Source organism: Pipistrellus kuhlii, unplaced genomic scaffold (genome assembly GCF_014108245.1).
Source record: "Pipistrellus kuhlii isolate mPipKuh1 unplaced genomic scaffold, mPipKuh1.p scaffold_m20_p_26, whole genome shotgun sequence".
Lineage (NCBI taxonomy): Eukaryota > Metazoa > Chordata > Mammalia > Chiroptera > Vespertilionidae > Pipistrellus > Pipistrellus kuhlii.
This window is the reverse complement of record NW_023425525.1, coordinates 1,081,046-1,225,224: the sequence shown is the minus strand read 5'-3', so window position 1 is coordinate 1,225,224 and position 144,179 is coordinate 1,081,046.

Below are 144,179 nucleotides of genomic sequence, written 5' to 3'. Positions count from 1 at the left end.
TGTGCTACTCAGGAAAACGATGATGCGAGACCCCCCCCCCCCTTTTTTTAATGGTGGTAAAATACACAAACACAGAATTTACCCTTTAATCTGTAGAGTTCAATGCTATCAGATACTTTAACAATGTGTGATCCTCACCACCATGCATCTCCACAACTTGTTTCATCTTAAAAAACTGTCGCTCACTCACCATGAAGCAGCTCCCTAGGTCCGTTCCTGCAGCCTCTGGCAAAACCTGGTTCTCCCGTCGGGCTCTGGTGCCGGCTACCCAAGCCCCTGGTGCGCTTGGAATCAAACCCTGTGTGGTTTTCTTGTGATTGGCTTATTCCAATTAGCATTATGTCATTGAAATTCACCTGTGTTGTAGCATATGTCAACATTTCTTTCCTTTTTCGGTCTTAATCACCCATTGGGTGTGTCAAAAACAAAACTCTGTAAACTGGATACAACAACACAGAAAAGGTGAGTTCAATGCCAGGCCTCCACTCTGCATGCTGGGAGTCTCAGGGCTGCTGGAGGGATGGGCTCACAGGTGCTCGCAGGCTAACGCATCCTTGGAGAATGTGCGGGAAGTTGTGTGGCCTCTCCAGCTAGTTGGTAGCCTCGCAGTACTTCTCTTTGGGATCACGGTAGCTGAGTCTGGGAAACTAGGGAGTCCAGGGATGCTGTGAGCAGACTCCCTTTGGGGCTTGGTTGGTTTCTCTGTTGATTTCAGAGGAGAGCTGGACGTTCCTGTGAGGTTGGTTTAAGGTGGTCTTTTGTTTGTTTATTTTTATGTGTCTGTGCAGAATTTCCGTTTTCTTCTTGACATAAGGGACCCCATTTCAGTTTGGTTCTACCCCTGATGTACCACCTCTTGCTTACCCACTCATCTGCAATGAGCGCTTGGGTTTCTTGCACGCGTTCTCTGTGATGCTGCTATGAACATGGTGCATAAAGGTCTCTTTTGAACCCTGCTTGCATTTATGTGGGTATACAGCCAGAAGAGAAATTGCTGGAACACACGGTAGCATCATTTTTAATTTTTAATTTTTGAAAAACTGCCATAATGTGTTTCCCAGTAGCTGTCCCAATTTACATTCTCGTCAACAGGGCTCCAATTTTTCTGCTTCCTCACCGACAGTTGTTGCTTTCTGTTTATCTTTGTTTTATTGGTTCTGGTGGGTTGTGTTTTTTATTTTGTTTGTTTTTACTTATCTGTTTTGTAACAATAGCCATCTTAATGGGTGTGAGGTGATATTTCATTATAGTTTTGATTGGTAGACCCTCATGATTAGTGCCTTTGAGCTTCTTTTCATGTTTTTATTGAACTTTTGAATTCATTCTTTAGACATATGTTTATTCAAGTCCTTTGCTGGTTTTTTAAAAGGGTTGTGAAAGGATAGTCAAATATGTTCAATGCAAATAATCAACAGAGAACAGGAGTGGCTATATTAATATTAGACAAAGAGACTTTAAATTAAAATATTTACAAAAGACAAAGAAGAATATTAAATATTAATAAAAGCTCCAATAGAACAAGAAAATATAATAACTATAAACATTTACACACCTAGTAATAGACTCAAGATTCATGAACCAAAAATAGCCATAAGTAAAAAGAGAATAAAAAGTTCTACAATAATTGTTTGAAATTTTAATGTCTCATTTTTAATAGTGGATAGACAACCAGACAGAAGATAAGTAAAAAAAAATCAAGATATTGAAAACCACAATCAAGCAACTAGGTCTAAAAATTCTATAGAGAATACTCTACCCAGCCACAATAGCATATGCATTCTTTTCAACCACGGATGGAATATTTTCCAGGGTAGACCATATCTTAGCTGCCATTTTTTCAAGTCACATAAATCTATGCGCTATGTTATAAGGCAGCATGATCTGAATGCTCATTTACCCCAAATGGTGATTGTTCAGCCATTATTGTGTTTAGGCCATTTCTGAAGCACGCCTTGTGAACTTGAGTACTCTCATATCCTGAATCCCTCATATTTGGGTGTTAGCCACCCCATTTCCCTACATCCTAATAATCCTCTACCCAGAGAAAAATCTGGTAATGACAAAATAATCAATCATCATGTCTCTTTTTACCCAGGTAATATATGTGCATGGTAGGAGTGCCAAGGGCATACAATATCGCGAGGGTAAGTGAGCCAGGAGTTGCATTTATCACAGTAGCAAGTCTTCTAGACGTGCAGACATTTCATCCAGTTTTTAATCCTCATTTAGGACCTCTGTCTGACTAGACTTAACATTTTATGATGGTGACATTAAACTTTCCACTTGACTTCAAAAATTTATTAACAGGCGCATTGGTGTTTATTCCAGGGTGAGATCTGGACTGTGTCTCCTACAGTGCAATGTGCTCTCCTGTACCTCCATATGCAGCTGCAGCTCCTGAAATCAGATAATAAAATGACCTGCAGGTCAGGGCAGCAAAGGCATTATGATGCAGACGGGCACTTTGGCCGCTTGGGAAGGCCTCCTGGGAAAGGGGTCACTCAGAAATCCTCTTTCTTCTCGCCCTCTCCATGCCCCTTGTTAGCTCAACATTCTGAATCCATGGTGGCTTCACCACTGTTTAGTGTGAGCCTTTCTTTCCAGTTAAATGGTGTTTGAAGATGTTTTGCCTTAACAAATAATGTAGAAAACATCAATAAAATGTGCAGAAAGCTTGGAAAAATATGTTTCTAACTTTGGGTTTATTTTTTTAAAACCCTGCAGTTGTAAACTATACTGAACCTCATAATAATCCTCTCACCATCATGGAGAAAGCTTACTCTTCTTTTAAAATATATTTTCTACTAGAGGCTCAGTGCATGAAATTCATGCACAGGGTGTGTGTGTGCGTCCCTCAGCCCAAAATGCACCCTCTCCAATCTAGGACCACTCTCAAAATCCAGGACTGCTGGCTCCCAACTGCTTGCCTGCCTGCCTGCCTCATTGCCCCTAACTACTTTTGCCTACCACCTGATCACCCCCTAACCACTCCCCTGACAGCCTGATCAATGCCTAACTGCCCTCTCCTGCCAGCCTGGTCGCCCCTAACTGCCCTCCTCTGCAGGTCTGGTCATGCCTAACTGCCATTCCCTGCAGGCTGATTGCCCCCAACTCCCCTCTGTTGCAGGCTTGGTTCCTCCCTAGTGCCCTCTCTTGCTGGCCTGATTGTCCACAACTTTCCTCCCCTGCCAGCCATCTTGTGGTGGCCATCTTGTGTCCTCATGGGGCAGCCATCTTGTATGTTGGAGTGACAGTCAATTTATATATTACTCTTTTATTAGATAGGATACTGAAATGTGTGAAACTTCCTTTAAGGTCTCCAGGCTTTCTGGAAGGGCTGCCTTGCTCTTTATGCTTTGGTACCACTTTCTCGGGCTCCAGTCTCTTAAAATTATGTACGAACTGGATGTCACTCTTCTATGGACGCCCTTTCCAGAACCATCTCTACCACTCAGTGAGTGTTCCATCAACTCCAAGTCCCTATCTCTCACTGCCATGTACAGATTTCATTTTCACTTGGAGGAAGTCTTGCAAGGTATGGACTTACTTGCCATCTAAATTTAAAATTAATAAAATCACTTATATTCTGAACTCAGTATTTATGAAGTTACATTTCAAATAACTTATTAATGACAAAAACATACCAGCAAAAGCTGCATGCATGATATATGTTCCTACTTCAGTTTGCTTTCCACCAAAATATGAAAAGATTTATATTTGTTTCAGTAAATTTCTCAATATGACCAGGATTGCATTAGTATACTGAGGTTACCTTTGAGGCTGAATTTCCAGGTAATTGAAGGATGGTAGATAGAAGATGCAACCCCAAAATATGCCACTATAGCATAAAGATTATTTTGTATGAAGGCATCTGAGTAGCAGACACAAAGAGAACAGTCCCCGCCCTCACTCCCTCTCACTCCCAAGGTGCCTTAAAGTGAGACAAAAATCTTGAAAGGGCAGGACAGAAGTTAATCACTGGAGTGAATTTCAGACGCAGGGGAATTTGCATAACGATCTTTACTAACTAGCCTTATCTGTCATTCATTTCCTATAGATTTACTTTCTCACAAATTATCACCTTTGGAGGCTTTAAAATTGCTTTCTTTTGTCCTGTCATTTCTCTACAGATTTATTGTGCTTTGTTGTTGCAACATAAGCCTGCAATTCTAAGCTATCTCTTTCAGTTACCCATTTTCCCTGGGTACACGGGTGAATAAACTTCTGTTTGATTTTCTCTTTTTATCCTGTCTTTTGTTACAGGATTCTCAGACAAACACTTAAAGAGGGAAGAGGAATTATTTTTCCCCCTACATATTTTAATTTTCCAAGATATTGCTCCTGTTAACTGAGCTTTTCAAAAAGGGTCAACTGACCCAAACAATCAGTATCATCTTAAAAATATTGTAAACTGTTTATTTCTATTACATAAATCATATTATTTACCTTATTTATTTGGGACACTTTATTTCACTGACTCTAACATTGTCTCTTTTAATACTTTCAAACCCTAACTTTGATTTCCAGAATATCTTGTTTCGCTGAATATGTTTTTTTTTTCTTAATCTTCCTTATTGGTCACCATACTAGGCTTTCTCCTTCTCTAAACTCATCAGCCTCTCTTTCTCTACAATCAATTCTTTAAAGAAATCATAACAATGTACTTTCAACTACCATAATTCTCTCAAGGCTATCTGTCTTAACTGCTAGCACTTTTATCTGTACCATTATCCATTTATGCATACATACATGTTTTTATGTTTCAGGCCAGGAATAACTTTCAGAACATCTCAATTCTGGTCATTTAGAAAAATTTACTTTTTCTCTCTTTGCTTAACTATTGTGTAATGGAAATATTTGATTTAATATTCCAACTATTGACATTAAGATTTTTCAGAATAATAAAGGAACTGGTAACTTGCTAGGAACTTACATGGAAGAATCATCTATTTTCCTCCATTGGAAATAGAGGAATTTTTTCTTAAGATTCGTAGCTTTGGCCTGGCTGGCATAGCTCAGTGATTGAATGTCAGCCTATGAACCTGCAGGTCACGTTCCAATTCCTGGTTACACACGTCCTGGATTCCCAGTGGGGGACATGCAGGAGGAAGCGGATCAATGATTCTCTCTCAAGGTTGATGTTTTTTATTTCTCTCTCCCTCTCTGAAATCAATTAAACTATATATTTTTTTTAAAAAGAGTCTTAACTTTGAAAGAATAATTACTTACTCAGCCCATCTAGTTATAGATAAAGGCTAGTAATTTGTTATTTAGATTCCTCTGGTGCCCTCTGTAGGTGAGAAGGGTCTCAAATTGTCTTGGGTAATTAACTTTTGTCCTTCCAGGTAGAAAGAGGAGGAGGAGGGACACTTATGAACATTTGTGCTCAGCTGAAAGGCAAATAGAGAGAGGACAGGGATTTTATTTTTTATTTTTTATTTTTTGTATTTGCTGCTCCTTAATTTCTTCCAGTTCAAAATAATTATCATGTCAAAGAGACATTTGAGGAGACATATTCTGATTTTCTTCCTATTGATATATGGATGATAGGGGGCTTTTTAGGTTAGAGAGTTGGGCAGTGTGTGTGTGTGTGTGTGTGTGTGTGTGTGTGTGTGTTTCTGTATTTCTGTGTGAATGTGTAACTGTGTGTGTGTTTGTATGCAGATATGAGTGCTCCTTCATAGGCCTTCTCAAAAACTTTGCCTTCAGTAAATCATCATAATTACTTATTCAGCCTATCTTCATGGTGTGCCATTCTATCCACCTAGTAAGTCAGCTGTTCCCAAATCATAAGAAGTGCTAGGAAGCAGAATGCTGTTTGTAATTATCATTAAAAATAAGAAAGCAACAAGTCTTTATTGTAATGTCAGGATGTCCTTGTCTCTACCTTTTCAAGGTACTTCCTGGTGAAGCCTGAAAGACACAGGCTAGGACATTATATATTCAGAGTTTATATAAATAACCATGCAGTTCAAAAATATCTCCAAATGTACCCTTCCAATTAAGTTACATCTTCAACAAGCTCATCTTCTAAAATGAACACTTTCCTGAGAGTAATTTAATCAAGCGAAGAGATTGCCTAAAATCTAATTGAATCTGACAAGATTTGGTAGGAGCCTGAGGCAGGTCCTGAGCGTGAGGAGCTTTCTAGAACAGACTCAGGCAGTGGGATTTCTCCAAGGGGCTGAGGCTGGTCTGCAGGTAAGCCACCTGCTCTTTCACTACATGGAGTCGCCACCCATTTGCAGGGGATGGGACTAAAGAAGGCACTCCTTGAAGCAGGTCCCCACCCCTGGAAAAGTCTCTGGAAGTTTCACAACTGTTATGAATTGGTGATTTAATCATTTATTCATACTTTCAACCAGCCAACAAGCATGAGTGAAGTCCTGACCATAGGCCAGGCCCCAGCCATTGGTTGGAGTACGGGAGTGAGACAAGTAGAAATTTTGTGAGCAGCTGTCTCAGATTTTTCCTCTTACTCCGTTTTTCAATTTTGCGTTTATTTAGATACTTGTCTTGGCGAAGAATGCTTTGGGTTTTCATTTGTAACATGAAATGGGGTATTGTGGGTTGTCTTCATTAATATAACTCTGTATAGTATTAACAATTTCTTTGTGGGTCTTTAATTAACCATCCAAATTCGTAACCGTAAATCTCCTCATAATTGGAAGGGTATTAATGATCCAACGGACAAATTATTAAGTTCAAAGTGTTGGTGGTAAGAGAAGAAAAGGGGGTCCCATTGACTTCTGGTTGGTTTCTGATGCAGGTAGGAGAGAAAGGTGATCATAGGACTTTGTTCATTTTTTAAAAGGAGAAATGAAGGGGGAATGATTTTTTTAAATATGTTTTTATTGATTTTAGAGGGAAAGAAAGAGAAAAAGAGAGGGAGGAAAAGGGAGAGAGAGAGAAACAATGATATGAGAGAGAAATATCGATTGGTTGCCCTCTGTACGCACCCTGACCTGGGACTGAGCCCAAAACCTAGACTTATGCCCTGATGGGGAATTGAACTGGCAATCCTTTAGTGAACAGGGTGATGCTCAACCAATTGAGCTACACTGGCCAGGGCCACAGTGAAACTGTTGGAAACATGCTGAGTTTGAGTAGCTCTCTGTAAGGAGCTGTCGAGCAGTTTTGTGATAAACTGGCAAGAATCCTGGACCATCCATGTGGCCTTCCAGAACTTTCTATAGTTTCCCTCCTTTCCTCAAAGTCCCCTTTTGAGCTGCCTCTAACTATGGTTGTTTGATAGAGTTTAGGAGCAAAATATAGGCCTGGTTAGAATACATCTTAAAAGTTACACAGTAAGAAAAAGAATATGTAAGTAAAATTAATTTAAAAAATAATGATCGTTTTGGTTTATAGCACAGAGAATAAAATAAATACCATAAAATTCTATGGATATCAATAAATGAGTAAACGACTAAATAAAATAGATAAAAAGGTACAAATCTTTCTTAGAGAAGAATTCCAAATATTAATGTCGAGGGAAGAAGGAGATAGAACAGGAAGGTAAGTAACATGGGCATCAGGAAACAGCGTGCTTGGCAGGACCGGACTGCCCTCCCAGGCTATTTCCTCCTAGCCCCGAGGCACTGAGGGGGGCTTTGGGAGTGGTCTAGAGCAAATGGGCCGCTGGGCACATACCTGATACTTTCACCAATGTGTCAACTCAAGTTCACGTTCTCTTATTTTTCATCTATTTCACTTGTGCGTAAGATTCTGTCTCATAGCAAAGCAAAAAAAAAAAAAAAAAGCCTTTGAACACATCTTTTTGTGTCTAAGTAAATGAAGCAAAGAGAAAAAAACACTATGAAATTCGATATTTGGCTACTGCAGATAGAAAGAGCAAAAGGCCTTTAACATAAAAGAAATGGAATCACAGATCGGCACTCGCAGTGCTCTGAGCGGTATGGATGGCAGGCCACAGAGTAATGGGATCCTTGTGTTAGCCCAGAAGGCAATCCATCAGCTTTGCATTAAGAATAAAAAGGGTTTTTTTTTCTCCTAATTAATCAATTGGGTGCAATTTTTATGTCATGAGGCATTCACTTAGCCCATTACTAATGATTGCACTTCATCACCTTAAAAAACTCTTTGATTAGAATCCAATAACCCTTCCACACGTGAGGCTCTCCGCTCCTACATAACCCAACGCCTATCTGTGAGGGTCCACAAAGGCTTACCTGCTGTTCTCTCTCTCTTCAGCAGAAGCTCATTTAAATCTTATTACATGCAATTGATTTATGGAGACTTATAACAACAGAAACAGTCACATTAACTGTAAAGCGTCGCAGTGTCTGACACATTCTATAGACCAATGTATGGCAGCTCTCTGTGCTCTCATTGGTTAATCTGTGTTATTTGGTTCACTGGTCCCACACAAGGCAAGAAGCAATCTGGGGACCACGTTCTGAGCACTGATTGGTCGGTAGACTCGAGGAGGAAAAGGCATGCCTTTCCCCTCCGAGGCGGCTTACCTAGTGCTTCTCTTCATGAGCCCCACCTTTACTGGCCTGCCTTCTGCGAGGCCGCCTTGGGTTCCGCAAACTCCAATCCCCTTGCTCTCCTGGCTATAGCTTCCTATTAGGCTCTGGCAACTGGAGACCCCACAGGGACATGGGGAGGAAAGAGGGAGGAGGCACATTGTTTTTGTCATCCTCTTTCCTGGCCGTGAGAGTCCATCAGGCGCAGGGTCCCACCTGTTTTCCCTTTCTTTGTTCTGTTCTGTTCCATTGTGTTTGTTTTGCTTAAATCCTTTGAGTCACATATGCAAAATGGGCCTACCTTATAGGTCTAAGCTGCCCAGCCCATAGTCTCTCAGCAGCTGTGTCTCTATTCCCTGCATTAACAATTCGCCATAGCTAGGATTTGGAAACAGCCTAGGTGCCCGTCAGCAGATGATTGGATCAAAAAACCATGGTACATCTACACAATGGAATACTATGCTGCCATAAAAAAGAAGGAATTTTTATCATTTGCAGAAACCTGGATGGAATTGGAGAACATTATGCTAAGTGAAATAAGCCAGTCAATGAAAGAAAAACACCAGATGATTGCACTCATTTATGGATAATAAGGAACATTATAAACTGATGAACAAAAAGACAGATACAGAGACAGTAAAGCAACAAACAGACTGTCAAATTACAGCAGGGAGGGTATGGAGATAAGAGATCAACCGAAGGACTTGAATGCATGCATATCAGCGTAACCAATGGATGCAAAACTATGGGGAGGGAGGGCATGTATGGGAGTGGGGGCGGGGGGGGAATTGGTAAGATATGTACACATATAATACCTTAATGAAAAAATGAAAGAAAAAAAAAGATCAGCAGTGTCTAATGCCACCGAGAGCACCCTGACCGCAGAATTCCAAGCCTGGATGGACCTCCCGCCTGGCGTGCTTGTTCGATATATACGTTTGTGCTGCTGTAAAGCATAGTCAAGTCATACAAAGCCCTTCAGTCCCTGACAGGCAGTACCAAATCAGAAAGTCGGTGTTCTGCACATGCTTTTAGTTTTAAATTTAATTTTTATGTTCGAATTTTTAAGTTGCCACAGAGTCACACTGAAGTGAGGATGATCCAGAAGGAGCTTCATAAAGTGATCTTCACTGAGAAATTAGTTTCTTCAAATTCCCCTTTTGTACATAGTCATTCTCTCTCCAGATGATTCTCCTTTGAACATGGCCAGGACAAGACTATTCTATTTCACTTATCTTTAAAAAATATATTTTTATTGATTTCAAAGAGGAAGGGAGAGGGAGAGATAGAAACATCAATGATGAGAGAGAATCATTGATCGGCTGCTTCCTGCACGCCCCACGCTGGGGATCAAGCTCGAAACCCGGGCTTGTGCCCTTGTCTGGAATCAAACTTGAGACCCTACAGTCTGAAGGCCAGCCCTCACTCCACTGTGCCAAACCGGCTAGGGCAGGACAAGCCTATTTTTAGAAGTAAGATACCACAGACCCATTTGCCAGAATTCCGCAGATGGAAAGCAGCAAGTAAGGGGTCACACTGAGTTGAAAATAAATCCATCTCTCATGGTGAACTTCTGACCAAATGTTTCCATTTCTCATCAAGTAGATCTCCTGACCTGTGTGTACTTTTCATTCGCAACAAAGCTCCCATAATTCATTGCTCATTCAGCACACCCCACCCCCACCCCGATGTCTTCACTAGACAACTCACAAGAGCAGATTGTGTGTAAGTGTTTGATGAGTAAGCCTCACAGCACATATGCCTAATATTTCAATATTTCAAAGCAATTAATGATAAGTAACTTTTCATTGTAAATTTTATATTTTTGACAGATATATTGAATCTTCCTTCTCTGCCATTCTGCTATTTTTTGACCTTGAATACTAATAGCAAAATTATCTTAAAATGCTGTATTTAATTTCCAAAAAGTATTGAAAAAATAGATTCATTTAATAAAGTTATCTGAGAGTTTTTATTACCTAATTGAAATAAAAAATAAATTTTTTTATCTTTCTAAGAAGAGATGCTCTTAAAATTTCCTGTGGATATTGCAGGAGTTTTAGCACACTTTTATTTAGTTACTTATTTATTTATTCATAAAGACTCAGTGCACAATTCGTGCACCAGAAAGGTCCCTTGGCCTGGCCTGTGGGATCAGGCTGAAACCAGCTCACCAGCATCCCCCAAGGGGTCCTGAATTGTGAAAGGATGCAGATCAGGCCAAGGGGCCCCACTGGTGCACGAGTGAGCTGGGAAGGCATGCAGGAGTTAGCGAGCCAAGGAGGGACTGTAGGAGGGCTCCAGGGTGTGGCCAGCCCATCTTGCTCAGACTCCATAAGCAAGCTAACCTACTGGTCGAAGCATCTGCCCCCTGGTGGTCAGTGCACGTCATAGTGAGCCATTGAGCAGCCTTAGCATATCATTAGCATATTATGCTTTGATTGGTTGAATGGCTTACAAGACTACCAGACACTTAGCATATTAGGCTTTTATTATATAGGATGTGCAGAAAGGTCCAAAATTACTTTATTCAATCCTGTTCTTCACATAAAAGGGACAGAATTATTGCATCCCAAATCCATGCTGACAACTTCAGAAAATTGATATTTTTTGTTTAGTTTTGGATTTTTGTTTTTTTAGATATGAAATATTCATTCAGCTCCAGAAACATAACTTAGATATTTTAAATTTCAAATAAACTTCACTCATTGAAAAGATTTTCAGGAGAGAGAAACAGTCTATCTTATCAATAAAGTCCTCATAGTTCAAAAGGAAGAAATCATCAAAGCGACTTGGATCTGAATGTCTGGAAGTGGACATCCATCAAAGCTTTGCCAGACCCTGAATGCAAAGCAAAATAGCTCATTAGGTATCTGTTGCTTTACCTTCTCCCCTAAAGGATTCAGCACATCATTACCAGCATCACTTATGTAAGTCACCTCACTCCCATTCTGCCTCTTACATTTTTCTCTCTAAGTACATATCTTCCTTCCCTACTGGACTATATTGGTCTGGCTGCTTGTTTTTCCTTAAAATGAATACTCAAGAAGTTGCCACAAAATCACACTGCAGTGGACTTCAAAACTAGCTTGTCAAAAATACCTAAACATGTATTAGACGTAATTCAGTTGAAAACATTGGTACATTTCCATGCACAAACTGTCAAGTATGCCCCATACATTAACTGGCCATTAGTGCAATGGACAAAATTATTTTTAAAGAGATGCTGAGTAATGCTTCTTTTGTTTTTTAAGAGGAAGGGGGTGCTGGTGGGTGAGATAATTCCCTACATTCTGAAACTTACCCTCAACCGATGGCGTTTCCATTCACTTACAGAGATGTGAGGGCCAGGAGAGTATAAAAGCTTCCCGTCTCAAAGCTTTGGCATTTCTTTTTTGTTGCTCAGAAGTGAGGCCCAGAACCTATAATCCTTTGTTTTAGCAAAAACTTTAAAGATTCTTTTGCTAGACAAAGGCAGGCACAATGTAAGTACAAAGTCAAGAGCTCAATTGCTGTGCATTCTAAAGAGAATGGCAGCCAATTGAAATAAAACAAGAGCGGGATGAAGAGGCCAGCTAAAACAAGATCGGAGGAATTGGAAATGACTGTGAAATAGTTAAGTCCCAGAAGAATTGGGTACTAGAGCCAAATTAACTTAAATTGCAAAGAACTGGGTGACCTTAGCTAACACTTGGATTATACAAATATAGAGCTATTAAGAAAGAACCAGTCAATTATATATACAGTGAAAAGGCAATATTCTAAGAATCTAAATGTAAAAAATGCATATAGAGCACTTATCTCCATACTTAATTGCTAATTTGATTTTACTTATTAAGAAAATCATTTTCCCTCAGAAATTTGAAGGTCTTGCTGCATTGATTTCCTACTGACAGGAAATCTTATCTCATATACAAATCATTTATTAGTGATCATTATTAGTGATCTCCCAATGCTGTTTATGTAACCAGCTTATGTCCCTGGGAAGGTTAAGGACTTTCAGTAGAGTCTGGAATTGTGTAATTACAAGGCTACGTCAGGCTCGGGTCTTTCATAGTCACCCTCCTCATGGTGGGTGGTTCCAATGTGTGTCTTGTGTATAAAAGAGCAGTTGGCTGCTAAGTAGGCTACTCCTGAATCTTTATTTATCCCTCTGCATTCCATAGAGTTTCTCTTCCTGAAGCTCCATACTCCTTAAGATTTCTCACATATCTTCATCTCTTACATCATCTATGTTGGTGGGTCAGTTGTGTAACTTGATCTTTCAAATCATCTATCTTTTTAGTTCTACCATTCTATTATTATGCCATCCATTTGTTTTCTTTTCTACTTATTTTTATCATTAGTGCACATTTCTTTTCCCAGAAATTATTTTGTAATACTTGATTGGTCCCTTTTCAGAACAACGTACCAACCATTGACAGATGCAACAACTTTCCAAACCATTCTAACTTCTGGCCAGCTCCTCGGCTGGTGATAAGTTGATTTCTTACTAAGCTTGTTCCTGAGTTGGAACTCTGAAGGCTAGATGGGAAATGGAGGGGTGTGAACTGGACACCTCCCACAGCAGCCTGTGGGCATGAAGAGCCATTTCCTATGACATCCCAATCCCACCCCAGGCCAAACTGCTCCTGTTTGTCCTTCTGTTTGCTGTGAAGATGCAGGAGAATGTTGTGGGGAAGAACAGATATGGTTCCTAATACACTGGTTTCTGGAATTGGCTCAGAGCCTAAGGTGTGCACAAGGTACTTCCTGGCTTGAGTCCTTTGGACAAATTTTGCTTTGGGTCAGTTATCAATAAATCATACGGTCATTTTTGTACTGGATTGTCTGTGAGCACCTCGTTCTCAGTGAGATCTCTTCTCTAAGCTTTTGTGTGCTGAGAATCACAGGTTGTTGAGACTGTGATTGGTGAAAGCCTACAGGCGGGGTCCGAAACACAAGATGTTGAAATAAGGTTTTCCTTACACTGTTGCCACACTATTATTGGGACCAGGAATCTTTTGAAGAACAGAATAGGAGTAAAATTTCATTAATTAGCCTGCATTTTTTATTAGTGTAATAAAGACGTTTCCAAAGGAAATTCAGATACACAAATTACTTCATTATAAAATAGTTTAGCAAAGGGAAATAAAAACGTAGAATATTTGAAGTTATTTCTTTTTTAGGTTATCCCAAAAGACAACTGAAACTTGGTGACCCTTAGGCTAATATTCCTCCACTTCTATCTCAGGCAAGATTTTTCTATCTCTGTTCCTCTTTCTTATCTACATGCTCCTATGGCTCAGCTAGGAACCGGCAGAGTTTAAGAGGTTCCTATATTTAAATCCATTTCTAGCAGACTGGGGCCCCATGGGTGTTTTCAGCCCCAGTCTCCCTCTGAGCTGACAGCTTATGCCAGAGACTTTTAAAGCCTAAGAAAAACAAGTATTTACAGAGAAATTTGGAATAGCCTTGGGAACATGTAATCTAAGACTATCAGTGATCTATAAATGGTTTCAGATGTTAGTAGGAACATCTGATAGGTGAAAATACAGAGTGCGGAGTTAGTGAGAAATTCAGAGATTTGGAAATGCTATAGCCATTGGACAACATATTTTGGAGGCTATTTCCAAAGCTTCTCCATGTGAATGTATTGAATACTAATCCATTGCCAAACATTCTTTAGAGACTTTAAGGGATAAGATAATTAATCTTTACACACCGTTTAAGAAAAGATTATGAAGAAATGTGAACTCAGCTCTTCACTTACTTTTTGTGACTGACCTTAGACCAGACATAAAGGATTAAATATCCAAACAAATGCTTGAATGTTTTTAAAAAACTATGTTGTCAATCTCCTCACAGTACATCTTCATAGAATTTAATAACAAAAGAAAAAGACTTACTGATATGCTGATCACCTATAGTACTAGATCCTTTCCCCTGAGTCACTGAGCACTAGTGGAGGAAAATAATTCATAAAAATACCTGTACATAATACAAATAAAAAGGACATTGAAAAAAAAATGCCAAACAGTAGCTAAAAAATCTGGAAAAAAAAATGAATGGGCAGATGAATAAAGATCTATATATTTAAGCACTCTTTCATGAGGCTTATCTTCCTCTGAGAAGGAATCACAGTCCACTTTGCTATTCTCCCCTGGAACTCACAAGAGGAAATCTCTCTAAGTGTTAAAAGACTACCGTGCACAAATGCTGTTGATACTATAATACAATGTCAACCCTGCCACTGCCACCAGCTCTCCCTCAGCCTCAGTGGCTCCTCAGCCTCATTTAGGACTGTCCTGCCAGACCCTCCAACAGGAAGTACTTTCTCCATGACATCCCTTCCGCTAGCTTAGCGGTTTGCATTCCACGAGGCAAACAGATTCTTCAAAACAGATGCTCCTCCAATGGCGTTTTTGGAGACCCTTAAGAACTCTTCCATTCATAGTCAACTGACAGCTAATCTAGACAATGAATTTCTGATATGAGTGTGCCCAAATCAGAACTTGTTTTTTAGATATGAAATGACCTGAAATGTATGCCCAATTACCATTACAGGTAGCCCACATGATGCTGATGTAAAGAGCTCCACAAAATGTGTCTCATGCTGTGGAAAAACGATATACTCCTTTATAGACAGTACTAAGGTGACACGTTTTATTGTTATAGGCCTTTGCTTTGCTTTCTTCAGTGTTGCTTTAGGTCAAGACAATGGATAACGATTTGACTCTTTTTATGAACCTCAGCAATTCACCTCCACAGCGGGCCTCTGTAGGCCCCTCTCTTTCACAGGTTGTTCACCAGGATGGTAGGGGATCTTAAATTTCCCTGAGATTCCACCCTTAAATACTATGTGAACAAAAGTCTGCTATATTCTCAGGATAAAAATGACCCCTAAAATATACCGGTTATTTCAATGTAGGTTTCAAAGAAAATGTGCAATTTTGTCTGAATGAATATATTTCAAGATCATAATTAATTCTACGGTATGAACATTTGTGTCTCCACAGAATTCCTATGTTTAAAACCTAATCCCAGAAGAGAAGGTACAAATAGAGGGGGCTCTGGGGAAGTGATCAGCTCACAGAATGGAACCTACGTGAGTGGGATCAGTACACTTATCAGAGATCACACAGAACTCCCGGGCCCTCCCCCTGGAGGACATGATGAGAAATCTGTAACCAGAAGAAGGCTCTCTCTCAGCCATGCCAGCACCTGCTCTTGGACCTCTGTTGTCTGTAAACCACCCAGTCTATAGTCTTTTGTTATATTGAAGCCTGAACAAAGACAATCCCAAAGAGTTAAATATCTCCATCCTGCTAAACTAAGTATAAGCCACTTAAAAATAATTTAGGCTACTTATTAATAAGCTATTAAGAGCTTTTCTAGTTCTCAATGGCTATCATAGGCAAAAGCTTTCCCATGTTTTTATAATCACCGAATACAACCGACATTACAATTCTTGGTGAGTGATTCTCCCCCTCAATGTGAATGCGAATGGTGTTTTGTGACTTTAAAAATCGGGTCTTTAACATCTCCTCACACTCTCCTTCCTCGTTTATAAATTTTACAACTATTTTCCACAGGATCCATCTGGACAAAACCTTGATTCTGACTTAACTCCAAAAAATTTTGATATACCAGTTTATTACTTCAGTCCTTTTTTTTTTTTTTTTTTTTTATCTAGGAGCAAAATCCTATTTTCCTTGTCAAGGGCTATCGTAGCAGCAGACAAATAAGTGAAGGTTTGTGCTAATCTAATTTTAGGGTGCCTCTTCAGCACTGTGACCCTTTTGCTATATAATCCTTGCTGCTTACTGAAATTTGCCTCATTTTTCAGTATGCAGCTTTAGCTCTTATGGCACTTTAATACTGTATGCCGCATACATTACTATCCACTGTGATAACACCTTAAATTTCGCTAGTCTTTTCTCTTTATCTGGAGAGACCCAATGACTCTCTCCTCTGATTGAGAATTGCCTACGCCTTGACCAGATTTATTAGGCATCTCCTCCAAACTCCAGATTTAATCTTGGCTGTTGACAGGTCATATCTTAAGGCTGAGAAAGGAAACACTCAGGCAAGATAGGCCTTCACAGATTTCAATTCATCCCAAGAGGATGAGCCCGAGCCAGAGTGAAGATTTGTTTACATGGCAGAACCTATCCCTTTTACTGCGGACTGCTAATTGAGAAGCGACCTGCTATCAACAGAGAACAAGTAAGCCTATGGACTAGTCCGTGACTTTGAAATGCTGTGGAAATGCTTTCCTCCAACAAGTTCAAATATAGAACACCAGTGTTGTCAATGCTGCTCCGTGAATAGGGATGGGGGCAAAACTCACTGGAAATATCAAGGGGAAACTGGCTGAGCAAAGCATAGATCATCACAAGAACGACTGTCACAGGTAGTGAACCGTGGCCTGGGCATCAGAAGGAGTAAGAAACCAAGGTGGAGAAATGAAGGAACATAGGGGGTTTTCATTGCCAGTGTTTTAGACTGCTGCACATTGGAGCAGGTTAAGGAACTTGGTGATAGTCTTTTAAAAAAGGGTGTTGACATGAAGAGGGTAGAGAACTGAGGACTCACTACTTTGACTTTGAAACTGGTCTTCTGATTCCATTGATCCTCCCCGCACAAAGTCCTAGCTGTGCCATTGAACGGGTATGTGTTGTATATTTAGACCGAATGGAAACTTGGAGAAAAGGTTATCTGATAGTGATGTTTAATAAACAAAATGTTTGTTTCATTTGTGAGTTAAATATTTAAAAACTAGTTAATAAAAAGCTCTGCCCTATGAACTTTAAAAGTGATTGTAATTAGGTGAAATACGAATGAATATTTATTCTCTCAACAATAAGAAAATAAACAAATACAAAAGAATAATCCATATAGAAACTTGGGGGCGGGGAGGGGGAGAGAAACTAAAAAGCATGAGGAGATGTTGCACCAAAGAGATACAGATGGCGAGCTAGCAAATGGAGTGTGCTTCCCAATCATCAGCGAAGAGGGAATTCCAAATTAAATCCACAACAAGCTGCCACAACGGACCCAGTCAGATGGCTTTCGTATAAAACATTTTGGTGAAAATACACAAAGGGTGGCAAGAATGCTGAGAAGCTCAGAAGTTAGTGTTGGGTGTGTGAAATGGCAGCTTCTTCCGAAGGACACATACAACCTGGAAATTGCCCCCATGGGCATATCTTAGAGAATAAAAACCTATGTACACACAGAACTCCATGCACAATGTTGCTAACACCTTGATTTCCATAGTCCTGAATCAAAAGCAACTCACACACCTCTCAACAGACGAATGCTGAAACAGTCAGTGGTACCTCCTCTCCATGGAAAGGTTCCTGTCAATAGAAGGAAAGAACAATTGACTAGTGCAAGCGTGTAACTATTGCTCCAAGAAATTGTATTGAGTGGAAAAAAGACATGTTACCATATGATTTCTCAGAAACGTTATCGTCTGATGTCATCTATGGAACAATCTGAAAACGATAGCTGTGTAGACATGGAGAACAGGTACCTGGGGCCAGGAGGTCGGGAAGCAGAGGGTATGAGGTGGCTTGTCTGGGAGAGCACAGCCTGGGACATCTTTTCGGAGAGAAAAATGTCCTGGCTCTTGACTGCAGTGCTGGTCAAAGGAACCTACATAGTTTGTAAAATCGCACACATGTGAGTGCCTGTTAAATCTAAATAAGGGAGATGGATGTATCAATAATCAATTTCCTAGCTGTGACAGTGGTTTTATAATACACAAGATGTCTCCATTAGAAAAACACAGAGAGGGCTGTGTGAAATCTTCCTGTATTATTTCTTACGCCTGCATGTGAATTTACAATGATTTCAAATATGCTTTAAGAAGGAAAAGGACAAGTTGGACATGTTGTCAGGAACACTCCTTTTGACGGACTTCCTTGTGAACTCACATGACTTGGGCTGGGGAGGGTTTTTCTAGAAGCACACACACAGCTGCAGCCCCAGAGGTGAACTCTCTGCTCTCTGCTTAAAAATTTTCAAGCTACTGTTGTTATTAATTTGTTTAGCTCATTACTTCGATTCACTTATATAGTTAATGCACCAGTGACAACCAAAACTATGATGTTCAAAATTTAGTGAACATCAACACCATGAGAGGACTGAGGGGCATCAAATTGCATCAAGTTAGCCATTTTATGATCTTTAAAATGAACACAAGACAGTAATTTGATAAATATTACAACTATTATTTTGTTAAAATTTGAAGTTTTTTTTTTTTAATGTTTTTATCGATTTCAGAGAGAAGAGGAGAGAGATAGAAGCATTAATGATGAGAGAATCATCAATCGGCTGCCTCCTGCACACCCCACAACTGAGGCATACGCCCTGACCGGGAATCGAACTGTGATCTCCTGGTTCATGGGCCAATGCTCACCCACTGAGCCACACCATCCAGGTGAGGTTTTCTTTTTGTATTTGAGATTCTGCAGACATTGCAACGGACTCTGCACACGTGGACTTTATGGCTTGTGTCCCCAGGTTTGATGTGTCCCTGCATCTGCACACATAGGAGGCAGTCTCCTTGGGCCACAGGGGAGGATTCTGGACAACTTCAAGAGTCACTTATTGATTAAAGAATTCTAGGTATTATATCTTCTAACTCAAAATAATTTAGAAACCACCAACTGGAAATCCTAATTAAGGGGAAAAATGAGTCTGTCTCCTTGGATTGAAATCAAATTCCATGAAAAGTTTCAAATACTAAATGTCATTCTGTTTGGGAATGACTGAGCGATTTTATTCTAGGGCTGCTAAGTTCTTTTTTCAATGCCAAGCTATAATAACTGGACATGGACAATGAATAATCACTTATTTATTTGAAGATCCTGCTACATTTATAAGCAGATAATGAAGTGTACCGGTTCTCGGACTTGACTGCCTGCTAGAATCACTCAGCTTTCAAAATTCCTCAGGCCTTTTCACATCCAAGACCAATTACCCTTGATTTTCTTGGGGGGAGATCAGGCACCAGAGTTTTGCATGACCGTCAGGTGACTGTGATGTGGAGTGCTGTTGTAGAACCCCTGACACAGACAACACTGCTTCCAGAAGTGACTGTCACTCCAGAGTAGCCTTCAATGGGCTTCTTATTTAAATTAAGGAAAAAAGAAACACAAGCCACTTTCTTTTTATTTAAATGCAAAGGAATGACATCATCCTGGAAATTCAAGACAAGAGTTTGGCCAGGAGTGGTCAGCAAGGGAAAGTTCAGTGAACCATCACATCTCATCACTCTAACAGTTGAGACTCCAGGTTGGAAGTGTTGTGTTCATTGTTTAGCTGCTACACATTGCCACAAAAAGGATCTGAACATTTAGATATTTCTTGCACTATTTATGGAATAAGGGGGGAAAATAGTTATTCTACTGATGCATAAGTCCAATGCATTTTTCAAATGCTCAAAACAAAACAAAACAAAGAAAATGAATCCCCAAGATGTATTTTTCATAACAACTTCAAGTATCATTCCACCATCTGTCCACTTACATCGCTGAGGTTTCCCACTCTGTATTTTTGCTGTAAGAAAAAATCCTGTTTATTATTCCAGGTAGCCCATAAGAATAAAAAGCATAAATTTGTTTGATTAAGAGGAAAACAACCAGCCACCGCTTTGAGAAATCCACTCTGATCAGCCTCTTCATTGACTTCAATATTACACTCCGCTATGGCTGGCCTTCTGCTTTCCCAGCGATCTCACTTTCCTGAAATCCATGAGAATTATTTCCTTGGCTTTTTAAATTACATCTGTACTTCTAAATCTATTGCTCAGTTTGACTGCTTTAAAATTTCATATAAATGAAACTATAACATGGGTATTATTCTGTGACTGGTGTTTTTTGCTTAGTGCTGTACTTACCACATTTATTCATTGATGCTTTTCATGATTCATCAATTTGCACTCTTGTTCATCATTTCAGTGTGCAAAGCAAAAAATATTACCAAATTTTAACATCAATGAACATGCATTTGCATTGTTTTTGCCATTGTGAAAAAGCCTATTTTACCATTCAGACACACACACAAAATTAGAGATGGACCAAAGGCTTGAAGGTAAAAATGTAATTCCTCTAGAAAAAGATGAATATGATGACTTTGTAAACTAGAACTAGAAAAAAAAACTTTCTAAACAGGATATAAAATCCTGTTAAAATTAAAATTACCAATAAGATAAGAATGGGTATTAAAATTAAATTACCCACAGGAATGAGAACCAATTATTAAAATATATAAGAAAAAATTAATAAATCACAGTATATTCATATTGATAACTTCACTTATCAAGGGTTCACAAAACTCCCCCTTTTGGCCAAGAGGAAATAACAAAGACAAGACTGACCCTCTTTCCTGATTAAAGACCATTAGAGCTGGGAAAAGAGTCTCTATCTTGACCCAGGTGAAGGCAGGGAGGGAGGTAATAGAGAGACAGGTAGACACAGGTGTGGAGAGACACTCTGACCCAATAAAGCCAAGTTTTATTCTTAAAAGCTAAGTTTTATGAATGATCTCAACTTTTCGCCATTGGCTACAGCTTTCATAGGAAATCCTGTTTCCTCCACTCACAACGCTTCTGCCACCAGAACCCGAGAGGACTGTCACTGCTGCTGCGCTATTTCTTGGAACGGACAAGGGTGTGCCATCAGAGCCATTAACTCCCTTTCACGTTCTCATTCCTGCTGCCTTCGATATTTTCTGTCCTTCAGCCACACAAAGGCGTGTCCGCTGCCCATAGTGACTGATGGTCAGGGTCAGAATTGGCAGCGAAGGTTGGTTCCCAGTGCCCCTGAGGAAATGGATGCCTCTGGGGGAAACTGGGCATGATTGTATTTATTCCTTGAGTTTCTCTTTTCGAAGGCCATATGCATTTCCAAATAGAAATGGGAAGAATTTGTCTCTTTAGTGGTATCTCGGTGCAGCCATGACCTACCTCCGGGTCTCCCAGAGGCTTTATGCAAACCCCTGGCTCACCCTTTCTCAGCTTTCTCCTCCCAGCAGAAGCCTGAGGAGCTGGGACTGAGAGAGCCACCTCACCTTCCCTCTCCACTCCTCTCCCTGGGAAGTCACTACCTAACTCAAAACCAAATAGTGCAACACAACACTCTGCACTCAGCAACCCCAAGCAAAGCAGAATTGTTACCGGGAAACCCTCTGTGAGCAAACACAGGTCTACATTCCACCACAGGCTCTGGCTTTCTCCCGACTGAGCATCAGAAATCTGTACAGAAAGCACACATTAGTGAGGAGCAAGCTCAATGAAGGTGTGCTGGCATAGATGTCATAAATATTACTAAGAACTTCGGGACAAAAATTCAAAACATGAAAGTTTGTAAAAGACTTTTAAAAAAAAGATTACTGTTGAAATTATTTGGGGAATGAAAAAAATGGACCTTCAAGTAGCTTTGTCCAAAGAGACCGCTGCAAAGGATATTGGGGATTTTTAGCCAGTCCTCCTGGGGAACTGATTAAAAGCACGTTCCTCTGCTTTAACTGCAGTGCTGCTCTCCTGCTCATTTACAGAGAATCACATGTCACCATCGTTGGAAAGCAGCTATTGTGTCACAAATTCAATCAGATCCAAAGAGTGTGGAATGACGCTAAGTCATTAGTGATGGGGTCAGTGTGTCAGAACATAGCTCTCCTGGGCTGGGGTGGTGAGTCTGAACCCCATAATGACTCATTAGCTTCTCATGGTCAGAGCCCTCGCCCTCAAGTGGCAGGCTGGACCATCAGTGTCAGCTGGCTTCTGGCTAGCCGGCCGCCATGGACATAGGCACAGGACATGGGCACAAGGACATGGGCACAGGAGATAGCTGGGGGAGGTCAGTCCCTCCGAACCGCTGTAGGAACAGAAATTTGCTGCACTTGATTTCCTGGTGGCGGTAAGTGCGCCATTTTTTATGTTAAAATGATAGAATTTTCAGGTCCCCATGTTTTATTTGTGGAGGGGAAACATAAGTGGATGAGTTTGTTTCTTTACATACATACATACGTTCATTCATTCATACATACATACATACATACAGAGCAGGTTTTGCTGATTTTGCTGAAGGTTGAAAGTAACATTTTGGAGTTAAATGATCTGCTCTAATGACTAATTCCTAGAAATACTTATCCTGATGGTGAGAATAGCAGACCATGCAGGCTGTTGGAACAGCTTGTTGGCCTAACTCTAAAAGGACAAAATAAGGACCGATTTCTGTGTAAAAGGAAAAGAAAATGCACCCATAAGCCGCTGAGCACATGCAGTGGTCACGGGGTGATTTCCTAGCCTCTCCCTTCTGTTCCCAAGACGTGGATGCTGCTCTGTGTGCTGCTGACCTGTCGGCAAGGCCTCCGGAGCCCCTCCTCACAACCCTGACTTGTGACCAGCGTCTGAGACTTGAGGGGACAGGCCGAGGTTCCAGGAGGGGCGGGGAGCAGGGGTCGGCCAGGAGCTTCCCGGGCAGTGTCCATGGACGCAGACAGCTGGAGGGAGGGCATGCGTCCCTGCGGAGCCAGCGCTCTGCTCAGCTGCACGTGTTACTTCTCTCTCGTTCCATCTGTCAGCATCACCTGGGCTCCGCTCTCAGGATAGTTTCCAGTCTTCTCTGCTCCGCCTTCTCCAGCAGGTGGTTTCCCCCAGAGAAGCCAGAGGGAAACCCTTTGCCTGCGGTGGCACCCGCTTCTGAAGGCTGGTCAGCGGCAAGGCTCAGCATTCCCTGAGTTTGATGTCCCCACACCTGGCCACAGGGAGGAAGCTCCTTGTTCTCATGCTGCTCGGACACCATGGACCTGGGCCACGCTTCCAGCTGTTTGCTTGTCATTGTCCACGCCACCACTGAGAGGCAAGCTTCGTTACTCCTCTGCTCAGTGTCTGGGACTCTGTCTGGCATCCATTAGGCATGCGACAACCTTGTGCGGAAAGAAAACAGGAGGTGGCTAAGGGACCCACGTGCCCGCCTTGACATTACCTTTTGTGTCTCCCTGTACACGTGGGACAGTTTCCCACGCTGAGCCACACAACGTTCTCACCTCACATATCTGGACGACTCTGATGCAGATGCCTGGGACTGTGGGATATCACTAACCTATTACAATCTATAAATGAAAATTAAATCCCTACAATAATTTTATAACCTCCCTTTGCTAAAATTAAATTATACCTTTAAAGGTGATCATCTGGATAAACAAGACAATGATAACAAAAGAATCCATAAATATGGAAGCCAAAGAATAAAAAGCAAGCATGAGGCTCACGGTATGATTTGCAAGGGATCTGTGTATTTTTTGAGTTGTCATATGTATTGGCATGAAGTGTTTGCATAATATGTCCTCATTAATATTTTTACATGATGACTTATTTTGCAATAATTTTAGATTTACAAAGATGTTGGAAAGACAATGTTGAGCATTTCTGTATCTCCCCCAGCTAGTCTTCCCCATCCCCCATCACTTATATTCTCTGGGGTTGCCATTGTGCATTTGTGAAGACCAAGGAGCTAACATCGGTACTTGCCTGGTTAACTCCAGGCAGTATTCAAATTTGTCTTCAAAATCACTAATCCCTCTATCTGGACAGCTCTGTTTAGTTAGGATCTAATTTGTAGTGAATTAAATCTTTTTAATATAAGTATGCTGAGATTTTTCAGAACTTTTAAGCTTGCTATTTTCTTTAAAACCACACATTTTTCACAAGAATTTGTGAAGTAAAACTTCTTTATTTTTGCTCAACTCTAAAACCCATCCTATATGCCACCTTCTCTATGCACCTTCTCTAGACTCATGCTACCTTGGGATTTTTGTTTGTTTATTTGTAGATAAACAAACAGTATTTATGACAAAAAAAGAATAACAACAACAACAACAACAAAACACTTTCCATATTGTTTTATCACATGACCTGTGTGTAAGCCTGCCCAGAATGGTAGCTATAGTAATCATAGCTACCATTTATTTATAATAAGATCCAAGCACTAAATAGTAGTAAGAAATTTTTTTTTTTTTTTTTTTTTGGTCTTTAACTGTAAAAAGCTTTATTGTTTCATTTGGCCCAATGCATGAGAGAGGGCTGTAGGTGCTTAAAAGAATGACTAATAGTTTCGGGGAGAGGCTCAGGCCAAAGCCAGAGCCAGGCGGGTGCAGAGGGGCCCCTGCTTGTGCTGGCGGGGAGCCTTGGGAAGAGACACTCACAGCCCAGCCTGGGGACCACCGCCTGCGGGGCTGAGGCAGGTGTGGCCCCTCTGCCCCATGAGTTTCACCATCTCGCCCCGGAAGTGACTCAGCCGGAAGTCACAGAGCTGATGAGGGTCTGTGTGGGGAGAACCAGGGCCTGCAGAAGGGGTTGGGTCAGGGCGCTCTCCAAGGCCAGGCGCTTCCATGGCATCCTGAGGGTCAGCCCCTCATCCCCGGCTCCTGTCCTGGGGGAAGGCGGCCACACGCTGGGTTGACATCTTTAAGATGCTCCGCGCCCTCATCCTGTGCTCCTTCTCCCCCAGCTCGGGAAGAGTCCCCTCTCCCCAGGGTCACAGGTCTGGTGGGAACAGAAGCCCAGAGAGGGGGGTGTGGAGGCGCAGGGGCGGGCCAGGCGGTTGAGGGGCCTCCACCGCGGTGGGGTGGTTCGGACCCATGTGGGAGCTAATTAAGGTGGGACACATGGTGTGCTGGCTGGTCTGGGAGGTGGTTCTGAAGGGGGAGACACTGAGGGGTGGGAGGCTGGAAGAAGGGCTCCCTGCATCTGTTCCCACAAACACTACTGAAGCAGGAGACAGACCAGGGCCGCCGAGCGCACTGCATAATCAGGAGATTCTTTATGGCCTCTGGCGAGCACAAAACCCATGATGTGCCTAATTGTAACTTGAAAGGATGCATGGAGATGTGACAGCTCTTTCCAAGTTAAGTTATAGATCGAGTGCATTTTTAATTAAAAGCCTAATGAGATACTTTATATAACCTGACAAAAAGATCCTAATGGTCATTAATAAAATAAAGGCATAACTCTTTAATATATTCTGAAATAAAAAGAACAGAAATGAAGGAGTAAAGTTCTTACCAAATATTAGAACCTAGCATATATCAGGGATAATTAGACTTGCATAGAAGGGATATAAAACTCAGAGAAAGAATGTTAAAATAATGTAAACTATAAACCAAAAATGATACATTTAAAAAATACTGAATGAATCTTCAACAGAGAAAACACTTCAAAAAAAAATATCCAGTAATTCTTCTTGAAATAATTGGATAGAAATACAATACAGAAATACCATGCAATACAAAATGTAAAAGATATACATTCACCTCCTCTTTCAGAAAATATAAAGTTTGATTTGATTTATTTATTTACAAGGACTTGTTATGGATGCGGTGCTTGTAAAATATTTAGCCTGGGAACAGTGATCAGGACCGAGAGCATCTATCTATCTATCTACTTATATTATCTAACTACTTTATCTATTGATATCTATCATTGTATATAATCCTAAATAATAAAAGGCTAGTATGGAAATCAACCAACAACAGAATGACCGGTCACTATGACATGCACTGACCGCCAGGGGCAGATGCTCAACGCAGAGCCGCCCCCTGGTGGTCAGTGTGCTCCTACAGGGAGAGTGGCACTCAGCCTAAATCCAGGGTTATGGCTGGCTAGCTCAGCAGCAGTGATGAGAGTGGCCTAAGCCAGTGGGTAGACATCCCCAAGGGCTTCTGGGTTGCGAGAGGGTACAGGGTGCACAAATTTCATGCACATGGCCTCTGGTCTATTTATATTATCTATCTACCTACTGATATCTATCTATTGATATATTGCTGCCTATCATCATCTATCTGCCTACCTATTCATCTGTCCTCTATCTATCATTTTCTACCTATTCTGTGCAATCTCAGGCTGTTCCTTTCTGCAGGGATGCATCCCTGTGTTATTCATCTGTCAGGTGAAATCTAGCCCATTGTTCTAGGTAGAATCTCCCCTGCCATGCAGGGTCCCGACAGATCCTCCCCCAACACCCCCCCCCGCCCCCCCGCCAGCACACATCAGAATGGCCTTACCTACCGGTTCCGATTCCTTTTGGTTCTGGCTAATCAACATCTGCACCTCAGGAGCCGCTGCCCCTGGTGAATTGCTCTGCAGGGTGCAGTCATGTCTCCCAAGACCAGCCCCCCACGGCTGCTTGTCTGAGCGCTGGAGCTGTCTGCATCTGTTGCCCTATTGCTTTCATTCATCTCGTCTTTCTACAGAATTTGTGGAACTTTTTCATTAATAGTTTTTGCTATTTCCTTGGTCTCTATATTTCAGGGTTTAAGGCAGATCTATGCTTTATTTCTTTAGAGGTCCCACAGTTTTCACCCCAGAGAGCTACAGCCTCTGGATCGCACTGTAGAAACTATTTCTGTTACATAGTCATGCAGTGTGCATATGAGATTCTGATGGATTCTTCCCAGAGACGATCTTTAAAAGGCGATATCTCTAATGCATCTGGGGAGAGAGAAGACAGAAGTGGGCACGCCAGAGAAATGCCAGAGAAAGACGTGCCCTCTGAGCTCCGAGAGCCTCGCTGTAGGTTTCCCTGACAACCACGTCAGAATTCCATCAGGGGACCGGTACCAACGGGCTGGCGAAGGGGTGCCTCGTTGTAGTGTGAAGACGTGGTTCTTTAAGAGGGAGGGGCTTCACATGTGCAGTAGGTATTTGTCATTTTACATCTTTGAAACCTGAAAAATACCTGCTTTCACCGTTTGCCCCTTCCTTCTGTAGTCAGTCATTTACACTGTGGGCTGTAAGAGCTTTGGATGTATGAAGAGATTTAAACTTTTATCTGTACCGTGAGTTGCCAACAATGTTCTCATTTCCGCACTTGTCATTGGGATCTGTGTCTATTTTTATAAACCGTACCTAGCCAAAGGCACCAGCCATGCTTTTCTTCATTGGGGTTTACAATCTTATTCATGAAAAATTTGGAAAGATAAATATTTTATAAAATGTTATGTGGATAATAATTTCCTTTACATTTAAACAAAAATATGTCTATCTACTGGCAAGAAGAATTTGAGATTCATTCTGATTTATAATATTATAAAATAGTAACAATAAAAGTGATAAGTATAGTAATCATAGCTACCATTTATTTATAAGGGAGTGGGCCGAGACTGGTTTGGCTCAGTGGGTAGAGCGTCGGCCTGTGGACTGAAGGGTCCCGGGTTCGATTCCGGTCAGGGGCATGTACCTTGCTTGTGGGCACATCCCCAGTGGGGGGTGTGCAAGAGGCAGCTGATCAATGTCTCTATTTATAAGGGAGTGGATATTAGGTTAGGAGCCTTATATAATGTATAGCTTAACTAAAGCAATAATAAGATATATGTTATTGCCAACATCACACAGTTATAGAAATTGGAGGCCCAGAAAGATGAAAATGTTTACTAAATTTAATGGCAAATGTATGATTAAAAAAAAAAATAACACATTGCCTGACTCCTGAACCTACTCCTTAGACTCCTATGTCATGTGACATAAATCTTAGTTACATTTAGAGTATACTTGTGCTCACTGTCACTGTCTAAGGTAGGGGTGTCGAACTCAATCAGAGAAGGGGCCAAAATCTAAAATCCAGCCTAAATCGCGGGCCGAATGGTTTACTGAACAGTCATAAACTGTCATTGTGATGGAAACGCAGCAGAGTGCAGTGATGACAGCGCGGTGCGGGCCACATTGCAAGGCCTGGCGGGACGGATTTGGCCCGCGGGCCTTGTGTTTGACACATGTGGTCTAAGGGGACTTCTGTATTGCAGCTTCTTCCAAGTGAATTCGGTGCTTTTCATTTAGGTGCTAAAACATCGCCATGACACACTGATCCCGATTCCGTCCTTCGAAGCACGGAGTGCATGCCGCTTGCGAGTCGTTTTAGCAAATATTTACAGAAGGCCTGGCTCTGGACATGCAGTGCGAGGAGAAAATAAATTTAGCCAACGGGTTAAGGGATGAAAACGAAGTGCCTGCCTGGCTCGCGGGCCTCCTTTGCCCTTTGCAGTGGACGCCAGCCAATGGCTGAGGTCGGACCGGCCTGGCGAGCTCCGGGGCCACCTCTGACCTGGACCGCCCGGACCCACACGCTGCGGTCACTGCAGCCAGGACACTCGCTTTGGGCTCTCGTCTACAGCCCGAACCTGAAGCCGCCCTGGCTGGCTGGGCCGGGGGACCAGTTCTGGCTGAAACACGGTCAACACCGGCAAAATGGGTGTTTGCCAAACTGGAGGTGTCAGAGCGGGCGTGAGGCCTGAGTGCTCACTCCGGGGCAGCGCCCCCCGATGGGTGGCAGGTGGGGGGACCATGCCTCCCTGTGGCGCTCCCTGCTGGGAGGGGGCTGTTATCTGTGCACCTGTGCCCGTCCCACGGCGAACACCGCCGCTTCTCCTTTTCCACCGTGTGCTCACGGCCGGGTTCGCCCTCACCCGCCTCTCCTCTGCATTTGCTGTACCCACTGGCCCCACAAGGACACGGCTCACCGCAGACATGCGTCCCGGCACACGTGTAACGTGATGCTGAGCACCGGGTGGCTGTGGGATGGGCACTTGCGGTGAGGGACAGACGTGCAGTAGAGCGGGCACATTTCTCCACTGTGTGAAGCACACACCAGCCGATGCATCAGGCCTCGGTGGTTGTCAGCGGGACCTCAGCTTTGATGTAAAACATGTAACGAACACAGCCCTTGATCCCCAGGCTCCCAGAGTGAGGCACCGGCAGGCTGGGGCGAGCTGGGCCTGCGAAAGTGGGGGCGATCCCGGGCGGGGGGAGACACAGGGGGACTCCAGTGCCCAGCCTCCAGCAGTACTTTCCACTGTCCCCCCACATCCTGGTCACACCGCCCTCCACCCACAACAAGCACCGGCTCCCGGCTGAGTGTGAGGGCTCCTTCCCGCAGAGGCGGCCCCCTGTCAGGGAGGCGGCACCCAGCCCTGCTGGCAGAGGCTGCCCCCTGGAGGTCCCGGGGAACAGGGGGCACACACCTCCCAGCAGGGGGGCAGCCTGGGCCAGGGGCACTGATTGGAAAGCTCTGCTGCGGGGACAGAGTCCTTACCTCTGCACTAACGTCCATCCTCACGTTACTGTTTAGGCCAAAGTGTGGTCACCTGCCAGTCCCTGGGCCTGCGCATGAGCTGGCGGAGGGAAGGAAAGCAGGACTGACCACCTAATGTGCCTGTGCCGGGCTCCACGTCCTGCCGCCTGGAGGTCAGCCTCCTTCCAGGGAGCGAGGCTCTCTGGGTGAGCATCCATCCCATTCGGGCCTGAGAGAGAAGGGAGGGAGGACCACAGCTGGGGGAGGAGGGAGGGAGGACCACAGCTGGGGGAGGAGGGAGGGAGGACCACAGCTGGGAGAGGAGGGAGGGAGGGAGGACCACAGCTGGGGGAGGAGGGAGGGAGGAAGGACCACAGCTGGGGGAGAAGGGAGGGAGGGAGGACCACAGCTGGGGGAGGAGGGAGGGAGGACCACAGCTGGGGTGGAGGGAGGGAGGGAGGACCACAGCTGGGGGAGGAGGGAGGGAGGGAGGACCACAGCTGGGGGAGGAGGGAGGGAGGATCACAGCTGGGGGAGGAGGGAGGGAGGACCACAGCTGGGAGCAGTCTCACATGGGGAGCAGGTGCTCAGCATCACCACCTTGATGACGGGCCCTTTTCCTTACGGAGCAGGTGAGCTGCTCTGGACCTAGTTTGGAAAGAGTTGACACTTCTTTCAAAATGTTTAAAGTTGTTTTAGTGCCTGTAGCTCCCTGTGTCTTGTGTGACTCTTTTTATGTAACATGTATTTTTATTGACTTCAGAGAGGAAGGGAGAGGGAGAGATAGAAACATCCACCAGGAGAGAGAATCAGGGATCAGCTGCCTCCTGCTCGCCCCCTACTGGAGATGGAGCCCACAATCCGGGCCTGTGCCCTGACCAGAATCCAGCCACGACCTCCTGGTTCCTAGGTCGACGCTCACCTGCTGACCCACACCAGCCGGCACCAACACAGGACGTTTGACGCGCATTCCGCATTCTCCCGGCCCTCACCTTCCCAGACTCAGTCACATCCCGTGGCTAATGGAGCGCTAGAGCGGGGACGCCCGGCTCACTGCGAGGAGGGGCCCCTGCCCGGGCTCCGGCGCCTCTGGTGAGGCTGCACCAGGCGGGCAGCGGCCTGGGGGGCATGCTCACGCCAATGGGTAACGGAACGAGGGCGTCCACGGCAGCCACGGCCACACTCGCAAACGGAGCGCGGGAAGCCACAGCAGCCCAGTGCAGTCCTTCATTGACTTGCTTTTGACAACGAGTTTTATCGCGATGCATTTTCTAAATGGCAGTGGCGAGAACATCGGTTAAAACACCAGACTTGGTCTCGATTACCATGTGGAGTCTTATTTTAGTACCGAGCATATGCTTTCAAATAAGTTGCCTGTTGCTTAATATCCAGGAAAATACCACGTTTTACTGTCGAAATAAAGTTCCACCACATTTTTTGAGAAGGCATTTGGATTTGCAATCTCAGCCCTTAAGACAAACATTTATCCAAAAATGTAGAATTTGATAGAACATAACAAAAGTTATGCACAGGGAGCTGTTCGGGATCCTCAGTTTTAATTAGTGTTGGGCTACAATGGGTAAGGTATGTCCTAAAACTGAAACAAATCTAACTGTCAGTCCTTTCTGGGAAGGTGTCCCAGGCTGTCCTTTCCCTAAAATATAGGGGTTTTTTTTTTCTTAGGCTGCAGAGAGAAAGTAAGGCTTGGTTTCTTTACTTGGATGTGTTTCTTTTCTTGGGGAGAATTTATGGTGCTTGAAAAAAATCAATATCCCTTGCAACAAAAATCCTATATTTACCCGGAGAACAGGGACAGAAAGAAACAACACGCTCAGCGAGTCAGGAAGTGTCACCGTGAGGCTCACCCAGGCGAGTCTGTGGGACCGCAGGCAGCCAGGCTGGCCTGGGGCAAAACTCTGAGGCCGCCCAGGCTGAGCTCGGTGCCCTGGCTCCCGGGACGGCCGGCTTCGCTCGCTGCTTGCCCAGAGCAGGCTCCGGGGGCGGCTCCGAAGGGGCTCCTCAGAGCAGCGTTGGCAGCCCAGGTGCCTGTGGTCCATGCTCCAAACTGCTGCTCTGCCAAACCTCTGACCCAGTGCCTGCCGACTGACAACCACGCATCTAATGTCTTTGTAGAAAATGCCCAAGTCTCTGTAAAACCCTGAGAAGTGATTGTCAGTTGGCGATTTTTAGGAAGTTTAAAAAAAAAAAAAGCTAAAATGGCCCTAACCAGTTCGGCTCAGTGGATAGAGCATCAGCCTGTGGACTCAAGGGTCCTGGGCTCAATTCCCAGTCAAGGGCATGGACCTTGGTTGCGGGCATATACCCAGTAGGGCGTGTGCAGGAGGCAGCTGGTCAATGTTTCTAACTCTCTATCCCTCTCCCTTCCTCTCTGTAAAAAAAAAATCAATAAAGTATATTTTTTTTAAATAAATAAAAAGCAAAAATGCTTAAAAGAATTGTCGTAGATGGAATCAGACCCTCTGATGAGGGTAGGGCGGGTGAACCCCGCAATGCCTCTTTCGGGGGAGCCACACACCTCTCCCCTTTGTCCGGAGACAATGTCCGCATCCAAGGAGACCTTCCTGGAGGTTCCCGGGCCCCCTTTTATCCTGCGGACTGAGGCGGTGTGCAGACAGACTCAACCTCTGCTCCCCAGCAGCGCTCAACGAATTTGGGGAACTAAACGCTATGAGAGGTAAATTAGTTTCCTCACCGTAGACACTGTTAGATTCAAAAGAGTCATGCTCTCTGCAAAGAAAACATATTAGGGAACAGCTGGCAAAAGTTCCTTTACAAAGATATTCACCCTCCCTGAGGCTGTGGGAGTGTGTATGCGTTCCACTCAGATCTCACAGGAGCCATTCCCTGTGGACCGCGGCCCAGGCAGGTGAAGGGAGACTCGTAAGCATGATTTCCGTCCTCACCTTTGCTTTGTGTTATCTGCGCTGTCCTATCTGCTAACATCCTGATGATGAAAGTGTCAGGAAACGCGTGCCTGTCAGCAGTGTCCCTGCCGCAGGAGCTCAGAGGTCCTGGACCTCAGCGATGGCTTCCCCATGAGGACTGGGTGACCAGAGGGTCACCCCGGAGCCCTGAGTTCCTGCCTCAGACACCCCTCTGCGGCCTGTCCTGCCGCTGGAGGCCCTGTTGACTGTGGAGTGAGGTTGCTATGGGGCTGGAGTCCGGGGTGGGATGGGGAGAATGAGGTGAGACGCATCCAGATTTGCTCACATGAAGGTTCCCTCTTTGGGGCTGGGCACCCTGTTTGCTGATCCGGAAGGAAGGAACAGAACACCCAGCACCAGGGCCCCGGGCCAGCTCTGTCCTCAGGGAACACTGTGCCCCAGGGAGGGCATGGTTAGAAAGCAGGCCTCGCCCTGACAGGAACGAAGGTTGGCGTTCAGGCATTGGAGCCAGAGAGGGCGGCTGGGCTCTGGGACAGCCGCCTTTTCCAGGGGCACGTGGGCCCCCGGTGACTGCCGTTCCCGGCCCCGCCCGGGCTGCGGCTCCTCTGAAAAAGAACACGGACGGACCCGGGCCGCGGAGAGCTTGTGCGGAGCGGCCGCCAGGCTAATGAACTTCTTGAAATGGTAGACAGGAGGGCCGTTTTGAACTTTGCATAAATCAATTAAGTCTGACTTTGTTATGTTTGGTGGCAGGCAGGAAAACCTTCCGAGGCGGTAATCAGAAATAGCATCTACTTAACATTTAAATACGTCCTGGGTTTGATTGGAGACAATCAGATGCCCTCTGGAAAGCAGCGCAGTATTCATAGACCCTGTGACGTTTGAAGCCCCATCCAGACAAAGAACATCACCAACAGAAAGCAAGTGAGCTGGCGCCTCTCCTTTAAGATGAGTGAAATTTCACCGAAACTGGTTTGGCTCAGTGGACAGAGCACATCCCCAGTGGGGGGGTGTGCAGGAGGCAGCTGGTCGATGTTTCTCTCCCATCAATGTTTCTAACTCTCTATCCCTCTCTCTTCCTCTCTGTAAAAAATCAATAAAATATATTTTTACAAGAAGATAAGTGAAATTACAGATATGATACCACTCTCTCAGCACGTAGGCGTGCACAAGACGCCCACCGAGGGACAAAGTGCAGACATTTGCCTCTTTTTGTCAACAGAAGCAAAATTCTTTATTAATTAGAGAAAATTAGACGGAATTGCAGAACTTAAACTTCCTGAAGAGCATGCATGCGTTTTATCTCATGGCAACTATCTTCCAGGCCCTTCATAGGGAACACAGTGTGCATTAATGATGTATTACCCCTGTTCTCAAGACGTTCCAGTCAGTGAAGTGGATAATGACTAACGCAGCTAATCACGGTCAGGAGGCCCTCCGTGGTGCATGCCTGGTGGGGAAGAGACAACAGCTCCCCTGGGCAGCCCCTGACCTTCTGTTCCCTCACCAGCACTGCAGGGCCCGTTTGTCTATTTTAAGTCGTGGTAACATTCAGGTTAGAAAACCATGCCTGTGTTGTGCATGTGTGTGCCTGTGTGTGTGTATACATGCACTATCTCACACACATGTGATGTCGGACACGAAGCCTCCAGGACAAGGAGAAGCTCATTTCTGTGAAGCCGCCAGGCCATGCTGCTCGGTTGGGGCAGTGGGAGCCGACCAGCACAGCCCCCCAGGCCAGCCCCTCGGCAAGGGGGGTGTCTGCTCAGGGAAGAGCTGCAGAGTCACGTTGCAAAGCAAGCTGGGAGCACGTGACCATTTCTGAAAACAATAGACCAAGACGCTGGCTTCCGCATGGTTGCGGAAGTGATGGACAGCAAGCTTCGATTGCCAGGGCATCCGTTGCAGAGGCAGGACTTGTGAGAAATAAGCCGGTTTGGTCAGAGTCCCCGCTGGGGAGTGCCGAGGTGCATCCTGCTCTCATAATAAGACCCGCAGTGGCTGGCCCGGCAGGGCATTGGGGACCACCAGGGGATGGCCGTGGGCGCTGGCCATGAGGAGTGTGGATCTGAGTGCCCAGGCTCTCCTAGCCCATCACATCACTGCTGCTGACTGAGATCCCCACAAAGTAAGCTCCATACCCACCCCACCCCCAGACCCCAACCGCAGTCTCCATTTCCCTGGATTCAAGTGGCCAAAGGCATGATCATTACTTTCAAGGTTCTGCAGACCCTTTGTGGTGCTCGGCCTCTTCCCCAACTCTCTCTGACCGTGTGTGCGTGTGCGCGCGTGTGCATGTGTGTGTGTGTGTGTGTGTGTGTGTGTGTGTGTGTGACATGCACCCATGCTTCCCTGTGCTCTGTGTTCCAGGTTCACCATCTCCCCCTTTGAGCACAGCAGGCCTGCTCTTTCCTGGGGGCCTTTGCATTAGCCCCTCTCTCTGCCTGCAGCTCCTGCAGCTCTGCTCCGATGGCTCCCTGGTTTGCACTCTCCCGCTCCTGTCTGTGCTCACATACCACTTCTGACTGACCCTTCACTGCTGTGTGGTGACCGCTCATGACCCCCCTCCCATAGGCGCCCCTTCCCTGGTCTAGTTTCCTTCATGAGTATGCCAACCACTGCGATGCCCATATTTTATTTTCACATGATTACCGCGTTTAAATATAACCTTCCTGATGCACATCCTCTATCTGCGGTATTTAATGCCGAGTCCCCGGAATGGCCAGGGATGATATAGATGATAACAGCTCTAAAAATGCCTGTTGAACAAAGCCGCCTCTAGCCAGCTTTCCTGTCAAATATCTTCCCAGATGGCGAGATCTGGAAAAGCATTCGGGTTCGTTTCCATTACATTTTTTGAGAAATTTTAGCTAAGCGCTTACTTTTTAGGCCAACTAAATAGAGTGCTTCTACAAATTAGCAAGGCCACTCAGGGTGGAAAGCACCACACAGCGCAAGTAAATGCAGAGAGAGCGGACAGAAACCTCCCAGTCTGTGTCTTACATTTTTCCATGAGACGGGTGGGTGGTAAGTTAAAGGTACCTACTCCAATGGTATGGCTTTTTATTACTAATATTTATGGATAAGACAATTAAGATTTATATGTGTCCTTGTCCAGGGGCATTGGGGCCAAAGCAGTAGTTCGTACTTAAAAACAAAACAAAACACCTCATTTGTGTTTTTCTTCATTCTTGGGAAATGAGGATGGTAATGCCAAGAGGACTTTGAACTTCTTTCAGAGCCACATTCCTGGTTCCACCAAGACCTGTAAGGTAAGACAGTTGCTCTCAGGTCCCAAAAGAACTGGTTATGACTTAAGCAACTTCATAGGTTGACCTCCCTATCCAACCACATCCCCTCTGTTGCTTTTTGTCCCTCTGGGTACCTGGTCCCATTTTAGCTTCTGGGAGAAGGCCTTGAAAATTCTTCTAAGACTCCATATCTCCACCTTCTGCCTTGACCAAATTTCTGATTCAAAATGTTATTAAGTCTTTTCAAATATCTACCAGATTTAAACCAGGAAAAACACATGTGTTTCCAGCAGTATAAAACAAGTGCATGGGCTCAAGAGGGTTATCAGCTTCAAGAATCAGTCCCTCTTGTCAATAAAACAAAGAACTGACTGTGTGTCCCAAGTAGGCAGAAAGCCACAGCGCGCCCTGAGGTGGCTACCCATGGGAGAGGCAGGATCAATGGCCAATGGGTCTGGATTTGGGAAGTCTTCGGTAGTGGCTCAGAGTTCTGCCTTTATTCATGGAATATAAGTGAGAGTAGCTGTGTAGCTCTCCTTATGTTTCATGCCTAAGGGGCTTCCATGACTATGAGAGGAGGTTCTGTCTTATGAAAAAGGTGGGGCAGCCAGAATAGGGGGGGCCGACGGATGTGCCAGGTGTACAGAACGGGGTGGTTCAAGAGAAGACTCCAGTACACAGGGCCATGGTGCCAGGGTCCTTGGAGAAGCGGGCATTTGGCACTTCCTCCTCTGCTGTGGACGGTCAGAGTTAGCATGGATCTGGTCTCTTCCACTGATGGGAAATGGATGCCGGGAGCACCGGGAAGACATTGTTCCTTTTTGATACCCAGGAGGAGGGGAAGGTTGACCCCCTGTCACTCTGACTGATTTTAGAAGCTTCTAGCAAACCTCCCCTCACTTCTAACTGAATAGAATTGGCTCAACTTCTGAGCTAATAATATAATTAGTAGGAATCACCTTGACTCAACTGAGGTCACATGTAGGTAAGATGATTAAGGCATAAGTTAAATATCAAACTCAGATCATCTTAGCAAAGAAAGGGAGAAAATGCGGTAATCAGTGGGCGAGCAGCTGACAGAACCTATTGGGGGTGTTTTTCCTGTTGCCTGCATCCTGGTACCAGCTGTTCTTTCTCTGAGGTGTGATCCTCCCTTACCTGGAGATTTCCCAAAAGCACAACCTACACAAGTTATAGCACCGAGAGGACCGCTAAGCAGTGTGTTACATGAGTTTGCATGCAGCAAAATTCAAACACAGATACAATTCTATACTAGATAGTAACTTCCTGAAATTTTCTTGAAAATTGCCTGACAATGGAAGTTTCTTATCTGTTAAGATCTTTGATGGAACCACAGTCCTTTGATACATTGATATCCCTCACTTTTACTCTCAAATATGAACCAGAAATACCAACTGACTCATCCCCACTTGGTTCTTCTCTGTCTTTTCAAAACATGCACTTTAGCCACAGAGGTGTGAGGTATGTGGTTAGACATGTACCCATGAAGACATACACTGGTAGCCCCCTAAGGGGCTTCACAGAGGTAACTAATATTCAGCGCTGCTGTGTTTTGGGTGGTTTGTTTGTTTGTTTGTTTGTTTGTTTTTATTGTTAACACAGGAGATATGTGTCTAAGGAAAGTAGCATATCAATGTCTTAACAGAGGTTAGCTTTGGGTGGTGGAATTCATAGTCAAATGTATCTCTTTGAGTGTTTCTATATATAGTAGGTGTGAAATTCTATTGACAATATGGATGTAAAAACACCTAATTTTATTTTTCTAATATTAAACTTAATTCATATTTTGAGTTCCCATTTCTCCAGAATGGTTGGGAACCCGTTCTTAGGGAAAGAGCAGAAATGCTCCAACCTCTCATTGCAGATTTTTATCTAAATTACAGAATATTATGAATGATTGCCCAAACTCTTTCTCAAACATATAGGTCAACACAAGCATCAGACAATGCTTGGTAGCATGCCTTGTCTGATCTTTGGCTCTTCCTTCTGGTCTACTTGACTTTTTGAGACACAGTTGTCCTTGCCTGCCCCTATGCCGGCCTGAAGCGCCCTGAGGATTTTATTCTGAGACGTTTGTGAGGTCTCTGCATGACTCATGGTGAGCAGGGCAGCGTCCCCTGGAAATAAGTTCCCCTTCCCGTGTGGCATCCATCAGATGCTTTCCATTGGTGTGGCTATGTCTTCTCTCTCTTCTTAGCCTAAAGTTTTTTGTTATTGTTGCTGTTATTGTTGTTTTTAAATACTTTATTGATTTTTTATAGAGAGGAAGAGAGAGGGATAGAGAGTTAGAAACATCAACGAGAGAGAAACATCGATCAGCTGCCTCCTGCACATCTCCTACTGGGGATGTGCCCGCAACCAAGGTACATGCCATGCTCTTCACTGGAATCAAACCTGGGACCTTTCAGTCCGTAGGCTGACGCTCTATCTACTGAGCCAAACCGGTTTCGGCTGCCTAAGTTTTAATTGCTTCACTTATTTCCCCCTTAGCAATGCAAGCATATTAGCACAACCTGTGCCTCTCGGTCCACAGGAACAAAGGCAATCCACAGGCTGGGAAATAGAAGCTGAAGGTGACAGTGTGCATCCTGCCTGAAGAAGGGAGGAAGGGAGAGCTGGCCCCCATGGAACAAGAGCCCATCCAGAGAAATGGTGCTGTTTGCAAGCAGTTTGGTACCAAGCTGCATGCAAAGAGGGGTGCTAAAAGTAAGACTGAGTAAACACCTGTGGACGCCCATGGGCACATGAGCTTTCCTTCAGAGCCAAGCTTGTGAGGTCCTGGGTCAGAGGAAATCCATGTTTTGCAAATGTTCGTTTAAAGAAAAGGGTCTGCAAGTAGTCCCCTTTCCCTGTCTGCATGCATTTGGCCCTCCCTCCCGCCAACTATTTCTCCATGTTTTCCTGGTTATCTGGACTACATGATTCTTTGTTTTTATCTCCTTGTATTCTCTTCAAGTCAATACGGCAAGTATCCCCTCACAATGCAACTCTAACTTCATTTAGCCTGCCCCTGAAACCCAGGGTGTGTTTACCCCACAGATTAATGGTCCTTAAGCAGTTAAACAGCCTTTAATGTCACTGATAGTTCCCCAGACCCTGGGGAAGTGTTCCATTAAACAGGTGATTAAACTTAAATGTTGCTACCCTTATCTCAATGCTTCTACACAAACCTGACTTCTGTTAAAATGCCGATTGGCTCAAGGTAAATTGATTTAATGATGTCAAGAAGATTGGCTACAGTGGAAGAGAGAGATGTGGTCGCCCGAGAAGGGGTTAGGAAAGAGGCATGAAGAAGAGGAGGCATCTCAGCTGCAGGCAAAGGCGGTCACAGGTGCAGGGGAAGGACCTGCCGGTGATCTCCTGCAGCAAAGGCTTGGAGGGGGGAGAAGTCAGAAAATCGCAGGGACCTGCTCTCCATTAGGTCCGGGGGAATTGTTAGGAAAGAAGGACATGTTAGAGAACACCAACCCTGATACCTTCCCCACACCACACGGGCAGCAGCCGTGCCCTGGCAGAGGAGCACTGCCATGCCCCTTCCATGTAACCTACTGTCAGAACAGTGACGCTTCTGTACAGACACCAATTGCTCTTGGAGATACAGTTAGTTGACCATAATGGCTAAGAGGCAGGTTCTGGAATCTGACCCCTGCATTCATATTCCAGTTCCGCCTCTTGCTAACCTAGTTATCTTATTTTTAAAGAATATACTTTATTGATTTTTTTTGTTTTTACAGAGAGGGATAGAGAGTTAGAAACATCGATGAGAGAGAATCATCGATCAGCTGCCTCTTGCACACCCCCTACTGGGGATGTGCTCGCAACCAAGGTACATGCCCTAGACCGGAATCGAAGCCGGGACCTTTCAGTCAGCAGGCTGATGCTCTATCCACCGAGCCAAACCGATTTTGGCTAACCTAGTTATCTTAGATCAGGTACCTACACCTGTGTGTTTCACTGTCCACATCTGTGGAAGAGGTAATAATAGTGCCTGCTTCCTAAGATGGCCGCCATGAGGCAAGAAGCTGCTAGAAGCACAGCACTTAGAAGTGTCTGGCTAATCTGTGTTCCTCTGATGATATTTCACCTCCCCAGCAGGTTTCAGCGACCCTTGGGACAGAGTCTATTATTCACCCGACACCCCAGAAGCTCGGTATAGAATGCGTGTTCAGCACCTGCCCTCTCCTCTCATTTATAATGTGGCGGTGAAAGGCTGAGCAAATTCTTGGCACTGTGCATGGGCTTGATCTCCTTAGGGATCCAAATAAAAAATAATAATAATAATTAAGACCCAGGAGGAAAGAAGGACCTAGGAAAGGAAATGGAGACGAGAGGCTCTCACACCTCGATGAGAAGGGGCCCTCCACTTTTATTTGGCTCCTGCTGAACCACTTCACCTTAAGAAGATCCTGAAGAAGCTAAATTTAAGTACAAGTTAAATCAGAGACTGGAGAGCCAGCTACTGAAGTGTTTCCACACCACTTGACTTCCCTACAGATACGGAGAAATTTCACGGCCACTGACAGTCCAACTTGGATTCAGGGCTGCGCTCTCACCTGAGGCGAGCAGAGGGGAGAAAAGTGTGTCCTCAGTGGAGGGGTTGATGGGGATTCAAACCCAGGGTCAGTGTTCCTGCATTCTGTTTTCTTCAGAGGAAACCACCAAACCACGCGGCGGTGCCTTGGGGAAAGCTTTGATGTGAGAGGATAAGAGAAAATGCTATCTGTGGGTACTGGGAGGTTAAGACGTATTTATGTTCTGTAAGTGAAATGGGCAAAGGCTCTCATATGGTCTGTAAATCAAACCGAGAAAAGCAGGCTGCAGGGACCAGCCACACTCCGTGCCCGTGCATGTGTGTGTGTGTGTGTGTGTGTGTGTGTGTGTGTGCGTAGCTGAAGGTTGCTGGGCTTGAGCTGGTTGGGAATTCGATGTCCATGCTAGGAGTGAGGGAGGGAGCAAGCAGGCAGGGGTACAGGGGTATCACATGGGAACCTCAGCACACTGGGCCTCAGCTCACCTTTGTAACTCTCCCCAATGAGACTCCAACATCAGTATGTCCAGCGGGACACCAAGAACCCTAAAAATAAAAGGCTGGCTGACGGGGAGCACAGCTGGAGAAGCTTTTGAATTTTAATGCTGGGCTTATTCCCGACCCAGTTTCAGGGAACTGCTGAGGAAGGAACCTCCTTAGCAAAGGAGCACCTGGTGCTTTTCCAGTCCCCCAAAATCATCAGGAATCTCCATTCTCCAAACCCCGCTGGACCTCTTTAGGGTGACTTTTCCCTTCAGGATGATACCCTCTGGCATGTGAGGGGGCATAGACACTGGTGTGGGGCATCTCTCTGTCATCAAAAGTCCCTCTTAATGGGTCTCAACTGCGGCAGTGCCTTGTAATGACAGTAAGATCACAACACACCCCACACTGCTTCCTGTCCCATCTAGGGAACTTCTCCGGACATTTTCTGATGAGCCCATGGCATTTTCTGACATTACACTGTCATATTCCCTGCACTGTCACATGCTCGGTGAGAAGAGCCAGCGGGCTCCCACTAAAGATATTCTTTTAGGAATCCAGGACACTTGACAAGTGGGTGGAGATGGAAGCCCTGTCTACATTGTGGGAGAGAGTATTTAGTGCACACAGACCGCTGGCCCTTGAATTAAGGGAGTGAAATGTGAGCACTGCCATCTACTCTTTGCCAACACGGCCAGGGCTGTCATGCTGAATGCAGTGGATCTGACAGAAACGAAAGCAAGAGAATGAATGAACTCACGCGACGTCATGAATGATGCAAAGCCTTTCCTGTGGAGGGGCTCATGGCCAAGCAATGGAGATCGTCATTGCTAACCACCTGGTTTGTGACTCGGTTTCCCCAGATAAAGGAGAGGGTGTGAGCCAGGCTGCGGTAGATTATTTCCATGCATAACGGAAGCACTCAAACCTTCTGCCTCCCCCCAGCATCCTCAACGTGGACTTCCTTCTTCACCATTGCTGTTTGGTGCATGGCGTCCTGGCACGTCCCCGAGACATCCTCTCTTCCAGATTCGCCTCATGAATGACAGGTGTGACTCCCTTCCTTGCTGATGTCGGTTTGAGTTGATTGCATGCTGTTATTTTAGCAACATGTGATGGTTCCATGGAGTGGATTTATGGGATGTGTCCTGGGAATCCCTCTTGGTCATTCAACACAGGTCCTGGTGGGAGGCTGCTGGTCAACCACCCTTGCCACCTGGCCAAGGTAAGGCTTGCAATGCAGCCACTCATTTTCTTAAAATATATATATTTTATTGATTTTGTACAGAGAGGAAGGGAGAGATAGAGAGTTAGAAACATCGATGAGAGAGAATCATCGATCAGCTGCCTCTTGCACACCCCCTACTGGGGATATGCCCGCAACCAAGGTACATGCCCTTGACCGGAATCGAACCCGGGACCTTTCAGTCCGCAGGCCGACGCTCCATCCATTGAGCCAAACCGGTTTCGGCTGCAGCCACTCATTTTCTGATGTGGTTCATGCAGTGGTTTCTTTTTTAAAGATATATTTTGTGATTGAGGTATTTTTCCCACTATTGCTAGTGTTCTGACTTGCCTTACTTATCTTTGAACGCCCGTGTTCTATGAAATAGCACCTTCCACAGAAATAGACAACCCTCTTGGGTCCCAGCTCCAGACCTTGAAGTCCTGACAGAATGAGCCAGGTGTCAATGGTGATCCCACAGAATCTTCTTCTCGAGGATATCATGCCCTTTTAAAGGGTGCCTCCTGCTCTTCTATTTAAAATAAAAATTATAACCCAGAGATTTAAAATGATTCATGTAGCATTGACCATAAAATAAAGTATCAATGAGAAGAACGTCAAGCATGGGCATTAGGTACCCTAGGTACTTCACTTGGAGATATTGGGGATCTGCCTCATACATTCTCTTCAGTGACCCCCCAAGCACCAGGAGTAATGAGCCCTGCCTTTCTTCTTGTTCCACGAGATGAGAGCCATGCCCACTAGGTTGACCAGAAGACTAAGAAACCCATCTTTTTAAGTGTCTTTGCATTTCACTTCCATTCTCCTCTCAATTGTCTTCATTTATCAAGAAAGCCTTCATTTCTATCTTTTCTTAAAATCGAGTGGGTGCGCAAAGTGCATTAATCACAATTTTTCCCCGTTGGAACTTGAGAGATGCTTTTTGAGGGAGTTTGTTTGTTATTTTCAACAACAGATTGATTAATCAATTTTCCTCTCTCAGTATTCTGTGATTTATGATTTGTTTGTGTAATGCATTTTGAATTCTACTTCTCATCAGCTAAATTATATTTTTGGATCCTAACAAAGCATTAAATTACATATTAAGGATAAAACCTCTCTCCTCGTTCATCATATCGTGACACACGCTTACCTTCACTTTGTTCTAGAAAAAAAAAAAATGGTGAGGAGTGAGAACAAAATGGAAAGAGCCAATTCATCTACCTCCCTCGGAATGCCTCTCACTCAGGGTATATTGTATTCCAGGTATTTTACAACATACATACCAGGCTCCATGTGCAGCATCAAGGAGACAGACTTATAATCAATGAAAGAGGAGCTCAGATACTGGATCTTGTCCCCACCAACGTCTTGCACCAATCTCTCTGAAAACGATGTCATATTTTCTTGGTCCTGCCTTCTTTGATGGATGCCAAGGGGGCAAAAATAATGGAATATTCTCCTGAACATCCTCTGTATTCAGGGGTTTGCTCTGAGGCGGTGTCTGAGCATCATTAAGGGTAAGTCAAGCTCATGCCCAGTAGGTTGGGTCATACTCTGTTTCTGACCTCTCTTCCTCGGAGGCATTGCAAAGATCCCTCCCTGAATCCCCGACCCTGTCATGTCATTACCGTTTGAACATTGCCACCTGCCATGGGAGTCCTAATCCCATAAGATCACCTTATTCCAGAAACATTAGTATGATTTATGTGTTCCCAATGAAAGAGGCACAGGATGGACAGCCATCTCTGCAAAAAATATCCGGCCCCAGGAAGAACCATTTTCCTGCTCAGTCAGTTTGCGATGAGTTCAGTGTGTTACTTCACAGTTCGCAGTTCCCTGGGATTTCTGTCAATATTTTCCTTCTGAAAAATGGGATGCAAATATCATAAATGAAGCAAGATTATTTCAATGTGTTTTTTTTTAATGTAGACCCAACACTAACACAGCCAACTCTTGTCTCAAACTCATCCCTCATCAGCGTGTTATCGCTGTAGTCTCCGTGTAAAATACAGGTCATATTTCTTGTATAGTTTGTCTATGAAAGAATAGTGTGAAATGTATTTGATTCAATGTAAGAATCTCAGTCAATGATGTAATGTCTAAATATAATTTATCTCTCTCCTTGCTGAAACACTTGCTGCAGTGTTGTAAGTTGAGGGGTTGCTGAGTCATGACAAGAGCATTAGAATTAGAAAGCGATGAACATTGACCAATATTCAAGGGAAGCCGTCACTACACTGCAAATTTCAAGGTAGCGTCTGTAAAATGGGCATAATGCTAACATATTCCATTCTGAAATAAATACAAATTATGTATTTCTTAGTATAACAGAGTGACCACTGTCATCTGTAAGGCTCTGTCTTCTTGCCCAATTTGTGAAAAAAGTCTAGGGAAGATGCAGTGCCATGTCTGCTCACCAGCTGTCACCTGTTGAGTCAGGCCTTAGGCATCACTGCAGGACTGGAGGCCCCACAGGCTCCAATTCCCTTTGTGCTCAATGGATTTTATGCAAAATGAAAAATGTCAGCACTTAGCTAACCCAAGTTATTACAGTCCTAAATATTACATTTATATGTAAGTATAGATATACACATTATCTGATATGCACACTATCCTGAGACCATCTATCTAGGTCTACTTAGTTCAGTTTTGTCATTTGATAACAAATTTCATGGCACGCCTTTTCCTTTTAGCTTAATATACAAATATATGTTATAAAAAATTACACCGATTTTTCAAATTCCTACATATCCTAATATCTTTTTCCCCTAATTTTGTCCATCATGAAAGCAAGAACTTCTTTGCAAAATATGCTTAAACTCCTCATTCCTTTAGGTCAGTTTGCACTTGGCGTCTTTACTAATGTTGTCACCATCCCTCATTGCTTATCAACAGAGAATTTCATTTATTTTAGGCCTATTCCTTTCATCATATAATTAATTAAGAAGTTAATGGATATCAGGTATTCTGTTGGCCTCTGTGACACCTCATTGAATACTTCCTCCCTGAAGACACTGTCATTTATTATAGTTGTTATTAATGGTCTTTGAACTGCAGTTCTTTTTAATGTCGAAACTCATATTTAACCCACATTAAATCAACTTTTCAGGTGGAACTCCAACCAAAGGCGATTGCATTAATTACTGACTAATGTCTTATTGTCTTCTAACTTCTGGCTTGAGTTTGTTTTTTACTGTTCTCAAACTCCACCCAGAGGAATTCAAAAATTCACCACTTACTTTCTTATTTATTATTATAATTTTTATAATAATGAGCATTTACTATAACTTCCCATTGGGTCATGACAAATTGATGGAAATTCCCACCTCCTCAACTTTACAGAAACTTGAGTATATCTTAAGCATTCCACTTCTTCAGTATATTTCCCTTTATATTTATTTTGTTTTATTTTATAATAGAGGCTCGGTGCACTGATTCATGCACTAGTGGGGCCCCTTGGCCTGGTCTATGGGGATCAAGCTGAAACCAGCTCTCCAACATCCCCCACGGAGTTCTGGATCGCGAGAGGGTGGTTCTCAGGTGAGGAAGCACTCTGGAACCGGGCTCCCTCCACTCTGCTTCCGGATTCATCACCCAAGAACTACAGCTGCGGAGTCACTGCAGCTTGGCAGCTCCTGCATTGAGCTTCTGCCCCCTGGTGGTCATTGCACATCATAGCTACCAGTCAGACAGCGGAACAGGCAGATGGAAGCTTAGGCTTTTATATAGATAGATAGATGATAGATAGATAGATAGATAGATAGATAGATAGATAGATAGATAGATAGATAGATTTCTCCCTTTCACAGTCTTAGTACCTCTGGGAAGTTGGGGTAGTGTTTTGTTTTCCACTGCTTCTTGTAGATAATGTTTCCTGTTATGGCCAAGAATCACACTCTGAGTGCCACCTCGTTTCTCCTGCAGGAGGCTGTTAAGGTGATGGTTTCCAGTGAACCACCCCAGTGTCCTTGTTCTTGTGAATTCTCCCCCACACTGACTTCAGGCTTGCTGGTGAGATTGGCAAAAAGTAAAATAAATAAATAAAATAAAATAAAATAAAATAAAATAAAATAAAATAAAATAAAATAAAATAAAATAAAATAAAATAAAATAAATATAAATAAATAAAATAAAATAAAATAAAATAAAATAAAATAAAATAAAATAACCTAGTAAACACTCCTGGGCATCGTCCCTCCAGTCCTGAGTCCCCTAAGCAGCCCTCTCTCTCCCCACCCTTCGGAGGCTATATGTGTGTTTGTTGTATTATATTCAGGGATGTTTAGTTTTAAGAAGATCAAGGAGAAATAGGGCCTCTTCCTATTGACTGAAAACAGAACTTGTCTCGTCTTAAAAATAATAATAGTGTGCCTCTTCTGTAGTTATAGTCATGATTACATCAGTCTGGGACCCTGAAGAAATCGCAGGGTGCTTGAAACCCCACCCATTCATTTTTGCGTTTTCCATATGGCTTCCCACATGGTGAGAATTTAGTAATAATCATCGAATATATTTATGGCAAGTCCTTCTGGCGGTATCTGGGTTTTGGAAATTTTACACAGCTTGTTTCCAAACGCACTTTTAATGTGTTATTAGAAATATATTTGGGCACCAGTTGAGAACTAGATTTTTATTGATAGCTGAATTCCCATGAGGAATCACAAGAGGGATGCACTTTGATTCTGAAGACCTACCATTGGCAACATTAGTAACTGGGAAGCAGGAGGGTGGGGACACTCGCAGAGACTCACAGGGAGGAGGTGTTTTTGGAACAATGCCAAGTCGGGAACGTCAGAATCAGATAAATCCAAATTTGAATTCATCATCGCTGGCTATGCAAGCACTTTATCGGCCCCTTCAGTCCAGTTTCTCCGCTTGCACAAGCAGGGTAATAATTTGAGACCACTGCATATAGCAATGCTTTTGCTTTTGTTTCCTCCCAAGCCCCCTGCTCACAGGAACGTCCTGGGGCATTATGGGGAGAACGGTTTTACCTGCGACTTGCTCTCACTCCAGGGACTCCCTCCGCCTCCTCTCCACACTGGGCCCAGGGTGGACACTGCCCTATAGGAGGGAAAACCATCTTCCTATGTAAAGCATCTTTCTAAAATATGCAAGTCGCACCAAACCCAATCCCTTTCCTAGTCCCTCTCCCCATGTATTTTGAGAATGAAAAACATGTTGCGTTTTACAACCACAAAAATATGGAATTCTGCTTGGAAAACAAAACAACACAGGGTTGCAAACACTGTCCCAGTTCTCTCCGCTCCCGCAGGCTTGCCACAGGATGGAGGAGAGAGGCAGAGGGAGGCTCATTTCCGGCAGGATGAGTCTTCCCAGCTGCCGAGGAGCAGCGGGTTCTTAAATAGGGAGCCAGCGCAGAGCCAGGCTGCGCCTCAGACCTCATCACTGAGGCTCCCACTGACATCTGGGTACAAATCTCCGCTCCCTCACTCAGCTGTCACAGGAGCGTCAGGGGAACATCGGAGACAGAGCAGCTCACAGGCTTACAACTTGGGCTGAAGAGGTGTGGGAGGAGCACCCGTTTCTCATAAGTGAGATGAAAATTTATTAATAAAACTTAGATGAGGGAAAGAGAGAAATACTTGGAATGCTTTTATTTCACTAGGTAAAAAACCCAACGGGTAATTAAAATCAGGGGGGGGAATAAAGCTGTTTAAAACTTTTATTTTGGGAAGGGGAAAAATATATATATATATAAACAACCAGTATGTTAAAAAAAAATAGTCTTCAAAATTGGGAAAAATAGAAACAAAGAAAATAATCAACAGTGACTAAAATAGTGGGAAATAAAAAAATCCTGATTCTTGAATTTTCTCAGTCACAAACACATTTTAATGAAAAAATTTCTAAAAAAAAAAAAAGGAAGAGAAAATCTTTTGATTTTTAAAAGTAAAAGAATTCAAATGCATGATATTTGTAAGATTCACACCTAAAGTAAAGTCATATAAAATTATTTCTCAAACATACGATTATCAAAATTATATTTCAGAATAAGAAAAATAAGGTATATAATTATAATTATCCTCCAAATCAATTAAAATTCCAAAAACAGCCCAAAGAGAGCTGTTTTAGGCTGTTGGGGAAGTCATAAGATACGACTTATGGCCATACAGCTCCTCCCCAGGCCTCTGACCGCCTCCTCTCTCTCCTCCAGGGCACCTTCTGCTTGGAAGTTCTTCCTGTTTCAGTAAAGTCCTTCCTTTGTGAGATCATGGAGCCTGGAGCCAAGGGCTCCTCGGCTGCCTTCTCCTGGCAGGAATGTCTCTGCACCAACCCGGCTCTGGAGCTGGGAGCGGGGCAGGGGCTGGTCCAGGCGCCTCATCGCCTGGTGGAGCAGATCCAAGCAGCCCGAAGCCCCCTTGGCCTGTCCTTTCTGGCATAAGAATCCCAGTCTTTGGAGCCAGGGGAATGCGATGGGTATGTTCCACGTTCTGCCCCAGGTCATCCCAGCAGCGGGGATGGGCAGAAGGGACACCCATCTCTCAGCCGCCTGCAGGCACTCAGCCTCACTGCCAGGGGAGGCAGGATGGGAAACTTGGAAGGGCTTCTCTGCTTGGGAAGAGAGCCCAGTGGCTGGGAGGTGGCAGTCTGGAGTGGGATCACACTTCCTGAGTTTGGAGGGAAGAGGGAGGGAGCAATCTTGGCTCAAATGCCATAAACGTTTATCTTTCTTGGCAAATGTTTAGAATTCTTAATAGATGGTTCTTTACTTGCCAGTTGCTTCTAGGACCATTTCCAGATGTTTTAAATGATCCGGGGTTGTTGTTTGGCTGTGGTTGTTGTTTGCATACACGTGCATACAATTCAGTGCTTCACTGGGGAGCGAACCACAGGGCTCCTCCTCCGGCTCGCAGATGTCTGTGTCACGGCCCTGGGATTAGTGGTGTGGGCTTCTGAAGACGAGACCTGACTGATGGAGATGCTGAGGAGTGTGAAGTCTGGGCGTTCCCACCCGTGAGTGGTGTGGACGCCGTGGGGGCGTCTCGGTCCTGCCTGCAGCCTCTGAACTATCCGACAGCAGGGCCCATTCCTGCTCCTGGTGAGATCAGCTCTGGTGTTGCTTTTCTCCCAGCAACATGATTAAGTTTTTAGATTTTGCACCGAAATTGCTAATCAAATTGATGAACTGCACGTTACGTGGAGAAGCATGTTCATCTACAGAGAAGGGGTGTAAATTAACGACATGCCAGACCCAAGACCTACAGTTTCCAAACCTAAGTTTTATGGAGCTAGTTTGAAGCAGTTAATGATGGTTAGAACACAATGCATTTCCATCTATTATAAGTCATTTTATCTTTGCATTCACTCATTTTTATTTGCTAAGTAATCTCAGTTCTCCCACTTTATAAATGTCTCCTGACACCCAAATGCACGTGTCAGAAGAGAAAGAAAAGTCCTCCATGCATCCTCAGTGGGTTTCTGCTAAAAACTGTGATTTCTTAACATATTCTTTCCATACTCTTTTCTGCTGAAGAACTTGTCAAGCGAAAAGTCCCTGAGCCTCACATCAGCTTCTTAGATGCTAATATAAACTCAGTGACTGAGTTCGGTCACCTTGTGGTCCAAATGAAGGAACAACAAGTCTGGCATTAAGTATATGCTGAGAGTATTGAGCTTCTAAGTGACACCGTGTTCCAAAAAGTATCCAAAGATTTGAAATCTAATATTGGGAAATATTGAGGAAAAACCTTCAGGCAATGAGCAAAGAAGTGTCGAAACTATGTACAAATACTGGAGGTAAATATTTAATCATTGAAAATACAATTACAAAATACTATTTGATATATAAAATCTGACAACATAAATTATTAAACTTTTAGATCTGAAACAAAGAAGAAAACACTTCAACTTGGTATCATATACTATATAACAAAGAAGTAATATGCAAATTAACCCTCAGGCCCTCATAAGATGGCTGCCTTTGACCAGGCCAGCAGGAAAGTTAGTGAGGGATAACCAAATAGCTGAACAAGCAGGCTGCGTGGGGTGACCAGGCCAGCCATGAGGAGTGACCAGGCTGGCAGGGGGAGCAGTTGGGGGGCGACCAGGCTGGCAGGCAGGTAAGTGATTAGGAGTCAGTGCTCCAGAATTGTGAGAGGGATGTCTGACTGCCAGGGATCAGCCTAAACTGGCAGTCGGACATCCCCCGAGGGGTCCTGGATTAGAGAGGGTGCAGGCTGGGCTGAGGGAACCCACCCATGCACGAATTTCATGCACTGGGCCGCTAATAATAATTATATCCATTTATATGGAGGCTTATGTGAAGCAACATAACCACAAAGACATAACAATTCAAACTATGCATCAACCAGTAAAACAAATTCCAAAATATCCAAACCAGCCCACAAAATGGGAAGATAAGTTTATCAAAATGCCAGAGAGAAAACTCAAAAAAATCTGAAAACAAAAAGAAATGATGAGAGAACAACTCCAGGAAATACATACATAAAGATTGAAGCACAATGCTCAGCATGGTATCACTATGGTATTAGATAGAAATATTTACCAAAAATTGAATATTTTATTCAGTAAAAGCTATGGGAACAATTGTTTGCTGATATTTTAAAAACAAGTTGGACTCATATAACATATGTCACAGCAGGCTGAATTCCAGGAAGTCCAGGCTTCAATCTCTATGGTGTATAATTAACTTTATAAGAAAAAACAATAAATAACCTGTTAGAAAACACAAGCAAAGAGTAAGAACACAATTCACAGAACAGGAATTGTAAATGACTGTTCAACATTACTTGGCTTTGCTAATCTTAATTGTGAGGCACGTTAAACATAGTTAACATGCCTTGTCACCTAAAATATTGGCAAATGTCACGAAGTTTAAGGACACTCTTGCTTACCAGATAAACAGCCAACTTCACATAGTTCTCTTGGGAGTAAAATTTGGAACAAAACCTACAAATGGTAATTTGATTTTAAAAAGTAAGTAATTCAATGACTAAAGCTAAGAACAAATTTGCAGATTATTTATGAAGCAAACACTTAACTATACCAATTGGCATATACAGTTCAGGAAAGAATATTAGGGTGGGCTTCTGGAACCAAAATTCCACATGTTATACCTTTGGCCAGCAATAATTTTACCTTTAACTGTTTATCCTATAAATAAAAAGATGGTATGTATAAAAATTATTTTTAGTCATTGTTTACAATTGAAAACATTGGCAATGCCATACCACCCATCATATAGCTGGGTCAAATATATCAAAATGCAGTAACATGCAGCATTGAAGAGAAAAACAAAAATAGCTTTAAGTACTCTGGTAAAATGATTTCAAAGATACTTGTACAAATGCATAAGCAAGATATAGACATTTATTGGGGTGTCATGCTTTTCCGGTCCCCAGTGCACTCACTGGTAGGGTTTCGGTAATGACTGCTAATGCAGATCCAATAGAAGTGTTTTAAGATTTGCTTTCCAAGCCGCTGTAAATGTGTTTATTATATTTCTCTACCACCTTTTCTTTAAGGCAGCTAAGATATTTTAAAGCATTTTTAAAGTGGATACTTAGGATACCTTTTACAATTTTAAATGTTGTCTCATTAAGCGATTTTTATTGACAAAAGAAGATGTGTTTTGTGCTTGGAAGGGTGCTCATAACACTTCAGATGTGGGTAGCCATTCAGTATCTTGTATAGAACGTACATTATTTTATCTGCATGCCACTTGGGAAGAAGGGGCGTAGGTGGTTTGGTTTTGTACTATTTGGGATTGTTTTTTGTGTTTTTTCTCAGCCTGACTCAATATGTCCTTTACCTCCAGGCCAATCCTCTTCTCTAAGGCACACCCTCATGCACACCGAACATAGTGTCATTTCAAATACAGCATCTACAGCACTAAACTTGGGGTATCTCTCCCTGTCACCAAACCTGCCATTATCCCAGGGTTCCCTGTCTCAGTTTATGGCTCTCTATCCACCAGAAACAAGTGGGGAATCTGGGAATTCACGCAGACACCACACCCTAATTCTCTGCATTATCTTTATAGTCTTCGTGATTTTAACTGGAAAATTCTCTCTAATCTTCCCATAGACCCTCATCTTCTCCTCAACCATTCATGAATTATGATGAATTATAAATACCTTGATTTATCCTCTAGGTCTCTGATTCTTTGCTATTCACAATCCCATTTCCTCCTCAATATAGTTAGTTGATGTTTTTTGGTAAGAAAATGCCTTTCCAAGTCTCATAGGATAAAGACCAATATCATTACCCTAGGCCACGCAGCCCTGCATGCTCTGTCTGGTTCGCCACCCACCATGTTTTGCCTCACACTCTGAAGTCCAAGAACACTGACCTCTTTACTCCTGGAAAACGTTATGCTTCATTGACTTATAACTACCTTGCAATTGTTCATTCCTCCCAGGTGGGCCTTTCCCTGAGGGCAGACACATAACACGAATCAGAATCCAGCAAACACAGGTCAGCCCATTGGAATGAGGGGACAGGAAAGTGGGGACCATCTGCTCGATAGAACCTAGGACAGTCCTAGGCTCCCCGTGGCACACACAGTACAGACTCATCCGAGCAGAAGACATACTTTTCAATTTCCCAAAGCGGAATTTGCTGAACATTAGAGGAATTTGAGACCTATATAATTCGAGGAAAGAAATAAACTGGGGCTTTGATGTTGGCCTTTAGTTATACTATGAATAATGCACTTTTAAACCCTTCAAGAAAGTGCAAAAATAGGAAATGATAAGCCAATCCCAATTAAGATTGCAATTAAAAATAAATTAAAATACAAGGAAATTAAATTCAATGGTATATTAAAAAATAATCTACCAAGACCAAGTAGGATTTAGGCAAGGAATGCAAGCCTAACATTATATTTGGGGATCTATTTCTATAATACATAAACCCAACAGGCAGATTTCATTATCTCAGAAGTTACTCAATGCAATTAAATACATTCCCTCGTTAAAAGGAAATAAGAAAAAACTTTTCAAAGTTGGAACAAAGGATAATTCCTATTTATAACTGGGGATATGTATGTTTAATTATTATTTTATTCTATGGCAAAATGCTAGGGATACTTCTCCTAAAATGTAGCATCACTAGTGATTTTTAGCATCTTTATTATAATATTTTAAGTGATTCAGAAATGCATAGCTGATGAATAACATATGAAATGAGCATAGGATGTATGATTATTACCAAAAAAGAATGGGAAAATAGATTGAGAAATGCAATTGTCTGTCTGGAAAACCCAGGAAATGACTAAAAATTTAATAGAGTTTAAATGAAAATATATACACTAAACATAAAAATGATTCTAAATCAGAGCTAAGTGTCCAGAAGTGGTCATTTGTGAGACCTTAATTCCCCAATTTAGTGCTTTATTTTTACAGTTCTAATCATCTTTGTTTTCAAGCTGGCAGCATAAAAATGCATGCAAATGCTCTAATCCAGGCAGGCTCTGATCTCAATGAGTCTACACGGGTTACTTGTTAGTCGCATTGTTTAGCCTCAGTAGCAGCTGCCTTTAGCTCCGTTTCCGAAGCTGTTCTTTCTGGCAGCATAAGTAATGCCGACTCATTGAGGACGGTTAGCTCAAAATCTTTTATCATTTGTGAACAATTTGTGAATACATCTTAAATTGCACAACCACCATCCTGTTCCCTCACATTCCTTCCCTCCTCTATCCAGCACGTGCAGTGCTGGAACTTTCCATCTGCAGAGTTAACAGCAGTCCAACTAAACAGGCCCCAGAGGGTGGGTCCTCTTCTCTGGCCGTCAGGCAAGAGCACAGGCTCACCAGCGCCAGGGCCTGCCTTTGTAAATAAACATGCCGAAAACATGTTTACAAAACGATGGAATAAAGCAACCGTCTTCCTCTCCCCTGACCCAAGGAAGTTCCAGTGCCAACAGTATAGCCAGCTCTCTCAACCATTCTCTTTCGCACGGAGCTGTAGGAGATATCTATTTTTAAAAATATATTTTATTGGTGTTTTTTTTACAGAGAGAAAGGGATGGGGTAGAGAGTTGGAAACATCGATGAGAGAGAACCGTCGATCAGCTGCCTCCTGCACACCCCCTATTGGGTATGTGCCGCAACCAAGGTACATGCCCTTGACTGGAATCTAACCTGGGACCCTGGAGTCCACAGGTTCATGCTCTATCCACTGAGCCAAACCGGTTAGAGCTGTCAGGGATATCTTAAAGCCCTGACATCAACCCCATGAAGAGCAACACTCTGGAAGCTGCAAGGGTGGTGAGGAAAAGCATGCATCAAGAGCATGGCCCCTGCTGCCCATGGCTCGTGGCCACCGCTGCAGGCCGCCAGGGTCAGCACTGAGGCTATGTCCCAATTACAGTTAGAGCTCAGCGCTTCGTGGGAGGAGGGACAAAAGCTGTTGCCCCCAGTCTGCATGAGAAAGGGGGAGGGCCTCCGTAGTGTCACTGATGTGACATTCCTAGCTTTGGATTCACAGCGGAGGGAACAAGAGGGCTATGTGCAAACTAGCATGGTCCAGACAGACGGTGAGCTATGACATCGTTTCAGACACGTGACCCTCAATATGCAATGGCTGCTGCATGGAGCCCCTACCAGTACCGCCTGACCACGCACACCCAGAAGACACTCTCAGAGAAACACACCAAACGAAAGCAGACTGCACAGCAGAGGAGCCCCTGCATGCACCAGGTACCTGGGCGTCCTCCCTGCCAGGGCGGGGCTGAGACGGAGTGGGTGCCAAGGGGCATGAGCCGCTCAGCATGGAGCAGCTCGGGGGGAGCCATGCAAGAGGAAAGAACCATGGCAATGGGTCGGGGCCCATTCAGGGGAGGCCCTTGTCTGTGCAGAAAGCTGGGGCAGAGGTCACACCATGTGTCACCCTCAGCCTGCACCACCTGAGGCCTCATCAGAATGAGTTTCTGCGAGTTTCTTCTGGAGGTGCCTGGTCAGGAGGTGCCCGTAGGGGCTCCACACAGCACCAATTGCATATTCTGGGCCACATGTCTAAACCGGCATCACATCTCACATCCTGTCTGGGTCCAGCTAGTTTGTGCATAAATCTCTTGATCCTTCCACCACGATCCAAAGCTAGTAATTTCCTATCAGTGGCATCCACAGGGCACACCCCCTTTTTCATACAAAATGGGGACAACAGCTTTCATCCCTCCTCCTCAGAAACATTGAGTTCTAACTATAACCAGGACGTAGCCAAAACGCGGTGGGCCTCTGCATGCCCAGCCTTCTGACCCCAATGGTGTTTCCCACATCCTCTGAGCTATGGAAACATGACGTAAGGTCTACGTTCCCCAGTAATCTTGGTTTATTACAGGAGCAAAGTTTGGACTAACGATACAGCACGTGTTAAGAGGAGCAATGGCTGCCATTTTGGGTTCTCTCCAATTACATCACTTTCTTTTGGTTATCCTTGAAAGTTTATTCTCACTTAAAGTACAACGATTTGATAAATCTTGCTATTATAGTGAAATATGTGCGCAGGTGTACCACCGGTAGCATTGAACTACCCATGAGGCCTGACGTGATACGTGCTATAAAATTTGTACACTTCAGAATACAGCCAGACTATTTCCTGCACTTCAAAACATCAAAGCTTCCAGACATCAGTAAAAGGGCTTAGTTTATCATGACAAATAGGTATGTCACCTCATGTCATAAACTTAAAGAGTTGATGGCTACAAAGAAATCTATCATTTGTATTCTGGTTCTATTAGACTTGGCATTTGGGAAGTGGCAAATATATCTTTCACGTGAAAACTATGATGGCAAAAATTTTCCATCATAAAACAAGGGGGAAGCTGACATTGTTATTTCTTTTGAGGGGCCTGAAGCCATCGATTCAGCCGGGCTCCAGCGAATGTGCGGATACAGACATGAAGCCACAGAGCCACCGCGTGTTTGTGGGCTGGGAGGTGCCCTCGGTCAGACAGAGCGAGGTGGCGATAGGTATCGTGGTAGCTCAGGAGAAGCGCTAATGAACGCACAGGTGAAGCAATCACTTTGCACAAAGAAGAGTCAGGGGGAAACCAAACTCATTGGAACAGCTCCCCGCTGGCCATCAGAGAGGCACACTGCTCCAGGCCTTTGCCACAACCCCTGGCTCTCTTCCCTACCCATGCTGCCACTCTCCCCTCTTTCTATGTATTTGTCCCTGGCGTCTGCCACCCAAGGTCTACGTGTTACTGAGACTTTGAATCAGACCTTTCCCCAAGGACTCTCCATCGACCAGGCCACCACCAAGAGAGGAGCAGGAGAGAACAGCCAGAGGACAAGGAGGCCAGTGACGCAGAGAGTCAGCAGAGATGGCTCAAATGACCACTTGGCGATTCTGACGCAGAAGCTCTCTCATGTTCCAGTAAAACCAAACAGGTGTGCCATTTCCAAGGGGCAGTATATTCCTCACTGGGCCATGGTTTTTGTTCAATTTTCTCTTTAACTGTAGCATTTCCTTTTCTGATGACTCCAAATGTGTGCATTTCCATTACAGATGCATTGTGTAGAGTAAACACAGCACACAAAATAGAATTTACCTGCAGTCCCGCCGTCACTAAGTTTCTTAATAATTCCAGTATACTTATTTATAATACATAAACATAGAGTAGAATTTGCATTCGCTTTCAGAAGCTTTATGTGCAGAAATATGAAATGCAATTTTATAACTAAGTTCAGTCTTCTCATGAGCTCAAATAACTTCCCGGTAGTGAACATTACTAATTTTTTTTCAAGATCATTTAGTCATTAGCTAATTAGATCTTACTCTCTTCCAGGTTAACTGGGCTCTTGAATAAACAGTTTGTTTTGGGGGTTTCCCATCATTCCCTCTTTCTTCTCTCCCCCTGGGTCCTAGTGCCCACAAGGGGGTCACACATATGATCTTGTTGTAGGTGAAGCAACAGGGAAAAAGCGCACACCCTGAACACGGAGCACACGTGGCCCATGCATGTCTCTCCAGGCTGTCCCTGCCGCAGCAGTTTCAGCTCAAGCATCAGAATTCAGGCTGATGGGGGAGGCGAGGGACAGGTGGCTGGTGGCCTGTGGCTTTCTGCCGAACGAGATGAGAAGGTGTGGATGTTGTCTGGCTTTCTTGAACAGGGAGCACTTGGGTCCAGACGGTGTCACTAATGAGTGTATCACATAAGACCTCGCGGACCCTGAGGGCCTCGGCCACATTCAGTGTCCCAGGAATGGCTCCTCTTGGCTCTCCTTTGCCTGCCTTTACTCCACACGCCTGTGCTGCACAAACATGTCAACGTGTATCCTGGATTGCCTCCTGATTCACTTCCTATGCCCATTCACTCCCTGCTATCTACAGGTAGCATTTACAATTTTCACCATGCTGTTTGTGTGGGTTTGTCTCTGATGGCAAAGCTGAATGTTCACAAGCAGTGCGGCCAGTGTCACCAGCACCAGAGCTGAATGGTTAGGACTGGTTCAGCAAGCCCACGCGATGTCCAGGGGCTTAGCCAAATCTGAGTCTCCTCCTCGCTCCTGGGTATCTCTCTGAAGATTGTCAGGTGTAAAAGCTGCTCTCTACGTTTTAATCCGTTTGCAGGAAATCACTTATAATCCTCTCCACCATCATAATTTATGGTAAATAAATTCGAAGATGTTGACAGCTTCATTGGCTCTCTTCTGAAGACCATGGGGAAAAAATGCCCTCCTTACAGATGTGAGACAACTGGTGAGCTCAGGGGGGACATTGTGCCAAGTGGAGACATCAACAATTCAAATATTTTCATATGGAAATGTGTCAATATTTCAGCCCAAATGCTTTCAGGGATGTTTTCAATCTGTCCCTTTCCGGTGAACCTTTCTTCACAAGCACTATTACAGAGCAAAATTCATCAAATAGATTATCAATTTGTTCTTTTTTGAATGTTTCCCCAAATTTAGATTCTACAAAATTATAGACCTTCTCAACTTCATTCTAATCGGCTGCAGAATACAAATTATTGAATCACACGCCAGCGTCTCCTCAGGAGACCCTCCCTGCTGCTTGAAGCGTCCTGAAGGAACTCTTGGGTACCACCTGAGCTGCCATTATTTACCGCGTTCCGCTCTGCCTTTGCTTCTGTTGAGGTAAACCGCTGTGCCTTCTTCTTTGCAGGCTTTGTTTTCAATATTAACACTTTCCTAAAGCTGAAAAAGCATAGGGCTTCAGTCATCACACCATTTTATTATAGTTCCCCCCACAAATGAATGCAGCATGCAACCAAATCTTAAAGAGCTCTTCCGTTAGGTATAATTAAATGCAACTGAAAACACGTGGGTGCACTTTAAAGTGGGTTCTTCAGCCCTAGCCAATTTGGCTCCCGTTGGCCGACGAACTCAAGGGTCCCAGATTCGATTCCGGTCAATGCACCTTGGTTGTGGGCACATCCCCAGTAGGAGGTGTGCAGGAGGCAGCTCACCAATGTTTCTCTCTCATCAATGTTTCTAACTCTATCCCTCTCCCCTCCTCTCTGTAAAAAATCAATAAAATGTATTTTTAAAATAAAAAATAAATAAAATGAGTTCTTCAAAAGCTGCCTACCTTTCTTCTTGATGTGTTGACATGCAGCAGAGAAAGAGAGTTACGTTTCCTAAGCTACAACGATACCCACTTCACTGTCTGACCGAGGGTACCTCCCAGCCCACAAACATGTGGGTGGCTCTGTGACTTCATGTCTGTATCCGCACATTCGCTGGAGCCCAGCTGAATCGATGGCTTCAGGCCCCTCAGAAGAAATAACAATGTCAGCTTCCCCTTGTTTTATGATGGAAAACCTTTGCCATCATAGTTTTCACGTGGAAGATATATGTGCCACTTCCCAAACGCCAAGGCTAATGGAACCAGAAGACAAATGACAGATTCCTTTGCCCCGCAATTCCACTGCTGGGTATTTAGCTCAAGAAATTGAAAACACTAATTTGAAAAAATATCCACACCTCTATGTTCATTGCAGCATTATTTACAACAGCCAACACGTGGAAACAACCTAAGTGCTCGTTGATAGGTGAATGGATAAAAAAAAAAATATATGTCCTTCATATATACAATGGAATATTACTCAGCCATAACAAAGGAGGGAATATTGCCATTTGCGACAACATGGATGGACCTAGAAGGTACTATGCAGGATGATAAAGAAAGACAAAGACACACGCCATACGATTAACGTACATTTGGAATCTAAAAATAATCCTTTAAAAAAAGGATAACAGAGAGAACAAACTGATGGTTACCAGAGGGTGGGGCATAGGAGGATGGGCAAGAAAGAGGAAGGGGGTAAGATGTGCAGATTTAAGGTTATTGAACAAGTGACAAGGATGTGACATATGATATGGGGAATGTGGTCAGTAATATCATACTAGCTTTTCATGGTGACAGGAGACCATTAGACTTCAGGTGATCACTTTGTAAGGTATACAGGTGTCTAACCACTAAATTGTACACCTGAAACTAACATAATGTTTTATGGCAGTTCTATTTAACTTAAATATACACATGTGTAGTTGATATGTGTCCCATATTCAGAGTGAAGATTTTAAAAGTTTTAGGAAAAAAATATATACTCTTGGGGAGCATATTTTCTTTGCCTTAGTTTACCTGGCCATGCAGCTTAGAAGTGGGGTGTTGCTGAAAGCTGCCCATTGCCTTCACTACAGAGAAGTGTGGACAAGGAACCCGGAAGGCTGGTCAACCTTGAGGCTCTGGCAAGGGTCAGAGCCATGCACCCACTGTCTAGTTGAGACAAAGGGAGCGGAAGCAACTTCCACCTTTTAGTCTCATGAAATCCTTGCTGATGGGCTGTCATTGGAATTGCCTGCCTAAGGGCTATGGGAGGATCCCAAACCTGAATAAAAAGGATGGCAAAGCCAGAGCAAAAGGTAGTCCTTTCTTGGTCTTCCACCTGGCCCCCAATTCCCAAATAATATTTTCTTATCTAGTCTCTTTCATTTGTGCATGGCCTCCTCCAGAGCCCAAACCCTGAACCTGAACCCTGAACCACATGGATGTGTGGGGGACACTCGCAGAATATCCCAACTATCTTAGGGTTCAGAGTTCCTGTGGCATCCACCATTGGACATCTGTGGCTGCAATCAAATCAAGTGAGTGCTTGATGTCTGCATTCTCCACAGCTTTTGGGATGCTTACTTAGATCATAACACATTACCTACAGGATGAAAACTGGCCTCCTGCCCCGGGAACAATGATCCCTTCTTGCTTGGCATAACTTTTCAATCACTTCCTGTTTTTAAGATGTGGGTGGGTGTTGGCAAAGTTTTATTTGGTTTCTGTCCCCAGAAAACAAATGTTCCACGTGGAAGGACCTCTTGTCCGAGAGAACCTTTATTTTCTAACTTTTCCATGAAAATAGGGAGATTTTTCCAATTTTTCAAGATCATCCATTGGGTGAATATATTGCTTCGTATGATTTTACATGACGTGTTATTCAGTTATCAGTCTGACTACTTGAAACTGTGAATGAATTCTTTTCTTATACAAACATGAAGATGACATACTAAAGCCATACTTAATGAGCGTCATGGGCTTTAAAAGAGGATTATACTGATAACAGCTAAAACTGCCTGTTAGTGAAGACAGGGTTAACAAATCCTGCACAGTTGAATCCTAAAATTGTTTAGAACAAGGGTTCCCTATGTGAAGAAGTCAGCCTACACCAGTGTTCCCTGGCTGGCGTGGCGCAGTGGTTGAATATGGACCTATGGACCAGGAGGTCACAATTCGATTCTAAATCAGGGCACAGGCCTGAGTTGTGGGTTTGATCCCCAGTGTGGGGCATGCAAGAGGCAGCTGATCAATGATTTTCTCTCACATTGATATTTCTATCTCTCCCTCACTCTCTCCCTTCCTCTCTAAAATCAATAAAAAATATGTAAATTTTAAAAACTACATGTCCCATTCATCCATCCATTCATCTATCCATCCATCCATCCATCCATCCACTGATTCATTCTGCGCTCATTAAACACCTGTTACAAGCAGGCACTCTGCTCTGCGGAAGCAGCAGAGGACACACTGTGAAAATCCCTCCCTCCCAGGGACTTGACAGTCACATTGGAAACGGGTCAGCAGTACTTATCGGTGACTGTGTGCGTACCCTGTGCCAAGCACCGTTTTCAACATGTAACAAGTCACTAACTTGTTTAATTCTCTCAGCAGATGCGGACCATTTCCTTACCAGTTTTCAGTCAGGGAAGCAAATACACAGAACCGTTATGTAACCTGCCCCGCTGGTGAGTGCCCCGCTGGTGAGTGCAGGAGCGTGGCTCAGCCTCTGGGCAGCCTGGTTTCCGAGCCTGATGGCGGCCAGCGACTCCGCGGTGCCAGTTCCTCCGGACAGCATTGCTTATGGGGGCCCCGACCTGCTCACCCGCTGAAGACCTTCCCGGGGATTTGTGATGGGGGCTCTGCCTGCTGAGGTGTCTCAGGCAGGAGGATGGGCAGTGTTGCCTTTTGCCTGTTACAGGCTTGAATGACATATAAGGGATGACAGGACTGAGCAGAAGGAAGTGCTGAAAATCAAAGTACCTTTGCTGTAAAACTGAGTATTTGCTGGATGTGTGGATGGCAATGGCGGGCAAATGTCACGGCAGGAAGTTAGCAAGATCTGTGCTGCTAATGTGGATACATCACCGCGAGTCCCGGTCACGCCTGATGCCCAGAATGGCTCCACAGCATTGCCGAGAGGAAGAGAGGGCCCTGAGTTATATGACCTTGACCTCTACTCTCAGAGCAGCTCATCTAGAAGAAAACAGAGGAGAAAGGTATCCTTTTGCATAAAGCATCGCCGATCAGACCAGGTGAAGGTCTCCACGCAGGGCTGTTGGACTGGTTTTCTCTTTCCTTAACTACCCTTGGATGGGCTGCCACTGAATTATAACATTTTCTTTTTCAAAACCTTGCTCTTAACTCAATTTCCTTTTATGCAGTACAGTGCCCTTTCAGAACTCAAGGAGGCATCTGAGCTTTGAAGAAATAGACTCAGGTCTCCCCCCTCTTCCTGTCTGGGAACATACATATGCCTTCGTCCTCCATGGTAAGTACCAGGCATCCAGGCCTTATAGGGGGCCCCCGAGCTACCATTGCCCCGATCTATTCTTTTATGAGCTTTGGGGACAAGACTGTGCCCAGGGGAACAAACGCCCAGCAGGGATTACCTGCTGTGCAGGGCGGGCACACCCTGTAAAGCAGGGTCTCTCCAAGGAGGCTGCGGCCCAGGTGGGTGACCAGAGGTCCCAGGGGGCCAGTGGGCCAGCTGGCTCAGCACTCGGAGCCTCAGCATGGCACTGAACTCCCATTGCCCCCCAGGACCCTGGCGAATGCAGCTCCTCCCCAATCATAAAACACTCACATCCTTACCCGACTTCCGTCTCCTTGCTGACCTACTGCTTGTCCATGAGGCCTGCTGAGCAGGGTGAGGGTGCGAATGTGTTCCCCATGCACTGAACAACAAGGGAGGCTTCCCTTTCTCTGTTCTATTGGTGCCCAGGCTGCTTTGCACAGGAAATCTCAGATACCTCCCTCTGGCCGTGGGCGTCTCGGTTGGATGTCTGTCCCACAGGGGCCATGGCCACAGCCCAGAGGGAGGCAGGCAGTTAGCTCACCATGATGACCTGCAGCTGCCAGGGGCCAGGCAGCGAGAGCACCTGCTAACCTGTTTCACCCAGGCACGCCTCAGCCTCTGAATAAATGAGGGTGGCCTGCACCTTCTAATTCTGTTCCAGGATTGATCACCTCTCACCAAGCTGCACTGAATTCTAACCCAGGAACACGCCTCCCTCCGCTGCTGACTTGCTACCAGCCCATTGTCATGGAGCACCAAGGGGGAGACTAATTGCACGGGGACATTTAATATATGAGCCACCTTGATTTAAATTACCTGAAAGGATCGCATTTCTAAAGTGTAATTGAACCGACACCTATTTTCAGAACTTTGAAAATGTGACGCTCCTCAAATGTTTGTAAATGAGCAAACAGTCCACTTTATATTCCAGAAGGAAAGTCCTCGTCTAAATGGCATCTGTGAGCCACTGTGATAAAATAACCTTGAGAACAGAAAAAGGGAGGGGGAGTTTAAACTGAAAATATGGGTAAAGGTTTGAATGGAAATACCATGGAAAAGTCACTGTTGAGTGGGGGGGTACAAGGACTTTTTGTGGCTTCTCTGTTTTCAGTGTTGGCAGCTCACGCAAAGGAAATAGACGCCTCCTCCCATTGGACAAAGCTTGACGCTTGGCATCCCCCTTCCCCCCAGTTTGGGGGAGTCAGTGGAGCATTGTTGCAATGGGGTCCGAGCAGCACAGAGCTCCTAGAGCAGGCAGGCCTAAGAACCTCACCCTGAGGAAGTCCTGCTTGCAGGCAGGCCCCGTGCCCACCCAGGGGAACTCGTGTTCTGTGCATTTCCTGCTCTTGAAACATTCCCCGAAGGCCAAGAGCAGCTCATTGTGCCTACATGGTTGGTGCACAAACATGGTTTATGCTGAACACCTGCCTTTCTGCTGGAAGCTGGGACTGGGGACGTGCTGGGTAGAGAGAGACGAGCAGCCCCAGTAAAAACCCCGGTCCCCGAGTCTCTGAGGAGCGTCCCAGGTAGAGGACGGATCACACACATTGTCTGCTGCGGGGGGGCTTCATGCATCGTCTTTGGCTCGGGACGGGGCGGGGGGGTGGTCCTCTTGGAAAGGGCATGCCCCTTATCCCTTTGTGCATGCTCCCTTTTGCTATAATTATTCTTAGCTGTGACTACACTGAAGAAAAGAGAGGCCCCTGTGCCCACATCTGCCACAGGCTCCTGTGATGGCTCTGCCTCTCACGGCACTGGCTATGAAAGAGTCCAGGTGGGAGCTCTCACCGTAGATCCAGCCTCTTCAGGGACAGCCAGCGCTGCTCTGGCCCTGGCGCTGACCAACACATGCCCACCATTTACCAGTACCCGGCGGGGCACATGCCGGAAGGACCAGTAAACACAGGGGCTATTCTTCCCGAAAGTGAACTCCATAAAACAGCGTAACCACCATGTTTGTTTATTTGTTTTTACCCAGAAGCTCAAGTTGTGGTTTTTGTTTTGTTTTGTTTTGTTTTGTTTTGTTTTACATCCCCAGAATCCTTGAATAGTGAGTTACTGATTTTTTTAAATCAGAAAACATTATAAACCATCTTATAATAAACATGATTATACATCACTAAACTCCTTTCCAGAGAATATTCCTGGGGGAAGTACACTTTATACTCTGGAGTAAACTCTATGACTGGACTGACAAAAGATATCTTAAGAGAAAATAAATTTTAGAAAATATAACTAAGTACATAGAACACAATATATATCTTTGTCAAGAAAAGTAGACATTTTATATTTATCCCATGGTTTGAGACAAGTTCTAGAATACATTATTCCCTATTTTTGATGCTAAATTCTCTCCAGTTCTCTATCTGGCCAACAGATGGTTCTAATTTCCATGTTATGATTTACCATCTTTAGCCCAAGGCGAAGCAGGAAAATAGGAAGGAAGAAAATTATTTTTGTACAGAACCCTGAGTTCCACCCCTTCTCTTCCTTTAGGGGTAAAGCCTGGTGCACAGACATCCAATTGGACATCCAGTCAGAGGAGATCAAAGGATGAATGACAATTCATCTCCCCAAGATGCAACGGCTCCATCCCCTCTGACAGAGTGGTTCCCACTTAAAACAACTTGACAAGTTTTAGATTAAGATTGTTGTTTTCCGGTGAAATTCCAGTCACTGAGACAGGACAAGGTCTCTTCCAGAGAGTTGTGGGAATACCCTCCAATGTGCCCCCATTTCCCCCCACTTTAATGGCTGCGTTTTGCTTCCATTTACGGGTCAGCATCCTAGGCCCTCAAAGACCTTTGCCTATGGAATTGGGACATCACTACTCATTCCTTCCAACCTCTGAGTCCACCTACACACACCAACGTCCGCTCCGCTTCACAGAACTGAGATCGTTCATGGCGGAGCGGCGAAGCTGAGTGCTATGCCGTCTTTCTGGAATTGTGAACTTCGGCCACTCACGAAGGGCAATCTAAAAGTCAATAAGGATTTAAGAATGTCAACCAAATTAGCATTGCACTCCTGTTCACCCCTGCCTTCCATGGGGATTTTCTATTTTCTACAAGACTGATCATTATAATTATTTATGACCCAATTAGTTAGATAACGCCAATGTCTTTTATTCTAGTGAGCCCTGTACTTGATTCACCTTGCGTCTCTAATGCAACCTGCCCCTGTGCTGAGTTACAAGATGGAAGGTAGCCATGTTGTGTATTCCACGCTTTCCTGGAACCCAGTTTACTTTTCAAGTTTCCCGTTCAGTATTTTTCTCAAGATTGTCCCTTAGGATCCTAGCAGACCTTGGAAAAAGCCCACTATCCTGAAAGCCACTGACTTAGCTTTCTTTCAGAGTCTTTTACTAACACCCTGACATAGTCTGGGTAATTATAAGATATCAGAGATGTCTCATATGTAGGACACACACCTGATACACACCCACCGCAGTGGGCAGAGGGTTCAGGGAGACCCTGCGGGCTCCCAGGAGGTAGAACAAAAATGTCTTATTGGCTGGACATGTGCAAGCCTCTTTTCATTCTTCTGTACAGGTCGCCACATCAGTATTTGATTCTGTCCTTGTGCCAGAGGTTATCTGCGGCACTTTGCTGATGAGTTTGGGGCTCCCGATTACACTGCTGGAACACATGGAATGTGCGACTTCCCCGGGAGAAATTCCTCAAGAGAAAGTCTCTCTTTCCTCTTTTGTCTGAGTCTTTTTCATATAACAGGTTTTCACACCCAAAGTTAATATTCTCTGGTATCTAAGTTTGTTTGCACTGACAGCTTTTTATAGACTGCCTGAGTCAACGTCTCTGGGCCAGCTAGGTCTCCCGGAGCTCACTTTACCAAAAAACCACAGAAGCACAAAAAGCCACCACCAGTGGTGCTGGTCGTGACTCCGTATGAGACTGAAGAGAATTGCAGGAAGCTGGGTGTTACATGTTTTCAGCTGCAGAGCATGCATGTACTCACTCAACCCAAAGGTGTGCAAGAGGCACAGCAACCCATGTTCCATCTGGGATTTTATTAACAACTGAGTCATTTTTGATATTGAAACCAAAGCATAATAAGCAATGGTTCAAGAAAATGCATTTCACACACACACACACACACACACACACACACACACTTATCTTACACAAAATAATGTAGAGTAAAACTGTGTGGCTGAATTGGGGAGGGGGGGTACAATGAAAGGCTTTCCCCCCAACTTTTCTTTCATGCACTGTCATCACGGTCTCCAGCAGCCAAAACTCATACACGCACATCTTCTGTAACAGATTAATCCCAGGTTCCATTTACATTAAAACAATGTGTTTCCTTCCAAAATTATTCATCTGATTTGCCAATCCTAGATAAAAGCTGCGCTAATGATGGTGCAGAGGTCTCTGGGGAAGATGGTCGGGGGGGGGGGGGGGGGGGAGTAGCTGTCTCGTCACGGGTTAGAAATTGCTGAAGCTGAAAGAAAGCCATCATTGATAGCTCTGATCACATCATTTATGCTTAACATTTAGTAGTTGCTATGGAGACCTCAGAACGGGTTTCATATGTTAAATATAGTGTTCTTTTACTTGGATCTAATTTGCATTTTTAAGGCCTCCTGTCCGTCACTTCTCCACAAGGACCATCAGCGATGGGCGCTCCCAGGTGCCTGATCCGATGTCTCTGAAGCAGCCCCCAGTCTGGCGCCCACAAAGGAGTGTACGTCACTTCCATCTTCTGCCTCACCGTGAGGAGGGATCATAGTTCCATTTAATGTTTTAAATAGCATGTTGTTTACAGCATTAACAAAAGCGAAGCATGTCCAATGCTTAATGCTCCTTCCAGTCCTGTTATCACAAACACTCAAACCAGCAGACAGATAACAAAGGAGAGAGACCACCATGCTGGGAGAAAGATAGTACTTTCTGTCTTCCTCCCTCATTACAAGTGGCTGTGTGAGCCCCCTCTGAGCAGCTGTTTCGTCGATGATTTTTCAAAGGGGGTGGCGCTCACTGTCTCAAGCCCACCAGCTAGGGGAGCATTGCAAACAGGGTGCGTGAAAGCCCTCCTCTTGCAGAAAAGCAACGCAGAAACGGCATCTGTAGTGTGCTTCCCGAAGGTTCTGGCGGGAAGGAGATTGGGTGAATATGTATGTAATAAGGAGGAAAAGGAAGCCAGCGGGAGCCCCGGGGAACCCCCGCTGCGGGGCCCCCGGACCCGGTGACAGTAATGTGCGATGCCTCGCCTCCGCTCTGCATACAACGGCCTCATTCCGTCCTCTGCGGGGCTTCCACGCGGCGGTAACAGGGTGTCTTGCTGGGCTTTAAAACACTTCATATGCATGCCATACAGAAAAGGGCAAAGGGGATTTTTAAGCAAAGCATAGACCCTCTAAATTAAAAAATAGTAAAAAATAAAAAATGGCACAGGCGTCTGAGTCTCAGAGGTGTGATGTGGAGCCTTGAGGGAGTCGCAGCAGCTTTGAGAGCTCTTTCTCATGACGATTTCACTCCCGTCTTAGAGTGCAATGGTCGCCATATTTGGGACATCAAAGAGGCAGGATGTCTGCGTTGGGTCAGATTTTTCTGAAGAAATGATTGTTTTCCTGGTGATTTCTCTGCTCCTCTGGTTCCTGGAGGCCATCTCTCAACCTCCCGCCGAGGAATCTCTGCTTTTCCTGAGCCACGTATTGCCAGCCTCCACCTGCTGACTGTGTCCCTGTGCCCTCCCACTCCTGGCAGGTCCTCAGCCATCATCGTTTCTGCATTTAGGGATGGGGGGGCGGGAGGGAGAAGAACACTGGTTGTGTCCATGAACTTGAAGACTTGAAGTTTGCACACACTGTCTGTGGGCTCTCGATACCTCGGAAATATCCGTGACAGGTTTTCTATGGGTGCTATTGGTTTTCAGCTTATTGCTGCCATCAGTTTCATCCCTTTTTCGTAATCAAAATTCTCTTCTGAGTACACCCACATATATCTGAGTTCATCAGCCTCAACGTCTCCAGCACATTTTAATAAGATAATATTAAATATTAATATTTAATGATACTGTTTTAATATTGTCTTATAATCAGTAACAAAATCCGTATGGGAGAAGACAACAATGCAAATCGCATTGAGATTAGGAGGCAAATATACATGAAGAAAAAATCTATGTAGAAATGTAATATAATAACAATTTACATACAAATTTAAATATATATTTTATGTGGGTACCTACATAAAAATTAAAACAATATTATGTAAGATGTGGTATATGAAGAATTTAAATATGCAGCATGGGAAACACTTTGGAACTTGGCAAATATTACATTTTAGGGATATTTAGGAATTTTTCCTGAAGGTGCAGAGGCGTGCTAACATTTGTTGGGTTCTTTACACTGGCATGATCTCATATCATTGCCTTATAGACACTTTAATTTAACATTTATATCCTAATCATCAGAAACTACGTTTCAGGGAGACTGGGAGATTTCACTACAAGTTGAAGGCCAGGAATCCAAATTAAAAGCAACATTAATGGGAGTTACCCAGATGGAACAAAATGATTGGGAAAGTGAGCCTTAAAGCAGGAAAGAGCAAAAACAAACAGAAACACCATATCAAACTAAAGAGCTACTGTAAAGCAAAGGACATCATCAGCAAAATGAAAAGGCAACATATGAAATGGGGGAAATATTTGCAAACCATATATCTGAGAAGGCGTTAATATCCAAATACGTATAAGTAATTCGTGCAACTGAAAAAATCTAATTTAAAAATGGACAGCAGATCTGATGGGCTTTTTTCCCAAAGAAGACATACAAGTGAGCAGCAGACTCATGCAAAGATCCTCAGCATCATGAGTCATCAGGGTGCCGCATGGGAACCACAGCGAGCTCTCACCTCCCCTGTTAGAATGGCTGCCGCCATGAAGACCAGAGACCCATGTTGGTAAAGGCATGGATAAGAGGGAATCTCTAGGCACTGTTGGTGGGAATGTCAATTGTTTTAGCCGCTAGGGAGAACAGTATGGATGTTCCTCAAAAAGAAAAAGGAAAAATAGGAGACTCTTCCCCCTCCCCACTTGGGAATTTGTACTTGTTCTTTAATAAATTTACACACAAAAGAAAGAGAGAGAGAGAGAGAGAGAGAGAGAGAGAGAGAGAGAGAGAGAGAGAAAGAAAACATAGAACTACCGTATGATCCAGAAATACCACTTCTAGAAATCTACATAAAAGAATTAAAAACAGAATATTGAAAAGATATCTGCAAACCCCATGTTCATTGCAGCATCATTTGCAGTAGCTAAGATATAAAAACAGCCTACGTGTCTAACAACAGATGAATGGATAAAGTAAATGTGGACATATATATATATATATATATATATATATATATATATATATATATATGGAGAGAGAGAGCGAGAAAGAGAGAGAGAGAGAGAGAGAGAGAGAGAGAGAGAGAGAGAGAGAGAGAGAGTGGCATATTATCCGACCACCAATGGAGGAAAGCCCTCCTTTTGAGACAACATGGATGGACTGACGGTGAGGGCATTGTGCTGACTGACCAATTGGACGGAGAAGGCACATACTGTGTGATGTTACTTGTATGTGGAATCTAAAAAGGCGAGCTTGTAGAAACGGAGAGGATAGTGGGTGCCAGGTCTGGGGAAAGGGTGAGAGAATTGGGGGGGATGTTGGTCAAAAAGTCCAAGCTTCCAGTTGTAATTGCTGGAGACCCAATGCCCAGAATTGTGATGACAGCTAACAGCACTGCATTATGTCTATAAACATTGCTGGGAGAGTGGATCTTAAATGTTTCCCTGTAAAAAATAAATTACAGTCATGTAGCATGATGGAGTGTTAGCTTACAGTAGCAATCATGTTGCTATATCTAAGTGCATCAGATGTTGTACACCTTCAATTACACAGTGTTCATTGTGTCTCATAAAAATAGGCATTACCAAACACAAAAAAAAATATACACATAGAGGTATAATTTTAACACATCCTCAAAGGCTGTCCATCCACCAGTGTGACTGTTCAAACTCCGCATGCCTTAAGTGTAAAGTGAATCTGCTTACGTCAACTCTTTTTACCTGCCTCCCGATTGTGTGTGAGAAGCACAGGGCACAGAGTGGACCTGAATGAAAACCCCTCATAGTATAGGCACGCTGAACCCGAGGGCAGGTCAGGACAACCTAAGACAAACGTTCCAATCCTTGTCCCCTGTGCTGAGTATCCAAGGAGGCAATTTCCTCTCTCACAGTTCATTTTTTTTTGGTGCTACTGGAAATAATGTAGTTCCAGTTGTCATTGCTAATATATAGAAATATGACTGCTTTTGTATATTCGTCTTCTCACTGGTGACCTTACCAAACTCATATTAATTCTTAGAGGTATTTTTTTGTAAATGCTTTGGGGTTTATACCATAGATAGTCATGAATTGAGGTAGCTGTATGTGTTTTGCTATTTTTCCCCCCCCATATGGCTGTTCTTGCTCTGTGATGAGACAATCAGAATAGTTTCTTGTGTCTGTTTCCAACACATCCGCTTCATTATTTCTTGGGGTTTCCATTTTTCTGCTGGAACAAGCTGTTCAATCTTGCATGTTGTCAACATTTTGCACAAGGGCCTTAATATGACAGTTTCCACATCTCCCCTCTCAGCCAGCTTCTGACCGTGGCTTGCTCCTCCGGCTGTGCTATTTCTGGCCTATTTGTTTGCTTTAAGTATTTTGTTGAAAGACACCCCCTGCAGGACCCAGGTAAGTCAGGGCTGTACGCCAAGGTGAGCACGCATTTTCTTTTCTTGGGGCTTGGCTTCTTGAATTTGTGTCAATGTCTTAGGAGTTGGTCTGGATTTGAAGTCTGTTTTTGCTATGGTTACCTTCAGGCACCACAGCCTTTCAGTCCCTGTAAAGACAGTGCCTGTGGCTTGAGCAAACTTGCCAGAGGGGTGCGCACAGTATTTACTCTGGGCTCTGGTTTGGGTCCACCCCAGAAGAACCTCTCTCTCTCTCTCTCTCTCTCTCTCTCTCTCTCTCTCTCTCTCTCTCTCTCTCTCTCTCTCTTTCTCTCTCTCTCTCTCCCCCAACACACATGCTACTCAATCCCAGGTCTTGTCAGTGTGGCTGTAGGGACAGGAAAGGGAACCTTTTCCAATGTTCTGATGAAGCCTCAGTGGTAGGCTGGGGTGGGGAGGGGGGCACTTCAGCCTGGTCTCCAGGTCTGGACTTCGTGAGGGTCTCGGCTCTCTTCTGGATGTAACGTTGCCTCAAAGAGAGTCAAACCCCACTGCATCTGAGACCAACAGGCACTGGCCCACACGGCACATGGGGCAGTTGGTTGAGGATGCGCAGCTAGATCCTTCACCCCCTTCTATGGTGTTTGGTGACATTTGTCCAACTTAGCCAATGCCCTCGTCCTGTTTTGCACTGCAAAACTCAATCTCACTGGATTTCAGGCTGGTCATCTGCTCTGAGGCATCGGTTCCCTGATGAACTCTGTGATTTTCAGTTCTTGGGCGTTTTCCTTGTAAGAAGGAGAGGGATAATGTTTTTCCTCCTGAGCAAACTCAATCCAGGCTCCTCTGTTCTCTCCTCTCTTAGGCCCACCTCGGCCTGTCCCAACATGAACAATCACTCACATAGCTTCTAACAGCCAAAATCAGTTTGGCTCAGTGGGTAGAGCATTGGCCTGCAGACTGAAAGGTCCCAGGTTTGATTCCGGTCAAGGGCATGTACATTGGTTGCCCACACATCCTCAGTTGGGGGTGTGCAAGAGGCAGCTAGTCAATGTTTCTCTCTCATCGATGTTTCTTGCTCTCTATCCCTCTCTCTTAATCTCTATAAAAAAAATCAATAAAATATATATTTTTTTTTTTAAAAAAAAGCTTCTAACAGCTCGAGGCTGCATCTCTAGGATGACCTAGGCCAGTATTCGGCAAACTTCAGCTTGGGAGCCACATGAGGCTCTTTGGCCCTTTGAGTGTGGCTCTTCCACAAAATACCACATGTAAGGGTGCACATACAGTGCAATTGAAACTTTGTGGCCCATGTGCAGAAGTTGGTTTTCAGCTCTCAAAAGAAATTTCAATTGTTGCACTGTTGATATTTGGCTGTTGACTAATGAGTTTGATGACCACTGACCTAGGCCTTCCCCAAAGTGCAGAGTACACTCAAGGCTGCCCGAAGAATCCTCTATGTGTTCCAGCCAAGACCTACAGGCAGCGCCCTGTCTCCCAGCCTCTGTGGGAGGATAGATGCCCGATTCAATGCGGTGGGTGTCACCTTGGACAACCCTCCTTCCCTCCTTGTGTAACTGTTCACCTTCCTGATTCCACTGAGCCCCCGCTCGCCTCACTCCCCATTCTCTCATTCTCCCTTTTGAAAGCCCAGTCACCTCTGAACACATCAAAGCTGAGTTCATGCTGGACTCTCTTCTGTATCATGACAGTTCTTACTGATTAAAACTTGCCCTACCCCTTTAATCAGTGCCTGGCTTATTGATGACAGGAACAACACACCTGCCTGCTTTCTCCAGCTCCCAGCTCAAACCGCATGTGCATCTTATAACACGGACTTCTGTGATCTTCACTCGATGCTTTCCTGGTTTGTGAGCCTCTCCTCCATTTCAAGGCAGATATCCTCTATTACCCATCCACTCAATCGCCTGTGCAGAGGACGTTCAATACACTGAATGTGCCAACAGCTCAGCACGAGACCTCCAAGGGCTGGTTTCCGAGTGTCTAACTGACCCCCACATAATAAACACGAGTCCACAAAACGGGAGCTGGAGTGACAGTCTGCTGTCCGTCTTTCGGGTAATTTCCCCAAGTGGAAGCTGGAAGTCATCTTTATACTTATGTAATGTCTTCCCATTTCTAACTAATACAATGGCGAAGCTTTATACTTCCTGAACAGAGAAGGAAAATGGCTTTTATTTTATTGCCACGCTCTGTCGAGTTCAGTTTTCCGAGCCAGTGCAGAAGAGCTCCGTGTCTTGCATCTTTACCAAGAGCCTGAGTCTTTGGCTTGTGTTTCTGGCATCTGAGCGGCTCTCCGAAGTGCATCGCTTGACAAGGTAAAAACGCTGCAGCCAGTGACTTGCAAATACTCGGAGTGGCCAGATGATGATGATCTCTGAACGCATAATAATCTGGCCACTCAGTGTGTATCCTATATAATAAAAGGCAAATATGCAAATTGTCCCCTCGACCAGGAGTTCAATCAGCAGGCAGACCAGCCAACTGCCCATGTCCCCTCCCCCTGGCCAGGCTGGCCAGACCCCACCCATGCACGAATTCATGCATCGGGCCTCTAATTTGTATTACATTATATATATAATAATCTGGCCACTCAGTGTGTGTGTGTGTGTGTGTGTGTGCGTGTGTGTGTAGATATAGATATAGATAGATATAGATATAGATATAGATATAGATATAGATATAGATATAGATATAGGTATATAACTAAGTGGCCAGATTATTATGCGTTCGGAAATCATCATAATCTGGCCACTCAGTGTAGAAAGCAAAGTGCTTCCTGGGACGTCAATTGAAAGGCTCCCACTCCTGACACGATTGCTCTCACATTGAAAATAGAAAGTTAATAGCAGCAGCAGCAGCCCAGGAGCGAGGGTTAAAATGGCTTCCTGCTGCTATTCAGAGGAGGAAAGAGGTAAAGAAGCTTTCTTGGCTGCATGCCTATTTTCCTGTTAAAAAGATACACCTATGGCTGAAAAGGTGCGCTGGCATATTAAACACAGAATCACAAGTCCCAGCAGTGCATTGTGTGCTGCAGGGTTCTTGGATATGATCTATACTAATAAAAGAGTAAAATGCAAATTGACTGCACCTTTATGGTACCCACTAGCCAATCAGGAATGAGTATGCAAATTAACTCAACAAATATGCAGGTTAATTTGCATACAAAGGTGCCAGGCAGCCAGGGGCAGGGTGGAACACTTGCATGGTCACCATGGCAATGACACAGGTGTTCCACATTGCCCCAGCCACTCAGGGCCTCTGGGCAGTGTGAGAAGGTGGGAGGTGGCTCCCAGCCAGAGCACAAAGGCGGCTCCAGCCGGAACCCAGGCAGTGCCAACAACCAGGGTAAGGAAGGTCCATTGTTGCACGAATCTTCATGCATCATGCCTCTAGTATTAGAATAATCACTTGTATCATAATAAAACTTAGACTCACCTAAAAACTGTTAATGCCCAACATCTTACTTTCCTCTAAATTCAGTAATATGGAAAAATTAGAATAAAGATAAAGAAGATGAGTATGATGATAAATGGAGCAAATCAGGATAAGGAGACATAATCATAAAGAGTGTAGAATAACTTCTTAAAATCAATGTGTAACTATTAAAGACAAATAATAGAAACCCATTCTTAGAGTAAAATACTGAGCTAGACTAAAGACTGTTTAATTCCAAGAGCAAAGCTGTTCTGACTTGAACTAAAGCTGCCTATCTAAATGCAGGGCCCCCTTCCCACAAGTGGAATTAATGTGGGTCAGAGGCCCAGGTCACCAGACTCAGATCATTTTGATAGTCAATGTAATGATGAAATTTGCAAAAACAACAAAAATAAATGAAGTCAACCAAATCTCTTGCAAATCCTCATGCAAAATTCAAATTGTTTTCAAGGCAACAATTAAGGTACCAGTGTGAGTGAATGCAAGCTCTTTTAGAGAGGGATTAATTACTTAAAATATTGTCATTTTTCTCCTATGTGTTAATGCCATTCACGAGATACCAACACTCCCAGGTCTGTTTTCCAGCCCCACGTCTGCCCTGCACAAATGCACATTGAACGGATGGCCAGTCAAGCCAACATCCATCACGGCTCTGGATTGCTGGCATTATACGGACTGCTCTTCCGGTGGCTACACACTAATGGTTCGGGCGTGTATCCTCCCTTCCTTGTCATCCTCTCTCACTCATCTGCTCAGACCCAGAGAACGATGTAGGAGAATCATAATGATCATTCTGAGCCTTGATTAAAACATGTAAAATTTGACCCCGGCAAGCATTAGTTCTTAATTTGGGAATCCAGAAGCACTTGCAGTCCGTGAATTCACTGTACGTAGTGCTAGGAGAAAAAAAAACACAAAAAAAAACAACAGAATTTAGAAAAATAGAACTCTGAATCATGGTGGTATGTTCCTAGAAAAAATACACACACATATCATTCAGTTATGAGGAAGTTTTTAAAAATTAAACATGTAGCTTATCTGCAAGGCCACGGTGAGCCATGATAGAGTCCATACATGCACACAGAGGCTGGTCTTGCACATGCAAATACAGTCATAAACCACCGCCTATCTGTGCATTTAAGCACCTGGTCATCATGGCTAATATGGCCAAAAAAATTAATGTTGAATTATATCTGTTAACAGAACAGCAGATTCTCTCTCCCTCTCTCTCTCTCTCTCTCTCTCTCCCTCTCTCTCTCTCTCTCTCTCTCAAATTTGGGTTAAGGCCACTTTACCCCGTGGACTTGTTTTCTATGTCTAACACGTACGGTGTTTTTAGAGCACCTGGTAACGATATTCCTCGCCAGTATTTTTAAACGTTCTGTAAGATGGAAGCGAGAACCCTGTTTCTTCCCTACAGCAGCCTGTGGAGGAGCAGAATCCTAGCTGGTGTCCGTAAAGCGCTTTGGTCGCCGAATGTGTGTGACAAATTGTGCTTCGGGACCACAGTCAGGGAGAAGCCAGGGGCGTGAGCCGCAGCAGGACAGCTGGGCACCCGGGGACTGTTTCCGCTCTAACACACCCACAGCTACCATTCCCAGCAGAGTGGGCCTCCTCCATGCGGGAGGAGCCCCGCTCCCCAGGGACCCCCCGCCCCCCCAGCTGCCTGGAGGATGAGGCCAGTGAAAGGGCTTTTCCATCTGACTCAGCGCCTCTGCCGGTGCGGGCCTACCTGAGCTGAGAAGGTAGATTCGGGGCGGGGGGGGGGAGGCGGGGAGTTCACCTTCCCCGGTCCTGGGGGTTCAGCAGAGAGCTGGCCCAGCAGATCCTGGGGCTCACAGACAAGCAGGTCCCAGTCTCTGAGTGTGAGAGGCCCCTTCCCAGCAACGTCCTTCCTGGCCAGGAGCTTTCCTGGTCACATAGTCACCCAGATGGCCCCGGCCTTTCACCCTACCATCCTAAAGAGCAGACATAGACAGGGGGGTCTTCTCAGGGGCATGCCCACCATCTGCCTGAGCTAAGACGCGAGTGCTGAGGCCAAAGAATTGCGGGCTCTCCATTGTGCCTCTACCTGTTAGCTTCCCTTATGTCACGCACACCACAGGCGTGTGCTCCTGTCCCACTGACACAGCCGAGAAATGCTGGACCCAATTAATAAGCCTCCCTCCCCGTGTGTGTGTGTGTGTGTGACGTGCATCTGTGTATAGAGCACTAATTTTATGGGTAATGAAGGAGTTATCATTAGTCATTGATCTATGTTCCAAAAGCACAAACCTGAGTGAGCAAACATGTGAACCGTTTTGCTCAGAGACTCCTGCCCCAGGCGTCCAGGCAGGCGACGGCCTAGGAGAGGCCTCTAAGCACAGGACCTCCCTTCCGGACACTGCCGCTCCCCAGAGCTCCCTGCGCACTCAGGGAGTGTGACGTCACCCTCTGAATCTCCATTCTTTATTGAAAAACAGTTCACGCTCCTCACCTCCTGTTTTGCTTCCTCTCCATACAGTGAACACATTCATCATGTCCTGCATAAGCCAAACTGGGAACTGGCTGGCACAGGTCTGGCCAGGGCAGGCCTTAGCGACGGCATTGCCAGCTCCTTTCTCTGTGCTTATTCCCCGGGGTCCAATGTTCGCAAGGGTGGAGGGTTTCTGAGAACTGGAGCTCAGAGGGGTTTGAAAGGACTCCGGCCCCATCGAAGGAGTTGCTTTGTGTACTCTCACCTCCTGTGGCCGTCCCCTCCCAGTGCACCGCCCACTCCCAGCAGGTCCAGGAGCAGCTGGAGTTCCAGCCTGAGTCCTCACACTCTGCTGACAGCAAGGCGAGAGGCTCTGGTTGGGACAGAGCCTCATTTCTCTCCGGTGCCCAGCATATGCCGTGGGAACGGCGGTAATTCGCTCCCATCAATCTCGGCCCGTTTGGAGGCGCCGGCTCTCGCCACGGCTTATGTTTCTATTTAGTGGGGGCCGCACCACGGCGCAGCTTAAACGCCTCATTTTTAATCAGCCCTGGCAGCTCCTCAAGTGCTCTTCAGGCTCTGTGTTCTCAAAGTCAAAATGCCCGGAGTCCTCAGAGGCCAGGAGAGCCCCCACCCCCAGCTCTCAGAGCGCCTTCTTCCTTGGACCCAACTTCGCAACCCCTGGACACAGCCTATCACCTCCCAGCAGGGCGCGGGGCACCTCTGTGCCCAGCAGCACCCCTGGCACCCCTTCACAGGCAGGAAGTGGCCAGCGGGAAGTTAGCCGCAGTGTGTGTGGGTGGGACATGATCGGCCTCCTTCTCCAGCGGCTCTGTGTGACTATGGGTGCGGGTTTCCGGCAGGGCCCATGGGGGCGTGCTGCCTGACCAGCTGTTAGCGCCTTCACACCAGGAGGCAGGCCTTTTTGGAGCTATCCCAGTGTATGTACCAGTGTATGTACATGGCCAGATCATGATGATCTCTGAACACATAATAATCTGGCCACTCAGTGTATATCCTATATAATAAAAGACTAATATGCAAATTGTCCCCTCAACCAGGAATTGGACCGGCAGGCAGGCCAACCAACCGCTCATGTCCCCTCCCCCTGGCCAGGCTGGCTGGACCCCCACAAATTCATGCACTGGGCCTCTAATACACACACACACACACACACACACACACACACACACACATTGAGTGGCCAGATTATTATGTGTTCAGAGATCATCATAATCTGGCCACTTAGTGTGTGTGTGTGTGTGTGTGTGTGTGTGTATAGATATAGATATAGATATAGATATAGATATAGATATAGATATAGATATAGATATAGATATAGATATAGATATAGATATAGATATAGATATATAGATATAGATATAGATATAGATATAGATATTACTAAAGACACTCTTATATGCAAAGGCTGTCCCATAACCTTGTGAATGCAGACTCAGCGATGCCCAGGTGAGGATGCTTCCCAATGGAAACGCGGTCGGTTTCGGTGCAATGGGCCCTGGGCCTGTCCCTGGTCATCAGGCTCCTCCTCGCACCCAGAACAACACCGCCAGGGAAGGAGTCACTGGGCCGAGGAGGCACTGACCCGGGCGCGGAGTGGAGATTGGGAGGCTGTCAGGAGTTCAGGGAAGAATGATTTCGGTGTCTGAGCTGTCCACAGAGGCACCTCCGGGCTGGACCGCGGGAAGCTGTGTCATCTGAGTGTCAAGACGCATCCAGGGAGAAAGCCAGATGGAGAACCTGTCCCGCCAGGGCCGCAGAGGTGGCAGGATGCGAAACGTGTAATTTAAAAAGAGGCTTTCAGCAAATAAGTTTTATAAAACCCAGCTGCCTTTCCACTTTATCCCCTGATACAAAATGCTCAGGAAGCGGCGAAGGACCAAGATGTCCAGAGAGTGTGACTGACGGTCATAACCCAGGACCCTCAGCTGACGCAAAGACCGACCAGCCCGGGTGCTGGACGCAGACCAGGTGGGCCTCTCTGGGCACCCTCCATGCTCCACGCAAATTCCACGCCATCCTCTTCCCCTCTCCTTGGCTCCAGAGAGCTCCCTGGGGACTACGTCCCGGCCCCTCTGACGCTCTGGGCCCTCGTTAGGGTCAGCCGGGAGGAAGTCTGGTGAGACACAGGGAGGGGGAGGCGAGCTGTGACTCCCCGGGCTTCTCCCCGAATGTCACTCATCTCAGCCAAGGGCCACAGTGGCTCTCAGACAGCCCGGCACACCCCGCTGTCATCACCGGCATGGCCTCCCCTCCAAACGCTGTGGCCACTCTCCGCTCTCCGCTCTCCACACGCATGCCCACGCCCTCCTCCACGCCCTGTGGCTACGTAAGGAATGACACTGGCTAACTTCCTCGGAGAATAAAATGCAGCTCTGGCTGCAGAAGAGCTGACTCAGCGAAGAGTGTCGGTACCTTGACAAAAATAGAGGGCTCATGGGAACTTTGCTGGAGTGAGCCCTGAATGCAGAGACCCCTAGCCCTCCTCCTCCACTGGGCCAGGCAGGCTGGCCGTCAGTCCTCCATGCGAGTCAGAATGTTGTATTTTCTTCTCCCTGTTTCCAATAAGCCAAAGGGCAACAAGCACACAGCCCGTCCTTATCAGCTCACAGGGGAGCCTGGATACAAGAAGCCCAACACATGTGTCCTGACTTGATGATGATTCTTCATTCCCCAAGTTACACAGTGAACGCCCAGGCAGAGCTTTCCGGACAGCAGAGGAGCGGGTGATGTGCAAGAAAGAGACAAAGAAATATGAAATCAGAGCATTCCTGGCAGAGAAAAACATTGCAGCTCCATCATTAACATCTTCATAAACACAAATGTGACTGCCTCCGCAGGACAGAAAGGAGAACAGCAAAGAGTCTTCGGTAGTTAACAACGCGAGAGCAGAAATAAAGAGCTCAATAAGGGAGCTCCTTTCTGACTCCCAGGATGGAGAGTGGGGGGAAGAAAAGATAGAACACACAGCAAAGTAAGTGCCAGGAGGCTCGCTCTCGGAATCGAAGGAATTCTGCCACAACCACAGCAGAAGTGAATGAAATAGGACATCATTAATGAAATAAGTCACGGGAGTTTCTATTAACAATTAAACAGGCCCTACATACTTGTAAATTGAAATGGACCCATTGAAAAGTGTATCATTAGGAAATTGCAAAGCAATCATTATAACTAAGAGAAGATTCTACAGGCTTCCAGACATACACCCAGTGAGAAAGAGAGAGAAAGAGGGGGGAGGGTACTGTCACCTCTCAGAGGGCAAATATAAATATAGCAGTGGAAACAAGAAGATAATAAAATCCCTCATTAAAAATTCTGAAGTACTCTAATATTCAACCTAGAAATTATACCTCTAGTCAAGTTATTAAAGAGTAGAATGCTTAAAGTCACAAAATGTTGATTTCCCTTGTACCCTTTCTGAAGACTGTAGGAAGTACATGCTGATGAAATGAGAGAGAAAGTCAAGGACGAGACCACAGGAGACCCAGGAGCAGTGAACCTGTTCAGGACAGAGTGCAAGGCGCCCGGGAGGACGTGCCCTGCAGTGCAAGTCAACACCTGGGCCCCCAGAGGTGGGACGTGGGACAGGAGGTCCAGGAATGGCATCCAGGTGACATTGTACGATTGTTTAACATTCATAGTCAAGTGCACCGTCACAGGTGGCTCCCACACCAAGACATGGCTGTCTCCAGAAGCCATCTGACGTCCCTTCATAATCACACCTCTTCTTTCTCCTCTGAAAGCAGCCCACATCCTACCATGACACCACAAGCTAGCTTGGTTTCTAGCTGATAATGACGGACATAGAATCATAACCTTTATATTGTCTGTCTGTCTTCTCTTGCTCAACATGGTGCTGCATGTAGCAGTTGGGCATTCAATGCCAGTGTTTTTTGTTTGTTTTTGTTTATTTGTTTGTTTGTTTGTTTGGTGTGTTTCTTTCACTATTTCTGCCCATGTTCTTTTTTTTAATTTTTAAATTGAATTTATTGGGCTGCCACGGGTTAACAAAATTATATAGGTTTCAGGTGTACAGTCCCATATACATGTCTGTACATTATACTGTGTGTTCACCACCCAAAGTCAAGTCTCCTTTTATCACCATTGGTCCCTCCTTTATCCTCCCCTACCTCCTCACCCTGCTCCCCTCTGGTGACCACCATACTGTTGTCTGCATCTCTGAGTTTGTTTGTGTGCTTTTTGTTTTTTGTTTTTTTTTAATCCTGTCATCAAAGACTTGGAAGCAGCCCAACTGCCCTTCAGCAGATGAGTGGATAAAAACACTTGGTACATTTCCACAATGGAATACTACTGGGCAATAAAAAAGATGGAAATGTTACCTTTTGCGACAGCATGGAGAGTCATATAGTAAGTGGAATCAGCCAGTCAGAGAAAGACAAGCACCATATGATCTCACTTACATGTGAAATCTAATGAGCAAAGTGCCATTGCTTTTAGAGTACTCAATTGCATGCGCCTATCTGATCTGTTTCGCCAGTCTTCTGTGGATGAATACCTGGGCTGTTCCTTGCTGTGTGCTACTACAGATAATGCTTCCACACGTGATTGTACATGTCATGGTGAACATGTGCAGAACAGAATGGTGGTTGCCAGGGGCTGGGGGGAGGGAAATAGGAAGATGTAGGTCAAAGGGTAAGAACTTTGTCATCAGAATAGCTTTTAGGATCTATTCACAGAGCATTATATGCTTGACAGCTATAGTTCCCACACATTCTCACTACTCACTCAAAAAGATGCTACCTGTGTGGCGTGAAGAATGTTTTCATTGTCTCGATCTTGATGATCATTCTATAATGTGTATGTGTATCAAGCCATCACATTGTACACTTTATATATATATATATATATATATATATATATATATATATATATATATATATATTTAGATTTGCCACTTAAACAAGTGACTGTTATTTAAAACACTGTGGATGGAAAGAAATGTAGAGGCACAGGGTGAAGGAACAAATATATGTACTTAGAGACCCAAAAGGCGAGAGGTGTGAGATGACTGAGAACTTCCAGAATCTAGTGGGAGATCCTGAGCCACAGCCTCCAGAAGGCCAGCATCGCAACCTTCAGTCAGAGAAATACAAATAGATCCACACCGAGAACCTGCGAAAGTGCAGGTGAGAAAGGAGAGAGAGAGGAGAGAGAGAGAGAGAGAGAGAGAGAGTCGAGACCAATTACTTCTAAGAGAGGACAGAAAGAAGAAGGGTGTCCCAATTTTCAAACAAACAAGGCAATGGTAGGCAGAAAAAAAAATAACTGCCATTCTAGAATTCCAGCTGGAAGAGGAAATTTCCACACGAACAGAATGGAGAACATTTGCAGCCCACAGGTCTGGCCTAAAGGAAACACTAGAGGGTGTTTTTCTTTTGGAAGAAAAATGATCTTAGATGGGATTTTCAAGTGAAAAGGAACAAAAAGCAATGAAACACGTAATTATATGTGGTCCCATTTTCCTCAAATGTGGGCCCGGCGCCTCCTGAGCCAATAGTCATACCAGGATTCTTGGCAGCCTCTCCCAGAAGCTCAGAAGCAAAAACCAGACTTCACATTCCCTCCACCTGACAAAACCCTCCTTTGGTTTCTGCTTTGAGACCTGAGAACTGTCACAGCCCGCACTGCCGTGAGATGCGGTGATATCCTATTAGTATTGTCCGTGCAGTCAATAACTGACTCCCTCCCCACCTGAGCCAACCGTCTCCGTGGCTGCACCTGTGCGGTCGCTCTGATTAATTTTCCTATCACAAGGGATTGCAATAGGGTGCCACATTGGGGTGGGGGGCTGTCCAGGCCTCTGGGTGTGTGCGATGTGCAGCAAGGCTTGGGAAATGCCAGAGCCTGCTGTCAGAGTGCTGCTGAGAGGAATGTGTCTCCCCAGCGCCTACCAGTCAGCCCAGTTCCGGGTCGGATATTGACTTGTAGTCATTGGACACATTCGCATTTTCCGAAATTATACGGGAGCCGTTATTTCAAATGCACAGGCAATATCAGAAGCATGTGATTTCTTCCAGAGCGGATTGCTCCTCAAAGACAGGTTGACCTGTGTGGAAGACCAGTTTTCCTCTAAGTAAAAGTGGAATAGATTGCAATATTCAAAGTGAACTTTGCAGCTTTAAGGAATAATGCTTTTGTTAATGGGCTTATGCCAAGATGCTTAATTATCTTCCAGTTCACCTCAAGGGCAGAGGAGGAAGAATAATAAAAGGGAAATTTTCTTGTGGAACATGATTCTAATTTCATTGCATTTTGGTGCTTTTTCCTGTTCCAAGAGAAACCCATGAGAGCAGCCACTGAGGTGTAAGCATAAAGGTGCCATCTTAGTAAACATCACTCAAGTTGACCTCCAGGGTTAGTCTAGTTTCTCATGAAAGAATGGAAACTTCCCAAAGTAAAAATTATCCACTAATCTGAATTGGTAATATCCTCTTAACTCTGCTAATAATAACTTCGTCACCAGTAAAATGTAACGAGTGTCATAAATCCAGGTCATGCCTGGCCAGTGGGGCTCAGTGGCTGAGCGTTAACTCCGGAGCCAGGAGATCCCTTGTTCAATTCCTGGTCAGGGTGCATGCCCACTTGTGGACTCAAATCCAGTAGGGGGCGTGCAGGAGACAGCAGAGAGATGATTCTTTCTAATCAGTGTTTCTATCTCTCCCTCTCCTTTCCTCCCTCTGAAATAATTTTTCTTTTAAATCCAGGTCATCATATCTCCACCGAAGGGCTCATGTAGTCAGCGTACAGTGGGTGAAGCTGTTTTCCTACCTCATACAGAAAAGTAGCTCCTGTTGGCTTTAAAAATAACATACTTTGTCCGATCATACTAGTAGAAGCTTCCAGTTCCTTAGAGTGACCGCAAGACATAGACAGGAAGTTAAGAGTTAGATTACTGAAGTCACAAAGGAGAATCTAATACATAGTGTCATATTCAAAGACCAATATGAAGACCAGTTAGAATATGTAAATTTGCAGACTTAATGAAAATGTTTATGCATCTATTTAGTTTCCATTTCATTATTTTTACATTGAATTTATTGGGGTGACATTGGTTAATGAAACTATATTGGCTTTAGGTGTACAATTCTATAATACATCATCTGTATATTGCACTGTGTTTACCAACCCAATCAAGTCTCCTCCATCATTGGCTAGCCCCCTTTAACTTCTTCTACCTCCCCACACCTCCTCCTTATGCCCTCACCACACTGCTATCGGTGTCCCTGAATCTTTCTTTTATTCTTTGCTTAACCCCTTTCCCCCGTCTCACCCAGCTCCCACCCTCGGCCCCTCTGACAGTTGCCAGTCTGTCCTCTGTACCCAGGAGTCTCTTTCCACCATTAGAACATATAAATCTGCAGACTCATGAAAACGTTGCAGACCTGATAGCCTGTGCTCTCACACCGCCCGTGTGAGGCTTGCAGCACCTTCCCTGAGGGCCTCCGATACTCGGCCTCCTCGGGAGCGGGGAGAACTGGACGTCTCACTCGGATGTGACCAGCGTCCCCTAATGATACAAAATTGAGATGAGCATATATTGAGGTTCCAGAACCCTTTGGGGTGCTTTAGTTCACGTGTATCTATGCAACCGTATATTGTCTCCAGTTTTCATGTCCCAGTGCCCTGGCTCCTGATACCATATGGCTTTCATGTGCATGAAACACACACACACTCCTCCTCAGGTTAACTGACCGGTTTGAAACAAATTCATTTACCAAGTCGCTTGAAAGACATGCAGTCCTTGGCCCTCCATTTCCGCCTATCTTCTACATGTTATTCAAAAATCAAGAAAGAGAATGACAGATGCGGATTTTTTCTGAGGGAGAGTTTTATTTCCTTCAAGTGCTACTGAGTTCGGGTCCGTGTCCTCATCTTTCATAGGGGAACGCGTACAGTTCCTGTATCCACACAGAGCGTGTATTTACTTGGGGGACGCTGTTTCGGGGTGTCTAGTATATCACAGTTCGCCTCTTTCAGGAGGACTCAAGGGACTAACTACCCGTCGAACCTCTGTGTTCTTTGCCTGAGAAAATGTTTTGTTCTTCTCTCGGGGACATATTTTATTTGCTCTCCCGTCCATAACAATTATTTAAGACCTTATGATGGTTTTCACCTTATTATCCTTTACCATAGATTCTTTTCTATTTTCCAGCCTCATAGCATGCTTGAGACGTTTCTGTAAATTATACCATACCTTTTCATTCAAAGTTTCGACATGCAGATGAATGAATAGAATGCATTATCCCCCTCATTATACTGTGGGAATAAATAAGTAACAGAGAGATGACGGGTCACATTCTGCCATTGTGGTGGAGCTACCACGATTTGGAACTTTGATTCCAAAAAAATAGCCTCTGATTATACTTCTGCCCAGGACGCTGAAAAAAGAGTAACGGCAACACTAGCGATGATCAAGCTGGATAACCTACAAAATCATAACATTCCAGCGCGGTCAGACAGGAGGGTTTCACACATTTACATTGCTAAGTATTTTCCACAGGCAATTGGTATTCTGGCCTTTTCCCCCCAATTATGTTTCTCTTTGTGCCTCTTTTTCTCTGTAGCTTCTTTTTGTTGGTCTGTAATTTTCTGAGCATCTCTCCTTCAATCTTTAATAGATTGCTGTCAATCTTATATTGTTTACATTTTATTTTAGACAAGAGGCCCGGTGCATGAAAATTTATACATTGGAGTGGGGGGTCCCTCAGCCCGGTCTGCCCCCTCTCACAGTCCAGGAGCCCTCAGGGACAGGAGGCAGCCTGGCGATCAGGGGAAGGTGACGCCCCATCACTCCTCTGCTGCTGCCATTGCCAGCAGCACAAGCCTTGACCGGCCCTGGTTACCTGAGCCTCGGGCAGCTCTGGGTGGCTGGGCAGCCTCCATCCAAGGCTTGTCTGTGCCTCTGAAGGGTCTGGGGGACTCCAGAGGCAGGCGTGTGGAGTGGCCGGGCCTGCCTGAGGGTGAGCCCAGCCTTGCCTGCCGCCCTGGTGGGGCTGAGGGGACTGAGCACTATCATCTTATGGTTGTGGGTTCTCATGTCTTTGAGGATATGGCAGTCAATTAGCATATCCCCTCTTTATTGGCTGTGGGCACTGCCGTCTTTGAGGACAGGGCAGTCAATTAGCATGTTCCCTCTTTATTAAATAGGATTATTTTTTATCTCTAAAAGTTATTTTGTGTTTTTTGTCTTTCATTTCTCAACTCATTACAAGGTATACAACCCCCTCCCAAATTATCAGCTATGATTCAATCAATAAAAAAAAAGAGATTTTAAAATGACAGAGATAATGACACCAGCAAACAAGGACATTAAATCACATTATAAATATTTTCTATATATTACAGAAGTTAAATAAAAACATGGTTGTTAATTTGTCTTTGGACAGTTTATGAGCCTTCTTATAGTTCTTTTTCCTGGTTATATAACTTATTGATATCATTGGCACAATATTTTAAAGAATCTAGATTGTGGTCGTATGGGTCCAAAGCTGGTGCATTCTTCCTCGGAAGCAGCTAGTTCTGCCCAGTGTGTCTGAGCCTTGTTTTAGGCGTTGGCAGGGAAGATCTGATTGGGCTTGACTTGGAATTACTTCATCTAGCACCCGTTTACTGGGTGTCCAATGTTCACCTCAGTTTCTCTGAGGTTTCCACCCTCAGTACATGTGTGTGTCTTATAGGTCCCCAGTGACTGGTCTCTCCCAGCCCCCAAAACATCCCTCTCCAGTGCCTCTAAGGATAAAGCCAAGACTTTAGAGTAACTCTATGCAACTCTGCAAGCCTCCCCGCTTTGCCTGCTGCAAAAGGTCAGCTACCTCCACAACCAGAATGCTCTTCTCTACCTCCTCGCTTTGGCAGGAGGCAATTCCTTCCTGTGCTTCTATCTGGAAATGACCTCCAGACAGAAAGCCACCTCGGTATCCGCCTGGTTCCCGGTGTCTTGGGGATCCCATTATTTAATATCTATAAAGAGTTGTTGCATCTCATTTTTGCAGGTGCAGAATGGCTGACCTGGTAACAGATACTTCATTAAGGTCAGCATCAGACCCAGTGCCTGTCACTTCTTCATGTCAATGTTGTTTATGATGGGCCCTGAAAGCAAAGAGGGCTTACCTCCTATGCTCTGGAAGAGCTCAGGCAACATGGCGATTATTTCTATCTAAAGATTCAACAGAATCCACTGTGGAGGTCAGATATGTTTAAGATTTCTTAGGTATTATACTATTTTATTACAAATTCAATTTCTTTAATAGAGGTGGAACTGCCACACAATTAATTTAAAAGATTATGAGTCCTAAAACAAATTACATTTCTACAAAAGAAAAAATGTTTGGCTTCAGACTCCCACAAATCCTGTAGCCACTGCTTCAAAGAATTTTGTATTGCAAGGCAAATATTTCATCCTCAAGCCATCATTTATGTGTGGGAACAAAGGAACTTAGACGAGCAAGGACTAAGGAAGTTAAACACCCACGTGTCCTTTCTGAACAATTACTTGAAACATCTCCGCAGCTTGAGAGATGACTGAATCTTTCAAATCAGTGTTTTTTATAAAAAGCAGATAAAGTGTGAATTCAAGGTAAACTTCAACAAATTTGGAGACAGTAGAGCAAACTACTTATAAGTTTAAATAAAGAAATATAAAATGACATAAGGGCAACTTTGGACACAATGGAGCAAAGTACTAATAAGGTTGAAAAAAAATATGACATGACATAGTTTGGAGCATATTTATCTTCATTTATTATTAGCAGTTATTGCAGCTGGATCAACGCTTCAATCTCAGATTGGACCTAAGGGCGAACAGGGCATACCTATGGCAGCATGCTATTGAACAGGTGGGCAAAGACTTGCAGGACCAAAGGACACAAGTTCAACTCAGATCAACTGAGGTAAAAGCAAACACAATTACTCACCTCCCCAGCAGGGAGACGAGGACTGGCTAAGCCACAGAGAATGCCATGGCCCAGTACCATGCTGGGCACCGACCTGTCCCTGCCTGATGACCGCATTCGGTACACGGGCTCGCTGCTCGTGCCATAAGGAGGACTGCTGGACCCCAGACACACCCCCAACCCACAGAAAGCGCCTCTCTGGGAGTCCTTGAAGGAGTCTGACCCAGCGAGCTTGAGTCGCATGCTCCCACCCAGGCGATCCAGCAAGTGAGGACTCCTCAGGCCTGATTCCCCACTTGCCCTGGTGAGTGGAGGTGGTGCAGCCAGTTTAAGCCACAGAAAATGTGTGCCTGGCAAGAGAGAAGTGCATGCAGGAATGGAGAAATGGTTCTGAACCAAAACAATAACAAACGTAGCACATAAATAAATAAACAAACAAACAAGATAAATGGACAAAACCCATTATATTTACATTTAGTCTATTTCTACATGTATATTTCATATTGTAAGTACATATAAGAATGGCGGGTTTTAATATTCACTGTGAATTGTAGCTTGTATATTACTATGTAGAGAAGAGCAAACTTAAGCCCTCTACAAGGAAGTCTCTGGAAAACTGTGCCCAGAGATAAACACTGCTATTGTTTAAGTGAGCTCACTCCATACAGTTATTTCCACAGGCTGCTGCACTGTCCTCGTTCCTGGCTGCCTAGTATTTTATTTTATATATGAAATGTATAGAGCTTTATGAGCCTTTAGATATTTGAGTATCTAACAAGTATGTGTGTGTGTGTGTGTGTGAGAGAGAGAGAGAGAGAGAGAGAGAGAGAGAGAGAGAGAGAGAGAGAAGAGGTAGAGAGGTTCTATGTGTTTAAATTTTGGATTAAAACTATGTCAAACAGCCGATCAAAGCACATCTAACAGCTTCTGACATGCGTGGCACTGTGGCCTTTGTTCAGTCTGAATAACTAATGATAACAAAAAGAAGATGGTGAAATCTGGAAGATTTTTTGTCTCATGTTGGATGTCATGGTTTTGGGGGACTTTATTGAGAAGAAACCAGCTGAGGAAGGACACGGACTGCCAGGCGGTGCGGTTGGGTTACTCTCAGCGTGGTTGGGGGAGAAAAGAGTTTTAATCGTGAATTGATTAAAACTCTCGGCTTTGAAGTATTTCCCGTAGACACAGAGAAGAAGGTTTCATTGTTGGGGCTCAGTGCACCTTGCTTTTTTTTTTTTTTTTTTTTTTTTCAGGGAACTGCTTCCGTGTCCTATTTCCTTCAGCCCTGTAGAGTTAATTCTGGAATGTGCAGCCAAATCTGAAAGGTAAAGTGTCTGTCAGCACAGCCTGTGTTCTGAACCTCAACTGCAGACACCAAACAGCTCCTTTATAGCTCCCTGGCCCCGCACCACCTAGTGCTCTCCAGCCTCCGATCTTGCAAATGCACCGGAGGCTCATGTTTCCTGCAGGTAAATTATAAGGAAATAGCGTGGACTCACCCTGTTCCTTGGAGCTGTAACTCTTTGCAAAATGACCCTGTATAACAACATTAACTTAAATGTCCTATAAATTTAGACCGTTTCCCTTTTGTTGGGTTTATAGCGAGATTACTGTAAACAATTTATACACGGACTTGGAGCGTTAGGCCTGATTTATAGTATCTGCTGTTTACACGCTGTGCCTCCTCTATGTTACATTCGCTCTCTTTTCTAGGTTTGGTTCACTCTTCCAAGTCTATACAATATTGAAAGTTCTTTCAGACATTGGCCAATGAAATCATTTTTGATTTGCCTCATGAGACATCAATTCACTTCCCAATTGAGTTAGTTTTAAAATATGCATGTGAGAATGAAGAAAAAGATATAAGTACTAAGCATGCCAAAAGCCATCATTCCTACTTTTTTTTTCATGTATTTTTTTATTGATTTCAGAGAGGAAGGGAGAGGGAGAGGGAAAAATAGAATCATCAGTGATGAGAGAATTACTGATCAGCTGCCTCCTGCATGCCCCCTACTGGGAATCAAGCTCACAACCCTGGCATGTGCTCTTGACTGGAATCAAACCCGGGACCCTTCAGTCCGCAGGCCGACGCTCTATCCACTGAGCCAAACTGGATAGGGCTTCTTTTTGTTTTTAAAATTTATTACAAAAATTACTTTTTCCTCTTTCTGTGCTAAAATTATTTTCTAAATCGAATTGTAAAGTTACTTTGAGCTTCTCATATCAAGTAAGAATATCATAAATATTAAACAAATTGAGCAAAATGAGCCACTGAGTAATAAGCATGTGGAGATGCTCACGGCAATACACTCTGAGCTTCCACTTTCATGGAGGAAGAGCCAAAGGGCAGGACCATCTGTCCTTCCAAGTGCACAGCTGTGTCTGGAACCACAGGTCTGTGTCCGCCTCAGAGGTGACGGGACCAGGTCATGAGTACCAGGATCTGCTTATTAGAAAAGGCTGATGGAAAAATAATCAAGAAATAATGATAAAGTCCAAGGGACCCAATCCAGAAACAAAGGATAAAAATAGCAAAATAAGCCCAGCTGGTGTGGCTTAGTGGATGAGCACTGACCTGTGAACCAGGAGGTTGCAGTTCCATTCCTGGTCAGGGCACAGGCCCCGGCTGCTGGCTCGATCCCTAGTGGGGGGCGGAGGGAGTGCAGGAGGCAGCCAATCAATAGTTCTCTCTCATCACTGATGTTTCTGGTTCTCTCTCCTTCTCTCTTCCTCTCCAAAATCAATACAAATATTTTTTTAAAAACAGCAAAATAAATCATTTGACTCAATATACAGAATTTTTTTTTAATTAGAACAATTTAACCATAAAATCAGTTTCATAAGAATGATTTTAATGTTCTGTCACTGATAAGTGCTCAAGAAAGTTGTCACATAAAGTAGAATGGATTTCTGACATGGGAGGAAACGGAAGTCAGTATTTTATATGATTAAACCAGGGCCAAAGAGTAAGAAGCCTTTAGAGATACGGCTTCTGTCGCTGTGTTCTTAATTGGATGTTAATTGGATGCTGACTGTGTTCTTAATGGGATATTCTGACCTTCATGTTATTCTGTAGTTCACTGTCCACTCCCGATAAACTCATTTTGTCTTTTTGCAGCCTTTTCAAACTTCAGTGCATCCCCCATACCCAACACCTGTCTTTGTTCCTCAACAGATGACCTTGTCTCTGAACTCATTAAGAACACGGAAAGCGATAAACGGGAATCACATACATCCATCCCACATGCTATGTTGTGATGGCTTCGTCTTGGTCACCAGCATGGTTTAATGTCAGTTTCACTTTCTGGTGCTGTTATTAAAGGTAGCATTATGTCCTGATATTTCATATTTGTAGCAACTCATGAGTAAGGAACTCTGTTCCCAAAGCGTGGAACCCCTCTGCAGACCAACGTGTACCCCCAGAACTTGACTTGTTCATTCCCCCACTGGCATAATGTGACTATGAGGTGGAGAAGCCATAGCAACACACCAGACTTCTCCTCGGGATTCAACAGCCTGTTTTGAAGACTGTGAGTCTTCTTCAGGAAATTGCCTAAAGCACATACCATGGGGAGGCAAGGAAGAATGTGCCAGAGAGGCTCAGGATTTAAAGAATCATAAAATAAAAGGAAGAAGCCCTAACTGGTTTGGCTCAGTGGATAGAGCGTCGGCCTTCGGACTGAAGGGTCCCAGGTTCAATTCCGGTCAAGGACATGTACCTTGGTTGCAGGCACATCCCCAGTAGAGGGTGTGCAGGAGGCAGCTGATCGATGTTTCTCTCTCATTGATGTTTCTAACTCTTTATCTTCTCCTTTTCTCTCTGTAAAAAATCAATAAAACATATTTTTAAAAAATAAAATAAAAGGAAGAAGATTCAAACATAGTCAACCCCCTCACACAATCCCTGTGAAATCCGTTATTATTATTATTATTATTCCCCTACAATTCCTTCTTTTTACCCTCATTCTCACTCTCTACATCACTGAGAAATCTGTTCCCTTCCTTTTTTTTTAACCTCACTTAATCCTCAACTCTCCCGTCATAAATCTATTTCTCTTTTATTCTAATTCTTACCCTTTGTTTAGGATAAAATAGAGTCAACCATAGCTTATTTGATGAACAAGTCTTGCTCCTTTAGTCTGTGTCCACCTCAGCCACTTAGGGGTTAACTTTTTGAGTGTGGAAGCCACGTTTCCATTATTTAAACATCTTCTCTTTGCTCTTTAGGTTCAATGGTTATGGTTTATTTTCAGAAGACATCTTGACTCCTTAATCCTCACATGTCTCTCTCTCTCTCTCTCTCTCTCTCTCTCTCTCTCTCTCTCTCTCTCTCTCTTTCTTCCCCCCCCTCGACTCTCTCTAAAAGCCAATGGAAAAAATATCCTCAGATGAGATTAACAACAATAAAAAATAAAATAATGAGGAAGAAAATGCCCAGCTTCCTAAAACAAAGCACCTGTCATAAGGTCTGTTCAGATGCTCTCAGATGCCATCAAATCGAAGCATTTCCATTGAGTGACATGAGAAGGGACATAGTAGTGCTTATAGCATGGCTGCCAGAAATATAGGTAAATGCATGAATTAATTTATTAAGAGTGAAATAAAAAAGGGGGAAACCAGAAAGAGAATCGAAGGGAAGAATATAATCATGTGAGCTTGGCAGTTTCTCCTTCTACTCAGCTCTGAGTACCCACGGATTTCCCGATTCACAGACTCCTTAGCATTGACTCCTCAGCTTTCCTGAAGTTCACTGTAGCTGTGGAGAAATGATGTACCTAGATGCTCACTTCATAACCATAGCACTTTACATGATGTGCCGTTTTAAAGTTTACGTAGTGCTTTAAAAACTGCATTATCTCATTTCAATCCATCTTCCGAGAACGACTCCCATATTCCCAAATGAGTGTCGACATGTCTTAGCAGAATTTTGGAATGAAAATGGTAGCGCTGCATGATAAATACAACTGTGCTCACAACTTTTTCTCTTAATGGCTAGAAGAACACATTGCTCTTGTGTTTAAACTGATAAGCAGAGAAGTGACATGGAGAGCATTCACTCACCAGGTAAATGAGACAGGGCTTTGCTTAAATCTATCATCTGCTCAAATATAGGCCAGATGTCTTCCCGGCTCGGGAAACAGAACTGCTGAGTGAGGCTGGAGCATCAGATGCTGATCTTCAGTGAGGGACAATGTGTCATGTGACCTCCACCCCTTGTCCCTAACCCTGGGTCAGGTGGAGGGTGGGATCTGTGCACCATGGCTGCATTCCCGGTGGGGCGGGTGATGGGGGGAGCAGCCCCCCAATGCGTATCATGAGGGACACATTGGCTGTAGAGAGCCCAACAACAATAAGAAAACCAAACAAAATCAATTCAGTAGCAGACCCCATGCTCCTGTCATTCCACACAGCTCAGTAGTAAAATCCCCTCCCTCCAGGGCAGACCACAACCCCCAGTGCCCTCCCCACCCTGCAGACCTGGCGCTGAGACAGGGAAGGTTCAAATCGAGGAATCAAATGAAGAAACTAAACTGACAAAATAGTGCCAGAGGCATGGATACGTGGGACAGACTGACAGCTGTCAGAGGGGAGGGCTAGGAAAAAGAAGGTGAAGGTATTGTCCGAAGAACATGACTGAGTAACCCATGGCCACCCACAGCAATGGGGATGGCCAGAGGGAGGGGAGGTGGGGGCTGGGTGGAGACAGGTGAAGGGGAGTAATGGGGACCTCTATAATAGTGTCAACAATGAGGATAGAGTTTAAAAAATGACAGAGAGAGTTTAGATTTTTTTGTTTTAAGTTCTAAAGAAGAAGAGTGCTCCCGGGACAAGTGGTTACACAATTCAGTCGGCTCCCACCCAGACGAGACCCAGCCCTCACAGCTGGAAGCTCCCCGGATGTATCCATGCCGATTCCCGATGCAGACCAGGGCCATGAGCCAGGAGAAGGGACGTGGCCTGAGGCTCACCTAGTGTTTGACTTATTGTCCTCATAATAAAGATATCAACCCAGGACAGCTCATTTTCCTTGAAGAATAACATGATTCGATTTCCACTGTCACGTTGGGGCCATTTGCATCCCGATCCCCTTATTAATTCTCTGCGGCGAGCTGATTCATGGCAGGTGCTGCTCCACTCCTGTCTTCTGCTGTCAGGTTCTTAATGCCACCGGCATACGGCGTGCCATTACCGACGCTGTTGTCAGGATACAATTTCTGCAGTCATTACGGGGATTGGGTTTGGTAAGAGAACAATAAGCCAAGAGTGGTAGGCGATCACTACTAAAGCGATTAAAATGAGCCATTGCTCTTTCCTGCTGGAAATAAAGATGGCAGCTCTTTCATGCCATCCATGCAGGGCTCTCCCAGGAGAAGAGGGAAGTGCTTCCGTGGCCAGGAAGCAGGTTTTGCTCTGGAAAACGGCTGTGGGCACCTTCAGGGTGGCAGAGTCGGAGGCTAGGCCCTGCCAGCACCCCACCTGCAGGTTCTGACATTGAGGGGTGTAAAGGGACAACGCCCTCAGAGCCGTTTCCGTGTCTTTGAAACCAAGGGTGGTGCTCGCTGAAGTAGCTTTCCCTTCTCCTCTGACACAGCACCCAAGTTCGGCAGGAATTGCCCAGCGCAGGATCTGGCCTGGCGGATTTCAGAATATGTGGAATCCATCTTCTCCCCAAGCATGGCTTCCGTGTGGGTAACTGTTTCATTTTGCCTTCAACTTTAAGTACTCAAGAATGAAAATGAATTACTGATGACAAAGCAATTATTCCAACTCCTGCAGCCCGCAGTTAAGCTGGAATAAAAGCCATTGCAATGCAATGAAATAAATAAAATCAGCTCATTACAGACACAGAGGACATCTGGGTAAACTTTTTGCATTTGAGTTTTTACACTCATGAGTCCAGCTTCCTTCTGGTGGTTCAAAGGAGAGAAGAGCTGAGGGCGAAGGAATGAGTGTTTGCTGAGTCTGGTTATGTTTCATGCCTGTTTGTCAAGTGGGGTCCTCAAACAGACACACCGTTTTCTGGGAGCGCTTCAGCCAGGGCACCATATGCCCCTGAACTCTGCGTCTCAGTGCTGTGTTCCAGCAGGAGGTAGGGTGCTCCAGGAACGGCAGCAAGGCCCTCTAAACATTTCTCTCATTAAGATGAGGATGGAGGTGTCTGGGGCAAGACCTGAGAGAGAGTGAGATTTCTGCAACCCTGGACCTGAGGAGGGCAGGGGGCGGAACCAGAGGACTCAGGTGTGGCAGTGGCAGGACGCAGTGTCCGGGAGACACAGACATGGTGAAGAGTCTCATTTCCTTCTCACCACAGAGGGATCATGGGAGGATTTGAAGGGAGGGAGTGATTTTATTTGATTTTTCCTTTTATGTTTCATTCTGGGTTCTATATGGAGAACAGACAAAGGGAAACCAGGAAAACAGGTTTTAGTCAGGAAATGGTGCCTCTGGAGCTGACAGTGACCTGGACCAGATCTCCCAACATCTGTCAGGTGTGGAGTGAGTGTGGAGTGAGAGCAAATGGAGGTATGCAACCCGCACACCGCTCTTTCCTCCGGGCTCGCTGCCATCCCACATGGGGTGGATTCACGTTTGGACACACTAGCGGCCACGGACAAGCTCCAGCCCAGGCCGCACTCCCAGGAAGAGGGTGTCCACACGCTCTCCTGTTTGCCACGGCACAGGCTCCAGGAGAGATCCCAGCCCCTTTGTGGGAAACGCCAGTCTCTCAGGTTCCCAGAGCAGAAGGTGCTGGAGACCATGTCCCCCCTTAGCATCATGGGCACTTGTCCCCTGGTGAAGGGCAGAGCCCGGGAAGAATCTTCTAGAGCCGGACCTGGGTCTTCTAGAGCTCAGGGTTCAGAGCAGGACCCTTGATTGACCTGGGTCCACACTACAGCAGGAGGGCGTGGTTTGTAGTCATCCCACAATGAGTCTGGCTACAGACCCACCCGCCTGGGCTGAAGGACCGCGTACCCCTCCTCTGAGCCTCAGTGGCAGAGAGGGCTCAGTGCCTCCCAAAGAGATACTGCGTTTCATGAGGACAGAGGGATCAGCCCCTTCTCTGTGCTCAGCACACCTGAATATTTTATGACATTAAAAACCTTCTCGGAACAGCCTCTCTGAGCGGAGAAACTTGCCTTCCCAGCGCCCACAGACCTAACGCCGCCTTTCATCCATCAGCCAATTAGTGTGCAAACGTTTCCTACCGAACGTTCGTGGGAGAGTTTGACATAAGCAGCGCTGTCTTGTAGATGATCCTAAAGATGAAGTGAGTGATGATAAGGAAGATGAAATCACAGGAGAATTTTTAAGACGCAAGTCTAGACCTGTGAGGCGCCGGTTCTCCCTGCAGAGCTGTCTGCGGCCTGAACAGAGGGCAGCCGTCTCCTCCCATGGTTCTCCCCGATCCCAAATGAGGGCCCCGGGAACGGGAGACGGGGCAACTGAGGCCAAACCCGGGAGGCCAGAGGGGAGCTTCACCCGGGCTTGTCAGCAGCCACCGTCTGTGTGGCTCTTCCTGTCCCTGGCCTGCTCCAGGCTGGTTCCTGGCACTCACGTTTCCCTGACGTGGGAATGGGCTGGCCCTGGGTGAGCCGCTCGGAAAGGCTGTGCAGACGCTCTGCCCCGCAGTGACCATCTCTGCAGATCAGGTCAGCACGGAGGCCCCGGTGTGCGTGTTGCTGGAGGAAACGCGTATTTTTATGCCAGTTTTCTGCTTGGCAGGCAGATGGCGGAGCCTCCGCGGAGTGCCAGGGAGGAACAGCTGGCAAAGCAAACTGTGCGGGGAGTGGTGAGGAGAGCTAGAGCATTGGGAAGAAACAACGTTTTTGGAAGAGGGGGAAGTTCTGGCCATGCTGAACTATTAACCGCAGAGATGAGTCTGAGTGGGAAACTGGGTGCTAGTGAATTGTACAGAGGCAGGGCCCTGAGCGGACCCCAGGGAGGACGCGGCGGCTGTAGTGGACATGACACAAAAGGTATTTCCGAGACAATGAGGGAGAGGAGGAGGAGGAGGAGGAGGAGGAGGAGGAGGAGGAGAGGCCAGGGACCAGGTGTGGGGGGTCCAGTGGGAAAGGAGAGGAGCCAGAGGAAGGAGGAGTGGAGGGAGGAGAAGAGAGAAGGGACAGAAAGGAGAGGGTGTTTAGGAGGAATGTTCTGGATTCCTGACACCGGACCCTCTAAGACCACATGTGTCAAACACAAGGCCCGCGGGCCAAATCCGTCCCACCAGGCCTTGCAATGTGGCCCGCACCGCGCTGTCATCACTGCACTCCGCTGCATTTCCATCACAATGACAGTTTATGACTGTTCAGTAAACCATTCGGCCCGCGATTTAGGCTGGATTTTAGATTTTGGCCCCTTCTCTGATTGAGTTCGATACCCCTACTCTAAGACCCTTAAACACGTCTCCACAGCGCCAGATGCGGGCTGGTTGCCAGAAAGACCACGGCCTGGTTAGAGGGTGGGAACGTGCAGCCCCACCCTGACCTCCACCAGCCGTGTCCGGCTGTCCTCCCACTGGGTCCCATCCTCTCGTGGTCATTGCTGCATTGGTCCCAGGGCTGATGACTCTGCTCTTCCTCTGCCCAGAACCCTCTGCCCACAGATGGGTACCTGGCTCCATCCTTCCCTTCTTTCTTGTCTCTACCGAAATCTCACCGGCAGAGAGGACTTTGTCGAACACAATTTCCAAAATAAAACAGTCTCCTCACTATCTGTCCAATCCACTGCTTGATTTTTTTAACAGGTCTCTCACCATTGACCTAGGGTGTGGATGTGTTTACCACCTGCTTTTCCACACAGTGAGAGTTCCACTGCCTCCCCTTGCACACTCGCTTAGACACAGAAGTGGATGGATGGATGGATGACCAAATGGCTCACTCAAAACCCAAATCTTCCCCAAGTGTGGCCTGCTGGTTCAGTCTTTGCCAACACAGAGGGCTCTGCCCTCAGACAGGCTCACAGTTGGCCCAATACTCTGTGTTCTTGAAATTCTAGAAATCTTTACACAAGGGTCCTGACAATTTCATTTTGCACTGAGCCTGCAAAGCATGTGGCTGGCCTTGCCTTCGAGACTGTACTGGCCAAATCGCGAGATGCTTTCTCTTACATCTACTGGAGGGGTTGGCTGGCTACTCCATGGGTTTCTTTCGGCTTCTTAGCCAGTCCGTTCCCAGTTATTCTGAACCTACTGTCTTCACCACGAATAGAAGAACTGGGTTGGAAAGGTGGGCTGTGCCAGCTTCATGTGAGACTGAATCCCCAGGACTGGACACAGTGGACACAAAGCAGAGTGGACACCGGTTTGCTTCATGAACACTGGGAAACCTCTGATCTCATGATGAAACTCCCTCCAAGTTGTTTATTGCAAACTTTTCAATTTCATATTTCATCCCTTCCCCACCAACATCAATTCAACAACACAGAATTGTTTTAATTGTTCTCACCCTCACAGGCCTTTGCTCCCAGGGCAAGTATAACACTCCTGGACCTTGGACACATCCTCTTGCATCGGGACTGATTGAACTCGACTGTCTTTTGTCTTTCTGACGCCGGATCCCTGTTGAGACTATGGATAAAACCTAAAATCATAAAAGCCAACAAGTCTGCCTCTGACAACCGCTGGAATGCAAATAGAGCCTCAGAAAAGTTCATTACACATTAAAGTTTCAAAGAAATATTAATAATCTACCGAAAAATAAAGGAAAGGAGAATAGAGGTTAAGATGTTTCTCTAGGAATACTTTTTGCATTTCTTTCCCCATAACTAAATTCATATGCTTGCTCATGTTAATCTCTTACATTTTTGGTCTGATTGTTCTTGATATTTAAGTTTTCTATCTCGGCTGGTTTCAAATTATATAAATCAAATTTTCTTAGCTGTAATGACATCTAAGTTTTCACATTTTCCTATGTGCCATTTAGAAAAATCTGTTATGCCATTTAAGTTTCCTAACTTCTTTTTATAGGATTTTGTAAAATAAATACATATGAGTGTTTTAAATGTCTTTGTTTTGATACGTGCTTCTCATTTAGTTTCTATTTTTGCAATGTTTTGGTTAATAACTGCTTTCACTTGTTAAAGTCATTTTAGCTAGTGCTTTATTTTGTTTACTTTCCCCATGAACCAGATATATTTATACATTTTAATTTTAACATACACACGGAGGATATATACATCATATGTATACAACGTGATTTTTTTCATTAAGGTAAAATTCACATAACATAAATTATTTAAAATGAAAATTCAGTGGCACCAACTACATTCACAATTTTGTGCAACCACCATCTCTGTCTGATTTTAAAACATTTCATCATCCCCAAACCAAACCCTGCGTTGATGAAGTAGTCACTCACTATTCCTCTCACTCCCTCGTCCCAGAAAACACATCTGCTTCTGCGTCTGTGCGTTTATCTAGTCTAGATGCAGAATCATACGCTATGCGGCCTTTTGTGTCTGGCTTCTTTCACTTAGCAACGTTTTCAAGGCCCATCCACAATGCAGCCTATATCAGTGCATTTTATGGCTGAGCTATATTCCATTGTATGGGCATGCCACAACTGGTCTATCCATTAACTCCTCGATGGACACTCGACTGGCAGCACTGCCATGAACATTCATGTGCAAGGATTTGCCAGAGTATCTCATGTCAAGGCCTTTGGTTATGCACATAGGTGTAGAATTGCTGGGTCACATGGTGATTTCCATGTTTAACAAAATGCCAAACCAGTTTCCACCGTGAGCGAACTACTTGCTAGTCCCACCGGCACTAGGCATGGGCCTAGTTCCCCTATGCTCGCCGATGCCTGTGGTCTCCTGGGGTGTGCGTGTGCTGGTTTTGTGTCCAGCGAGGGCCCGCTGGCACAGTGATGTGGCTTTCACGGTGTGTCCCTCGCCCTGGGATGAGTGGTGAGCAGCATCTTTGCATGTGTCTGTGTGCCATGAGTGGATCTTCTTTGGAGAAATGTCCATGCGAGTCATTTCCCCATTCTTCAATAGGAGTTTTATCCTCCTGCTGCATACTGGGTTAAACATGTCTTTATAGGACCACTTGTTATTGGATCAGGAAATAATAAGGAGAAGGACAGGGAACAGTCTCAGAGAAGTCAAAGCACAGAAGCCAGGAAAGTGGTGCTTCCGGCCTGGCGGGAAAGCGCGGAGCCAACCACACGTGTCTTCTATTTATAGCTGCCCGTCACCGAGGCTGCCTCTCCAGCGCTGGCAGCCCCTAATTTTAATCAATGGAATAAAACACACTCAGAACCAAACCTTCAATTTGCTGCCTCACAAAGTGTTAAAGAAAGACGCTAAATTATAATGCGGGCACTCAATCATGCTGTGCAAGGATAGAATGATAATAACGTTAAGAGATATCAAGGGTATGTACAATTAGGAGGTATAACATGTTTAAAGTACATTGAAACATTGTTTGCTTGTTTTTAAAAATGCCATCTTGTTTTATTTCTATAAATCACATAATCCTCATTGTATGCATGAATAATTTTGGGTGAAAATAATCGCTCTACATGAGATATACATTTTGAATTGAGTGAATCAGTAAACAAAGTGTGTTGGGGAAGGATTTTGACCAGACTGGTTCCTTAGAGAAGTTATTCTATGTGACTGTGCTCACGCTCCTTGGCCCGTCGCGCCCTCCCCGTCTCGGTTTGGGGTTAGGGGTCCCCCGCACTGAATGCGTGTGGCCCTCAAGCAGACTGTGACCCAGACCTTGTTCTGAAGGTCCCCCTGTCATGACCAGAAATTAAATGATTTTTTTCTTTAAGAAAAAATATCAGGGTGGCCCATGAATGCCTTCTGTCTGCCCCACAGAGTCTCCACCCCACAGGGCCCTCTGTCTTGCCCCTGCCCACACGTCTGCCCTCATCAGACTGTGTGCGCTGACCAAGACTGTGGGCCGCTGAGTCGTCTGTAAGTCTCCTAGTCCCGTGGTTGACAAACTGCGGCTCTTGAGCCACATGCGGCTCTTTGGCCCCTTGAGTGTGGCTCTTCCACAAAATACCAAGACCTGGGCGAGTCTGTTTTGAAGAAGTGGCATTAGAAGAAGTTTAAGTTTTAAAAAATTTGGCTCTCAAAAGAAATTTCAACCGTTGTACTGTTGATATTTGGCTCTGCTGACGGATGAGTTTGCCGACCACTGTCCTAGTCTATCCCAGCCGGTGGCTCCTAAAAGGCACCCAATCACTTATTCAAGGAAGAGAAGAAAAATGAAAATCACAAGAGCAGGAGATCCGTTTATTGACTTCCGCTGTAATCCAGGAACCGGATTACGCTACTCACACAGCCCCTCCTCAGTTACAGCCTCCGTCTGCCCGGGCAAGGAGGCGCTCTCCGAGACTAAGTAACTGCTGTGCGATTAAAGGATTAGGAAATGTCAGAGCAGAAAACAGATCATGCAAATGTTCCTCTGCATCTCAGGCCCCTTTTCCAGGAACCATACGTGAACAGGCCATGCGTGCTTAATGCTGATGTTTGCAGGGGCAATACTTTATTGAAAGCTGATTTCTGCGTTTTTACAAAAATCTTGGTCTACTCTAAAAATATAGGGGGCAGTTATATATATTTTAACAAATTGATTATGACTATCCTCTAGTTTCAAACACACACATGATAGAAGGTGTTTTTTAAAAAAATATATTTTATTGATTTTTTTTTTTTTACAGAGAAGAGAGGGATAAAGAGTTAGAAACATCAGTGAGAGAGAAACATTGATCAACCGCCTTCTGCACGCCCCCTACTGGGGATATGCCCACAACCAAGGTAAGTGCCCCCTCCCCCCACTCTCTCCCTTCCCCCCCCCCCCCCCCCCCCGACCAGAAGCAAACCTGGGACCCTTTAGTCCGCAGGCCAATGCTTTATCGACTGAGCCACACGGTCAGGGCTGATAGGAGTTTTCTGAAGTGCAGGCACTACCTTTGGGGAAGTGAGTTCTGCGGAGTCCAGTCTGAGCTGATACACATGATCACAGGAACACCATCCAAGCAGCGGGGCCAGCTCTTCCCGGCTGCTGTCCTGGGAACGGACACGAGCTGAGAGCATCCTGGCTCCCACACAGACCCAGCTGCACAGGGCCCCCAGCGCCATCCTGATCAGATGGCCTGGCCCAGCGAGGGAGGGAGGGAGGGAGCTGCCTGTTACACTTAAAATGAATGCATACGGGTCAAATTCCAACCAAACATTGAATTGAAAGAATTGATTTTTAGAGCAGATACTCTTCCCATTGAAATGATGTGTGTTTTTCCCTCTTCACCACAAATGTCCTCAGCAAAGAAATGTTCTGGAAAATGCGGATTTTTTCAATAGCTGGAGTTATACATATATGGGTGTATATGTGATTTGATATGATGCTGTTTTGTTGTATTGATAACAAGCTTCAAAACTTCATACGTCAAATTTGCTGAAGGTGTTAACATCATAGATACTTTTATACTTAAAAATGTCAAATTTTGTGCCCAAAAAAAAGACTATTTTGGAAAGTTTTCATTCATTTATGTTGAAGAAAAGTGCTGCTGAAAGTGATCGTATACTTCGGGAAGCTTATGGTGAACACGCTCCATCTCAGGATACTTGTGAACGCTGGTTTAAACGCTTTAAACATGATGATTTCTATGTGAAAGACAATGAACGTCCAGGTCAACCGAAAAAGTTTGAAGACTGACAATTGCAAGCATTATTGGATGAAGATGCGTCAAACTCAAAACAACTTGCAGAAAGATGAAATGTTGCTCTGCAAACAATTTCCGATCGTTTACAAGCAATGGGAAAGACTTTAAAGGAAGGAAAATGGGTGCCACATCAACTGAATGAAAGATAAATGGAAAACCGAAAAGTCACCAGTAAAATGTTGCTTCAGTGTCACGAAAGAAAGTCTTTTTTGCACTGAATTGTGACTGGCGATGAAAATGGGTTTATTTTGAGAATCCCAAACACACAAAATCATGGGTTGATCCAGGTCAACCATCAACATTGACTGCAAGGCCAAATCACTTCAGAAAGAAGACAATGCTCTGTGTTTGGTGGGATCAGGAAGTTGTGGAGTATTATGAGCTTCTCAAACCAGGTGAAACTATTAATACTGATTGCTGCCTACAACAAATAGTCGATTTGAACCACGCTTTGACTGTGAAACTACCAGAATGTGCCAGAAGACACAGCAAAATAATTTTGCTTCATGATGACATACCATCACACACTTCAAACCAGTTAAAGACACATGCAAAGATCTTGCCTGGGAATTATGAACCCACCCGCCGTGTTCACCAGCCCTTGCTCCTTCAGATGACCATGTGTTCCAATCGATGGCACACGCCCTGTCTGAGCAGCACTTCAAAATATACGAATAAGTGTAAAATTGGGTCTCTGAATGGTTTGCCTCAAAACAAGAAAAGTTCTATTGGGACGGTATCCACAAATGACCTGAAAGATGGGGAAATGTGTAGCTAGCGATGGACATTACTTTGAATAAAACACTTTTGATGTTTCTCTTGAAATTATTGTGTTTTCTTTTATTACAAAATCCGCATTATTAACCAGCACACCTGGTATTTCTCATTGAAAACACTCACAGGGCTCTAGCTGGTGTCGCTCAGTGGATAGAGCATTGGCCTGTGGCCTGAAGCGTCCCGGGTTTGATTCCAGTCGAGGGCACATAACTTGGTTACAAGCTCCTCCCCGGCTCAGGCCGCAGGGTGCGTGCAGGAGGCAACCAATCTATATGTGTGTCTCTCACATTGATGTTTCTCTCTGTCTTTTCCTCTCTCTTCCACTCTCTAAAAATCCATGGGAAAACATCCTGAGGGAAGGATGAACAAAGAGAGAAGAGCGAGTTAATGTTCCGGTCCAGTCCGCAGGCAGGAGGGAGCCGCGCTCCTTTTCAGAGGCCGGCAGCAGGCAGATGCTCTCCTGCTGGAGCGAGGGTCAGCCTCACACGATTGAAGCCTTCAGCTGATTAGACAATGGACACCTGCAATAGGGCGGCCACCTGCTTACAGGTTAATTTCAGTAAAAAACAACCTCCCCCTGGCCGTGTGGGCCAGTGGCTAGGGCATTAGCCTGCACACAGAAGGGTTGCAGGTTTGATCCGCAGGTCCAGTCCAGCCAGGTGTGTGCTGGAGACAACCAATCCCATGACTGGCCCCCCACTTGCTCCACACACACACACACACACACACACACACACACACACTAAATTATGTATTGTGTATGTATTTCAGAAACTTGTTATAAGTCCAGTAAATCTAACTTTGGGCTCTTAGAAATGTCTTTTTTCCACTTAGCTTAAGTCTGTGCATGTTCACTCCACTTATGTGTCTTATTTCTGTTTCTCTGTCAACAGGACATTCTGTGAAACTCGATGTGCGTCGGGCCTACAAAGCCCCTTCATGAAGCTGGAGCGTGAAGGCATTCCTGCCCGTGGGCTGTGTCATGGAGCATTTTGCTCTTTAACACACAGGGTTCTGACCTTCAACATGAGCATGCAGAGTAGTCACTTATGATTGGAAAGCCTATGGAACACAGAAGCATTTCAGATATACTTAAAGCTGCATCGCAAATAAAGCCCGGGAAGAGACATTTTGACTGTGAGTGAGAGGAAGTGGGGTGCCGTGAGTGGGAGAGGGAAAGGAGTGGAGGCCAAAACACAGGCTCGGGCGGAAACCCTGACATAATTCCTCTGATGAGTGATTATTCTTCACAATGAGATGGAGGGAGATAAAGGGCTTCCAAGTCTATCTCAAGGCAATGAAGCTGGTTCAGAGAACATAATTTAAGGAAACATCACTTCAATATTCTACTTAATATGCACCAATCATTGCAAAGCGATTTACATACGTTAACGCATTCAGTCTTCCCAGGGCACCCATGAAGCCATTACTCCAACTCCTTTAAAGATGGGGGAAATGAGATGTAGACATAGCAGTAATTTGGCCAAGGTCACACAGCAGGTTAACACAGGTGTGGTCCTCAGCCCCGACATCCCCCTGAGCAGCCACACTCTGAATGATGCTCCCGTCTCCCGGTAACAAGGCAGCTCAGGTCCCGAGGTGAGATGGATGGTTTGTGCCCTTGACGCCAAAAGACAGCCCTGGGTCAAATCCCTCTGAGGTGAGATGAGCGTGCTTTCCTAATTAAGGAAATGGTACAATGCATTGTCCAAATCAGGGCTTTTTTTTTTTTTAGAGCAACTAGGGCACATTGAAAATTAAATGTGACCGAAAGGACCAAGAATGCTTCTTAGTAAATCAGAATAAATGGATCTAAACCCTTTGGCTTATAATTCCTATATGACGAAGCAGGACCCCATCCAATCAATTAGAAGTGTGGACGTCAGAAAGAATTAGCGCGAAAGAGCAGACGTCTTTCTTGTGAACGTGAACTCTGTCCCCGTCATTTATCTCCGTGGAACAGTAACACGCCTCCGCGGCTCCTGCATGGGGAAAGGGGCACGCCGCATGGAGAGCCGTGGCCATCACCAGCTGGTGACGAGCCTGTGGCACGCCGTCCCGGTGGTGCTGCCATCACAATGCTGGTCCCTTGGGTGGTTCGTCCTCCCCTCTCCTTTCTCCTGGAACAGCTCCCAGGCGTGCGTTCACATCTCATTGAGTTTTTCTCCCTCTGGAGTCACCGAGATTCTGCTTTGCCAAGCACAGTTGTGTGTGGGTTGGTTTTTTTTTTTGTTTTTTTTTATCATTGTAAGCTTTCCATTTTCCCCCAACAATAGCCATCAGATAATAGGAATCGGATCACTGCGAATCTCTCTTTTAAAGTCATTCACTGTATTTCACACAATAGGAGAGGGGAAAAAAGATCATGACAAGCTGCCATAGACTTGAGGATGATTCATAAAAAGGAGCAATTATGGAAAATTCAGAATGATTTTCCATCGGATGTTATGAAGGAAACGACATTGCACTCTCATGGTTTCCCTTTTAAGATGGCTGGAAATTGATTCTGGATTGATCCCCTCCTCCCCCACCCCGCCCTCACCCCACCCACACCCCCGCTGATTCTTCCACTTTCATGTTCTCACTAGTTTGGATTCATTTTACTCAAGAGACTACATTAATTCGGGACAGCTGAATGAATTCCCTAACTAGGTTCCTAAGTGCTTCTGGAGGAGATGAAGTCCACAGGCCACCCCAGGATCCTAGCGGGGGAGGTGCACAGAGACTCCCTTCCTATAGGCAAAACGCTGCCCTTGTCTCCCAAGCAGATGCAGATAGAACAAAGGTGTTAAACAACCACAGGTCTCATTACACGTTCTGCATGTAAGTTCTTTCTCAGGTATGTTATTTTCAAATATTTTCTTCCCGTTTATACTTTTCTCTTTGTTCTCTTAACAGTGCCTTTCAGAGAAAAAAATAATTTTTTTTTATTTTGATGGCGTCCAATTTATCAGTGTTTTCTTTCATCGGCCAGATTTTTCTTGCAATGCTTTGAAATGCATCTGCTATATTTTATTCTAGAAGATTTATCGTTTTGGGCATGGAGAGTGCAAACCCATGTTTGAAAAGAAGACCCTTCATCCTCCAGATTGCTTTTGCAAATTTACCAAAGAACAACGGGCCATGCTTGCGGTGGTTGGTTCCTGGAGTTTGTGCTTTTCACTGTGGCTATGACTATCCCTTCGCCGGTCCCACACGGTCTTGACCACCACAGCTTTATAGACAAAGCTTAAAATCGAGTACTGGTAGTTGGTGATTGCTCCAAATGCATTCTTTTTCAAAAATATTTCAATCCTTTTAGTTTCTGGATTGAGAAATATTGATTAAGAAAATATTCTATTTTCTTGTACATATATTTTATATAATTTTAACTTTGTTTATGAGAAAATAATAATAAAACCAGTTGCCTAGTATTTTTTTATTTTACTGGTGAAAGTTCACATATGCTGTAATGATTTGAGATGCCACTTTTATCATGTACTAAACTTTCATATGTATGTGCACCAATTTTTGCATTTTCTATTCTATCCACTTATCTATCAGTAGCATACTGTTTTAACTAAAGAATGTTATACTAAGTTAAAATATTTGGTAACATGAGTACTCCCTTCTAGATTTTCTTTTTCCAAACGTTTTTTGCCTTTTTTTCAAATTGTATTAGCTTCACACAAAACTTACTAGAATTTGTAGTGAACTTGGGAAAAACCAACATGGGAAATTAAAATGTCTTGCCAAATGTATAATTAAAATAGATGCACTAAAAACCAAACAACAGAAGTAAGTTTAAATATAAAAAAGTAAATATAAGGCAAGCCAATGAAACATAAGTTATAATAAATTAACTGAATAACAAAAATGCAGGTCTCAAAGTAAGTTCCTTAATTCTAGGAGAAAATGCTTTTATTAATCAACAAAAAAAAAAGGAACCTTGGATGTAAGAAGAAAGATGTAACCTTGGTAAAGCATTCTGATATCAAGCAGTAATAGAAATTTCATATTTTGAGTACTTATTCCTATAAAGCATACGTGTGTCACCGCATTTTCTGGTAGGAAACCAAAACTTCCTAATCAAAATTGTGCAAGTGAATCTCAGTATCTTTGAAGTGGTAAGTCAGGTGGAGATTCTTTGCTATCATTGCGGCAGGTCAAGTTATTTGGTCAAGTCTGCAGAAGGACGGGAGGAAAAGGGCTTTCTATCCAGCTCTGCTTCACTTGCTCAGGGAGATACACATTATGATATTTACAGAACGTATGTCAATAGTCTCTTCATAAAGTTCAAAATATATTAGTTCGGAAAGCTATTAGCCAGTGTGTTCTGACAATGAAGAGAATCAAACCCATTAACACCAATCTGCTCAACCTCTGGCTTCGATTGCGTAGTGACAAGAACAGCACGGTTCCTAGAACGTTGCTTTATAAACTAAGACCTTTCCCAGTGAGCTAACTTCCCGGCGAGCTGTGCTGGGAACGGCCAGGTGGCCAAGGGCAGCTCCCAAGGTAAACGTGAAGCTCACCTGCAGCTCGTGCGGAGTGAGACTGTGAAGAGAGCAGGATCCTCAGCACCAGCCAGGTGCTTGCAGACACTGTCAACCAAGACACATCCTGCAGGGGCATGCTGGGTAACTTCAAGCATGTTACCAAGTGCATTTAGTAATGTGTTCATAGATTAGCGAAGGCCCTGCCTTTGTCCTCAGCCCGCAGCCTAATGTGCAGAAGGAATGCGCTCACTGGGCAATCACAGCCGTGGAGCCATCTCTCCCCCACCTCCTCCCACACTCCCAGGTTGTGCTTTTGTCATGAGGTCAGTACGTCTAGAATTCTCTTCAGTTGTATTACTTGTTATAAAGCAAGCAAGCTCTTAGCCAGTGTGTTCCGACAGTGAAGAGAATCAAAACTTTATTTTGTTGAGAGCTGATTTCAAAAAACAAACGATGAAATGCATTGACAATATTTCATTTGTTTCTTTTTTTTTAATTGATGCATATTGACTTATTGCATTTGTAATAAAAATTGATGTTTTTCATTTTGGGTGATATCTCTAACTCTACAGCCAGTTGGGTTTTTTGAAGAGGCATAAAGTCGATCATTGTGTAAGCTTTGACTTTAAGAGTAAGTAAAAACAAATGTCTCATCGATGATTCCACTGACTCCTTTGTTATTCAACCAGAGATTTTCTGGGCTTTGGCATCTGCAACCTCTGTCAGTCTTTGGGTCAGGTTATGAGATCTGCCCACTTTGCTCCAAACACTCACACATTTTGCATGTTGTTCTTTAGGAGTTTCCAAATAGCAGTGTTCCAGAATTTGTATCTCCAAATGTTTACACATAGCTGATGGCTTTATCTCCATTACCTCATTCATTAAATATGAATTTCAAATGATTTGCATCATCTAATCTGGGTTTTTATTTCTCTGCACTGTAACTTTTACAACAGTAACAGATATTTAGCTAATCATGAGTCTGGCAACAAAATCTTCTCTTTGGGCATTTAAAGCAACCAGCATCCAAACAGAGATTTGTGTAGGGTTCAACAGAAAGAGGAGGGAAGGGAGGAAGGGAGGAGGAAAGCAGGGAGGAGGAGGCTTTTCCCATTTTTTATTTCCCCTAAGAAATACCTGGAACTACAAAACTCCCTTTACTATTTTTTTGTAGTTGTAAGGAGTTTACATTTTATCTGAAGTAAAATATTAGTTCTAAGTACATTAATAAGGTTAACATATCGCAATCACTACCAAAACGACTGAAACAATAATACCAAGAAATACGTTCTCCTGGTAATCAATGGAATAAGTAAGCAGAAAATGAGTGAAGATATAGAAGGCCTGAAATTCAGATGCACGTGCAACATCATGAAGACAGACCATGTAATGACTCATAAATCAAACCTGAAATGTTTAAAAGCATGGAAACCATACAGAGTGGATTCTCTGACCATAATGAAATTCATAGACCCGCATAGGTTGTCCATAGACATTTGACAAATGTTGAGAGAAAATAGGTTCTTTTCTGTGGGATTTTTAAAAATATTTTTCTTTACTTTAGAGAGAGAAAGAAGAGGAGAGAGAGAAACATCTGTGAGAGCGGAACACCGATGGCTGCCTCCGGCACGGTCCAGCTCACAGACAAGTTCTCCGCTCACACCTGTTGCATGTGCACACGCATCCCCCTTCGGGGCTCCATTTCTTCGGGAAGGATGTCAATGCCATGATTGTATGAATATGCATGAGCACTTCTGTGACTCATGAAACCCCGCTGCAACTCATTTCAGTCTGTTTTCCCCAACTCCTCACAGCTGGCCGGCTGGCTGCCTCCCACCAACGCACCCGCGGCCTGAGGCCGCCGAGACCTGCGAACGCCCCACGTTCAGATCCGGGCCTGCCCCAGCCTCCTCGGAGCGTGCTCAGACAGAGAGCGCAGCCAAGTGTTTGGGTTCGAGCAGCGGGCATCTGTGCTGCAGCGAGAAACCTTCCCACTGCCCCACCGCCTCCGCCACCTTCCTACCGGCTTCCTTTCCTTCCATCGTTTTCTTCCCCGTCAGAGCTATCGGCTCTATGGTTGCTTCTCGCCTCTGCCAACATTTCTAGTTATCCACGCCTTCTAGAAGAATTCATTTTTTTCCTTGTGTGTGTATATTTATCCTTTTTTAAAAATATATATTTTATTATTGTTTTACAGAAGGAAGGGAGAGGGAGAGTTAGGAACATCGATGAGAGAGAAACATCGATCAGCTGCCTCCTGCACACTCCCTAGTGGGTATGTGTCTGCAACCAAGGTACATGCCCTTGACGGGAATCGAACCTGGGACCCTTGAGTTCATAGGCCGATGCTCTATCCACTGAGCCACACTGGTTAGGACTGTTTCTTTTCTTTTCTTTTTAAATATATTTTATTGATTTTTTACAGAGAGGAAGGGAGAAAGAGAGTTAAAAAAAAATTGATGACAGAGAGAGAGTCATCGATCAGCTGCCTCCTGCACAACCCCACTGGGATGTGCCCACAACCAAGGTACATGCCCTTGACCGGAATCAAACCCGGGACCCTTCCGTCCACAGGCCGACACTCTATCCGCTGAGCCAAACCAGCCTTGGCAGGGGCTGTTTCTTTATCCTTGATTCAGCTTCTCTCTTTCTCTCTCTCTCTCTCTCCCTCTCCCTACACACACACACACACACACACACACCACCACCACCACCAAATCAGCTCTGGAATGATGAGGTCTTGACCTCCTCGACATTCTATAACAAATAACACGATTCAATTATACTTGTCAACCCAAGTGGCCTTATCACCTTCATAATATCTCCGGGTTTTGTTTATCATTGTTCATCCCCTTGAAAATTCAAGCCCATGTTGACTTTGATTGAATTCCATTTGGAGCTGCAGAATCTAAACAGCAACTTAGTATTCTGTGAGTCTAAGTGCCTCATTTTTACAATATTTATGAAAAGTTTCCCAGAAAGGTTAAGAGGAATTATTCCTCACGGTCATAGGACCACTGCTAAAAACCTATGACCCCGTGCCCTGCCGACCTTCTCCTCAGCCCCATTCTACTGCAGTCAATGTGCTGGGTGCTCTGGAGGGAAGGAAGGGGCAGGGGCACCTGAGGATTGCCTGAGGAAGCTCATGTGAACTGGCCAACCAGATGGAGGTGAGCATTTCCGCTACTTTCACTCTCCGGGCAGCAGCTGTCAATGCATCTCCACGTCAGTGTCACCGAGAGCTGCAGGTGCAAGTGCCCCTGTTCCCACAGAGGCCTCCACAGTCCGGCTGAAACCAGCCCCGTTCCCACAGAGGCCTCCACAGTCCGGCTGAAACCAGCCCCGTTCCCACAGAGGCCTCCACAGTCCGGCTGAAACCAAGCCCTCCGTCTGCTCAGCCCGCCTCACTGATGTGCTAACCTTTCCTCAACGACAGGTGGATGGACCGCTGCCAACCTAATAAACAGCAAACTTCTCTTTGTGTCTTCCCACATCTGTGGTGTTTGGCAAGGAAGTTAATTGGAGGAGAGATCGTTATTTTATGCATTTTGGGGGCAGAAAACAATAAAGGCCAGTGAATGGCGTTACACAAAGGCTCGCCACCGTGTTCTGAAAGTGGTGTTTACCGGCCGCAGATGGCTGGAAATGACAGGCTTTTTGTGTGCCGCTGGAAATCAGGATGACAAGGAGACCGGAGTTATTTCTGGATTAAAACACTTGCAAGCATCAGGGAGTGAGGAGTCTGAACCCTCAGCATATTGACGTTAAAATGCACAGCGATCCATACGTCGATGAGTCAGACAAGGGGACCCATCTGCGTCCAGACAGACAGACTCCCTTGGGAGAAAAGGAAGACAGGGGTGCGAGTCACTTTAGAGTTAGATGGAAAGAAAAGTCGCGTCTTCATAAATATTGGGCCCAAGACCCTCTGGTCGGAAAGACACTTGTGTCTGGGGGCCCGGGGAGAAGTTGGCCCCGGGCCTCGGAGAGCTTCTGTCTCCCCTGCCCTCCTCGCGGGTGCTGCGCCCTCGCTGCTTTGGCTTCAACTGTGCCGGCGACAACATCTTTCTGCAAGACAGCCCTGCCGAGTGTGGCCGGCTCCCTCCCAGCTGACTCCATTTGCTTTTAGTGTTTGTCAGGCAATTATCAGATCCAGCGTCTTAGCGAAGCGTGAGGATCCTTAAAGCAATCATTTGACCTTCCCTTGACTTCAAAATCAGAACTCCTAGCTTCTAGGGCACTAGGAGTGATCTTGCCCGTCTCCAAAAATAGAGAACACACACACACGCACACACACACACACACGCACACACACACGCACACACACACGCACACACACACACGCACACACACACACACACACACACGCACACACACACGCACACGCACACGCACACGCCCACACACGCACACGCACACGCACACACTCACACACTCACACACACACACTCACACACACACACACACACACACACACACACGCACACACACACACACGCGCACACACACACACGCACACACACACACACACGCACACACACGCACACACACGCACACACACGCGCACACACACGCGCACACACACACGCACACACACACGCACACACACACGCACGCACACGCACACACACACGCACACACGCACACACACACACGCGCACACACACACACACACACACGCACACACACTCACACACACGCACGCCCACACACACACACACACGCCACACACACACACACGCACGCACACACACACACACACGCACGCGCGCACACACACACGCACACACACACACACGCACACACACACACACACGCACTCACGCACACACGCACACACACGCACACACACACACACGCACACACACACGCACACACGCACACACACGCACACGCACACACACACGCACACACACACACACGCACACACACACACACACGCACACACACACACGCGCACACACACACACACACGCACACACACACGCACACACACACGCACACACACGCACACACGCACACACACGCACACACACACACACACACACGGCAGCTCAAACGTCTTCTGGACAAGGGCATTTCTACCTTCACTGGTTTGACAGAAACCGTTAGAATACAATTGTTGAAAGATGCATTCGCTTTCACATGGAACAAAGTGATTTATTCAAGGTGTCCAGGCCAGTTGGCTATTTCTACTTCATATATTTGAGTAGACCACATGTGTCAAACACAAGGCCCGCGGGCCAAATCCGTCCCGCCAGGCCTTGCAATGTGGCCCGCACCGCGCTGTCATCACTGCACTCCGCTGCGTTTCCATCACAATGACAGTTTATGACTGTTCAGTAAACCATTCGGCCCGCGATTTAGGCTGGATTTTGGATTTTGGCCCCTTCCCTGATTGAGTTCGACACCCCTAGAGTAGACGCTCAGCTCTGTTCATAAAGGCCGGTACAGAGCCTGCCCACCACTCGGGGCACCGGAAGTAGAGGAGTCCTGAGGGGGGGCCTGTGGGAATCCGTCACGAACTTCGGGGCATGCACTGGTTGCCACAAAGGACAGAGGCTCGGAATTCCAGCCCAGGTTGTTGGTTCCTCTTTGTCCCAGGAAAACACGGGATACACGTTCTGCAAAGATCACAGCCTCTGAGGTGCTGGGTGGCTGCCCTGTCCTGTTCTGAAGTGTCTCACGGACCAGAGACTTTCTCGGGGGCCTGATACCGCCCGCCCACCTCTCTGTGGGGATCACGGACAAGGCTCCCAGGCAAACAAGATCTCGTGTCAGAAGACCAGGGAGCTGCTTAGCAGGGCTGGCGACCATGGCGGGCAGAGGTCAGCGGCCCCTTCCATGCTCATGGCTTCCTGTGGAGGAAGTGTCCAGGCTGCAGGAGGCCAAGGCGGGAGCACACTCCACTTTCAGGAGGAAAACTATTTCAGGGAGGACGAGGCCAAAAAGCCTTCTACCTTCATTCATCCTACCTGCCACCCCCGGTCCTTCCTGGAGGGGCTATTAATCTGAAACCTGTAGCCAGATTACACTTGTGTCAAAACAGCTAATGTATTCCACTAAATTTAAGAAAGAAAACAAAGATCCCTGTATTCCATTAATTGATTTTGATCCAAAGGTTATAAAACCAAAGTACAAATACAAATAATGTATATTTTAGCAATAAAAATACAGTGTTATCTGATTGATTATTATGATAGCAACCTAGAAATAAGTGATAATGAACTGAAAATCATTTTTTTTTAAGTCCCTCAGAAATAAGAGTTCCCAGTAAGGGCTTCTGTTTAATGATAATCACCAAATAACTTAATTTTATGTGCAGAAGCAGTGGCCGATGGGAAGTGTTAACGTTGGAAAAAAACACAGAACACTTGCACAAACAGCACTTGGCATGTCAGGATTTAGCAGGAACAGGGTCTCACAGCCCAGGGGACTGCATCTCCCAACTAGCACAGCTACTATGAGGCCAGCCTCGCCAACCTGTGCTTTTGAGTGATTTTATGGAATCGAACTTCCCTCTCTCCCCCCCAATCTCTTACGAACCCCCAGTGACTGCCTTCCCACATCCGATGACTACAGTTCATGAAAAAGGAAAAAGATTGTGTTTGGCAACTGACAGCAGGAAAAAAAAAAAATAACTATCTTGACTAATACAACAAACCATGATTCACAGGCAATTAACATTCACTATTTACTAAAACATATCCCTAAAGCAGGCGAACATCCTGGGTACAGATAAGAAAACTTTCAAATATTGAAACTGTGGATGAAACCTGACATGCACAGTCTCACTAAATTCCCACGTTGGCCTCTGAAGTAGCCTTTCCCTTGTTTTGTAGCAATATTTCCCTTATTGCATGGAGCTATTCCTCTTACTACAGGTGAGGACACTGGTACGCAGCAATGGTGGGAGATATTTGACAAAGTTCACGGGGGTAAGAAGAGATGAAATCATAATGCACATTCATACTCCACTTTTATGTTTTTTGGTTTACACACTGCATTGCAGGCAGGGGTTCTACAGAAGAAAGAATTCTCTACTTGGGGTTTTCATATCAGTAAACATAGTTTCTAAACATAGAAATATATCTCCCTGAATTTTTAACTCTTTAAATAGCTTATAGTTTAAAATCTTGAAATGGCTTCAGTACTTTGTAAGTATATGCAAATATAGATAGATAGCACAGACACACTTTAAAGATTGAACTCTAAGTTTTCTTTGGTTTGTTTACTATTTTTAATCTATAAAGTGCCAGCATTAAAATTCTCCATGAGCCACCTGTCAGTTTGAATCATAGTAAACTGCTGATGTGTGACTCATTTGAATGAGTCATCTGCTCACCTAATGGGAAAGCCAGGTTTCTGCAGAGAGAGCCTGGGTCTGAATTTTAGCTGTGCCATGGCCAGTCTTGTTATTTGGGGCAAATGTCTTGGAATCTGTTAAGTCTCTGCTTCCTTGTCTTTGTAAGGAGATGATAATGTGCATTTGCAAAGATTGCTCTTAGGACTAAAAAATCGCATTATTTCTCTTCTTTTTCACAAAGAATGTATGTTTCACCTGTGCCTGCCTCATAGTGTGAAAGTAGAAACTCTTTCAATTAGTCTCTTATTAGATGTGATTTGCAGAATGAGCTGTGTTTGAGAGCCCACTCTTAGAATTTGGGAGCCCGGTTAGAATATAATTTCATGACATACCTTCTCAATTGTGTCAGGGCCAATCAAATAAAAAGCATCATCAGTCATCTGTCATCAATATTCCATACATCTTACATATTTATTATGCCCATCTAAGTGCTAACAATTTTTTCTTTAGGCAGTCACTATCCTATATAATAAAGATGTAATATGCAAATGGTTGTTATGCCATGAATCGTAAGGACCAACCACAAAATGACTGGATCACGGATCAGCAAAAGGGTGGGGCAGCAAGCTACAAGTGGGCAGCAGAGAGCTGCAGGAGGGGGCAGGGCAGCAAGCTGTGAGAGGCGTGGCAGCGAGCTACTGGCTCACAGATTCATGCACAGGGCTACTAGTTCATAATATCATACTATATCCAAGGCCATTTAGGCAGGTGGATTCATGGGTTCCTGGTACGTTCCTGTGTTTGTTTGTGTGCTTGGGCATGTGCTGTCTCATGAAGCGTACTGTGTAACTGAAAATTACTACAATAGAAAAGCATACAGAGCGAGGGCATTGAGCGGATAAACGGGGATGCAAGAACAAGTAAGCAGGCACCCGACAAACAGAATCCGGAGGGGAGGGTTTTAGGTGCAGTCACAACAAACGAGTGAGTAATTTGCAAAACTAAAATTTAGTGAAAAACAGGGTTTACTCTTCTCGATTTACACCAAAACTATCGTGGCCACGACCCCCCAGAATAACCGGAAAAGAGCAGAAGACTAGCTTCCTGATGAGTCCTGCCCACGTCCTCATCGCAATGGAGACTCGGGCCTGGTGGGGTGTGGCGTTTGTAAATCTACGCTCTGAGGTTTTCAAAAGCCGTTGGCTGCCATGCTGGTGCTTGCCAAAGACTCTGAGGAAGGCTGAGTGGATTGTCAAGTCAGTTCTCTGCGTGCCTTCATCATTCTCTAAATGGAATGCTTTAAGTTTGCTGAAGTGTAAAAGCTCGCCTAAAAATTTATCGCTTTGTCTATTTAATATGGTGATTTGAATAATACCAGAAGAAAATGGAAGTACAATTATATGCTTCTTCCAAATTCAGAGCTAGTCTGACGTGCTATTTTTACACGTATTGTTAGCTCCGGGCTCAGATAGAATCCAGCATTCAAATATGATCTCTTCAACACAGAACGCAGCCAACTGAACCGGCGGGCTCCTCCGTATCTGCGGTTCACAGAAAGGGTTTGAATTAGAATAATAAAATCTTATCCTAGAAATAAAAGTTCAATGTGCGAAAAATAATAAGAATTATGAACAAGTACTGAATAGGAAGGCGATTCTTCGGTCAGCCTCAACATGAATATGCACTTTCTTTCTCTTCGTCTTCTTACCCTCGTTGTTCAGACACACTTCTTGTCGTAATGAACCCCTGAGATACAGGCGATGGAAAGTAACCAGCACTTTGAGTTTCTGAGATACCACCCTGCAGAGCCGAGTGCCTTTGGACAATTACCTGTGGAACGATGAAGCGGGCGTCAGTGTCTACGCAGGAGAGCAGGTCTTCCTTAAAGACCACGAGACCCTATGCCAGTCACCCAGCCACCCCAGCCAAGCCAGTGTCCTCTGGAAAGAGGATGTGTAGTTTGGATTTGGATTCAAATGAGAACAAGAATCCTCTGCTCATACGCTCCCTATAGCAGGTGTTTGTAATTGCTCATTGTCCACACGGGTGAAAAATGTACACGTTTGCACTGTCATTTATATAATTGGCAAAGCACCTAGAAATGCTTTGGAAATATCATGGCCTTGTTTTTCTTTTCAAGTCCCTGAAACTCAGGAGGAAATAAATGCCTGAGCCACGGTCTCATAGTGACCAGGGTGGAATTCTTTATTGTCTCAAACTCCAAAAAACATTTTACTTGCTTTTTAAAAAACATGTCATCTCTTCCATTTAATGAATTTAAAATCTCACTCAGCATAAAATGTTTTTAAATGGTCATATGTTTTGGTGAATGATAAAAATTCTTTTTTTAAAATTAATTTAAGTGGCAAAGCAGTTCTCCCAGTTGTACCTGTTACTTCATTCATCTTCCATATCCTCAGGATTATGGATGTTCCCTTAAAGGCAATGGATTCAATACTTTCAACATTAAAGATAAATTAAAAAAAAAAAAAAAAAAACGAAGGCAATGGATTAAAAATATTCCTGTGTGAGCCCCTTTCACATACCATGTGGTTCAGGGTTCCTGTTCAGGAGAAGGCCGCACACAAAATGAAGAGACGAGAAAAGACTTAATTTGGGAAAATGAGGGGCCAGGCGGGGAGTCCACCTTTAGGGGGAGGACTACAACTGCTCTGGCCTTGCCATCCCTTTTATTGGGGTTCTGAGATACACCCATATCCTTTAGGCAGGAAACTCCAATAATAGCCAATCAGCAAGGATTTACATATGACTAACAGGTGGAGGCTGCTTTAACTACCAATGTCTCAACTAAGCAATGAGTGGTTAGCTCCGACCATTCAGAGCAATTAAGGTTGACCAGCCTCTGGATTCTCTGTCCACATTTCTCTACTAGTGACAATGATCGGTTTCCAGCATATTCCTTTAAGTAGGAAGTAGTGCATCATCCCCAGGAGATTATATATTTCCCAAGCCATCTATCCAAGCTCCTGATCCTCATGTTAGGCATCACTTCCTCTGCCTTTCCTTCCCTCAGAGAATTTCACTCAGTTGCCTACACACACACACACACACACACACACACACACATAAACACACCACACACACACACACACAAAACAAATAAACAAACTAAGAATCATTCTTAGTAACTTCCTCCCCCTAATCTCTTTATGAATCAGCCACCGAGTGAACAGAAACCTCTCAAATTTAAGTCCACCCGTTCTCATGCCCCGTGTCCCATCCTCTGCTCCCAGATCAAATGTCAAGTCTCCCCTGATGGTTCTACGTGGGCGGCGTCCCCGTGTTCTTCTCTGTCCCGGGTCCTGCTTGTCCCATTCATGGGCTCCTCAGCACCTACACCCTTCTCTTACCTGTTCACTCTCTCCTAGGTGCCCTCCCAAAACTGTAAGCTACACCTTCCTGTGTATGGAACCCAAAGCTGGAAGCTCAGTTTGCATGCAATAATGTTTGTGTGTGTGTGTGTGTGTGTGTGTGTGTTTGAAAACATAAAACTATGGTCTTTCTTCATTCGTGTTTTGCTCCAAAAATTCTCCTGCACAAAATAAGCAGAGTAAACAGCAAATTGGATCGTGGTGTCATCTTTATTGTTGTTTGTGCCACTCTTTGTTGGATTTTCCATTTCTTGAAAGCATAGGAACTGATGTTTGTTGTTCTGAAGGGAACTGTTCATTGTTTTTAATTCAAAAAGATGCCACACCTCACTGTAAGGGTGCCAAGCGTTTGTGGTACCCCGAAGCCACCTTTGCCTGCTGGCATCAGTTGTTTTTGTAGCTCAAAGATTTTATTTCTGCTGCTCCTTGTGACGCATGTTTGTGGGCCGCATCTCAATGACCTGCTGTTCATCATGATGAGAATACTGTTTATAGTCACTTTCCTTTCCTCTCTTACAAATGCTCCAGCGCTACGCTCTGCGACTCTGCATTCCCTTCACATTCACCCTCCCAGGCTGCTGTCGCCTCCATTTAGAGAAGAGGAGTCTGAGCCTCCGGATGCAGCAGCCTGGGGTTTGGAACCACATGGGTATGACTGGACTCCTAAGTCGCATCTTAACTCTTTATGGATTCCTGGGGACATGCTGGGGAGTTGGAAAAAGTAAGCTCTTGGGGAGACCGGCCTGTGAGCCACACGCTCTCCACCACACACACAAACGGAGGGGTGTTCGCATTAACCGTTTCCCCCGGTTTATTCCCATCCTTGATATTTTGCACAACTGCTCAGTCCTTGTTATCCTCTGCAGCTGAATGCAAAGGCTCTTAGGGGCCAGAGATGGTAACTCTACCCCTGAAGTGTGGTGCCCACCCAGCCCCTTCCGGTTCTCAGCTGTGGACGTGCTGCCCAGCAGCCTGAGGGACCTTGAGTCACAGACCTTCCAGCTGCATCAGGATTCCACCCACACGAGACAACACTTAAATGTTTGATGCTGCAGAAATTCAGGGCAAATTGTTACACATCCCAAATAACTAATATAGAGTGTCCCCCAACATGTATACACACGCTTTGAATAATAATAAAGCAGTGTTTATTAAAATATATTTTATTTTCAAAAATGGAGCTCTCGGCTGTTAAAATCTGTGCACATTCTGAGGGACACTGTGTCTCCAGGATCTTGCATTAGGAGAAGCCCGGGGCCTGCCCCTGCAGTGCTCTTACCCAGGACTGACCTTGAGGACAGGAGAGGAGAGGAGAGGGGAGGGGAGGGAAGGGGAGGAGAGGAGAGGAGAGGAGAGGAGAGGGGAGAGGAGGGAAGGGGAGGAGAGGGGAGAGGAGGGAAGGGAGGGGAGGGGAGGGGAGGAGAGGGAAAAGGAGGAGAGGGGAGAGGAGGGGAGGGGAGAGGAGGGAGAGGAGGGGAGGGGAGGGGAGGGGAGGGGAGGGGAGGGGAGGGGAGGGAGGGGAGGGGAGGGGAGAGGAGGGGAGGGGAGGGGAGGGGAGAGGAGGGGAGGGGAGGGGAGGGGAAGGGAGGGAAGGGGAGGGAGGGGAGGGGAGAGGAGGGGAGGGGAGGGAGGGGGAGGGGAGGGGAGGGGAGGAGACCCACAGACACCAGTGTCTCAGTTCCTCTGCCACAGAGCCAAAGAGCTGTGTCGCTGGAAGCTGCTGCGTGTCTCTGAGGTCTGTGGGAATTTACTGCTGAGCCTTGGCTGCAGCTGTACATACAGAGGAGAGGTATAGTTCGTTCCTCCATGGGTGCTCCCCATGGGGCCGGGAGCGGGAAGACAGGGGTGAATTCCCTCCAGCCTGCGCCCTCCAGGTGCCCATAGTCCCGGGAAGCCGAGAGACAGGCCTATCACAGCACCGGGAAAAAGGAACAGCAGCAGGAAGAGGATAAGAGAGTGTACGGGGCCAAAGAGTAGGAAGGAGGGAAGGAAATGCACAGAAGGAGGAGGGCAGTGAGATGATCTTGAAGAAAGAAGACCATTTCGCTGTGTTAAGGAGAAAGAGAGCTCGCACAGGCTGAGAGATTCGTGTCTGAAAGTCTGTGTGCGTTCCAGCATGGCCCATTCCGGAAACTACGGCTAGATCAGGGGGGTGGCAGAGCAATGTAAGTAAACAGATGGAGAAACAAATATGAATTAGCATATGAAGGACCTAGTGTTCATTGGTGTAGAGCTCACCTTAAGGTCAAAGGCAACACCCACAGGATCAGAACCAAGAGCTGTGTCATCGGTTAGGGGGCAGGGCAGTAGCAAGCAGAACGGCCTTCCTTGGGAGTGTTCAGCAAACCAGTGGCTGAGGAAGGCAGAATGCATGCTGGTCCGGGCTCAGTCTTACAGGAAACTAGGAAACAAGAACAAGGAGTTAGGGGAGGTCGGGTATTGATCAAGAAATGATTGAAAGGACAGCTCATTGAAAGTTGTCAGGAGAGGGGAAAAACTAGAGCGAGAAATAAATTAGTGAATAAAAAAACAAAAATAGAAACCAGGGACCAGGATTCTTGATGAGACAAAAGAGCTATGGTGGAAACATAAATGAGAGTCTCAAGGCTAGGAAGCTATGATCCTAGATAACATTCTATCGCTATCTTCAATTGAATTCCAGATGCATATGTAGAAGGAAGCAATCTGTTCTCATGCTGATATTCTACAACATCCTGTTATGTTTAATTTCATGTAATTCATGTACAGTAAGATAATAAGCACGTTACTCTCCTGTAACGTGCAGCTTTTATTCTTCTGGCTGCCAGTTGATTTATTCTCAAATTCTGAAAGCCCATCCTGCAACCTGCATGCAGTTTGATAAATAGCCAGCCTTTGAGGAAGAATATTAAACGGGTGTCCTGTGCGGTGGGCAGTTAATATCCTCTGGCAGCTTACGCAAATTCTCCTTTTTGTCATCTCATTTAAGATCTGAATTATGTGTAGATGCTCACCATCCAAGAGTATCTCCTTTTTAAGGATTCCGTCTACCGTTAGCACTTTCAAATCAATATCCACCAGCCAAAAATAGGTGATGAATATATGATTAATATCTGTTGCCTGATTAATGTTGTTTCCATTTATTATGAGTCTTGTTCACCATTGATCTAGCAGCGAGGCACCGTCTTCTGCCTTTGTTTTCCACATTCACTTCATTTTCTGTGCCAATCAACTTCCGACCTCAGGAGCTATTATGCCCATTGCCAATGCTTCAATAACTCTCTTCTTTTGTGTAGGAAAAGTTTCCTCTTTGAAAAAGAGGGCAGGTGCTCTCTGCTCAAATGAAGTTGGAAAGTTCTGGGTTGAACTCATTTCACTGAGTAACTTTTCAATGTTCATTCTGAACTTTCAAGAGTTGTTCAAAACTATGCTTTCCAAATTTATTCCATTAAGCACCTTTTTTTTCCGGTGGGGCTAGCACTTCTGGGTCTTTCTCCTTGAAAAGTTCTGTCGTTACTCATTTCTATCGCCAGTGCCGTCCCTTACGAAAGAAGGTCTAGGGCTCCTGGCCGCCGAGGGAAACACAGAGCGGCCTTCCTGCCGCTCCACGGGCCAATCCCTGCCCTGCAGGCCGCGCTGCTGCTCATCATTGTTTACGGGACTCCGGCGCCTTGTCCTCACCCGCAGCGCCTTCCTCGTTCCCACAGATAAATCCACACCCAGCCTTCCATTCAAGGCGCGACCGCGACTTTCCTCTCAGAAGCTAATTTTCTTTCCACCTCCTAAAACAATTCGACGTTTTCTTATCGTCGCCTCCAAAGTCCTCAGATGTCCCTGGCCGCCTCTCCAACCACATTTCCCAGAAATTCAATTTCGCAGGCACAGGGCCCTGCTCACTGCAGAGCCTCTCCCTTCTGTTCTCTTTCCTCACGCTCTCCTCACTCCTTCGCTTTCGGGGTTCACCCCTTGGCTGTATGCGCCCCACCGGGAACACCTTCTCTCCGGAGGCCTCTCGTGGTTACCCCGTTAGCACAGCATCTCCTTCCGACCCTGTCTCTCCAATGCTTCCTTTACCTCGGCATCGACCCCTGCCTGTGTTTGTTGGTTTATTGTCTCTCTCAAGACTGTGAGCTACATGATGGCAGAGACTCAGACTCCTAAGTTCATTTTGATTTTCTGTGATCTCTCCACCCTAGAATTTTTGGCTTAATATATATATTTTAACAATGAAAGAATGAGTGATTTTAAAAAAAGCTACAAGTTTTAAAAAGTAGAAACCACTGTACTAAACTTTCCCCTTGCGCTGGTTCTTTAGAATTCAGAGGTAGAGAAGTAAAGAGAGAGGCCACAAGATCTGAGACTGGACAGCTAAGGGCTTTCTTGCTACTTGGCATCTATTAATTCTGTTTCAGTAACAGCATCTTAGACACTTCTTAGTATTCCTTCCCCACTGCATTCAGTGTTGGTAGGACTACCAATCAAGTTTGCCTGCCCTACTCAGCCAAGATGTGCATGTCTGAACCAAATTGTACCAACTGGCTTCCTTTCTCAAAAGACTTATAATTTCAACAAAGTGACACATGGGAAAAGGGAAGGGAAGGGGAGGGGAGGGGAGGGAAGGGAAGGAAATACTTTGACCTGATTCATCCCAGTAAAGGAAAACCCCTAAGGTAGTGCAGGATTCTGATCTTTTCAATTTCTCAGCTATGATTGAGATCTGTGAATATACCACACTGTAACTGCAACTTTACTAATCTAGCTAGAAATAGTTTGTGTTCCTAGTAGACAAATTGTTTATATTATTATTGCTTCGCCTCGCCACATGACAAATGGAGAGCCATGGCTGCCGTTACTAGCACTGTTGTCTTCACTTTGAAGACCATCTATTTTTTCTTCCCTGGGGAGGCATCTCACAGGCACCTAGTACTTTGGTGAATAAAATTTGTTAAATAAACCTCCAGTCCACAGATTTGTCATTCATTTACATTTATGATTTTTTTCAGTTATTTCAGAATATTTGAATAATTTAGGGGGAAAAAGCAGAAAACATCAAGCTAAAAGATTCTGAAACAAATTAATCATTATTCATTGAGAAAATGGTAATGTGTTTACACCAATCCAAAGCAGGTGAGACCTGGGTTAGATTTTTTAATTTCCTTTCTCATCAAAAGCTCTTAAGTGGGAACTTTTAAGTATGGAAATAAACTTGTCAAACTCATATGGGTACATAGTAAATTAAACCACGTTATGTTTTAAACACAACTCTACACAAGTTGTATAACTTGAGCAACTTATATCCCTAACTTCCAGTTTCCTTGGCTCTGTTTCGATAATAGTTTCTTCTTAAATAAATTATACTATGGATTAGTTCAAGTAAACACTAACCAGTGGTCAAAACACATACATACTGCTGAAACCGGTTTGGCTGAAAGGTCCCAGGTTCGATTCTGGTCAAGGGCACATCCCCAGTCGGGGGGGGGGGGGGGGGGGGTGGTAGGAGGCAGCTGATTGATGTTTCTAACTCTTTATCCCTCTCCCTTCCTCTCTGTAAAAAAAATCAATAAGATATATATTTTTAAAAACACATACATACTAAGGAAACTTTATTAATAGTGAATTTGTGCATACAGGATATATAATAGAGCAGAAATACTGGGCTCAATTTCTGATGTTGTGTGGATTAACATTTTTTGATGAATGTGTAAAATCAGCCTTTAAAACATCTATAGTTTAGATGTCAAGTATACAGAAAGCTTTTAGTGTTCTTTAGAACATTAAAGAAATTATTCAATTTTATGCAACATTAACTTTGCTCCCACCTTGGTGGTTCTAACTCCATAAATTTATGATGGAGCTGATATGGGTCTTGGTTTGTACTCTGTTTGCTATGCAGTTCAAGAAGTTATGGAGCATCAAAAGAACTCAGATAAGATATGGGATTATTGAGAATGCTGTGAAATTCAGAGAAAAAGTGTGTTCTGTTAGTCTGTAACCTTAAAGCATCATCACTGTTTTATATAACTCCTGTGAATTCACAATGTTCCAAATTATTGTCCTACAAGTGAAGATGATGCTGGAAATTGTGGAGAGCCCTGGAGGTTTGACAACTATTATGACAAACTGTCTGTTTTCCAAAGCAAGAAATCTCATATTCCTAAGCAATCAGCCTACCACTACTGGAGATTCTGACTAATATTTTCAGACCAAAAAAAAAAAAAAAAAAAAAAAGTGGGAATCTATTTTTAATATCCAAACTAAAGAATTTTATTCTTGTTTAAAGACTGTGCACCATTTGAAATTCAAAACATTTTTTCCAAATAATTTACTCAAATGTTGAAAGTTAACCCAAGTGAAATATGATAAAATTGGTCAGAAATCATATCATTCACAAATTTCCATTATTTAGATCAGATAATTGACCAAGTAAGCTGTTTGGAAAATTCAAGAGAGACTTAGAAGCTTTAAATTTTCATTATTTCTTATGTTCTCTACTTTTCAAATATAAATATCTTCTATCTCTAATTCTCTACCTTGGGCTGCTAATTAGGCTGCTTATTATTTTCATGAATAAATGAGTACATAATTAATATAATTTTACCCCTCCCCTCAAAAAAAGGCACCATTAGATGTTTTTTCATCAGTTACAGCCTGATGAGGGTTTATGGGTTTGAGCTGTATTCATCCATTTGCTTACACAACATGGGGGAGGGGGCTCCTATGCCATGCTGCTCTACCCTGTAAGATATTAAAGGCTGGTCTTCGTCCATCCCATTCATGGCCTCCTGAAGAGTGCACAGCAGGCCCGGGCCCTCCCTGGTTCACCTCCACGGCGAACAAGGAGACCATATTTCTAGGAAGACTGGTGGCATTGTGGTGATTGGGGAAACTGAGACTTAAACCCGCTGCTCATTGTTCATCATGCTAACCATGATGCTCTCAGCAGGAAAATACTGTGGTTCGCACCCCCCGGGCAGCCCACGTAGGCCTGTACCTGCACCGGGCCCTCCCGGCAGGTGCAGACCCCGGCGGCTGCCATGCTAATTATAACCTATTGAACACGTGGCACTATCTGAGGTGCCCGGACCTCTCGGGAGGGTGTGACAGCGCCATGGAGTCAATGGATTAAAATGCTATCATTTGTCTACACGGCTCTCCTCCAGCGGAAAGTGTTGCACGTTATTAGGCAACGGAGGCGTCGCCACAAAGCCGGAGCTTCATCAAAGTCACGAGCAACATTCATCAAAGTCCAGCAGGACCCGTCAGGCTCCAGAGTTTGCTAATGAGCGCTTCAAGCGGCAGCGAAGGCTTTTGTTCTCGGGAAAAGTATCACTGTGCATGAGCATCACGGAGACATGGCACCGCGGCCGAGAGGCCGCCGCGGCAGCCTTCCAAAATCACCTACAAAAACCCCTCCACCACGGTCAGGTGTGGAATGCATTTGCATAATATGCAATTTCAGTGCCCAGTGGTTTTCTGAATAATGCGTCACTTGTCAGACTTCATCTTCCGTTAGCATAATGTTGTTCTCCGGCGGCCCGAGGGGGTTGAGTCCATTTTGCATTACTTTTCTGGGTTGAGTGCCAAGCAAACAAAAAGAAATTAAAAGCTCCGAACAGATTAGGTAGGCTTCTACCATAGAGGCAGGAGAAGGAGGTACGATTAGAGGTGGGAATGATTGGGCCCCAGCCCTTGCCTGCCCTGGATTTACTTGCTCTTTTTTTTATCACTGTGGTGGGTAGAGCTATGCTGCTCACCCCAGTGTTTTTGCACATCTGAGAATACCCCTGGACCCTGTCCCTGTTACCTTACCTCATACAAGGGCCTTGCAATGGGATTGAATAAAGAATTTGAGACGGGAAATCACTGACTTACCCAGGTGGGTCCAATGTAATCAACAGGATTCTCTTTTTTTTTTTTTTTTTTAATATATTTTATTGATTTTTTACAGAGAGGAGGGGAGAGAGAGATAGAGAGTTAGAAACATCGATGAGAGAGAGTCATTGATCAGCTGCTCTTGCACGCCTCCTACCAGGGACATGCCTGCAACCCAGCTACATGCCCTTGACCGGAATCGAACCCAACGCTCGAACCCAGTCCGCAGGCCAGCGCTCTATCCACTGAGCCAAACCGGTTTCGGCTCAACAGGATTCTTATTAGTGGGTCATGTCCAAGGGCAAACATCTAGGACAATGGCAGAGACAAAATTCAAACTCAATAGTTCTGGCTGAAAAAACACATTCTGCTAATTGCAGACATGGCTGTACAGTGAAAAATGCAGACAATAAATGTAAAATTGTCAATAATAACCTTCTGAAAACTTGAGTTCTGCAGGGGGCAGATCCATAGTTTTATAATTTTATTATCAGAATAGACACTATGACTGCCTGTCACACCTTGCTGCCTTCCAAATAATTAACACACTTGAAACAGTATCATAAAGATATTCATAACTTCATATCTCCAAAGAATGTCAGCTCCTATAGTATTTGTTCGCAATGATACAGTGACATTAGAAGGTTAAAATCAATATTTTGAAGAGTCTAAATTGATGTCAGAAAAGTTAGCAAAGAAATACAGTTATAGCTCTTTTCCCTCAAGCTACTTTTGTTCTCATTAGGGAGAAATGTTTTTCAGATGGAAGTTACTCCAGAAGAGAAGCTTGCCAGCCAAGGGCAGTGTCATGTGCAATTACCTGAGGAGGACAGAGGCCCGAGTTAGGGACATTTAGTATGACTCGAGTTTTTCGGGACCCACAGAGGCCATCTTGTAGTCTTTGCTTCTACACTCCATCTTCAATGATGGTTTCCATGACCACTCTTTGTACAATGCCCGTGCCAGTATCCCCCGCCTTACTTCCTAGTACTGATTTCTTCCATAGCACATTTTAGCTTTTTAATATTTTCTATGTTATTTATTTATGCATTTGCTCTCTTTTTCTTTTCTTCTAGACCAGTGTTTCCCAAACTTTAGCCATATGTGCACCCCTTCTATAATTTTTGTAACGCTGAGTACCCCTCGTACTCATGAGAATGTAGAATTAGGCGCAGCTAAGCACAGTGCACTGCATATCCCCGCCAAACTCCGGTGCAACGTGTACCCCCACTAGACTCTTCCCGTACCCCTGGGGGTACGTGTACCACACTTTGGGAAACACTGTTCTAGACTGTAAGGACAATGAGGCGAGACTCTTCTGACAATTTTTTCACTATTGGATCCAAACAATCTACAATGGTACCTGCAAAACACCCACACATTTGAAATAAATGGATGGCTGACAGCATGGAGTGCCAGCTGAGGAGTGCCTGCTGTTATCGACACCTGAGGAGACCATTGCAGACATGTGAGAGGCAGCCGTGTCGTCTGACACATGCTCTGGAGACTAACCGGGGAGGACAGTGTGGAAAAGAGGTGCTGGTGGTTAGACACTGCCATTTGTAGAGTCCAGATTATTATGCAAATACAATGATCCAATGAAAATATAAGAGGACATGACCTACGTCAAAAAAATGGAAACACATAATAGATTTAATAGATGTGCAGACGTTATTAAACATGTGGCAAAGGATTAGAAATATAATATAAAGAACATAGAGAAGATCATCATGGCATAATTTTGAATCCTTAGGATGTTGAGCTTGGCATTGCCATTAATAATCATAGTAAGCAACAAATTCATTAATCAATGAAGATATAAAGAGCAAAGACAAATTCAATATTAAGCCCCTCGGGGGACATCAAGAGAGTCTGGGGATCTTTTTGGTTGTCATATCAGGGTAATGGGAGAATGTCACTGAAACCACTATGCTACAGCGTGCCTACAAGAAATCCGTTACACTACAGTGCCCCTACACCCTACGGTTCTCCTACCATGACCCTACACCCTACAGTCCTTCTACCCTGAACCTACACCCTACAGTGCTCCACACATTACATGGTCCAAAATGGCAATAGTGCCAAGGTTGAGAAACCCTAATACAGACATGCTGAATTTGAGACGCCTGCTATTATTCACATAAAACCACTCAAAGGTGAAATTCAGAAGAGATGGTCTCTCCAGTAAGATAGTTGAATATTTGTTGGCTAAGAGTTTCTGATGGCGTTGTGAAAATAATTAAAATCATCAGGAAAATGCTCTTCGGATAAGAAGCCAGACACAAAACCTCATCAAACACATTTACCCCTACATGGAAGGTTAGGGAAGCTGAGTCAGGAAATTTGGGTGAAATGTAGGAGAAAGAAGGAATAATAGTGTGAGGAAGATGAAGTTGAAGTAGACACTTTAAATGACAGGTGAATTTATACCTATGTTTCTGTGTTTGAGAAACCACCAGGAATAGGCACGATACAAGGCACAGGTTGGTCGGCAAACCACAGCTCACGAGCCACATGCCACCAACACTCCCACTTCTTCTAAAGCCACTTCAAAATAGACCTGCCCAGGCCAGAAACCAACTTCTGCACATGGGCCACGGAGTTTCAATTGCACTGTACATGTGCGCCCCCACGTGGTGTTTTGTGGAAGAGCCACACTCAAGGGGCCAAAGAGCCGCATGTGGCTCCAGAGCCGCCGTGTGCTGACCACTGCCCTAAGTGAACTAAACTGGAGGATACATAGTTTGCAGGTGGAGCCCTGGGCAGTGAGAGAGACAGCATGGTGTAGGGACCAGAGAATCCTCCTGATTGGGTGGGTCCTCCCTCTTCTCCTTGGTCACCTTGCCCTCCTGTGAAGTAACTCAGCTGGTGCAGGACTGCAGTCAGGAATAAGCAGGTGGTGGATGCGGGGTGCTCACTTCCTTCAGGCTCCTTTCCTCACCTTCCTCTCCTGGGCCCTATATCCTCCCCCTTTTCATCAGGCTGCCGGGAGCTGGGACCCATGACAACTCCTGTTTGGAGTAGAGGCTTGAAGGAAGGAGGAGGTCAGGACATTTCCTCTCTTCGCTTTGTTTCCTGTGAATCTTCCCCATGGCAGCAACTTCTGCTGCCAGCTCCCCCCTCCCCCTGTAGCTCCGGCCCATTCAGGGCAGCTAATGTCACAGAGCTGGGTCCCCCCTGCTCTGGCACCAGGGCTGTGCGATCACCTGTCCTCTCACCATCGTCCATTCCTATGCACTGTCCATCCACCCTGGCACACCCACTGTGCACGGGGGTCCGCTGCTGCTGTCTCCGCTGGGTATCAGGCCTGTGGTGTCTAGTGACCTCGCTAATACTGCGGGCAATTAGTACAACGATGCCAAGGTTCTCCTCTGAGTATATGTAGTTGGAAATATTAGTAACAAGTCCAGGTAAGGGTGTGTAATTAATTGGAGGCTCGACATGACTTACTTAGGAGTGGCTGGCATGCCTACACTGATTTATTGACCATCAATAAATAATGAACTCATCCCTGAGTTACTCATGTTGTATATGCATTATTTTCTACTAAAGAGAAGCTACTACATTATTTAAACTGACATGCTCTTAATTCTTGTACAGAGTCATGAAAATCATATCCCTTGAGTTCCCATATAAAGGATTTTGGAATCCACAGGCAACATGTTCAGCTACTACACATTTCCAGTTCTTCAAATGATGCTTCTTTCAAGGGCACCCAAGAAAAGCTCGGGGCAGGACATGCACTTTCCCAGGGAACGCTATGTCTGCACACGTGTAAGTTAATTGAGCCAGAAAATGGTTTCTGATGCCGACACTGAGTGCAGGGGGATCTTCAAAAAAACATAAGAGACATTTCAAACACTCTGTATGTTGTTACTCAGAATCCTTTCTGGGGACCTGGGAGAGCAGTGACATTGTCGATTAAAGAGCCACAGATGGTCTCAGTCAATTTATTTTTCAAAGCCATTGATCTTCTGGTCTTATCCTTTTATTTTAGCATTATTACAATAAAAACAGCTATAAATAACTGAGAATGAAGACTTAATTCTTATGTTGAAGCCAAAACACATGGGGAGGGGTTTTCCTCAGGGCTGGTGAGGCTCACTTCCCTCCAAATTTGGCCTCTCTCCATCCACCCATAACTCCCTCCCTGGATCTCCCCAACCGCCCCCCATCCCTGCCGCTCCCCAAAACCCGTGGGTGGACAGCAAGATACAGTCAGAAATTCTCAGCGACAGTGAAGAGTGAAGAAACACTCTCTTCCTCTCTCTTTTCACCACCCCAACTGCTGAAGGCCTGCAGATTAGAAGTGTGAGCTGTAGGCATTCCCGCAACCAGCACCCACCTCCCCGCAGGCATTTAATTTTTCTGAATCAGTTTCTTGCTTAGAAAATGGCAGTGAGAACTGGTTTATACCCACCTCGGTCATTAGCAGTGAGAACTGGTAACATATGTAAGAATGCTTTCTCACCTGTACCGTGCCCAAAACCACAGAGAACTGCAATTCGGAGGAGAGGGGTGGTTCATAAGGAGCCCCCACCTGTGAAACCCCGTTATTGGCTGGCCCGTCACCCCCACATGCAGGTAGCCCTGGCGTTCTGGCTCTGCTCTGGCCTGCACGAGTGGTGGTTTAATTATGCAGGTTGGATGATTACCAAGTTCCGGTTCATGGGTCCCGAAAAACAGATCTGGAGACCACAGAAGACTGTGCTAGTGAGCTGTCACCAAGGAGATGCGTGGGCAGCACCAGGCGCACGTTAAAGTGCCATGAGGAGGTAGAAGCCTTCCACGCTGCCCTGGCCAGCGCGTGACCTTCGCATCTGGGATTTCCCCTTACATTCAGTTAAAAGAGAAAAGAGAAAGTGCTAATGAGGTTACAGCCACCGTGGCTGATGGCAGGGGTTTGTGCTGTTCCATCAGCTGAGAGAGAAGGACCCGGAACCCACAGGGGAGAGGCCAGTGGTGGGTCATCCGGGCAGGGGAGAGATGCCTGTGCACCTCCTCCTGTCACTGTGTCATCTCTTTGATGTGGTGCCGACAGTCACGTGTATGTCCTGAGAGAACAACCATGTGGAGGCCTGGGCCCCGAGGTGCCTGGTTTGCCTATTTGAGGCATTTGCATGGGTAGCGTGGGCTGACCAGGTTGGCATGGAGCAGTTCTGATTTCTTCTGTTATCCTCCAGAGCCATCCTGCCTGGACCTTTGATGCCCATGCCCAGTTCTTGGTCTTGGTGACCAACACAATGCCCTTGGTAGCCCATAGTCCCTCACCCTCCCTCACCCGGGGTCTCTGGCAGCCCTGCAGCTCTGAGGAAGGCAGCGCCTCTGACCCAGTGAATCCCTTGGTTATTGTGCTGTTGATCTTAATCCCTTTAAAGCAGGACGTTGCCCCAAGACCTTATGTGACCAACCCCCCTCATCAAGTCAGCTTCACTACCCACGGATGAATGCCAGGGCCCACCTAAGCCTCCCAGGCACAGACTTGAGTCCCAATGACTCCGTGTTACTTAGTACACCTCCACCGATGGCCTCTCCACTTTCTCTTCACCTGGCCTCTCAGGTTTTCTCAGGAAGCTCTTCCTGGCCACACCCCCTCCTAGCACTGAGTGTTGGTTTCTTGGAGCCTTTTCTTGCCTTAGTTCTACACCTGCGTTCTAAGGAACACCCACTTCCTGTTCTGTGGCCCCAGCCCGGGTCCTGACCCTGATGTGGATGGAGCACAGGCCCCCACACAGGCATTAACCAAGGTCACCCCCCCAGAGTCCATTAAAAATAATCACAAACTTGGCTGGAGGGCTGAGCATCTTCCAAGCAGACGTTGTGACGGCAAGCTCTGGGAAGAGTCCACACCCCCTTACAGAGAACATTGTTTTGCAAGGGGGCATCCTAAAACCTCGGCGATGGCACCGTGACATTCCCTCTCAGAGTAATGTCCACACTCTCCAGCCAAACCCTGTCTGTGGCAACAAGGCCTTCTAGAGAGGCCTCCTGATGGGCCCTCTGAGTGAGGTCCCCGCAGCCCATTTAAGGCACTCCAGTTTTCCTGACTTGTTCTCACTCCGTTTCTCTCCCTCTCAGTCTCTTCTGCCATTGTTGATAACACAGACTATAACTTTAAGGCCATAGAGGGACGCCCGTTGCATTCATGCTATCATTTATGCCCACAGAGGGTGTGGGTTTGTAAATAAACATGTCTTGGACTTGTACCTCTCCATTTAGGCTTAAATTTTATGTCATCCTTTCTTAATACATAGACTGATCATGGACTAAAAGTCACACACACACACACACACACACACACACACACACACTGGGTGATTTTGCTTATTCTGAAAGAGGATGCTCAGCCATAGAGTTCTCCAGACAGCTGGCCTTGTTGGTATTTTGACAAACAGCTGCAGTCAATGTGGGATCGTTTCAGAAACAGGTTCCCAGTGCCGGGGTATGGCTGACACAGGGTCCATATGGTAATCTCGGTCCATTTGGAGGGTAGCCCCGTGGTCTGTGTAGCCAGCTGCATTGGGCCAGTTCAGGCCAAGTGATGCCAACTGTAACTCCAAGTCCCCGGAATGGTAGGAAAGCCAGGCCGTGTTTCCAGTGGCTTTTGATGAGCTACACTGATGTTGCGATGGCGCCCATGCTCCTGGGAATGTGCTGGGCTGCCTGGAGACGGATAAAAGGATCAGACTCGCTCACATATGCATTTTAGTACCCACTCTTGGACGTTAGACCGCATTAATAGTTACAATGACCAGGTCACAGCCTAACTGATAGGTCAACTCTGTGTTTGTCTTGTTTTGACCTTGGATTTTCTAAATATTTTGTTCCCCAAAAGCACTGGTTAAAGGTCAGGCACGGTGTCTCCAGTTCCTAGAGAAGTTTACTCCACGAGTAATGTCAGCAACAGGAACTCAAGAAAGACAGTCCTAGCAGGGAGGCATGCGCTTCCTGCACCAACGTCAGCCTGGACAATGGGTTTCCTCCTGGACCGATGGAGTCCAGGTGTCTCCTGCCCAGGTTCTAGTTCCTTAAGACAGAGATTCCGCCAGCAGGAGCCTCCATGAAGCTCTGCCCACCTCATGGACTTGATCTCTCCAGGGTAATGAGCAGCAAATGGGGAGAAAGACGAGGACTGCATTGATTTTCCATTGCTTCCCTGACCAGAGCTGTCTGCTTCCTGCAGGCCTCCTGTAGGTGCCACTCATGCTTGCTTACCCAGGGTGCACCCCTCCACTGCCCCCTCATTGTCCCGGGATGAGGGCTGGGAGCCTCTTGGCCACCCATGGGAGTCTCCACTACTCATCATCCTGGTCTTTCAATCTCCTATAGTTTTTCTAAATCTCAATAAGAATTGGGGAAAACATAAGAAAATAGTTGGATAAACTATTTAAATAGAGAGCATGTCAAAGAGGTGAACAGAAATAATGGTAGTCATTATGTCCAGAATTGCTGTGGATAGGTACAGGTATCCAACGACTTCATTTTTTTTCATGGTTTTCTTCTGCGTTTTCGCCTGCCAGAGAGCTTGGTCAGCAAACAGGAAAGTGTGCACATTATATTCCTAAGTTTTCAGGGACTTTGAAAACAAATCGAGGAGATGCTCATTTTCTGTATGTGTTCGTGTTTAGTTTAGTCATTGAAGGGCCCCATGTTTGTCCCCAAGCACTGCCGAGGTTGTCAGGGTTACACTCTGATTTATAAAGAGCGCAGGCATCCAGGCCGAGGACGGAATCCAATGTGAGGTCAGGGTTTTTCCTGAAGCAACGATTCAGATAGGCAGTGTCAGGTTGGGAACAGTTCCAATTGGGTACCTTGGTCCCCGGCCAAGGAACACCGCGTGGGGCATGCTGCAGCCACGTGACCTTCAGCAATGCTGAAGACTTGCATTGTCCGCGAACTAATTGCAAGTGAGAGCCTCCGCTAATGACCAATTACCCATTTCAAAGACTTGCATGTGGCCAATTTTTGAAAATTTCTTAAGAGGCGCAGAGCCTTTTGTGAGAAGTGAGTCTCAGAGGCGAACGCCACCAGCGCAGGCTGCGCTCCTGCCAGGGCTGCTCATTAGCCTCCCAAGGTCGGAGGTGTCAAACGGCTCCTTTTGTCCAATGCCGTGTGCCGTAGGTTCTCCCGCTAACTGACTGCAATCACCTTGATGCTCAAGTATGCAATTTGGACAGGAGTGTTTCCATCTGAAACCTTGCATTTCCAGCGAATGCAAATTCACAGACTGCTGAGCTTCCAAGTACAGAGGCACCGGGTGCCAGGCTCTGAGGACCGGAGCCAAAAGCCGCCCACGGACAAGCTGAGACAAAAGAGGTAACACACCCCATCCAGAGCTCACCTCCGGTGGGGGAGGAAGGGAGGTCAGGTTGAAATAATATGAACATAAAATTGTCAGGTAAGTAAGAGGAATCTTACTTTCATGTAATTTCAACACTAGGACCTTTAAGTTCCTCATTCTCAGACTCTCTCTGGGGAGGGCCTGTTTTGCTTCTGATTTTATTTACTTGTTTATATTCATGTTTCAACCTCAGTCCTCCAATCACAAGGAATGGAATTCTATCAACAACCTGATGAGCGGGAAGAGGACCCTGAGCGCCAGGTGAGAACTCAGCCTGCTGACACCTCCATGGCAGCCCAGGGAGACCCTGAGCACAGTCCCCACCCCAGCCCAGCTCCCCGTGCACTGCAGCAATAGGGCGTGAGAATGGAATGGAATAAGCATGCATTTGGATGGAGGATACTGAAGACCTGCTAAGTTTCTAAACACACCCAATGTCTGTATTTACAAATGTGTGTTTTTAATTGACTTCAGAGAGAGAGGAAGGAAGAAGGGAGAGAGGGTTAGGAACATCCATGATGAGAGAGAATTATTGATCAGCTGCCTCCTGCACCCCGCACACTGGGGATGGAGCCTGAAACCGGGCATGTTCCCTGACCGGGAATCCAACTGATGACCTCCTGGTTCATGGACCAACACTCAATCACTGAGCTAGGCTGACTGGACAATAAGTGTTTTTATAGACAGGCAACAAGCCCTCTGAGGGTCCATGTCTTCTCCAGACCATGGTAGAGTATCCTTTTAAATGCATTCTTCTGGAAAACTGAGGCACGGGGGAAATAACCAGGCAATCAAAGCCACAGAACAGCCAGCTGTGGGAGGCAGAGTCTGTGCTGTCTCCCCAAAGCACAGCTCACCCAAGGGCCCCAGGGCCACTGAGTGGGAGCCCCATGCTGGGCGCCAGTTCTGGGCTCTGTGGACCCACCCACTGTGTGGCCACTGGAGAAAGGGGAGGAAGGTGTGAGGGTGTCGGAGCCTGGCAGAGCAAGGCAGAAGAAGCACGAGGAAGATCAAGATGTTCTCGTGAAAAGCCAGGGACTGTCGTTGGCTGATGGCACCCTGATGGCCAGCTACAGAGTTAGAACGTGCCTCTCAAGGAAGCAGCCACCGCTATGGCGCCTGGGCCCCTGACAGCCTCAGCCTATCGAGGGCACTCGGTCGCAGTCCTGGCAGCTGGCTAAAGCATCCTAACATGTTTTGCTACATTTTATTTTCATGAAGACTTTCCTTTTTAATCTGAGGCAGTTATTCTCCAAGACCTGCACAGAGGGTATCGCGAGAGAAACCCAGGAGGACATGGCAAGGCTTTTTCTCTCTTTCCTCCCTGATTCTTCAGTAAGCGTCTTAACTCACCAACAACTGAAAGGGTTTACATAAGAAAAAAGAATTCTCAGCCTAGAAACACCTGGGAAACCAGGAGAGAACCCTCCAAAAGCCACGAGTTCTTTTTAAGGGAAAAGGAGGAACAATAGCTCTCAGGGTACCCAGAGTGGGGCAGTGATCACACAGTGATCACAGAGTGAGGGGCGGGTGCTGAAGGCAGAAGCGCCCGGATGTGTGCCTGGGATGCAGGTGGATCCTATAAAAGGCAGCCCTTTGCCTTCTCCTCTTACATCTCCTTCAAATGAGAGCAAACCCAGGAGGAGGCCTGGCAGGTGTGTATTATTTAATAAGAAGTGTTTAGATACTTTAATCTCCAACAGTTTTATGAAACACAAAAATCATTTATGTGAAAAGTAAGGTCTTCCCTGCAAACACTTCCTTCTCTCCTGACGTGCTGAGAGATCATTTTGTGCCTCAGGAGGATCATCCTACATGTTGGAAGCAATTCATATGTCTTTGGCTTTAAAACCTTTTTTCTTATAAAACCCTTGTTTTCCCTTTAAAAACTGCCCCCCTAAGCTGGATTCTAATGAACAGAAGTCTAATTTAATTATGTTCATTGAATTCCAGTAAGTAGATTTTCACTCCCATTTTTCAAAGGTTAGCTATACAAGACAGAGACACCCTGAAGGTAGGCTGAGGACAGGACCATGGCCAGGCTGTCATCTCCACTTGGGGTTTGCAGTGTAGACCCCGACTCCCCAGTGATGCTTTGTTCATCTTTTCCTTGCCCAGAACCTCACAAACACCTACAGATGCCACCATCCTGTTTGCAAACTGCCAAGGATTTCTGCTCAGGCCCATGGTGAACAAGGCAGTGCCAGACATCCAGATGTGACAACCCGACTCACAATTTGTTTCCACCCCACATGTCAGAGCGTCTAGTCTGGTATGCCCAAAGTCCTTTAATCCTCACCCAAGGATTTCTCCATTGCTTCTTAGTGAGAGTCAGGAGGGAAAGGAGGGGGCAAAGAGAGACAAAAACACAGATTTGAGAGAGACACCTAGATTGGTTGCCTTTCACATGACCCCGACTGGGGCTGGGGATCTAACCTGTAACCCAGATATGTGCCCATGACAGGGAATCAAACCTGCAACCTTTTGTTGTGTGGGCTGACATTGTTACTGCTGAGCCTATAACCATTTTTTAAGCAAACTGAGATAAACCAACGAAGATGGATAGATTCTGGGTGTTCCAGAGCATGAATAGGGTGTCCAGGACCTCCTGGCAAAGATCCAGGTGGAGTCTGGACAACAATGGAGTTGCCATGCTGGGCTCCTACGTGCATAGAGTTTGTCACCCATTTCTCACTTAATGCCATCACTTGAGTGCCTTCCACTGTGATGACAGGAAAAATCTCAGGAGCCATACTAAACCTACCCAGCTCCCAAGCTTCATCCAGTATCGTCTCCCTTCCTCTATCTCCCACAGCGAATCTTCCGGAGTTACCACAATGCCAGCCTTCTCTAGCAGGCATCTCACTCATAGGCTTGCCTGGCAGTGGGATTCACTGTCCGGTTCTGGTGTTACATCTTCCCCTCCATCCCACAGTCAACATTCACTCTTCTACCAACCCAGAACCCAAACATCTCCCCTCCAGAAACACCCTCCCACTAGGTCCTGCCATCAGAGAGTCCGTCTCTCTCTTCTTGGTTCTCATGCATGATGGTTCCCCTCATTCAACCATCACAAGTTACGTGTGATTCTGGTTACTCTCTCTCGGAAGAGGTTGTTTTTTTGTTTTTTGTGTGGGGGGGGGGGGGTTTGTATCTTTTTTAATGTTTTTATTGATTTCAGAGAGAGAAAAACATCCATGATGAGAGAGAATCACTGATTGGCTGCTCCTGCATGCCCCACACTGGGGATGGAGCCCAGAACCCTGGCATGTGCTCTGACCAGGAATGAACTGTGACCTCCTGGTTCAGGGGTTTACTCAATCACTGAGCCACACCAGTCAGGCTTTTATGTATCCTTATGTCTCTTGAACTTCAACCAGGGAAGGGTGTAGAGTTGTGTGACCCGTGTTTAGTGCATAAAATCTAATTTGGAAGCACATGGAATTTATTCTTCCATTTCTCCCAGTCAATGGATACAACCAGGCCACCCCTTTCTCCAGCAGGGACACTGGTCCTGCCTTTAACGAACTCATACTGGCCACATACTGGCATCTGAATCCTCAACCCATTAACCCGTTTCCCCTTTGCACGAATACATGCACACACTGTTCTAAATTGAGTTCCCTGGACTCCTTGTGCCTAAGCTTTTGGTTTCCACTAATAAAATGGGGCCACAATGTGCATACTGCTTCGTACAGTTGATGCAAGGCTTCGAGGAGACAATATGGGTAAAGCACTGAGGTTGGTGTTGCCTCTGGGTAAATCCCATCTCCAAGTCGAAGCTAGCGCTGCGTGGTTCAGTGACCGCTGTTCGGTAGAGGGAAGAAATAATGAGTGTTTGGTTCTCGTGCATTTCCATGGAACCTGCTAACTCCAGAGGAGCAACCCTGTCACGCACGATTATGTTATTTTGACAGCTTACAGCTGGCCGGGCCCTGAAGAGTGGTCTGACATGTGTATTAGATATGTTCTAAAATAATCACCTAAGAGTGAATATTCCTGAGAAGTGCCGAGAGCCTGCAGCTCCCCGTGTCTCTGAGACCAGTTGTGACAAACGCTTCATCTGCAGAGTCCGGGGTGGAAAAGTGACTCTCCCACACCTCCAGAGCAATCACACCTCAGGGAGAAAAGCAGTGCCTGTTAGTTTGATTTTTAGCTTGACCTTCCAACACCGTGAGGAGTCGATAACATTACAAGGTGCAGCTTTTTAGCTCTGATTTTCAGATGAGGCTCTTACTTATCAGGCTCCTTCGGTTCAAAGCTGAGGAAGAAGCAGGTGGCGAAAGCCAGGGCTCTCCTCCCACCAGGAGCCCCATCGTGTCAGGTCTCGTGGAGGTACGAAGAGCAGCTGCGCTGGGCCAGGGATGGCCAGGCACTTAATGGGCCGGCTGGGTCTTATGTGAACAGGAGATCGGGGCCACCGGCTCTGCCATAACTTTGCCTCCTTCCTTCACATCCCACCCTCCCTCCAGGTAATCCCATCTTTTTTCCAAAAGACATTGTAACTGAACACAGGGCGGAAACAGGAAGTGCGTGCAGGTTTACTCCCTTGTGTAGCTGCCTAAGCCTGCGGTTCATGACTCCACTGAAAAAACAATTAGCTGTTTTCTAAGTGGTTGCTCTCAAAGGCACTGCAAATAAATATTGACTTAACTTACCAATTTTTCATCAAACTCCATTTTGAGTGGAACCCTAATGGTGAGCCTGTATTTTACCACCTCCCACAACCACATCAATGTTACAACTAAAATACAGAACAACCATCATTCAGAACAGCCTGAAACCTGGCTGAATGGAAGCCCTGAACTAGCAAGTAAAAAAGAATGCACGTAGAGACCGGTGGGAGGGGCTGAGGCCTGGAAAGGGCTGGTCCGGCACCCACATATGGGTTTTTTTGTTTTTTTTAATTGGGGGAGAGGTCTGGGGAGCGGAGGCCTCCTGCGAGAAGCAAGGGGTCCCAGCCCCACAGCCGAACCCTCAGCACAATTGAATCTAAAACATCAAAATAAATGAACAAGAAATCTAATCAACAAAATAAACTGATGAATAAAATAGAACCAGAAACAAGGAAATGTGGAACAGACTAACGAATCTCAGAGGGAAGAGGGTGCGGGGAGAGATCAACCAAAGAACTCAGATGCATCTATGCATCATCCATGGACACAGAGTGGTGAGGGCAGAGGTGGAGTACGAACCAGGTGGAGAGGGGCAAGGGGGAGAAAAAGGAGGGGCATCTGAGATACTCTCAACAAGAAAGTTTTTTTTAAATTTTCATTTTGAAAGTTGTTTATATATATTTCTAAGAAGCAGCACATTCTTATGGGTAAAACCCACAAAACCTGTGAAATCTCTTGGGTTTTCTGCAGGTCTGCACCCCCCACCTCTGAACTATTGTGCTTTTCAAAGGACAATCTTCTTCCCATTGTAATATAGCCACTAGAACAGTTCCTAGTAAACTCACTGAATGTATAAGAATGACAAACTTTTAAGAGAGCCAAGTAAATTCACAAAACAGATAGTGTTGGACTTCTACACTAATAAAAGAGTAACATGCTAATTACCATATCTTCTCGACGCCCACCAGCCAATCAGGAGTATGCAAATTAACCCAACAAAGATGAAGGGTTAATTTGCATACACAGGCTCAGAGTGGCCAGGGGAGAGGTGGGATGTTTGCCATGGCGACAACTCAAGCTGGTTCCACACCACCCCAGCTGCTCCGAGCCTCTGGGCAGCATGGGAAGGCAGAAAGGCCTCTGGTCCAGAGCAGAGGCGGTGCTGGCAGCCAGGGGAAGGCAGGCCCGTTCTTGCATGGATCTTCTGCCTTGGGCCTCTAGTTTTCTAATAAAACAGCTGTGCTTTAATGAGCAGGACAGCTCCCTAGCATCCTCTGATGCATTCCCCCGTGTTTCCAGGTGACCTCACCCCCTGAAGAAGGGGCACCTGTGTACAAGAACTTGCCTATAGACAAGAGGTGTCCTCTGAAAGAGGGCGATCTTTCAGGCACCCCCTGACCTTGAAAATGTCATTATTCAACAAAGAAGCTGGTATCATTGCTTTCATCTCAGCAGCTCCGAGAAAAGGAGCTCTGAGCAAAGGTATTCTTGAAAGCAAAACGTTCATAAAGAATCCGCCTCGGTAATCGATCATACTTTTCTGCATTACAGAGATTTATGCAATACCCATTCTGAACAGAAACAGCTGCAAAGACTGAAAAAGGCTGAGAGAGCCTGCATGGGGCCGGAAACATGGACCCATTCCAACAGCACTTCTCACAACCCGATCTCGGAACACCCAGCTTTGGAAGCATGTGTGTTGGGGGTTGCCTGGCTTCTACCGAAGACCCAAGGGCACCAGTCATGAAGGATGAGCTCGGGGAAGCGAACAAGCTGCTGCCGCATGTCTGGAGCTCCGTGAAGCGGGGGCCGCACGGTCAGCCTGGGTGCCAGCGGCTGCGGAAAGAAGTGGGCAGGGGCGTGCCTCCCGGCTCCGGGGTTCCTCACTGGCCACTGCCTCTGTGCCGTCCCCTTGTCCGGACGGGAGCCTGTGCAAAGGTCTCCTGGCGGCAGGTGGCAGAGAGCGAGGGGCTGAGCACACAGACGGGAGAAGGACCCTCAGACAGAACAAGCCTCTGAGGAAAAGCGGGGAGCAAGTGGCGGCCTGAGCCTGGAGCAGGAGTGGGTCCCGGTCCTGTGAGCAGGGAGGGGCAGGAAGAGCACGGGCCAGCGGGAAGTCAGGGGGTGCAGGCAGAGGGAGTCACATGATTCTCTTTCCTCTGTCAAATTAGAGACCCAGCCACTGGCTGAAAGACAGCATCTGAAATGGAGCACAGGCTGCAGCAGAACGCCACGGTCGCTCTGCAGATGCTCAGGGCGCCTACACTCCGGGCCCGGGGCCTGACGGGGCATTGGAGACCCAGCCGGGGCGGGTCACATGGCCGTCACGGAGACAGGAAATGAACAACGAACATATATGTAAGATGAAGACTGATGCCTGGCAGCACACACTCATACCAGCTGAGTGGACAGTCACCAGGGTCTCCCAGTCACAAATCCAAGGGAACTGCTTTCGTCTGTACTTGTTGGCTCCACTCAGGCTGGTGGCGTTGATGGAACCCTGTTCCCTGCTCCCCTGATTTTCAGATGTTCCTAGTTCTCCTTTGCCTTTGCACCCTCAGTATCTCCCCTGTTACCCCTTTTCCCCAGGGCTCCTGACCTCGGCCCTATTCTGCTAACGAATCCAAAATCCACCCATCACAGACCTTCCTCCAAAATCCTCGGTGTGGGTGCTCATTGCTGCAATGCACTTCCGCTGAGACACTGGGCAGTGACCTGAAGCTTGTCTGAAATCCACTCCACATCCCACCCACTCCCCCCAGTGCTGCGCGCCTGCTCCTCAGGAGTGTTGTCATCGGTGAACACGCATTGGGAGCTCGCTCCGGGCCCGACCCAGCGCTAAGCCTGCGAGACCATAAGGTGCTGTTTAATCCCTTCCAGTCCTCCCTCTCCCAGCCACAAAGCTAACCAAGGCAAAGGCGGAGCTGGCCTTGTCGTCTTCTCAATTACAACGCCTCATGGTGTCCTGGAAATGGGTACACAGCTTGTAAACAGTCCCTACGTGTGGAGAGAGGCCACAGTGTTTGGACAGGTCCAAGCCTTGGACTAATGGGAGGGCACAGTCCTCTCATGGCCACACGCCAAGTCCCAGCTTGGAGGGCAGGGCCTCTCCGCACAATGATAGCCAACAGCTGTGGTTGTCAGCTTGCACCTATGGTCCGAACTCGTGGCCTCACGTGCCTGAGTGGTGTGGGCTTGATAGGGTTCAGGTGCACATAACTGAACAGGATTGAAACCCAGGAGAATGTTGTAAACATCTTGACCACGCCCTTACTTTGCCTCGTGGCATGGTGGTAAAATAAAGACACAGTGTGTTGCTCCAAAACCGGTTTGGCTCAGTAGATAGAGCGTCGGTCTGCGGACTGAAGGGTTCTGGGTTCGATTCCGGTCAAGGGCATGTACCTTGGTTGTGGGCACATCCCCAGTAGGGAGTGTGCAAGAGGCAGCTGATTGATGACTCTCTCTCATCGATGTTTCTAACTCTCTATCTCTCTCCCTTCCTCTCTGTAAAAAAAATCAATAAAATATTTAAAAAAAAAAAAAAAAGAAAGAAAAAAGACAGCGTGTAATCTATGGCACTGTCGCTGGCTCTCCATCAGAGAGGCTCTCCACAGAGAGGACAGCATCCGCTGAGACCCAGCTTTTATTCTCTTGTCTGTCTTTTCTCTGTCCCCACTCAGGCTCACCGAACCTGGCTGAGCAGGCATGGAACATAAGACGCTCAATGCGGGTCGGAGAATGCCATGGCCATGCCAGCCTGCCACATATAAGTTCCTCCCAGGCATGCACAACTGGTTCCTAATATATGCACGTGGCTTTGTGATTGCTATGCCATGGGCGTGTACATGTGAGCCTGGACTTTCTGAGATGCCTAGTGGCCTCAGACTGTACCGAGACCGAGTCTCTCCCAGCCCTTTCGTGGTTGTCCCCTGGCTTGCTGGACAGTCAGTGGATGTAAAAGCTTCTCTGACATTCAGCTGAGTAGAGTCAATGACAAGGGTTTGCTTTGCACACAGGTTCCCAATTCTGCAAGGTGGGCTGGGCCCTTGACACCCCACACCCCTCCCCATTATCACAGGGGCTTTCCACACTCCCCCCAGCAATCCCCTTCATGGCCCAGGCTGCTTTCCATTTCTAGTGACTCACTTGGGAATATAAAGAATAATGGCCCCGTATACATCTCAGTAGCACAGCTCATAAAGTAGTGGCCGGTTGTGTAGTCTCTGCATTCCTGACCCCACTTCCTAGGTTTTCACTGAAAAACAAAACAGAATCAACAAAAGCCCACATGGCCTGAATGTGGTCATCTCAAGTTTTGTCCTAACACCTCCCTGTACAAACCAGGCTTGACCTCTAAGCCTGACAGTCCTTTGGCTTTGTTCTCACATGCTACCATGTTAAAAACAAAAGAGGATGATGCGGTGGAGATGATCATTGCCATGAAGTGATAAATCCGTTCTCAGAAACAGAAAAAGTCAACAAAGAAATTTCACATCAGCAGGAGCTGGCTCTTCAGCAAAAAGGAGAGCCTTACGTACAGAACTTTCAAAGACCCTTAAATCTCCAGACTCACTGTCCTGATGTATATATTTAAATAAATTAGCATAAACAGAAGGCTCCAAGAGACCCTTCCTAACAGCATGCTTTATTTATTCCCGACTCGGTGCTGATAAGTCTGCCTGGGAAGCCAGGCATTGAGGAAGACGGGATGCTGCCTATTCAAAAGCCATTTGACTCACCTGCTGCAGAAATGTTATTATGCCAGGCGGCCTGTGCCAGGCACAGCACTGCACCACGAAGTGAATCCGTGAGAGAGTTTCTCGGGAAGAGAAAAGTAATTGTAGTTACTGGAAATGTGTTATTGTCCTTTGAATCCTCGTCCCTTCTGTGTTGGAAATGCAATCTCTGGAGCACTTGTGAAGACATCAGATTCACATTAAGGGTGCAAACAGTCTCAAGTAAGCCTCAGACCCCCAAGTGAGTGCTTTTGTGCAGAAGAAAGATGGAGGCACCCACGTCCTTGCCTCAATAGATTGACACAAGCTACAAAATATTGTGCATTAGCCTTCCAAGTGAGTCACTAGAAAATGGAAAGCAGGACAATAAATAAATAAATAAA